Source organism: Pipistrellus hanaki, assembly GCF_964339955.1.
Source record: "Pipistrellus hanaki genome assembly, chromosome: 1".
NCBI classification, from domain to species: domain Eukaryota; kingdom Metazoa; phylum Chordata; class Mammalia; order Chiroptera; family Vespertilionidae; genus Pipistrellus; species Pipistrellus hanaki.
Genome location: NC_140503.1, coordinates 207040513 through 207184691, shown reverse-complemented (window position 1 = coordinate 207184691; position 144179 = coordinate 207040513). Strand labels below are relative to the sequence as shown.

General features: G+C 46.7%; 2 protein-coding genes across 3 annotated transcripts; both read right to left on the bottom strand.

Annotated features, from left to right (window-relative positions):
• Positions 1–5258: 5258 nt before the first annotated feature.
• On the bottom strand, positions 5259–22042 carry ZNF518B (zinc finger protein 518B). 2 transcript variants are annotated; one of them, XM_084905070.1, is made up of 3 exons: positions 21939–22042; positions 19506–19792; positions 5259–11865 (listed from the first exon to the last, which is right to left on the bottom strand). In XM_084905070.1, exon 3 carries the CDS (start codon positions 11653–11655, stop codon positions 8449–8451), a length of 3207 nt encoding a protein of 1068 aa, XP_084761196.1. In that variant the 5' UTR covers positions 11656–11865; positions 19506–19792; positions 21939–22042; the 3' UTR covers positions 5259–8448. The 2 variants fall into 2 exon arrangements, with proteins under 2 accessions (XP_084761196.1, XP_084761197.1); XM_084905071.1 differs by lacking the exon at positions 19506–19792 and having other exon boundaries at positions 21939–22014.
• Positions 22043–35382: 13340 nt separating this feature from the next.
• CLNK (cytokine dependent hematopoietic cell linker) lies at positions 35383–142364 on the bottom strand. Its single transcript, XM_084864389.1, has 19 exons — positions 142235–142364; positions 131360–131412; positions 95728–95799; positions 87746–87774; positions 80403–80440; positions 77963–78104; positions 75731–75828; positions 71615–71660; positions 63317–63342; positions 63083–63102; positions 61758–61868; positions 59837–59864; positions 56194–56212; positions 54047–54128; positions 50386–50426; positions 47197–47330; positions 45688–45765; positions 43196–43351; positions 35383–37451 (listed from the first exon to the last, which is right to left on the bottom strand). The coding sequence occupies exons 2-19, from the start codon at positions 131368–131370 to the stop codon at positions 37305–37307; spliced, it is 1278 nt and encodes a 425-aa protein (XP_084720515.1). The 5' UTR covers positions 131371–131412; positions 142235–142364; the 3' UTR covers positions 35383–37304.
• Positions 142365–144179: the final 1815 nt, after the last annotated feature.

The following is a 144179-nucleotide window of genomic DNA, read 5'->3' as shown; positions in this document are numbered from 1 at the left end:
CCTACAGCGCGGTCCTAGGCTCCTATTTCCTTGTCTGTGGTGACTGCCACGTCCCTGGCCCGTGAAGCTGCTCCTGTCCATATGGAATTCCAGCCAGGCTCTGTCAGCGCTGGTTTAACAGGTCTGGTAGCTGGACTACACTTTGCCAATGACTTCTGAGCAAGTGTTGGAGGTCTGAGCTTCCCGCTGAGTCCAGAAGTAGGATGGCTGGGTCTCAGGTAGAGGTGTTTTGTAAGGTAACGTTTGGGTTGTCTAATAGAGTGGCCTGATGTTTTCCCATGTGCCCTGCTGCCAGCCGATGCCCTCCTTTCTGTTCCGATAGGGTTGCGAATCAGAGTGGTACAAACACTGAAGCAGGTTGCCCCAGAGTGCATTTCTCTGCTTCCTGTAAGAAATCTCAGGCAGCTAGCTACTATTGCCCAGAAGCATGGAGCCATTCTTTGGTCCTATGATCTCGTTTCTTTGAGAGAGAGGCTATGGGTTACGGGGTATTTCCCAGGGTCTGGATTAGCATCCCAGGTCCAATTCCTTGCCTTTCATGAATGTATAATTTGAAAGATTTCTGTAAACTGGGCAATCCTAGTTGGGGAGCAAAAATGAGTTTTCCCCTCAAGGTGTCAAATGCTACCTTGCAGTCTCTTGTCCATTCAAGGATTCCCGATTTCAATTGAATATCCCTTAAATCTTCTGTTAATATTTCCCAAATATGGAGGGAAATCCCCCCCTCAATTTTTTTATTAAGGTATTACATGTGTACATATCTTCCCATTGCGCTACCCCCCGCTCTCATACATGCCCTCACCCCCCAGTGTCTTGCGTCCATTGGTTATGCTTAAATGCATGCATACAAGTCCTTCACTTGTGGTGGGGGAATCCTAAAGCCGTGGGCAACACCGTCCAACTGCATTGGAGCGTGGCTTTAGTTCTGGGTCCTGCCATTCAATGGCAAATAGTTGAGCCTATTCATCTATTGGGACTCAGAAAAAAGCATCCTTCATGTCTAGGACTGAAAAGTATTTGCCGTCCCCGGGCATCGTGGTCAACGAACTACGAGGGTTGGGCGCCGTAGGATGATGTCCTGGACAACGTCATTTATGGCCCTGAGAACCTGTTCACATTGGCATTAATCTGATGGGAGCTTCTTGACTGGCAAAATGGGAGTGTTAGAAGGAGACTGGCCTGAATGAATTAATCCTGATTTTAAGAATTTCTGCAATACTGGTTGAATTCCCTCTAAAGCTTCCTTTTTACTGGGGTACTGTTTCTTTTGAGGGATCGATGCCCCTTTAGGTTTCTATGGGTTGGATGCTAACTGCTGTGCCGGGGGTTCAGTCAGCCTAAATGGCCCAATCAGCTTGTTCGTAGGTCTCGGGTGGGAAGAGTTCACCTTCAGGTCCTTCCGGGCAGGAGCACTTGGAGCTGCAGAGCATGTTCTGGCAAGACTTCTAGACACAACTGCTGCTTCTCAGGGGAAAGGGATTTGTGCATGCAGCTTACAGAGCGAATCTCAGCCCAACCATGAACTGGGCAGTCTGGCATGTAGAGAAAACTATGGGTACGTTTTTGGTCTGACGCTGGCATTCTATAGGTTGAAGGAATGCCTGTTTTGTCATTGTCTGGTCACTCCAGGAGATACAAAGAACTCATACAACCCAATACCAGCATGATAATCCAATTTAAAAGTGGGCAAAAGACCTGAATAGACACTTCTCCAAAAGTGGACATTCAGATGGCCAGCAGACACATGAAAAAGTGCTCAATGTCGCTGATCACTAGAAAGATGCAAATTGAAACAATGAAGTACCAACTCACACCTGTCAGAATGGCTACCATCAGCAAATCAACAGACAGCAAGTGCTGGCAAGGATGCAGAGAAAAGGGAATCTGGGTACACTGCTGGTAGGAATGCAGATTGGTGCAGCCACTATGGAGAACAGTATGGAGTTTCCATAAATAAATAAATAAATAAATAAATAAATAAATAAAGAATGGAACTGCCTTTTGACCTTTTAGTAATCCCTCTTCTGGGAATATATCCTAAGAATCCCAAAACACCAATCAGAAAGAATTTATGCACCCTATGCTTATAGCAGCACAATTTACAGTAGCTAAGATCTGGAAACAGCTCAAGTGCCCATCGGTAGAGGAGTGGATAAAAAGCTGTGGTACATTTACACAATGTAATATTATGCAGCTGTAAAAAAGAAGGATCTCTTACCCTTTGTGACAGCATGGATGGACCTGGAGAGTATTATGCTAAGAGAAATAAACCAGACAGAGAAAGATAAGTACCACATGATCTCACTTATATGTGCAATCTAATGAACAAAATAGGTCCAGAGATTGACAGACTTCAGAGAAAGGGGGGGAGGGGGAGATAGGAAGAGATTATCCAAAGAACATATATGCATAAGAACATATATGCATGGACACAGACAACAGTGTGGTGAAGGCCTGGGTTGGGGCAGGGTACGGGGGGTGAAGAGGGGAAAGTGGGCGACGGGTGTAATACCATCAACAATTTAATAAATAATGAAGTTTGAAGAAGAATCATAATAAACAGCCTAGCTCAGCAGCACAGAGACTCAGCCATGGGTCTACTCACACATGGAAGCCGGAACCAGGGAGAAAAGCATGGACTCTCCACAAATGGGTGTTAGCACAACCGAGTGAACTCCTGGGCTGACTGTGAGGATATACATCTAATATGATTTAGGTGTTTTTCATATTAAACAACTTTGGGCCCAGAAATCCTTTTGAAACGCCTATAACTGACAGCTTGTGTTTTATGATGGTGCCCACTGTTCTATGCAAGTTCATTTTTAATACAAAATTTAACATAAAAGGATCTCTTTGTGACCTAAACGTAGGGAAGGATTTCTAAAATAAAGCAAAAAAAGCCCTAATACCTAAAGGGATTTTTTTTTTCTTATGGATTTAAAAAAAATATTTTCTTTTAAAAGATAAGTAGCTCAATAGTAAATGGACAAAACACCAGCAGCCATGCACAGAAAATGAAAATGTCCAACTTGCAAAAGTATCCTATCCCATCAGGAATGGGGAAGTGAAAACAAAAATAATAATAGTGCTTCATCCAGGTTCAATATATTTTTTAAAAATATATTTTATTGATTTTTCAGAGAGGAAGGGAGAGGGATAGAAAATTAGAAACATTGATGAGAGTGAGACATCGATCTGCTGCACACCCCCTATTGGGGATGTGCCCGCAACCAAGGTACATGCCCTTGACCAGAATCAAACCCGGAACCCTTCAGTCCACAGGCGGACGCTCTATCCACTGAGCCAAACCGGTTTCGGCAGGTTCAATATTTATTGCCAAATAGTATGTTGACGTTCCTGTTTCTCCGTGCCTTCACTGGCTCTAGGACGACGGTCTTATTGCCCAGCCACCAGGCTGGCGAGCTGCTTTCCACGCAGGTGACTACATTCACACTCCCAGCACCGCCGTGAACGCGGTCAGCGGTCATCAGTGGTCCATTTGCTGCCCTTTCCTCTGCACACGGACGGGCTGCAGAGCCCCTTGGACGGCTGTGGCCTCTTCAGACACTGGGTTGTTTCTCCACCTGTGCAGCGTCCCCTCCTCTTGCTCCTCTGCTGGGGTGATGAAGCCCAGGTGTTCAGATGGCTCAGCTATAAGACGCCCTTCCCCCCCTTCAGAGGCGACCCCTGCCAGACTGTGCACATGCCTTGTGAATGAGAAGTAAACATTTGTTTGGCTGACCAACTAAGATTGTTGCAAATAGTCTCAAAGTCACAGGTGTAACAGCTCTCTAGGGGACAGACCTAGAACTAGAACTGCTGGGAATGAGAGGACGAATGCAGAATTGGCATTCCCTAAACAAGAGTTAGCGAAACCTAGTCTGCCCCAGTTTTAGAGACACAGACATAAATGACACCATTTCACCCACAAAAACGTGTCAATAATACTGTAGATGTCTTGGGCCACATATATTTAATTTCATCTCTTTCTATGCTTTGGAATGTCGTTACTGAAAAAGTGAAGATGACAGACACGGCTCACACCTCTCTATTGGACTGCACTGCGCCAGACTGAGTCCAAAATCCTCACCAAGGCGTCTGGGCCCACCCAGCGTGCCTGATACCAGCTGCAGCCTTAAGGCAAGTCACGCTGAGAGCGTGAGGCCGCAGAAGGCTCTGTCTGTTGCAAAACAGCGTTACAGACCGAGGGGTTCCCGGTGCTTCCTGCTCCTCTGCCCCTCAGCCTGTGAATGGGCATCCGTAACCTTTCCGAGCAGCAGTTTTCTCAGCAATGAAATGTGGATGAATGACTGCCCCTTCCTAACTCTCTGGCCTTGAAGTCAGTTTCTGCCCAAGTCCCTGCTTCTGTTCCCCGGTAGCCGTCCTGGTGGCCCAGGCTTACACACCCCCTTCAGACCTTCACCGCCTGTGGATCTCTCCTGGCCCCTAAATAACCAGGGGCAACTTAGGAGCCTCCTTCTGGAGGGTTAGAGGACAAGCTCTGCAATTGGGATAACCATCTGCTGCCCTGAAGCAACTGCCATCTCCTCTTTGTCCTCCTCAGGGTCAAATCAAGTTCAAGTTTCTTTTCCCTTTTGACCTGCATGGGTGCTGGGAGTGAGAGGGAATGAAGCCCTCCCCAAAAACCTCACACCCCTTCTCCCCATGGAAGTGTGGTCCCGAGGCTTCTCAGTGGCGTGAGCACTCCCACCCAGGACCCCTCCCCGCGGAGAGCTGTGCAGGTTAAGTGGCTGTACATTCTCCCAGGAGGCCACTGACCATGGTGTGAAAATTAACACTGCTGCCCGCATCAGCACCTTGCCGATTTCAGCCAGAGCAAAACAAAAATGTACCCGGACTCCTAGCTGGCGTGGCTCAGTGGATAGAGCATCGGCCTGCCGACTGAAGGGTCCCGGGATTGATTCAGGTCAAGGGCACAAGCCTGGGTTGCAGGCTCAGTCCCCAGTAGGAGGTATGCAGAAGGCAGCCAATCAATGATTCTCTCTCACTGATGTTTCTCTCTCTCCCCCCCTTCTTCTCTGAAATCAACAAAAACATATTTAATAAAAACAAGTCACTTGGCCTCCTCTCAGGGTGCATAGCTAGCCAGCAGGACATGGAATGCAGAACAGACCCCGGGGGAAGCACGGCCCCTGCGCTGTGTACGGTGACGCTGCCTGGACTGTACGTGGGTCAGAAATGTACTGCGCGCAGGCAGGCTGTGCAAGGAAGAAACATTTGAAATGAAAGGGCCGAGAAATGTTGACAGTTGCTTTATTTAACAAAATTTACTCCAACTTCTAAATCTCTATATAAACGTTTCCGAAGCGCAGCAGCGCACACTGTGAACACAGAACCTCTAGGGGTGCTGGGAACGGGCTGGGCAAGGTTTTCTTTTTTCTCACGTTGATGCTCACAGGTTCACGCCGTCTCTGACAGGCGGGGCAGCGTCACCCCTTCACCTCCGGGGACGGCTTCTACAGGGGGTCCCCGAGCAGGAGGCAGGGGCTTTCGAGGGTTAATACACTGCGTTCCATTTAGTTCAACAGCACCTGGCCCAGAACAGGGGCTCACAACATTGTTTGGGGCTGGGGAGGGGGAATGTGAGTAAAATAGAATCTATGAAGTCATTAGAAAAAACAAACAACTTTCTCTCTGTCATATCATAAATATAATATCATCTCATTTCTGCTCCCCAAAAGAAAATGGGTTAACAAGAAGGGTAAAATGATGTCCTTGGTAAGTACTATGAGTCAAGTTTCGTGAAAGGAGGTCCTTCAAAATCATGGCAAGAAAGAGCACACAAATCCTCAACCCAGTTCTGCTCCAATCTCGTTAGAAAAGACAGGACAGTGCATTTCACGCTAACGAGCTACTTCCTCAGGCTCTTCCCACGGGGAGGACAGCCAGCCTTTCGGCCTCACTTTTTACGACTCCCAGGAGCCTTCCTGATTCCGGGACAAGCACTGTCATTCTGAACCCCCTCATGGAAGGGAGCTCCGTACAGGGGTGTAAGCTGCTTTAGGTAATACTTGCCAAAGGGCTGATGCTGCAAAGTGTGAATACTTCATGTTGACACTTAACACTGACCCAATTCATGGCTCTCTCCCCCGAAAGGCCAGTCTGCGCTTTCCAGAAAGACGCGACTGTGTAGTGAGGTATAGGAGGAGGAAGAGAATCGCAGCCTTCTCTTCTCCAAGTGCCTCGGGAGGCTCCTTTCATGTCGGAGGGGCTCGGACCCACGCACGGGCAAACCTGCGCCTGGTCTCTGCACGCAGCGAGGCAGGCGGCTCCGCTGCTCACAACGCCCCAACCGGAAATGCGCGGACCGAGGCCTGTGATGGAATGGTCGCCGGGGTGGCCGCTCCGTTTGTTCCCACGAATCCGACCCACTCTCCACCGTGCTTCCATTGCTCCGAGTGAGATCAGACCATTATAAAAAGGTACTTCCAAAATAAGTTATTTCTAGAATATAAAACATTTTATATTTCCCAAACCACCTAATTTCATTATAAAATAGGAAATCAGAAAATTAGGCATTAGTTTTCATATGGTAAAAAATACTGATATGTGTACATACACATATATATATACACATAAACAATCCAAATTTCAACAAAAATTAACCAATGAACCAACTCGGGGATCATGTCCCAAATTACATAGAAGACATGTTAACTACTGTCATGAGAAACAATGACACAGAAGAACTGCAATACCGACCTTCCCCTCCCCCCATCAGAGGTAATCTAAGACTTTCCCTGTGGGGAAAAAGAAATATTCATCTGACTACCCGGTCATCAGGAATCTCTCTCGCATCTTCCTCACCTGTGACAGCCCCAGTGGCATTCCCTGCCCCAGCACCGGCCCGAATGCCTGCAGCACCGGCCTGAAGGGCCGGGCTGCCGTGTGTCTGAGCCATTCGCCGTCTGCAGGACGGTTGGGGCCCAGCGGAGCGGGCAAGGAAGGGCTAAGATGCAGTCCAAGCTCCATCTGCCAACTGAGTATTGCCCAAGAAGCCCCAGCGGCAGAGGGCGGGCTGTTTCTGATGCCCACGAAGGTGCTGTCAGCTCAGCACCGGTCTTGACACCTGGAGATGGAGAGGGGGGCAGGAATGTTCCGAGTTGCCTCCTAGCAAAGCGAGCAACGGGGAAAGCATGACCGTGGCAAAGGTCAGTTAGAAGCACACTGTCCCCGTCAATGAAGACCCAGGAGAGCGTTCCTATAATCTTAATAAAGATGGTGGGACGTTTGCATTTTGTTGATTCATGCCCATTTGTAGTATTTTCACGAGGGTCAGCTTTTAAGGGGCCTCAAAGGCACAAAAGCAAAGGGATGGGCGGTGAGTGGGGAGTTGTCCGAACAGGCCCCTGTGGAGTAAGAGAAATGGCAAAGGAGAGAAGGCTGCAGCCTGGGGTGGAGGGCAGTGTCTGTCTGCCCTGCGTGATGGATGGAGAGTTAATTCCCAAGTGAAAGAGTTAGTTCTCAGTCATCTTAAAGTCACAGCTGCCTCCATAATCTGACCTTGCATTATCTTCCCAGGTGTAGTCTACGCTGTAAGAGGCCCGCCTAGCCACATTTTTAACTGGCTACTCTGCTTATGAGAGGGGTAAGGACAAACGAAAGACTTAATTTGAGATATTTCCCCTTTGTGACCATTTCTATTTTATTTTGCAAAAAGGCACATTCCCTCTCTAATTGTCCTAAGTTGAGATGTTCAAGAAAGAACGCAAAAGCTTGAAAATGTTTCCTTTCTCCTTTAACACACGCTGTGGAAGGAGCAAATTCAGGCAAAACTTGACAATCATTCTTTCAAACAGTCCCAAAAAGCACAGTTCTGTGCTGTAAAGAACCCTTATAAGGATGATGGAGGGGGTGAGGGATTTAAAAGAATGGCCACTTTTCTGTAACCAAATTTAAGATAACAGTAGAAAATATAATTTCCGTTATGTACCAAATATTCAGGAAACGAGTTAATGCAAAGATAAAGTGGATGAGCACACCACCATGGGTTTAACTGATCAGTAGCATTCTGGGATATGAGCATGTGTAACACACTCTAAACTCACCCTCTCACTGGATAACAAGAGGTTTGCATCCACTCAGAAACTGGGCTGCTAAACAGAAAGGTCTCAGATCCCACTGAAAATTTGGTGCAAGTTTCACTTCTCTCCAGAAAAAATGCATGTACATAAATTTGTGCGTACTCTTTCAGAGGCTTCAAATGCCTTCCGAGTTCCAGTCATACATCAGGAGAAACCAGTTACCTGGTTCTCAACATTCCTTCAAAGGATCTGAACAATGGATGGTCCTCCCGTTCCTATAATCTCTATTTCTCCTGAGTCAGGGATGGAAAAAGCAACAACAAATCCAACCCTAACCGGAATAAACTAAAAGTAAAAACAAAAACAAAAAAAAACCAATTTGCTTCAAACACCAATTTTTCACTTATTTGCCCTTGGAAGAAAGAACATCCCAATCCCTAGTTGCTTCTATCAAATGCCGTTGGCCGTGACTCATCCACTCTTCCTGGTCTTCGTACAGCCGTCCGCAAAACCAGCACTTAAATGTACACTGTGAGTCATCAGGCAAGGAATCCACCACCTGGTAGTTGTTTTTGTGGACTTTTTTAAGTTTCATTTTCAACATCATTTGCCTTTTGATTTGATTGGCTTCCTCCACGTTCTGGTAGGTCAGCCGAACGTGATGCCGTCTGATGCCTAACTGGCACCTGGTCCTCTCCGATAAGACGACCTTGAGGACATTGCCTTTGTACTTGTTTATTACCTTCATCACATTGGTCACTTCCGGTGAGTCAACGTCAGGATGGTTCAGCACAATGACGGGCTGGTTCCGACGGGGGCATTTAATCAGCTGGTCCGGTTTCACAGCTATCAGTCGAAGCTGTCTTGCAACCTGGAAAATTGAAGGATCCTTGAGACTGAGGCCAGGGTCGGCCTGCATTTTGCTTTTCTTCTTGGATGAATGTACTTGCTTGGTTTTATTTTTATTGACAGGAAGACTTCTTGAGGGCACTCTTCCTTGCTTACTCAACTCACTGCTTCCGTGTGGACCATGCATGGGGCCAGCTTTTTTCAGGATGGTGCTCCCGGCAGCACTCTCCTTCCTTGGTTTAGGCCGGAGAGATGTGTCAAGGTTATGGGACATTTCTATTGGTCCACTTTCTCTTGTTGAAGGCTGTAAGTCTGAATCTGTCTGCTTCACGGGGCAGAACGGAATGGGTTTTAACTGTGTCTCACTGTACGGGATGCTGACGGGGGCTTCGCATGTAGCCTCTATAATGTGGGCGTCCTCAGAGGAATTAAGAACCCTCAACACAGCTCCTTTGGGGATCAACACTGGAGTCGCAACATGAGCCTTCCTAGCAACTTGGCTTTCGGTTTTCCCATTGCTGCCTTCTACAAACTGTGGATATATGTGCTGACGGGTAAGCTGTCTACTAACACCAATATGGTCCTGAGGTTTGGAGAGAGTGTGTGTGGCATAGCCAGGGCCAGTAAATGCCAGGTTAATTTCTTGAATACCTTCAGGGCTAGCTTTGGGCGTTCCCTTTGATGCTTGCCCTACGGAACGACGGTGTGCATTACTGGCAGCCAGAGAGGGAGGCCTGCCACAGGATTCGATTAGCTGAGCGATCCTTCTGCGTAGGAGTTCCATTGACTTTATTTTGGATGTTGAGTGATTCCACTTAACGCCCTCAGGGACGTCTTCAGACCCGGAGCTCAGAGAAAATACTGATGAAATGACTGGGCCACTGAAAGAGTCATTAGTCCTTTCAGATTTCTTTATCTCCAAAAGCTTATCCCCAGGCTGCTGAGATCTAATCCTGTCTTCTCCTGTTATGTTTATGTGTAAATATTCACTTTTATGATGAGAAGAAATCTGGCCTGCATTTGAAACTGCCTTAGAGTCCTCTGTCTGGTTGTCTTTCAGCTTCCTAGAAGATGGAACCATTCTCACAGGAATACTGATCTCGCTTCTAGATTCCAAGTCGTTTTTACTGACGGGCAAAAATCCCCTTTCTCCAGAGAAGGAAATGGCTGCGGGTGATGCAGCCAGAGGAAGGAGCTTCTGGGGGTCCCTGTGCAAATGGCTCCCGTCTTCAGTAAAAGAAACAGCAGATTTATATGGGAAAGGATTAGGGGCAGCGCCAAGGCCACACAGAACACTGCTGTTCGCTATAGAGGATGGAGAGTGACCTTCTAAGGCAACGGGAGGAAGGGCAGTTGTGTGTGGATACATATGACTCTTTCTCTGCAAATCCTCAACTCTTGCAGGCTTGAGAAGGGGTTCTCCACAGGGGTACACACTAGGATCTGACATGAACACGTCGTAAGACCATTTCACATTCTTAACTTGTTTCTGAGCTGACTGAAGGCTGTCAAGGCCGCCCGGTTCTCCAGCAACCCCTTCCGTCATCGGTGCCTTGGTTGGTTCCGCAGGAAGCCTTTTCCCTCGTTCATCCGAACCCTTCTCTTTAGTCCTACGTTCAGCATGACCTCCGTCACCCCCGCCAGCTTCTAGGCCATTGCTTTCTTCCAAAGGGAACAGTTTCAGAACGAGCTGCTGGGTCCCGTTGACGACCTTCACGTCGATCAGCTGGGCCAAGCAGTTGGCGGGGACCACGAGTTCCGCTGGCGCCACCACGGTCAGCGGCATCCCGGGCTGCACGGGCTCCGAGGCCGGGGACAGCACCTCCACCTCCACGCTCTTGTTCTCCAACACGCTGACCTCGCTCGGCTCCGACAGGGTCCCTCCGTTCGGAATGCACACCACGTCTTTCTGGTGGTCCTTCGGCTCGGGCACGAGCGTGATGCTGCGCACCCGGTCTCTGCTCGTCTGGAGGGAGAACCTGGAGAGCTGGTCGGACAGCCTGCTGGGCAGGGCGGTGCCCGGCTCGGAGGCTTTGGAGAGCTCCGCGCTCTGTCTCGACGCGCCGGTCCTTTTCGGCTCCAGCTTGGCCCCGGCCTTGGGCTGCCGCTTCCCGCCGGCCCTCTCGTGGACCCGCCTCCTGTGCTTGACGATGTAGTCGTTCCGGATAGCGCCGTAGTCGCAGTACTCGCACCGGTAAGGGAAGATGCCCGTGTGCTTCACCAGGTGCCTCTGGAACTCCCCCTTCGTGTAGGAGATGTGGCTGCAGTGAGAACAGATGAACTTGATCTCTTCGTGCTGCAGCATGTGCTTCCTGTACTGCAGAGGGTCCTTCGTGGAGAAGCGACACTTGTCGCAATAGTACTTGCCCGGTTTAAAGTTCCTTACCTTGAATTTGTTATTGCCGGGACTGGCGGCGGAGTCTACGTGGGTCGCGCTGGGATCGCTGCTCCCGAAGGGAAAGTGGGGAGAGGCCACGCCAAAGCTGCACTGGAAGCACACGAAGCTGTCCTCCTGGTAGCTCTGCCCCGGCTCCTTTTTCAAATCCCGAAGAGGGACCTGGTGAATGGTCTTGCACTTCACACACATGGCCGAGGTCATCACGGCGGCCTCGGCCTCGGAGCCTTGATACAAAGCCGCCTGAGCTTCCTGTCTGTCCGGCCGAGTGGCTCTGTTAGCGTGAGGTTGTCGAGGCGACATGGTCAGAGAGTTATGTCCATCGAGTACCTGTGAACTGAATAACTGCTGTCCAATGTCCTTCATCTTCTCAGCTGCATTTCCAGGCACAGCCCACGGGGATCCAGGCGGACTTCACGTGACTGAATCCTTCCGGGGCAGCCTTCAACCAGCTCTGATGGGCAGGCGCGTGGTTCCTTCCTGGGGGCATCCTGAGTTATCTCTTTAAAATGCCACAACATAGATGCCCGGTCCTCAGATATGACTGCTTCCAATTCTCTGCTATTCCAGGCAACACTAAAGGGGAAAAGAGAAACCAGACCGTAATGAACACGTGAAATTAAGAGTTAGCTGAGCTATTTCCAAACTTACCCTACATCTCAATGACCTTGGGAATGCATGCTCAATCTCAGCATAGGATCTTAGACACATGGATGGTAACACATAATGCAACTGAGCTGGCAAATTAAGGAATGTAAACTTGCAAATATTTTCAAATCAGTCTCTAATGCTCATCACTTAGACCCGTGTGGCTTGCGAGCCACATGCGGCTCTTTAGCCCTTTGAATGTGGCTCTTCCACAAAATACCAAGGGCTGGGCGAGTCTATTTTGAAGAAGTGGCGTTAGAAGAAGTTTAAGAAATGTGGCTCTCAAAAGAAATTTCAATCGCTGGACTGTTGCTATTTGGCTCTGTTGACTAATGAGTTTGCCGACCACTGCCTTGGACCCACTGTGACCATAAACAAGGAGTAAGGAAAGCATGGAGGCCCCTCAGAGAACCTTTCCTCAGTGACAATCATTTCTCAGTGTCGTGGAGGGCATCCTGGCCATGTCCCAGGTACACTCTCACCGGCCTCACTGACAGCTGGGACAGTGCGCGCTGTCGCTCAGCTCTTAGACATGCGAGTCTTCAAGTGGTGCCTTGGGGCCTTGGATCGGGTACCCGTTCGTTTCTGCATTACAGCTTAACGATTCGCGTGGACCCAATCTCTCACGCACACTCCACTTGCTTCCACGAGTTCTAAGTCAATACTGACAGTATTGGGCAGACAGATATTCGTTCCTCCTGCATCTTCCTGAGCCTCTACGAGAACAGTGCCAGGCAGGGCAGTGAGCAAAAACAAACGAGTCCCTGCCTCCTGAGGGCAGGGGGTGGGGAGGCAGGTGGTGTACCTGTCAGACAGTAATTGGGAACAAAAGACCATAAAGGCGGGCAGAGGGAGAGGGAGTGACTCTGTGACGAAGTTCAGGGCTGGCGTGGAGGTGAAGAGAGCTGGCAAAGCCTCTCCCCACCCCCAAGAAGCTGGCTTCTGAGCAGAGACCCCAGCGCAGCCAGGCAGTGAGCACGGGGCTGTTGGGGAGAAGGCATCTCAAGCAGAGAAGCAGTGGTCAGTGGGAAGTGGGCCTGGGGCACGTGAGGGACAGGAAGGGGCTGAGCAGGGAGGGAAGGAGCGGGAGGGGAAGCGAAGGGAAACTAGAGGCAAGCAGGGGAGTGGGAGACTAGCCAAGGCAGGGTCTACAGCAGCCTCAGAGGATGTGGCCTCTCCCTCGCGTGGGAAAGAGCCAGAGAGAGCAGAGTGGGGATGGGACGTGGTCAATATGGCAACTTCAGCTCCGGCCTCTCCAGCTGCTGAGGGTGAAGGGATGGGGCAGAGGGCCCAGCTGGGACACGGAGGGGGATTTTCCACGGCAAGTGCCACAGTGCATGTAACACAGCGACCACTTTTATATAAAAAGTTGGTTATGTTTAAATACCACCCTCCTCCCCTGAATTCACAATTAGGACTGAGCAAAAACCAGTCTGTTTTTGGGGTCTGTTAAAAGCCTTTCTTTTATGACCTTAAAAAAAAACAAAAAAAAACAACACGCCACTTAAACCTTTGGGCTTCAATTTTTTCAGTGGCAACTGGAATTGAGGACAGGTCTCCGTGGGAGAACTGCTTACGTCTGGCTCCTCTCTCAGTGTGGGGGGCCTCTCAGTGTGGGGGGCCTCTCAGTGTGGGGGGGATCTCTTTGTGAGGGGCTCTCTCAGTGTGGGGGGCCTCTCTGTGTGTGGCGTCTCTCTCAGTGTGGGCGGCACTCAGGGCACGCAGTGTCCACTCTGTGACTGGCAGCCTCCTCCTGGGGCACTGACAGGCCAGAAGCCATACAAGGGCTGAGAGGCTCTGCAGGGTCGAGAGAAAACAAGTCCAGCATGCTCGGATCTGGCCTAGCACCTGCCCGCACAAGCAGGCTGGACAAGCGTAATAAGGACATCAGCACTGGACACCCAGCTTCACAACATCTCCACCAGCTGCCCATGCGCTTGATGCTCCGATGGTGCCACGAAACTCCTTTCCTGTCCAGGGGCTAATTTTATCATCGAGCAGTTCTCGTTGACTCTTAAATGAGACTGAATCCAGCCTCCTGGTAACTTTCCTCTATCCCGACGCTGCAACTGCCAATGACTTAGTCCCCTACCTAGCCTGGCTGTGACCCCGCACACCTCCTCTCACCCAGCCCTCAGTTCCCAGCCCTGCTCAAATATCTGCCCGCCTCAGGACCCTGCTCTTTCCAGAGAAGGGACGGGGAGAGAGACAAACAGCAGAGAGGAGAGGAAACGAACAGGCCCGCCTGGCACAGCTGGCTCCCCAACTCTTCCAGCCGAACCCCTGGCACGCTGACCCTAAGAACTTCCCAAAGAAATCGTGTAACGAGGTGCCTGAAGCATCATCCAAACTGGGATTGTTGGCACCTTTTCTGTTTCTCAGCCGCCAAGAGGCTTCAAAAGCCACGGAAGACAGTTTTGCCCTTTTCTCTCAAGTCCTTTTAAAATGTGGGGGTGTCATGCCTCCTAACGCTAAAGACAGACCACCCCAAGACACTGGACGGTGAGAGCATGCACATTAGCGAGGAGTGAGCAGGTGCTGACAGAGGAAGGACCCAGAGAATGAGCAGATCCACCGCAGAGCTGGGGGAACGCAGGGTCCCTTTGGAGGTGACTATGCAAAACCGTCCCAGCAGTGATTTTAAATAAAAACCCACAGGTGCTTAAATGAGTTTGTCCCCTACTGCAGAGAAGACACTTTAATCACAACCTGTACAGAAGTCAGTTCCTGACACTGGGGGCTGTAAAAACCAGGACAGCACTGTACATAACATTCCTTATTGAGAAGGAAGCATTTGGCTTCTCAATACTGCAAACCTCAAATATTCAGATTTAGAGGAATACTAGCGAGATGGCTCTTGAAGCTCATAGGAAGCTCAGGCTGTGACTGGCAAGCCCAGTTTATGAGAGAAGCTGTTGGCGTGGTGACGACAGCATTCTCCAAGCAACGCAATGTTTTCCCCGGCATTTCCCTGAGGCCCGGGAGGAAGAGTCAGGCTCTCTGACAGCAAGCAGACGTTCTCTGTGGCCTTCGCCACGTGTGTGGCCAGTCCAGCGGGGAGGCCCTCGGCTGTAACACCCTGGTCAGAGATGAAGGGACCGAGTGGGAGAACAGGACGGCTTTGACCAGGGTACTTCCTCGTGGACAGCGGCAGGCGCACCTGGGCAACGGGCTCCCCCCGCCCTCCCCTCCAGGAACCTGCTCTATTGGGTTCCCGGGCAAGCACTCTAGGCTGGTCCTCCTGGCAACTCACTGCCCAGCCGGCCGAGGACTGCACTGAACCTGGCAGCTAAAGGGCCGTGTGCCTGGTACTGAGAAGGCACCAATAAATGACGGTCGCCCTCGTTGTCCGTGTCCACCTGCCTTCCAGACTACCACAAACCTTCTTTTAGAGAATTTAGGGAGGCTCTCAAAACATGGACACTACTTAGCATTAACTTCTTTTGTTATTAATCCTCACCCGAGGGTGTTTTTCCATTGAATTTTAGAGAGAGTGGAAGGAAGAGACGGAGAGAAACATCGATGTGAGAGACACATTGACTGGTTGCCTCCTGCACGCACCCCGGGCCAGGGAACCTGCAACCGAGGTGCATGTCCTTGACCGGAATAGAACCTGGGGCCCTTCAGTCCAAGGGGCCGGTGCTCTAGCCACTGAGCCAAACCAGCTGGGCCAGTGTTAATTAGCTTTTGACACAGTAAGTAAGATGGTCTTTACATTACGAGTACGTTGCCTGTTTCTGAACAGCACAGAGCGAGCTTTTTAACGTGGCATCGCCTGTGCGTCAGCCAGGCCCTGCCACATGGTGCCACCCACGCACTGCCCCCCACGGTCCCGCCCTTCCTGAAGGCCCACGCACAGCACCTGCTGCTGGTGGGTCTTCCTTTTGACCGTGAGCTCCCTTGTCCTGGTTTCTCAGAAGTTTATTGAGGGGACACGTGAAAAACCGATACTGCCCTTAAGAACCGCTTCAGTGACACTGGGGGCTGTAAAAACCAGGACAGCACTGTACATAACATTCCTTATTGAGAAGGAAGCATTTGGCTTCTCAATACTGCAAACCTTAAATATTCAGAATTAGAAGAATACTAGCGAGACGGCTCTTGAAGCTACAGGTTCTGGAATGAGATTACAGGCTTTGATGCCCAGCCCGGCAGGTTCCTAGGTGGCCTGGGCGGACTGTCCATTCCTGGTCAGACAGTAATAGCACCTCCACCGCAGGGCCGCAGTGAGAAGGAACTGTGCTCATGTGACTACAAGGGCTTAGATAAGTTCCTCACACATCAGACACTGTTTAAAATATTTTCCAGCCCTAGCCAGTTTGGCTCAGTGGGTAGAGCGTTGGTGTGCGAATTGAAGGGTCCCAAGTTCGATTCTGGACAAGAGCACATGCCCAGGTTGCGGGCTCTGTCCCCAGTAGGGGGTGTGCAGGAGGCAGCCGATCAATGATTCTCTCATCCTTGATGTTTCTATCTCTCTCTCCCTCTCCCTTCCTCTCTGAAAGCAATAAATAAATACATTTAAACATATTATTTTCCACTTTTTATGAAATTATGCCTATCACCAAACCTGTCAAGGGGGCTAACAGGCTTCTTAGATGTCAGGCAATGGTTCTCTCCAGAATATACACTGAATCTCACTTTATAATGTTAATGACATTTGCTTGGTTGTACAGCCTAAGAGAGAATTTACCTCTGGGGCAAGACCACCCCTCCAGCCTGCCTGGCAGAGGCGGACAGGTGCTTAGATGCACTGCAGAGAAGACGCTCTAACCACAACTTGTACAGAAGTCAGTTCCTAAACTGCCTTGTCTTCTCCAAGCCCGTGAGCTGTGCCATGTCCCTGGAGCAACGACTGGGTTTCCATGCGGGATGGTCATGTGAACAGTAAGAAAAGCAGCTGGCCAATTGCGTCAATTGTATCATAGACATTTCTGCTGGTGAGAGATGCCCACCAGAATCCATATTAGTTGGCCAACTGCTTCCTTTTTGGACGGAGAAGCAAATTTAGGAAGCTCTTTCCAGAAAGCCTTCCACTGTGGCTCCTGCCGCCCTGTCCCGGGGGCGGGGCAGCAGCTGTGAGCCCATGGAGAGCAACTGGAATGGAGGTGCAGGTCTGCAGGCCCGCCCCGAATCTGTCCCTGTGCTGGGACCTCAGGCAGGTGACTTCTCTCTGCATCGCCAGGCAAGGAAACGGGCTTTGAGGGCACCAAACTTCAAGGGTAATTAAGAGAAACCAACTAGGTAACGTAGGCAAAGCACTCAGCCTGGTGGCAGAGGTGCTCACAAACTGCGCCTGCTGCTCTGAGGGCTGAGCCTTCGCAAAGGCTGCTCTGTCTGTACACCTCCCGACCCCAGCGGCTGCCAACCTCTCAGACCCCTGGACCACCCCTGGTTGGTGACAGCTGTCCTTCCCCAGTGTCCAGAGCATGTAGACAGCTAATCCCTGATTGGGGAGGAGAGTGGAGGGGACCCAAAGTTAGGGATCCAACGTTAAGTGTGTAAACGTAATATTGCGCTAGTAGGATGGCGTTCAAGAAGAAACTTGCCTCACTCAGCAAAATCTCCTTCAGACCATTAGAAAGAATCAGAATTGAACTGAATGGTAAATGGATCTACAGAAGGAAATACTTGCCAAACTTCTTTACACTTAGAAATGACTGAACTAGCCGAAACCGGTTTGGCTCAGTGGTAGAGCGTCGGTCTGTGGACTGAAAGGTCCCGGGTTCGATTCCGGTCAAGGGCATATACTGGTTGCGGGCACATCCCCAGTAGGGGGTGTGCAAGAGGCAACTGGTCGGTTTCTCTCTCATCGACATTTCTAGCTCTCTATCCCTCTCCCTTCCTCTCTGTAAAAAAATCAATAAAATATATTTAAAAAAAAAATGACTGAACTACAAATTGGTGGCCATTCTGATGACAAATTTTTTCTCAAATGCTGCTGACAAATATCACCCATGGAGACCCTAGCTTTCCTTCTAAAACCGTGCGGTTTGCTTGGGGCCCAGAACCGGGCGAGAGGCTGGAGGCCAGACAAGAGAGCCCGTTCAGATGCCTCCGCCATCCAGTGCGAGTGTCACTAACAGCAGGGACAGCAACGACCCTGGATGGCAGGAACAAGGGCCAAAACGTAGGCTCTGACTCCATAGCTGTGCGATGCCTGACTTGTTAGCCTCTCTGAGCCCGTTTTCTCGTGTGTAAGCTGAGGATAAAGATGCCTGATTTACATGGCTGGTGTGAGGGACAGGTGTCTATGCAAACAGAAAGTAACCTTGGCAGTCAGTACGTCTTGTCAAAGAAATCTACATTTTTGTAAGACTCCTTGGAACACAGAAGAGTCCAGTGCTCTGCAGGGAAGCAGAAACTCTGCTGAACAAAGGGGCTGAAGAGAGAGAGGTCTGGAGGCAGGTCCATAGCAGGGGGTGAGGATCTACACCAGCCCCACTGCCTATCAAGGAGTTACTTTGGGTTGGACCTGATGCCGTTGAGTACATCAGCTAAGACTACTTCCGACAACAGTTTTCATAGTTTAAAAAGAAAGTTTAACAGGAAACCTTTTGGAAAAAAAAAAAAAAGGCTATGAATAATGCTAGAGTTCAAGTCTACAACTTAGAATCCTATATGTGGAAACATCAACATTAAGCAAGTATGCTCTTGATGGAATTAAAAAATACAAGATATAAAACAAGGCAGTCTTTACAAGGAATAGTACAAAATTCTGTTATTAAATAGCTAGTGACTTCGGGTCTCTAAGGAAATAACATATTTGTATTTGTCATTTTTTTTTTTTGGGCCTTTAGGAAAAATTATTTCACGGAAGGAAATGAAGAGTTTAATAAAAAGTATAATCAAACACAGTTGAAATACCTCCCTGAAAATCAGTGATGCTTAAACCTTGCCGGCATCAGGGTGCCCACGTTTCAGAATAGGTGCAGGAGGTGAAACTCATTTTTTTAAAGAGGTCCCCGGGATGGTTGGTCACCCTATTGTGTGCCAAATTACCCGGGAGGCTCCAAATGAATGCTGCCTGGGCCCCCGGTGTGGTTCTGGGGGCAGCCGAGGCTGAGAACAAGCACCTGGCAAGACAGGTGCAGGGTACGTGCAGGAGCGGCAAGAACGCCAACATCCTGTGCAGCCTTTCAGACGCCGGACCCGCCTGCGGGTGCCCGGAGGCAGGACGAGGCCTCTGCCTCGGACTGCAAAGAGGTGATTAGGCAAGTGGACTCCGGGTCATACCTTGCTTAGCCACGTGACCTTGGAGATATCATCACTGTGGCTCTCTGTGAAGTACGGAATGACAGTCACCACTTAACAGACTCTCGGAAAGTTCAATGTTCCCGCCACAGTGAGCCCACCGAGCTTGCACCAGGACTGCCTGACCCCCACACCTGCCAGGGGCTGCTGCCTTTCACAGGAGGTGGAGAGGAGTAAAAGCTACCCCTGTGATCGGATCCGGACGCTCCGTGGCCGGCTGCATCGGTCAACCTCAGAGCGCCTTGGCCTATGCCAGGCAGAGGGTGCCTGCAGGAGCAGATTCATACATTCCCTCCTCCAAGCACACCTTCCGTTACCTGCTTCCGGGAAGAGAACGGGCCGGGAGAAGCTGTGTGGCCTTTGTAAGGCCAAGGAGCCGGCCAGCTGGTGACTAATGGGAATCCTTTGCTTCACGCTCCCCCTGGGTGAGCTGTGCGCCGAGGTCACAGCATCTGCTGTGCTGGCCACGGTTCCGACTTCTGGGCAGGTGGCAGCGGCTCTGGCTTGTCTTCTCGGGCACCCAGGCCCATCCGGTCTGTCCTCTGGGCCCTGGCACGGTGTCTACACTTAGACCCCGGGGGCAGCCAGCCCCGCACGAACAGCCCTGCAACAGAAGCCAGACACTTGGGTTGAAGTCCCAGGCCTGTGCAGCCTTGGTTTCTCCAGATCCTTTTCTTCCAGAAAAAGGGTGTTGGGCAAAGTCGCAGAGGGAGCTTAACGTGGACAATGAGGCCTCCCAGGGCTCCGATGACCCTTTGCTGGGGTGGGCTCACGCCTGTGATTTAAAATTCTTCCCAGGTGATGCTGCCGCCTCTCCACCCTCACCCCATGACGAGTGTCTGGTTTAAATGACCTCTAGCCACTTCCAGCTGGAGGGTGGACTCTGGAAACGGCAGTTGGCTGGGTCTGTGAACAAAGAAAATGCCTTCTAGGCCAGGCAGCTAGAGAACAACTGAGACCGGAAAACCTCCCTGGCAAGGACGGACCTTGTTCGGCATAGTCAACAGCAGAGGGCTTGGCCGTTACACCTAATTCATGCCTGATGAATGAATGAATGAATGAGTGAATGAAAGAAAGAAATGCCAGCCTTTATGGCGACCATAAAAATGTTCTTTTTTCTTCCTCTTGCACAAAACCTGACCCAGATCCCCTTACTTAAGAGCAAGCAGACATGTTTTTATTTTTTCGTGGCTACTGCTGGGTTTTTAAAATTGACATTCGTCCGGCATCACACATCAGGGAGGAGGCCTAACAGACAGAATCCTGCCTTCCTCCTCCTTCTCCTCCTCCTCCTCCGTCCGTTTTCAAAATGCCATCAGCAGAAGCCTGGACACACACACGTGTTCCTTCTCTTTAGAGCCCAAATAAAAAGTAAATTTAAAAAAATGTATCCCAGAAAACATTGATCTTGTGCGGTTTAAAAAGCCGAACATTTTACTCGCCTCCCAGCACTTACAGAGCCTCTAGGATGCTGGTTTCTACAGAGCGTGTTTCTAAAGAGCCCGTGGCGGGTGCTGTCTGCTGTGTGCGGGGCTGGGCTGGGCCTGTGACTCAGACAGACACACACTCCAGTGTCTGCTCCTCTGTAGGCAAGTCCTTCCCTTCCTGGAGAGCAAGCTCTGTCTGATTGTAGGTGACTCCTTCCATGTGGAAGGGTTCGAACCTATCACAGTTTAGCGGTTTAGACGTGTTTAAACAACGCTCAGCATTTCGCATTTCGTTTCATAAAGGTGGGCCGCTCCCCTGTTTTTGGAAGTCGGGGGTATGTTAAACGCCCGACATACGCGAGGAACTGAAGTGTTTTGCACTCTCTCCTTTGCTTTCCCCTTCCCGTGATGAAATGCTCGTTCTTTTGCATTCTGTGTCGTTTTTCCCTGGCCTGAAACTGCCCAGCAACCCCGAGATAAACAGGCAGGCCGGAGTGGGGTGGGGTAATCCTCTCTCCTCCTTCCCCAGCAAAAGATGCCCAGGTCCCCCCAAACAGAAGCCCGTCCAGCCCCTGGGCACACCCTAAAACACCCAAGAAAAGACAATGCCAGTCGGTTTTCGAGTTTATTGTTGGCACGCTCACGCCGATGGTACAGGGTTCGAGGCGAGTCCACAGCAAACAGGCACAAGGGGGCTGCCCCGGGGTCTCGGGGGCCAGAGGGCCGGGCCTCCTGGAGGAACGGAGGGGGCGCCCCGGACTGCTGGGAGCCAGCACACGTCAGCGCTCACCTCCAGGCCGAAGGAGGCTTTAAAAATGGCCTCCTGACGACACTTCCTGCTGCAGGACCGGTAGGCGCTCCGGGGAGATGCATCATTTAAAACGCAAGGGCGGCCTCGGAGGCCCCGGCGGCCGCGCAGCACCAGCGCCCGCAGCCCGGACCCAGGCCCGGGGCGCCCCTGGGTGACCCCGCGGCCCCGCGGGCACAAAGGCGGGCGGGCAGGCGGGCAGGGGGCGCCGCACGCACTCCACGCCACGGGGCCCTGGGGTCCCTGCACTCGCTCCCCGCACCCCGTCCCGCTCCCTACCCCCGCCCTCCGGCCCCGCTTTGCACCAGTTGCCCCTGGTACCCGCCCCGCCGCCCGCCCCGCACCAGCCTGCACCCGCCGTGCGGAGCCCGGAGCCGGGTGGGCGCGCAGGAGCCGGCCGCACGCCAGTCCCGCCCCGACTCGGCGGCCCCCGCCGCCGTCCCCCTCCTCGCCTGGACCCCGCCCGCCCCGCGCATTCGAACCCGGAGCCCCGGCCCTCCTGCCCGGCCACTCACCAGCCGGTCCGGTGCGAGGAGGGGTGCCCGGACCCCGCCAGGCCGAGCCGCCGCGCGGCGCCGCGCCCGGTCCCGTCCGGCCGTGTAGGTCCCTACCCGGGGGCGGAGCCGCGCCGCGCCTGCGCACTGCCGCCCGGCCCTACCTAACGGAGCGAGGCTGGTCCCCGCCATGCAGAGCCGGAGCAGAGCCCCAGCAAAGCCGAAGCCCCCACAGCTCGGGGAGGGCTGAGAGCTCAGCCAGGGGCGTGCACACGTGCAAGGTGAAGGGTGCAGGGTGCAGGCTCAGCCTGCATGCCCAGCAGCTCCAGGCGCCTCCGTGCCAACAAGGATGCCTGCTTCCAGTCTGGGCCCCGTGCCCACGCGTGGGCACCCTCTCTGGGCCCTGCTCGGGCCACCCCTGCCCCCGTGGAGCTTGAAGTCCAGCAGCCGACGAGCAACGTGAGAAAAGGAGTCGGGTCTTCATTCGTTTTCATTCTCCGAGTCCTCTCTTGAGAGCAGCAGTGCCCCAGACGGTCTAGAAGGCCGGGTTCGAATCCCAGCTCCGCCACGCCCTGGCTCTGGAGCCTTGGACAAGGAAGTCCCCTGGCTTCCCTGAGCCTCAGCTCCGAGGCCTCGTCGGTTATGTCGGTGGGTGTGAGGGTCAGACAAGACAAGGGTTGTGGGAGCGTCTGCAGATGGAGTGAGCTCATGCAATGCCAGTGGTTTTTCCTGCTTCTTCGACTCCACCATTTCTGGGACCCTCCCTGCACCCCCACCCCGCACCCGCTCACTTCTGTCCTTCCCAAGGAAGAAGTGTTTACAATAGACCCTCCCAGAGGAAAGAGTGGGGCCATGTCACTAGCGTCCCCACAATCAGGGACACAGATGCGTTTCCTTATCAAATAAAATTGCTCCCTCATCAGGGCATCTTGTGGAAGGGAAGCGGCCACAGGGGAGCACAGCTTCTCCAGGGATCACAGCTCCGGAAGTCTGTTTCAAAGCTCCAGAAGGAGCAAGGCTGGCTTCTGAAGCTTCCTGTGGAGGCCAGAGAGAGGTCAGGCCTGGGCATGAGGCAAAAGCAGGAGGAGAGGCCAGGCTGGGGCCATCTTCAACATGGAGTTCTGGACGCAATGCCAGCCCCAGGGTCAGCAGCAGCATCAAGCTGCCCAGACTCAACGAGCAAGAGCCGGACGGAGAGAAGACCAACCCGGAGCGCATCACCACCATCGGCTCCGTGCTGCCATCCTTGCCCACTACTGCGAAGGGCGCTCTGTCTCCGAGGGCTCTGGGCAGCTCGTGGATATCTTCTCAGAACACACATTTATGTACTGAGAGCTGACCACAGGGAGAGAGCACAGGAACATAGTCTCCCTTAAGGGTGAGGTGAGCTTGGGGAGGGTACTGAGAATCTAATCTGGCCACTGCCTGGCGATTTTTAGCAACGAAAGGAGCCAAATCAGGGAAAACTGTTTAAGTATTGGAGAATCCCAAATCTGAGTAGTAGAGATTTCTACTACTACTAAATTTTAGTCTAATTTGTTTCGTCTCCTAACTTGCACTCATGCATTGATGATAGCTGGGCCCTTTTGAGTCAGGTAGAGTGAATGGAAGCCCCCTGGGTTTCCTGGAAGTTTCCCTGCAGGCAGAACTGGCTATAAACCCCAACCGGCACGAAGCTGTGCGCCTGCTCCAGAGCCTGTCTGAACCTGGGCACTGACGTGAAGGTCAGTGACTAACAGGACCGATGGCACAGTGAGTCCTCAGCGTTACACAGGAGGGGACAGCTCACACAGTCCCCGGCGCATAACAAGTGCCCGGTAGCTGTTCTTTTTTAATATTCCTCAGGAGCCCAAATTCAGTCGCAAAAATACTTCGTGAAGGGTTGGGAAATGAGGAGTTTACAGCCTGCAAAAGAGCCAAGCAGGGATGGAAACCCCGAAAGGTGAAGGGTTGTTCCCTTAGAGTCCTGACGCAGGGCGAGTCCACCCAGAAATGTTATTTCTGGGCATTCACCCGGTGCGCCTATCCCACACGTAGACAGCCCTCAGTCATCTATCCCCATCTCCCAGCTTAGTTTGAACTCTTCCTAGAGTTCCATGGATCACTTCTGTCACAAGTTGAATTCTATCCCCTTCAAGAGATATAGAGCGTCGGCCTGCGGACTGAAGGGTCCCGGGTTCGATTCCAGTCAAGGGCATGTACCTTGGTTGCGGGCATATCCCCAGTGGGGGGTGTGCAGGAGGCAGCTGATCGATGACTCTCTCTCATCGATGTTTCTAGCTCTCTATCCCTTTCCCTTCCTCTCTGTAAAAAATCAATAAAATATATTTTTAAAAAAGATATGTGAGAGCCCCAAATTGCCAGTGAGTGCGGGTGCAAACTCACGCCTGTGAATGTGCGTGTATTTGGAACGGAGGGTCTTTGCAGACATAGTGTAGACGAGGTCATCAGGTGAGCCCTCATCCCATGACTGGCATCCTAAAAGAAGAAACAGGAGACTGCTGTGTGAAGACGCAGAGACCCAGGGAGAAAAGGGCCACATGAAGACCAAGGTCAACATTGGAGTGAAGCCAGGAATACCGGGGGCCGGGGAAGCAGGGAAAGGCAAGAAAGGCTACTCCCCTTTAGGTTTTGGAGGGAGCAAGGATCTGCTGCACCTCGATCTCAGACTCCTAGCCTCTAGAACTGTAAGACAATAAGTGTGTTTGTTACAGCAACCCTAAGAAGCTCCCAGAGATGATTGCCTCACATACAGGAAAGAAGAGGAAAGGCATACGGACAAAACCAGCCCCTGAGTGTAATGGCTGGGAGCTGATGTTTGCTCACTTATTCATTCAACAAACATCTGAATGCCTGTTCCTTGCAGGCACAGGTCAGATGCTGAGGATAGGATGAAGAGCAAGATAAGGCTCTGCTCATTGGGAGCATTCCTTTAGCAGGGGGTTTTAGAGCTCGACAATGAACGGGATAAATAAGTGGGGAGTGCTAGAGGCCGGCTGGGGAGGAAATAAAACCAGGGGGTGTGATGAGAAAGGGGGTACAAAGCAAGAGGAAGGATCTGCATGGTTCCTTGAAGTGAGGGTTAGAGGATGAGCTCTAAGTCAGGAGAAGGAGCCAGTGCAGGAAGGCAGAGGAGCTTACATAATGGGGAGAGCATGTGCTAAGGCCCTGAGGTGGGCACACACGGGGCATGTTTGAGGAAGAGCAGGAAGAGCAGGGCAGATTTGGATCATCCCAGCCACTTACAAACTGCGACCTTCAGGAGTCCTTTCCTCCGTTCTGCCAGTGAGGAGGGTGGCTCAGAGGGAGGCACTGACCCCACTGTGCCTGGGGAAAGGGCCAGGTCTCTAACAGTGGGATTGGGAACTTTGGGCTACAGTGGGGGAGGGGAGGCAAGGACAGGCAAATCTCAGGCGCTTCAAAGACAATGCATAAACAGGACACCCACGCAGCTGGCTTTTTTGTTATTGTTTAAGACATTTCACAAATGTCTAGTAACTTCTTTGACCTTGGTTTGCTCCTCTGTGAAAGAGGGATAAATGCCTCTTTGCCCAGGTCCCCGAGCTCAGTTCAGTTCTTCCCCCAGTCCTCGGGCGCAGGGAGTGGAGGCTGCAGGGTCCAATTCTCCTCCCATTACTCATCTGCGCCAGCTGTGTGACCTCGGGCAAGTTACTGCCAGTCTCTGAGACGCTTTTCTCAACAGTAAAAACGTAAGTGGAGCAACCTTCCATGCGGGCTGTGCGGGCAGAGGACAGACAGCGCCTGCGGCTAGGCTCAGGTCCCACCCGCCCTGCCTCCTTCCCAGGAGCTCCGGGTTGCTCACGCCCTGCTTCACCACCCACCGGCCTGCAGGACGGGAGCTTTGAGAGAAGCGCACTGGGCATGCGTAGCCAGTAGAACCCGGGAGGCCTCCAGGACGTTGGCCCCGCCCGGCAGCGGAGTGCGCTGCAGTACCATCCGCCGCCGGGGGCGTCGCTGTGCAGCGGCCCTGCTGGCTCCGTAGAATTCTACCAGGCGTCCGCCTGAACTGCCTGCTGCAGGCTTTGCTCGCTAGCAGTCGGGCTGCATCCTGGGCTCCCGCAGCCCTTGGCCGCCGCCCTGCCCCTGTGAGACTCTCGATGCGCTTCTTCGCTTTTGTTCTGCTCATTTTGCGGACTGGAGCTGGAGCAGGAGGGCTGGCGGGATAGTCAAGGACGCCACGCTGTGCTGTGCACCGCCCCCTAGCCTCCCCTTGCGCAATCCTGACCTCCATCTGCAACGCTTGCATTCAATCAAGTGCAATTATCCTCTCGGAGGATCGCACAATGCCAGGCGCAGAATAGGTCAGCTTCCAAGTCCAAGCTTGTCAGAGCCATCCGCGTCCCATGCCCAGACCCTGCAGGGCTAGGCAAAGCATGGTGGGGCAGGGGCCGGTCCCCACTGCGGTTCCCCAGGGAGGAGTTGGGTGCAGGAAGGGAGGTGGGCGTTTAGAAACATTCATAGCAACTGGACTCGGCTGTGGGGCTAGCAGAACGAGTAGAGGAATACTGGTGGGGTGTACTTACCGGGGTGGTCACTCCTGGCTCAGGCAGCGACCTCGCCGCCAGCAATAGACGCCAGAAGGTTCAAACCGGATAGGAATGAGGGAAGAGCCCTGACCAGTTTGGAGGATAGAGCGTGGCCTGTGGACTGAAGGGTCCCAGGTTTGATTCCAGTCAAGGGCATGTACCTTGGTTGTGGGCACATCCCCAGGTGGGGGTGTGCAGGAGGCAGCTAACTGATTGATATTTCTCCCTCATCGATGTTTCTAACTCTATCCCTCTCTCTTCTCTCAGTAATATTTTTTTTTTTTTTAAATGAGGGAAGACCTGGTCCTTCAATATAGAGTTTGTCCTGCCCTACACTGCTTCCCACAGCATCGCCTATGGCTGCTCCTCAGCCTGTGCCCCCTGCTGCACGGGGCCCCTCTCTGCCCAGCTGACCACTAGGCTTCTCCTTCACCAAGACCCCCGATAGGTGACCGGCCCACCAGCACTTACCCTCAGTTCATGATTACGGTTTCTCCCTTTGTCCTCAGTAATAACCCTCCTCCAATTTCCTGCTGCTCAGGAAAAGAGGCTGAACGTAGTGTTTCTTGCGTGTAGCTACGTGTGTGGTCATCAATGGGAAGTGGAACAGAGTGTCCATAACACCCAGAAGTGTCCCTGAAGGGCCATGCGTCTCTTTGCCACTTCCCTCATTCTGCCGGCTTGAAGACGGGGATGAAGAGGCAATGGCCGGCGCTGGAGCAGCCACAGGGACCAGGAAGTGAACAGAGCTGGCTGAGGATGGGGAGCAATAAGGTAGGACCTGAGTCCCTGATAATCACGGACCCACCATAACCGACACCCATTGCTTACCCCGGACTTAATTTACTTAAGAGGTAGATGGGCTTCTATATTTTGGATTTCCTGTCACTCACTGCAAAACCCCGTGTGAACTGATTCTGTGTCAGTAGGGAAGGTAAAGGGTAGGAATGGGCGAAGCATGGGCCAACATGATATGAAGAATGGACGGTTGTTGAATGACTTAAAAACCCCACAGGTCAGCAGAAGCAGCCTCTGAGAAGGCTGCAGGAGAAATAGAGGCGCTCTTTCTCTTCCTACCCACCCCCTGCAAAGGTCTCCAGATGTGAAGCCAGCGCCACTGCATCTCCTAGGGTGCACATGGGAGGCTCTCACCGCTTTTATTAGAATCTCTGCGTAAAGGGCCATGCGCCTTCCTGCTCCGTGTAAGCACGTGGACCTCTATGTGCATAGCATGTCCCGGATGCTCAGCTGAGCACATCCGGGACCAGGCACTCCCTCGGCACGCCGTACCCTCAGCGGAGAACAGCCCCCAGCAGGGTGCTCAGGGAGAGGTTCTGAGCCACATCTTCATAATTGTTCATTACTTAATGAGTATCCACCATGAGTAAAGAGAAGGCAAAAAAGAAAGCTAATGTTGAAATGCTGGGAAATGGGAGCTAAAATGAATAATTTTTCAGCATTTTCAAGCCTCATGATGAGCTTCCCTAGTGACCTGAGTTGCAGATTTATCAATATTACACCAAACTTTAAAAAAAACTTTATTGATTTTTTTTATTTATTTATTTTTTTTTTTACAGAGGGGAAGGGAGAGGGATAGAGAGTTAGAAACATCGATGAGAGAGAAACATCCATCAGCTGCCTCCTGAACACCCCTGAGGATGTGCCTACAACCAACGTACATGCCCTTGACTGGAATCAAACCTAGGACCCTAGAGCGTCACAGCTGACGCTCTGTCCGCTGAGCCAAACCAGTTAGGGCTACACCAAACTTTTTATTGTTATTCCCTAAACAACATAGTACAACAGCTATAACACAGCACACACACTGTATCAGGTAGCATAAGTAATGTAGAGAGGATTTAAAGTGTGAGGCGGATGTGCAGAGGTTATACACATGTAAACATTACACCCTTGTATGTAGGGACTTGAGCACACACGGATTTTGGTGTCTGAGTGGGTCCTAGGAACAATCCCCCAACAGATCCCCAGCGATGGCTGTAGCTTTAAACTCTTCCAACCTCTGTTCAATGGGATCTCTAAAAAGGTCTCTTCCTCCTTTCCAAGATCTCCTCCCTGACAGGCTTGGACCTCCAGTCCTCCTTTGTGCTGGTGTCTCTCTGTTCCCACTGGACTTTCTGCACTTCCTCCGTCTGGTCTGTTAAAGCCCCGGATATGGGAATCCCTTAGGTTTCCGTTGGTTGCTTGCTTGTTATTTGCCAGAGACTATCTCAAATAACTTACTGAGAAAGAGAGTTAGAGGTAAGTTGTCGGAAGCCTTGAATCTCTAAAAGTACCTTTTTCAACCCTTACATGGATGAAAGCACCATTTCCTCAAACCTTTGGATGCAGAGCTCTGCTGTCTTCCTGATTTCAGCTGGGTGAGACGCTGGTGTGATGCCCGCTTCTCTTCTTAGTCAAGTGTCCCCCTCTGCCTGGGGCCTTCAGGTTTCCTCTGTATCATTTGTGATGACGTATTTATCTGCTATCTATCTATCATCTATCTATCATCTATCTACTGTATTTCCCTGAAAATAAGACATCCTCCGAAAATAAGACCTAGCGCATGGAAAGATAAGACATACTCTGAAAATAAGACCTAGCGCAACTTTGGGAGAAAAAATTAATATAAGACACTGTCTTATTTTTGGGGAAACAGGGTATCTGTTATCACCTGTCATTCTGGTCAGTTAATGTAGCTTTAAATATATAAAATATTGTCCTTCAATTTTGGATTTAAAAACACTTTTTTCTCTCTCTATAGTATCTGTTTCTATCATCATCATCATCATCATCTTATTATTATTATTATTATTATTATTCAGATAATGAAATTCTTGGTTGATCTTCTTTGCCTCTCAACATCTTCTCTGATATTTTCTACTTTTTTTTTTTTGTTGTTCTATTTACTTCCTGGAAGATTTTCTTGATCTTTATCTTCCAAGATAATGTATAATTTTTTCCCTATGAAATTTTATGAATACAGGGTATTTTCTAATCTCTCTGGGGATTATACTACTTAGAATTTTAAAATAATTTTTTTATTCTTTTGTTGGGGACAATTTTATTATTTTTTCCCCCTTTATTATTTCCCCCCATCACCACTTATCCCCCCTTATACCTGCTCCTACCTCCTCCCACATTCCCCCTTCTCCCCCTGCCCATTCTCTTGCTTCCAGGGAGAAGTTTTCCTCAAATGTCTGGGGATCCCTGTTTGTCCCCCATTTATTATATTGAAGCAGTGGAATCCAGTGTGAAGATTTGTGTCCATGGCAGGGCCTGATGACTGGGTTGATTGGGTAGGAGCTGTCATTCATGCTAGAGACTCCTCAAGCCAGAAAGTGGATTTCTTTTCCCTTGGGGCATCCTGCCCCTTTTAGATGATGGGGTATTTAAAGCATTGCCAGAGGATTTAGCAAACACCTCCATACTCTCCACCCAGCCTTAGAGCATCCTGATGTCGGAGTCTATTTACGTACTTTGGGTTTCCCTGCTCGAAACAAAACATCAAAATGGCCCCTCTCCAGGTCCCTCTGCCCTTCTCCCATGTACATGGTCTCCTTTCCCTAGAGAAAAAGACCAGCTTTTAAAGAGAAGTTAAAATGGGGGACTTGAGTTGTGTATGTATTTGGAGAGGGACTCAAGATGTGAAGAGTGCTGATTGCTTGCAAATACAATGAGAAAAAGCCCAGAGCTGTTGACTTAGAAAATTGTGTTTTATAGGTAACACTAGCGGCCCAGTGCACAAATTTGTACACCTTGAAAGGAACTCTGGGCTGTGAGGCTGTGGTAGGCACAGGGATGAGTCTCAGTCCATCCTCTGTGCCCTTACCCGGCCCCTCTTGCCTCAGTCCCCAGTCCCCTGTCTGCTGGCAGCCTTGCTCCTGCTGCCACAGCTCCCATGCTCTGTTGCTGCTCCCCAGCACTGATGGCGAAGCAATTGGGGCTTGTGCCGTCAGTGGGTGTGAGCAGTGGCCCAGACAACTCCTCAGGAGCAGGGGGAGGTTGAGAAGCCCTCAGGGATGATCAGGGCGGGCAGACGCTGCTTACACCCACTGATGGTGCCGAGTGATCTGGATGGGTGCTGGGCACCAGCAGCGGGTGTGAGTGGTGGCTCCGGTGCTGACTGTGGGTATGAGCACTGGGCAGGACCATGGCACTCAGGAACCATGAATTTTCAGTAACCACCAGAGGCTTGCCCCAATGACAGCTACAGGCACCCAGCCTTGGTCTGGCACCCCCACTCACCTGCTCCACCATCCTGCCTTTGCCAATGTCTGCCATGTTCCGCACAAGCTCCTTGGTGGTCAGTGCACATCGTAGCGACTGGTTGCTTGGTTGTTCTGGTTGTTCCACTGTTAGATCTATTTGCATATTAGCCTTTTATTATATGGGATCATTTTAGAGGGATGCATTATGAGGGTTGGTACCAAAGAATGATGTATATATATATTTGCAGCCAATTAAAAAGTTTTCATTTTCCCATGCTGCCCTCTAATCATGCCCACATACATGTTTGGTTTCACACATTTGCTGGTGTGTTAACATTGTTCTGGTTTACTCTTGCTCTGACACGATGCTGGAGTGTTTTTCATGTTGCACAGTCATCTCTTCCCTCATCTGTCTCCAAACCAGCACTCCTTTCTCAAACAGGTCCCTACCCATCATAACAAATTTTAATACCCTAGTATGTTCTTATGTAATGATAATATAAAAAAATAGCCGGCTCTGTGTGATGGGGAGTGGTTGTTTTTATAAACATAGACCAATTTTATATACATTTTTAAGCAAGGTGCTTTTATCACTTACAACCCATCATGACTATTTCAACAGGAAAATCCATGCAATGCCAAAGCACTCTTTTAAATAGTTGCACACTATTCCACAGTGAGAGTACACTTAATTTAAGACCTTTTTATTACTGAACTTACATTTTTTTTTTCTTTGTTACTGGGCAGACAATGCTTCATTAAACACCCTTCCTCCTTTCTACTTCCTACTTCAGGAAGTATACTTTTAATTCTTCTAGAAGTAGAAGTGGTGGGAAGGATACATATATTTTTCATTTTCACAGAGTTTGCTAGATTAATTTCCAAAGAATTGTGGGATTCCAGTGGCCACTGTTGCTAATAATTTATAGAAACATGGCCTGCCACCACTACCCACCCAACTAGCGCTGGAGGTAACGTCCTTCTGAACGTTTTGCCTCCAAGTCAGATGTTTCTTCATTTCCCTGCCTCTCGTTGTTTCCTGTGTTGCTTACGAAGTAACTCCAGCCCTGGCCAGTTGGTTGGGCTTTATCCTGTACAACGGGAGGCTGCTGATTCTGATTCCTGGTCAAGGGCACCTGCCTGGGTTGGGAGGCAGCCAATGGATGTTGTGTTCTCACACTGATGTTTCTCACTCCTCCTTCCCTTTCTCTCTAAAGATCAATAGACTATTCTTTAAAAAAAAAAAAAAAAGTACCCCAAATACATTCAATATGACCACAAATGGCAAGGGCATGCAAGATTTTCTTCTAAGTAGTTATTGTTATATATTTTTATCATTAAATAATTAATAGCCATGAAATTTTTTTATGTAGGTATATATTTTTTCTTACAAATATATTTTTTCCTTCATTTGACAGACAATTGTGTTTCCAGCAAAACTTACTTAAATAAACCAATCTTTGCCCACCTTTATCACATCTTCACTTTCCTATTTGTGAATTTCCAGTATGTTTCATTTAGAATAGCTTTATATTTTTAAAAAAATCTAGTAGGGCAAACTTGCCTGCCTCCTCACTTCCTCCCACTATTTTTTTTTCTACCAGTGTCATTGCTGCTTAGCCCCCTAAGTGCACAGAGCTTGGAACTGGATGTGTGTATACTAACATGTGTAATGATCTCCATATTTATTCCTGTATATCTATATTAAGCAAAACATGAATTCATACTGATGTCTCCAAATCTCATGCAGAGTTATGGCTCATTCTGACCTGATCTTTGCTTTTCTTTCATTCTAGTTGTGAGAAGCCTGACTTCTCCACCCACCATCTATTTAGTTATTTGCATTTTGTAAAGGAGTTTTGTTTGTATGCATAGGGCACATAATCTGAACTTCCTTTCTTTGTATTGTCTGTGTCAGGTTTATGTGCTTATTTGTGTATTTGTTTATGATTGGGTTTTTGTGAACCTTATAAAGTGTTCAGAAATGTTCTTTCTCGATCTTCTTAAAAAGTTTGTGAATTTTGTGTTATAACTTTAATATTTTTTATAGGATCCTTCATGATGTAGAGCAAGCATGTTAAACTCAAAGGCTAACATGGGCCAAATAAACGAGGCATGTGGCCCATGGGCTGTGAGGTTGACATGCTTGATACAGAGCTTTCTTTGTGTGGAAAAGTTGCTAATTTCTCTTAAAAAATGGAGTGCTGGCCCTAGCTGGTTTGGCTCAGTGGATAGAGTGTCATCCTGGGTTGCAGGCTCAATCCCCAGTAGGGGGTATGCAGGATTCAATTCACTCAGTGATTCTCATCATTGATGTTTCTGTCTCTCTCTCCCTCTCTCTCTGAAATCAGTAAAAATATATTAAAAAAAAAATAAAGTGCTGTTGAGATTTCCTGTTTCTTCTTGTATTAGTATTTTCTCGATGGAATTATATTTTTCAAGCTCACTGAAAGGTGCTTATGATATGTCTTTAATAGCTTATCAATGTATATAAGATCTGTTGTTTTCCCTTTTATTCTTTAGTAATTTGTTTTCTTTTGCTTATGTTTTTTATTACTGTTGCTAGCTGTTTATTAATTTTAATTGTTCGAAGAACCAACTTTTGGCTTTGTTGGTTTTCTTTTATTTCTTTTTGCTTGTATCATTGCTTTCTGCTCTTATCCTTAATATTTTCTTCTTTCTACTTACTTTGGGTTTAATTTATGTTTTCCTTATGCTTTAAACTGGAAACATAGGTACTTCATTATGGAACTATCTTTAATATGAGCAGTTAAGAATTTTTAAGCTATCGATGCTTATATTAAATCATAGTTAAATGGCAGCTATATCCCTTAAATTTTGCTGTTATGCTTCATTATTATTCATTTTTAAATAGTTTTAAACCTTTGTGTTTTTTCTTTGACCTTGAATAATTTAGAAATGTGTTGCTTAATTTCCAAATATTTGGAGATTTTTCTAGACATTATCTTAATATCTTGCCTCGTGGTTCCTAAATAGCTCTCCCAACCCCCCACACAAGTACACCCAAGAGCAGAAGTTTTCCAGTAAGTTTGAAAATTTTAACATTTTTCTGGTTGAAAACAATTTAAAGCCATCATAAATGGCTCCAGCAAAATATTTATTATTGTCCTCACTAAAAGCACTCGGTGATAAAGTGTTAAAATAAAAAGTCATGGGAAATCAACTTAGTTGATCTTATTTATTGTATACTCATTTGCTGCTATTTCTCCCACTTAATTCACTGCTGTAATCCAACGTCTACAAGATTGCCTAACAATATATACATACACAAACTGGTGCTTGTAACAAGGTATTATTAAAGATGAGGAAGATATAAATGGATCCAAATGGGGATGGTTTTGTCAAAAAGGAATATTCATGAATGCTATAATCAGATAAAGCTAAAATCCCACTGCTCTACTGAGGAGAGGTATAAAGTGACACTTTTCAACTGAAAATGAAATCATAGTTGAAGAGGGACCAAATACCTTTGGAATTTGGGCATGACAAGCCCAAATCATTGAGCTTTTTTAAAATTTTATTTATTCTATATTTTATTGATTTTTTACAGAGAGGAAGGGAGAGAGATAGAGAGCTAGAAACGTCGATGAGAGAGAAACATTGACCAGCTGCCTCTTGCACACCCCCACTGGGGATGTGCCCACAATCAATGTACATGCCCTTGACCAGAATCGAACCCAGGACCCTTCAGTCCGCAGACCGACGCTCCACCACTGAGCCAAATCGGTTTTGGCACCAAATCATTGAGCTTTTAATTACAGATCAATGAGACGCTAGACACCGAATGGGGTGTTGTGTATGAAAAACTTGGTTCCAGCCATGAGTTGGCCAAAATCACCAAAGATTTTGGCCAAGAATGCACAGCTTCCTCAGTTATAACACAGGTTCAGAATCCTGGCCCTGCCCTCTTTACAGAACTGTTGTAATAATCAAATACAGTTAAAGTTTATAAATCTTTATCCTGTAGTGATTGACTTATAAGCAACATGTCATTACAATCAACACTGAGAACCAGATTGTCCTTTTGGCAGACACGGGGATGGGCCACCTGGCTCTTCCTTGCAAGAAGAACCTGCTGATTGCCAAGTTCTCTGACAGTCTCCAGCTGCAGTGCCTCAGGATGTGTCCTATGGCATTTGAAGGTCATGTTTTTTCTGGACAGCCCTGGGCAATGAGTCAACATGGGTGGTGTACGAACACCTGGCCACTTCTGCCCAGTGTGGGACTCTCTCCTCTGTGGGCAATCTTTGCTCTGGAACTTACCGATGGGCTGGCCAAGGCTCTCCCAATGCTATGTCTCAGTCTGATGCTCTTCCTACTCATCTTCCCCCCTCCCCTCTTTCCTCCCTAAGTGTCAGACCTAAGTCACAGCCTGTAGGCTCTCCCTGCCCACTCCTGTCCCTTCTCCCCGGCATTACTTCCACTAAATGTTTGCACTTCTAACTCCTGCCTTGGCATCTGAGTTCCAGAAAGACCCAGCTAACATGCCTCAGATCCCAGTCATCTAAGCCAGCCCTGCCAATGTTTTGAGTTTTCTATTTTTTTTTCAGAGATTTTTCACATGTTAAGTATCATGAGCATTTTATTTTAAGATGGTCGATTTCTACTGCCTTTTCCTCGTAGCAACATATCATGCATTTATGAATAAGAGGTGATAAAGTATTAAAAAAACCATAAGCCTCATAAACATGCTAGCCACCACCCGATGTTCATTTATTTTAACAGGAGCATTGCTTGAGGAGGTTCAGAAACATTTCTTGAGAACACAGCACAGAATGGCATGGCCTCATGATAAGTGAATCAGAGGTCTCAGTAAAATCTGCCAATAGCTTTTTAGAGTGAGGCATGGGTTCTTCCCACACATGAGGCTGTGGACTCTCTGCAGAGCCCACTTACACACTGGCCTGGGTTTGCTGAAGCCCAGGTGAGCATGACCAGCCCCCATACTGCCCTCAGCTCTCACCAGTCTGCTCCTTAGTAGCCAGGCTCCAATGTATACACGCTTATCTCTTGGTTTCCATGTTACCCTGTGCAGGCACATCTAAGACAGGCTCAGGCGGGCATCAGGAGTTCTAACTTGCCCGACTGGTGAGGCTCAGTGATTGAGCATTGACCTATGAACCAGGAGGTTACGGTTCCATTCCCAGTCAGGGCACATGCCCCGGTTGCCAGCTTGATCCCTAGTATGGGTGTGCAGGAGGCAGCCAATTAATGATGCTCTCTTCTCATTGACGTTTTTATCTCTCTTCCCTCTCCCTTCCTCTCTGAAATAAAAAAAAATATATATAAAAGAAGTTCCAACTTTACAAGGAGCTCCTGAATCAAATGCTCCTGGTCTGTCCTAGAGGTGTTACCTCACATTGACCTTGTGAAAGGTCAGAGCCAGGCACCTGGTTGGTAAATTCTCCCAGTGCTCATTGTCTGCTATTTTGGACAAGAGATAATCCTGGGCATTGTGTGTAGTATTTTCCTTGGTATCCCTTTTAATTCTATTTTGGTTTTACTTCTACATGGAAGCTACAATGACATAACTTTCACATGGAAGCTTTGGTAACGTTTGAAGTCACTGTGTACTATTCATTTCAACCAGGCCTCTTTTTAAAATTTTTTAAACTTCACTACAAGAATTTATTTAGTGATATATTTTGAGGTAGGTAACCCTGAATTTTTAAATCATTTTTCTCTCTCTCTCTGTAAAATTTCACAGGGCAGCAAATGTACGTGGGAAGATGTGCTTGGAGGGAGGCAGGCAAGAATATGTAAAAATCTGGGTTCTCTTCCTCTGTTGAATAAAAGTACATCCTCCTGGCCTTGAGCAGCCATAGTGCAATGTTCCCACAATGTAACGCTAACGTGAAGCCTGCTCTTCTTTTGAATGGAAGTCCACAATTGGACTTTTAAGAATAACTATACCTTCCCTCAGGCTTAAGCTTACTCCCTTACTAGGAATTTGCTAATTCCATTTGTCCTAAAGCTAAGGCTGGGGTGGGGGACCTGAGGCTGTGTCCTAAAGTAGAGTATACTGGAGCTGGCCATTCCACACCATAGGGAATGCATTTCTGATTTCTGTCTCCCAAGCGATGTTCACAAGTGCTCTTGTTTTCCTACCGTATTTTTCCTCTGTAATTGAGTTGCCAGGATGACAAATAAAATAGAGCTGACATTCACTAACACCTTCAGCATAAGGGATCCCCCAAACATTGTAAATTCACAAGTCCAAACATTTCTGAAATAAACAAGGTCGTACGAGGTCCTGGGAAGAGCATAGACTTGGGGGTCTCCCCCAGACTCGCCATGTGCCAGCTGCAAACATCCCAGCGATAGTTTCCTGTAACCTCTGTTGCTTATCTGTAACGTGAGATATTTTTAAAAGATATTTCTAAAAGATATTTTTAAAAAGCTAAGTTTGATTTAGGCAGCTTATACATATTTGTTTTGTGGTTTGAGATTTCAAAAACCATGGTTGAGTTTCCAATTCCCATCATAGAACGATTTTCTTTTCTACGAAATCTAAGATGTGATCCCTTAAAACCCCAGATGAAGAGTCTTTGGAAATAGGTGAAAAGTGACAGAGGCCCGGGATCCAGTGGACTGAAGATAAGCAGATCGGGCTACGGAGGCGAGGAGAGTCTGCTGAGAGGGAGGGGCAGCGTCAGGTAGCACTGCTTCTTGTGGGCCCGGGTCTTGTCTTTCCCGTCGATCAGCACAATAGGAAAATACTTGAAGTGCTCAATGATGTCTTCCACCGAGTCAAACTTCTGAAACACAGACAAGAAAGTTAATGAAATTCACATCCCTTTGGAGCTTGTAGGTTAAAGTACAAATGTTCAGTTTTACTTGGAAAAGGGAATTTATTAACATTTGGGGAGGGAAGTTTGTAAAGGTGTGTCAGAAAGCCATTTTAAAAAGGGGTGTGGCAATCTCTTAAAGGATGAGTGACAAGAATCATAATAAAAGGCTAATATTCAGATGGTCACCATGCCATGATGCTGTAATGCAGTGATACCATAACGACCCATCAGCAGGGACCTGAGGCTGTGTGGTGCCAGGCTGGGGTGGGGGACCTGAGGCTGTGTCCCCCTCCTGGTGGGGCTTACTGGGGGTGGGGCCAGCTGGGTCTGGGTCTCCCACAATAGGGGTGGGACCGGGAGCTATTTTGAGGTGCATGCGGGTGGGTGAGGATTTGACTCTGGGTCCTCGGCAGGCCCCAGTTTCTGACAGGAGGGAGAGTTTCATACACATTTTACTAATTTTCTTTAATCTATGACACTTTTATTATAAAGGGAAAATAGCAATATTAAAATATTTCCTCTAATTAACTCCCTTTTAATGTGCATGAATTTCATGCACTGGGTCACTAGTAAGATGATAAGGAAGAAAAGGCACTTGGGGAGACCAAAGATGAGCTAAGGCAGCTGAGCTTCCCACATCCAGTAGTCAGATCACCGGGCCAAGCTTCACCTTTATCACAGGTCCCTATTGTGAGCAGGTAAGATAAGTTAGATGAGTGAGTTTCACAGCAGTCAGCCCAGGGGAAGGCCTGGTGTCTCCCTTACCGTCCCCCTACCCGAGACAAACCCAAATGCAGACAATCAAGACTTGGCCTTCGCTTAATAAATTGGTGGGAAAGGTCTGCAGAGAACTCCCTCTCCTGTAACCCCTCCTGTTCTAAGTTAGTGTGATCAGAATGTCTGTGATGACCATGGACTGCTGTTGGTTCTTCATCAATTTAGCTTCCTTCCCTGGGCTTCTTGTGACATAAACAGATCATTTCACTTCTATGTTTCTAGAGATGTGCAGATAAAGTCCTGAGCAGGTTTGAGAGAAAGTAAGATTATGTCAAGTTTAGGGGCATCAGAAAGTGCTTTGTTGAAGATACTGACCTGAAGTGGGTTATTCATTGTGAGTGATTCCAGATACACCGACAGGGCGGGTTAAAGATAGTAAAAGCAGAGGAAGAAGCAAGACAGGGGTTCAGAGAATGTGGGCATCAGGTCTGATTGGCTGAGTTTGGAGGAGTCCTTGGAAGGGAATTCTGGGAGGTAATGAGGAATAACTCACACCACCTGCCTTCTAAACTCTTGAACACAACATTGAGCCTCCTGGGCTATTTTATGAGGTTGAGCAATGTCCTTGAAGAGCTAAAGACACTCCAGCTCAGAGGTCACATAGCTGCAAGGCCAGGACCAGGAATGGAATCTGGTTTTGCTGGACACCTGTCAGTGCTTTCCTGATGCAATGTTGCCTGTGGCTGTGACCCTGATGTCCCAACAGACCAGGGCAGAGATGATACGGCCTGAAGGAAGGGTGTCATGGAGGGGACGACCTGATTCTGCTTCGGTTCTGTCTACTCCTCCCTCTGCGCCCCCATCCTGGCACAGAAATGTCCGCAGGCCTTAGGGATAGCCAGCAGGGAGTGAGATGGTCAAGGTCCCTGTCTTCACGGAGGTGACATCCTGATGGGGGCAAAATAAATTCCCCCACACACGTAGATCATTTCAGGTAATGTGCTGTGGGAACCATCAACTTTGGGCTGGAATCTCACCAGGCCACCCAGGGGCCTTCCTTTGGGGGATGCATTTGGCTGTGGTGAGATTGGGGGGGGGGTACCAGGTTGGAATGCAAGGTACCCAAAACTGCCATGGCTTCTCCTCTTCCTGCCCCTTGCCAAGGCATGGGGGAGGGGAGTGGGTAGGAGGGACTTGAGGAAAGACATGTGTGATGAGTCTCCTGACAGTGGCCAGTTCCCAGAGCCATGCCATTCTGGTTCTTCCTGGCGACTGAGTCCACATACCTACCCCCTTGCCCCTAAGCTCCTCTAAGTGGGTTCTGTCTTTCTAGAGTTCTGATTAAAACTATACACGACTTGCATGTCTGGGCCTGTCACTGGGTCTGTTAGCAGAGTTTTCAATGAGCTAAGCTGTCTGTCTATCATAGGCAGGCACTGGATAAATACTACTTAGTTCCTTCCTGGGGCCAAGGTAAGGCAGCTCCCTGGCTGTCCAATGGGGTAATACTCGGTCTGCAGAAGCTGTCCTAAGCGAAGGGCCAGTGGTGCCCGGATGCCTGGTTCCACGCAGGGCTCTCCCACCCACCAGCTGTGTGTCCCTGGGCAAGTTCCTTACAGGCTCTGCCTCAGTTTCTCTGTGCACAGCGATGGTGATGTTAGGACCTGCCTGTGAGGGCCGTGGTGAGGATTAGCTGACTGTACAGCCTCTAGAAGAGACCTCGGGGTACAATGAGGGCTCAACACACATCAGCCATCGCTGTGAGCTCCTGCCTCCACGGTTGTGAAGAACACGAGGAAGGACCAATGAAATCCCCCAAGACGTGCAGACTATCCCTGTGAGCCTTAAGGAAGAATAGAAGTTTTCCTGTTTCATTTCCAGTTTCCTCTCTCTCTCGTCATGCTTGACAAAACAAAAAGTGATTCAGGAGAACAACGTTCCACATAGAACTCTTGCACAACACTGGTTCATGCACACGGCGTGACGGAAATGCTCTTTCCTGGTGGGCATCTTCAGAGGGAAGACGCTTGCTTCACATTCTCACTCCTGCTTGCTTAGGAGGGTCCCGGAATAATGGATTCCACATTAGTTGTTTTAATAATCCTCTCGGGTGACATTTTATATGAAACACGTAGTAGGAAGCGGGCAAGGCAGGGGCCATAAATCAGACTGTCGATTCTCCTTATTGGCATCTAGTGATAAGCCTGCAACTGATATAGTGCCCTGAAGAGACTTTTTAAAAATTACAATTAAGCTCTTGTTTAGATATGAAAATATGTTTGTTTTTTTTTTTGGAGGACAGCAAATGCCATCCTAATATTGGATCTTAACTTTGGTTTAGGCCTTTTGTGTTTGCCCTGTGTGTTCACTGTAGGCTACAGTTCACTGCTGGAGGGTATGCCGGTCTGTTTGGGTACACACATGGGAGTGAAAGCAGGAAAAGAGAGGGAAGGAGAAAGAGAAGGAGAGAGAGGAAGAGAGAGAGGGAGAGGGAGAGGGAGGGAGAAAGGCAAGAAGCAGACAGGGGAAGTAAGAAATAAACTCATGGGTTGTTTTCTAGTCTTCAATGTTGAATTTATTCAGTGAACATCAATCATAATGTTCAGCCATGGATCATACATCTTTGCAGGACAAGGTAAGGCCTGAGGACTGGACTGGCTCAGTAACTAGCAAATGGATATAGTGGGCTGACTGGTGGTCCCCAAATGTGCCATGTCCTAACCCCTCAAATCTTATGTATCAAAGAGTGACTGTCTCTTCACATGGCAAAAGTCAGGATCACGTTGAGGATCTCGGGGAAAGGAGCGTATCTCTCCTAGGTCCCCCTAAAAATAATCACAGAGGGGAGGGAGAGCCTTCCGAGGAGGAGGAGGCATTGTGACCACAAGGCGGGGGTTAGAGTGAGGGGCCGCAGCTCAGGAAGGCTGGCAGCCAGAGGAGGCCGGGGGATCCTCCCGAGCCTCCAGAGGGGCGGGCCTTGCCCACACGGGGACCTCTGTTTATAGCCTCCAGGACCGTGAGAGAACACGCCTCTCTGTTGTTTTAAGCCTCCGAGTTTGTGATCCTTTGTAGGAGCAGCCACAGAAAGGAAGGCACTGGACATTACCTGAATCTGAAGCCAGTTGCTGGCCACATGGCTAGCAGAATGACTCAAATGCCTTCTGCGGGCAAAATGGACCTTCCCAGCTTGCAGGCACCTCTGAGCTGCTCATCTTCTGCGCCTTTGTGAGGTGTCACTGTGCTGTCCCTTCCCCGGGGGCTGCATCCGGGTGGTGACAACTCTCAGGGCCCCCGGTCCTCGCCTGTGCCCGGTGCACAGAACTAACGAAAGGGCCCCCAGGGCTCAAGTACGATGGAATCTGATACTCCTTTTGTACCTGCCTCTGTGTCCGGCACGCTATTACATCATCTCATCTTTCACTCACAGCCACCCCTGGAGACAGGTGCTGCCGCCTTGTGTGTGTGGTGACATCTGCAGTGCGCAAGACAGCCACAAAGCCACACAAAATCAGAGCGGTCTCTGAAACCCGGTCTCACTCCAGTTTCCATCTGACTGCCATCAGACGAAGATGCTGTCTTTTCACTGAGCTGGCTCCTATTCAGCAGAGCCATCCCCTGTCCCATCAGATTCTTTCATCTCTTTTTAGGAATGAGTGATTCACCCGGCTGGCCTGGCTTAGTGGTTGAGCATCAACCTATGAACCAGAAGGTCATGGTTTGAGTCCCGGTCAAGGCTCGATCCCCAGTGTGGGGCGTGCAGGAGGCAGCCAATCAATGATTCTCTCATCATTGATGTTACTATCTCTCCCTCTTCCCTCCTCTCTGACATCAATAAAAATATATTTTAAAAAATGGGCGATTCTGCAGGGACCGGTTTGGCTCAATGGATAGAGCATCGGCTTGGGGACTGAAGGGCCCCAGGTTCAATTCCGGTCAAGGGCATGTACCTTGGTTGCGGGCATATCCCCAGTAGGGGGTGTGCAAGAGGCAGCTGATCGATGACTCTCTCTCTCATTGATGTTTCTAACTACCTCTCTCCCTTCCTTTCTGTACAAAAATCAATAAAATATATTTTTAAAAAAAGTAAAAAAAAAATGGGCGATTCTTCCTCAGCCAGGGAAGGGCCCCCACTGTGACAGGTGACAGGTGACAGGTGCAAGCTGGGCCTGTCTGGCTTGTAGCCCCGGGCCTGGCTCACAGGAGAGGCAGGAAGGGGCACCTGGGAAGTACTTTCTCACCAGCACGGTGACACCTTTACATCCCTGTGACCTGTTCTCCCACCCGTGTTCTGGGCTGTCTCCCAGCGCCGGGGTTTGTGTGGCTTGCCATGATGTGGTCTGAGACAGCGTGAGGAAGCCGGCATTTGAATTCCAGCTTTGCCGTGACTAGCTGTGACAGAGTTTTTGAAAACTAAAATGAGATCATGTAGACAGACCAATTCCATGACCATATGCAGTGACAATCCATCTCCTTTTCCCCTTCCCTGTGGTTCATGGACACAGTTAGGCATGGGTGCTGTCACCGATTCATCTCTCACCCGGCCACCTGCCAGCCCCTCTGCCCTGACCCCAGGCACTGGGCGCTGTGAGGAAGCCCACCTTCAGTTTGGGGACCAAACCTCCCCATTCCTCTTGCAAGCAGACCTTGTCTGAAACGCTGGCAGCGGGAGCTCAGTGCCGGGGCAGGAAGGCCCCTGGCATGGAGGGGGCATTAACAGCCTCAGGGGAGGGCTCTGGGCGGCAGAATGGAGACGCCTGGCAGAATGAGTTTCCTTTAGTGGGCAAAGCAGGGCAGAGGGGGGAATGTGAGCCATGTGCAAGGATGCTGGCCTGAGAGGCTGGAAGGGTTAATTACACTCTCCACCTCCAGGGCGGCGCTCTTTCCTCCCATCCTGCAGGCAGGGGACATGGTGGGGCCGTGGCCAGCACCCTGCACCCTGTTCTCCCTTCATTTTTCTTTAGTGCAGAAAAGGGGAGCCGTCAAGTTATACCCACCTCGTCTCCTCGGAGTCCTGTCCCCAGGGCAAACTGCCGAGTCCTCTCCAGGAAGCGGATTTTCACATTGTAGACTCTGTTCCCGTGAAACACCACCAGCACGTAGGGCTCTGTGCGGGACTTGGCCGAGCTGTCTCGGACCAGGAACGTGCCGTCCTGAAGGAGAGGAGGCGTGATTACCCCTCAGGCTGCCCGCGTCCCACCCTCACCACATGCAAACGGCGATGCCGGGGCTCCCGGTTCCTGACGGCTTTAGTTTTGGGTGAACTAGCTCTTGACTCAGTTGGACTCGGTGTTTATGGGGTGACAGTATGTATTATGGGATGACAGTATGCATTATGGGATGATGATATGTATTAGGATTCTTGTTATTTTTTGAGAAGTCAACCAGATGACACCCCTTCTTCCAGATCTTCCAGCACCCACATCTCCAGGCTCCAGGAAGCCACCAGCTCCCAAAGGCCCTGCCTGGCTCTTGGGAGATGTCAATGGAGGGCTAGGGTCCCCAAAAGAGATGTGGAGCTTCAAGGTCACTGAGGTCAGAGTGAGTGTAGAGGCTGTAGGAGGGGGGAGAAAACATAGCCTGGCCTGAGGGGAAAGCAAGAGCAGGGCAGGCAGGAGGGGGCAGGAAAGGGCTCTAAGACAATGACCCAGAGGGGAAGGAAGCCCGGAAGCTTGCTGCAGAAGCCAGGGCTGTAGACAGCGAGGGCCACAGTGTGGGGTGGTCTGAGGGCTGAGAAGGGCACTGATGTGGGCCAGCAGTCGCCAGGCTCTCCCTGGGAAAGGCTCAGGCGGAAGGGCCAGGGGGAAAGGCTAAGGAATGGTGTGGACCTCTGGAGGTGACCACACCTGCCTACACAGCTCAGTCCTGTGGTCACGGGACGTCACTTACCTGATAAGAAATCTGACTGTAATTCTATAGGTTATTACAAATGACCTATACAATGAGGTTTTATGTATAATTTATAATAGTTGTTATATGTATTTATCTCTCTCATGAGTAATTTCTGTATACTTATATGTGATTATAGCATGTTACATTTAATTAATATTTATAATATATAGATTTATATAATGCTTATGACATGACAGCGATTTTCATCTCATAGCACACATAAACTAATTGCTACAATTCTGAGGCACACCAAAAATATATATTTTTGGCTGATCTGACAAGGTGTTCATTCACACCAGACAGCTGTTGTTCTGCTGACTGTTGTCATTGTTTAAATTTGTTTAAGGGAAAAGAGGTCAGGGCCCCTGACTAAATAGTCAGGTATTGCATGTTTTAAAAATATTTGTGGCATACCGGTTAAAAATTGTTGCCCTAGAATGATACTTAAAAATGTTAAATTTTATAAATAAAACTATGGTGACATTCTAATGATGCTGACAGCTGAGGTTTATTTGGAATTTCTCTCAAGATATCAAGCACTCTACATACATTATTTTATTTGATCTTTACTTAAAATTTGAGGAGGTGTTTTATCCCCATTTTGCAGGTGAGGAAATTAGGATCCAGTAGCTTAAGTGAATCTCTCAATTCATCATAACTCATCAATGGAAAACTTGCTCTTTAAATATTCCAGCCTCCGAGAACATCGAGTGGCATTGAGACATTTTCTGGAACTTCTTTTGCCTAAAATATTTGGCTGTAATTGCAGCCTTAAGACTCAAGCACAGAACATGGCCAAAGATCAGTCAGGAAGAGGGGGCCAAGATGTGTGACCAATTTCTGGGTTTATTATCTTAAACTGTACAATGAGTTTATCATAATGAATCCTTCTTCTCTCTCTCTCCAATCAATCAATCAATCAATCAATCAATAATATTAAAAAAATGAATGTGTTCATTAGCCGGTGAGTTCATTAATGACAGGACCCCAATGAATTTTAACAAAACCTGCTCTCTCGGTATTGATATTATAAAATTAAATAAGATAAACTTACATTAAGTTGCTATGGAAAACAGAATAATGCCCCTACACACAAGATGTCCATGTCCTAACTTCCAGGACCTGTGAATATGTCACCTTTACATGGAAAAAGGGATTTACAGATGTGATTAAGGGTCTTAGGATGGGAAATTATCCTGGATTATCTGGGGGGTGGAGGGAAGGGTTCAATGTAATTGGGAGAATCCTTGTAGGAGGGAGGCAGGGAGGTAAGAGTCAGACATGGGGTGGAGGGCACAAGTCAAGGCTGGCTGGCAGCCCCTGAAATCTGGAAAAGGCAAGGAAATGGACTCCAGAAGGAACCTCCAGAGGGAACACAGCCCTACACCTTAATTTTAGTCCAGGAAGACCCATGTATTAATTCGACCTCCAAAACTGTGAGAGAATCCATTTGTCTTAGTTTACTGAGTTTGTGGTAACTGCCAGCACTGAGAAATGCAAGGTGAGGCAAGAACCACTCCGTCGCAGTCCACTGCCTGCTATGTCCCCTGGCCTGTGGGTGGGAAACCCTAAGCTGATGGGCCTGTCGAGGCCTTACCTTGTTCTCCTTCATCAAGGCCTCTTCCACCTCCTGGCGACTGTACTCTCCGACATACCATTCGCTGGGCTGGTCCTCCTGCAGGACAGGTGACATGATGACTATCTCAGGGTCAAGGGGAAGCCCTAATCGTTAATTAATGAAAATGTTCTTTTGTTCCCCCAGTGCCAAATCACAGTTTGATTGACAGTAGAGATGTGGCACAAAAGTTCTATCCCCGAGTCTGGACGCAGAAGCAGTAACTGCAGCTTAGGAATTGAGAAATTGGCGTGACAGAGTGACCTGAAATTCCACTCCGTCTACATAAAAGACCCTGTGCACCATACTCAGAATGGGTACTAAACCCTCATGCTCTCTACCTGCTGGAGCTTACTGAGATGGGATGGTTAATGTGTGTGGAGTCTAAGCTGCCCTTGTCATGGGAGGGGAGGGCAGGATAGGTGTAGAAGGGAGCATCTTTAGGCCACTTGTCTATATCCCATTGCATTAGATCTGCAATTTGAACCTTTTTCTGCCTGCTTTTACCCCAAGCCATGTTCCCTTATTTATACCAACTGATTTCTTTGGATTATAAAATCCATCATGACAAAGAGAAGACAGGGCAGTCAGAGAGATGCTCCATGGACCTGCAGTTCTCAAGGATCTAATATTAAACAAGTCCCTATTTGAATCCAGCACATCGAAGACCCCTCCTCATCCATTATCCCAATCCATCCCTGCAGCAACCCTGACAGGTGGGCATGCCAGGCGAGGAAGGGGCTCAGGAAGTCAATGCCTGTCAGCTGGTTGGCAAGTACTTGGTCGCTCAGTCTGAGTCTGAGTCGTGGGTTCTCCCACAGATGGATCTTCCCAATGATGAGCATGTGTGTGAGCCAGCTCCCCCCCTAACTCCATGTCCTTGCTTCCTGCCATCCCAGGCCTGGCACAGGGGTTTGGCCAGCCCGATGTGCTTGCCATTCTGTGGACACATGGCTTCAGGACGTGGCATGAGTTGGTCCTCCTGCCTGGTATCCCTCCTACTTCTCACCTCTCCTCCTACTTGGTTTGTCATTCTCTTCCATCAAACTCATCTCTTATTGCAAGTGTCCTTTGGAATAAAGTCCTTTGCTTTTTATTTCAGTATATTGTTATAATTGTTCTATTTTACTGTTAGTTGTTGTTAATCCTTGACTACCTAACTTATAGTGAAGCTTCACCATAAGTATGTCCATATGTATGTGTGGGAAACAACATAGTAAGTACAGGGTTCAGTATTGTCTGTGGTTTCAGGCATCCACCAGGGGGCTTGAAACCCATCCCCTGGGAACAGAGAGCAAGACTGTATAGAAATGAAAGAATCTGGTGGAAGAGCAATATAAAATGTTATACAGCAAAACTCTTTAAAATGTTAGAGCCCAATAATATCGGAAAAAAGTTAAAGTCCACCGTGATATCCCTCTGAGGCAACGTTCAGTAGAGCTCTATCAGACGTCGAGTTTATCTAGAGAGACAGTGCAGTGAGGCGTCTACCTCTTCATCAGACCTTGTGGAGAAAGGCTTCCTCCAGAAGATGTTTTTATAATGAAGAGCATATTCCCGAGGGCCCCAGATGACTGGAGACTGACATCTCTGAGGAGGATGGGACTGCAGGCTTTCTTTACGATCTGGGAAAAGTAAATGTACATTTAAGTGCGATTTTGTTGGTGTCATATTGCTTCCCTCCAACAAGGAGCTGGATGGAGCCTGCCAGTCCTCCCTATGTCTTGGGCAACCTTGGTCTATACCACCATCATCTCACTCTGGGGCAGTCTTAGTCTACACCACCATGGCCTCACTCTAGATGGGACTCTTCCCTGGATTCTTAGCCTTAGAGAAGAAGGGGAAAAAGCTGAAGCCAGTCAGAGTAATCTGTAAAAAATGTGATTCTGACTTTGCTACTCCCTCTGGTAAAAATCCTTTCATGGTTTCCATTACACATGGAAGAACACCCAAATGTTTGACACCTGTCAGTGAGACACTCAATAATCTTTTTCTTCTGATTTCTCCATCCCCCATCCCTTCCTCCACCTCCCCATACATTGTTCCTTCCTTCCTTCCATCCACCAGTATACACCATCCATCCATCCATCCATCCATCCACCCACCCACCCATTTCCCCATCTATTGTTCCATCCATCCATCCATCTATCCACCCACCCACTCAACCCCCATCATCTGTTCTTTTCTGGCCATAATGAACTTTGGTCAATTTCTTAAACAAGCCAAGCTTATTCTCAACTCAGGCAACACTATTTTTTTTTTTTTAACGTGAAGAATGATATTTTGTCTTAATGGAATCTTATTTTTATTTAGTTTTTTAACCTGAAAGAAAAAATAACAAACTGTGGTTATTCAGACTTGGACATTTGGCAGATATTTTATTAGACATGAACAAGGTGAGCCAGATAATTCATGGAAAACAATGGCAGTATTTGCTGCTAACTATAAAGTTAGAGTTTTGAAATGCAGATTGGAATTTGGAAAAACTTGCAGCTGCTATCTTGACATAACAGCATTTGAAAAAACTTTTCTCTTGAGATTGGTGGTAGTAGGTAGTGATTTTAAACTATTTCATAATGAAGTATGTTAACATTGAAAAGATATGCTTAGGTCTATGAATCATTATTTTCTAAGTGACTAATGTATAAAGCTATAAAATCATGTCAGGGTAATTTTTTTTTTTTTAAAGAAGACAGAACAATCAATTTTAAAGTATTAAAAAAATTCCTTGAAAGGGTTTTGCTTTCAACTGGTACCTTAGCTTTAAGATAATACCACTTTTCAAGTTTTCTTTTTAATTTGATTGCTTTTTAGAGGGAGAGAGAAACATCAATTGGTTGCTACCCATACTCACCCTGACCAGGGGATTGAACCCACAACCTGGGTATGTGCCCTGATTGAGAGTTGAATCCACCACCTTTTAGTGTGTGGGACAATGCTCCAACCAACTGAGCCACCCAGGCAGGGCACTTGTCAAGTTTTGATGTGATATCTTCTCTATATTCTTGGATGAAACAGCTGAGGTTTCATATTTTCACAGCTTATTTCATTTCAGTAAATAATAATAAAAATATGTATTTGAGGAAATTAAGGCTAAAAGGAAGGAGTGAGGTGTTATGAGGAATAGTAAATACAAGATTTGTAAATAATTTAGTAATTTCAAGCAAGAAAGAACTGTAAAAAATTCACAAAGCCTTGAGAGCAGAAAAATAATATGGAAATAAATACTGGACAACAATCTCTCTCTCTATATAAAAGCCTAAGCAACTGAACCACTGGTCAACTTGTCACTATGATGTGCTCTGACCACCAGGGGACAGACGCTTAACCCATAGGATCAAGCTCCCTCCTGTCTGAATTGGGTCTTGGGTCTGCGGGGATAAAGCCAAAACTGGCTATTCAAGATTCCTGGAGGGGTCCTGGATTGTGAGAAGGTGCCGACCAGGCCAAGGGACCCCACCAGTGCACGAATCTGTTCACTGGGCCTCTAATAGCAAATAAAATGGAAGAGCAGTAATTAGTGCAATGGCAGAGTTATAAGCTAATATAGTCTTAATCCAGTCTAGAAAGTATAACCAAAGTTATAGTCTTGGTTAGTAGCTTGACAAGAACTTTGAAAGAATAGAAGACTTTTTTAAATTAAAATTTTAATTGCATTTATTGGGATGACTGGCTAATAAAATTATATAGGTTTCAGGTGTACAGTTCATAATACATTATCTGTATATTGAATTGTGTGTTCACCAACCCAAGTTAAGTCTTCCATCACCATTTAAGAATAGGATACTTTTGACACAGCAAAATTTGAGGTAAAATATCAAATATTAGGGAACATTTATATGCCAGATACCAAAAGTTAGGTTTCATGTGCATTTAGTCTGCTTCTCATCAAAGAGCTGAATTCTCTCTGGGATTATTAAGAACCAAGAGTATGCCTGAGACATTAGGTGTTCTATTTTATGGTTGCAAGGATTGTGGCTTTTTACATTGAGCCTAAGAATGTTTGTTATGGGGAATTGTGTGCACTAAACTGTTTGTTGTAAGGGACTGTTTGACCACTTAAAGTTTAAATTATATTTATCACAGTACGTTAATTTTACCAACACTTTAAAGCACATGTGTCAAACACAAGGCCCGCGGGCCAAATCCAGCCCGCCAGGCCTTGCAATGTGGCCCGCACCGCGCTGTCATCACTGCACTCCGCTGTCAGTTTATGACATTGTCAGTTTATGACTGTTCAGTAAACCATTCGGCCCGCGATTTAGGCTGGATTTTAGATTTTGGCCCCTTCTCTGATTGAATTCGACACCCCTACTTTAAAGCCTTGAAAATAGGAATAATGCTAAAGATAGTTCCCCTTTTAACATTTTATTTAAAAAGTTTTCTGTATTATTTGGGAAGAGGATGTAAACTTTAGAGTTTTAAAATCCAGTCATGCTTTTATTTAAAACATCATAATGCTCATAAGAGAGGAAAATGGAAACCACTTAAGTGATCTTATTTAATTATAGAGGAAAATTGTTATATTCACTCAATGAAATGTCAATGAAAACAACCTAATGCCCTTTATCTACATCCACTCAGCAAGTCTGGGGGTCACAGAGCCAAGTCACGGAGCAGGAATATTGTCGTGAGAGGACTTACCCGTCTGTTTATGATTCCTAGGTCAAGTGCTCTTACCTCTGCTTTGCATACTGTGGTTGCTCATCACGAACGAAGAGCTGAAGAAAATGTTAGAAACATTAGATATGGAACAAATAGACCCATAGGAGTTCTTTTCATGTCATTTCAATGAGCACAATTATGATTCTTCGTGAAGACATGAACTTAGACTTGCCTTCTGACCACAGCCACTGTAGAGAATGGCATGTGGCTGGCTGGGCTCCTATTCCACAGTAATTATATCCCAATGGAGGGAGAGCACAGAAAGCATTTGAGTCTTCCTTGAAATGTGAGCTAGCTGAGAAAACTGTGTGGATTATTGTAAGAAAGTCCATAAAGAAAAAGGGGTTTTAAAAATATCTAATAAAAGACAACGGAGAAACCAATGGAGAAACCAATAAACACAATAATAATGATGTTACCAAGACTGTTTACCAATGGCTCTCATTAGCACTTTACTTAATGTTTAGCTTTCCTTAACACTTAGCTTAATTTTCTGGTTCACTTTGTATTGTGGCCAGCGCCATCATTATAAGCGCGAGGTGCTACCACAGTTACATCTAATTACATGGGGCATGCTCCATTCCAAAAGAGCGCTATTTATAAAGCCCCCAGGCCAATTAAATGAAATCTAGCCCTTTCCTAGCACCCTGAAATCAACGAGGGCACACCTGGTTTTTGTTATCCTAGGGGAGCCTTGCTTTGTGGGTAAAAATGCTCGCAGGTTATTTAACCACCACGCTGTGTTGCAGTCCCCGGTCAGACTTCTGCTGACATCCAAGACTTGGACTCTGTTAACACCAGATTCCTTTACCAGGAGCCAGTGTACGACCTTAATAAATGTCTGGGGAAAGTCTCTGTAGCAAAATGTCTGCCCGAACTGCATAGGATTTTTAAAAAGAAAATGTTGAAGGACGAGGGACATCCTCTGAGGATATTTTAGGTCTCAAGTACTGAGTTTGTAAAAAATGAAGCAAAAATAAACAAACATACCAAAACAAGCAAACAAAAATAAAATAAAACGAGTGATTCTTTAACTTTTTAACTTTTACAGTGAATAGAGCATCAGCCTGTGGACTGAAGGGTTCCGGGTTCGATTCTGGTCAAGGGCAGGTATCTCAGTTGCAGGCTCTTCCCTGGCCTGGGCCCTGGTCAGGGCTCGTGCACGAGGCAAACAATTGATGTACTGGTCTCACATTGATGTTTCTGTCTTTCCCACTCTCTTCCACTCTCTCTAACAATCAATGGAAAAACATCCTCTGGTGAGGATTAAAAAAAAAAAAAATTAAAAAAGTGAAAGAAAAAAAAAAAAAGATGTGTTGAGTACCTACTGGGCACATGGCATGTTTCGAGGAATGTAACATGAGTAGGACGTGGCCTCTGCCCTAAAGCCCCTAACGCTGCTCCATTTTTGCAGGGAAGACACTGTATCACAGTCACAAGTGGGCTAAGTGCTGGGACAGGTGTGTGCACAGCAGGAGTCCCTGCGGTAGCTTTAACCCAGACAAAGTCACTTTGGGTCTCAGGAAAGCCTTCCTGGGAGACGTGCTAACCAAGCTGACTTCTAAAAGATGAATAGGAGATGGTGACGAGGGAGGGTGTTGTTCCAGGCAGAGGGAACAGCAGGTGCGAAGGCTCAGAGGCAAGGAAGCATGGCTTATTCTGCAACGGACCGGAAAGCAGCTCCTTCTGGACAGAAGGTGAGGCATGGGGGTGTAAATATCAGTAAGTGGCTACTTTACGAGTTCAGGTGAGATGGAAGGTGGCTGGCCTATGTTGGGAGCTGGGGAAATGAGGAGACATGGATAGATTTCAGACTTGCTTTGGAGATAGAAATTGGGGAGGTGGAAATGGGAGAATGAAGATGGGGAAGAGGATGCATCGTTGGCTGGGGAGAGAACGTTTGTGGAGAGATAGTTGGTTTGGGAATAAAAGTAGAAACAAAGAGATCATTTCAACATTATGAGTTTGAGATGCCTGTCACTTTTTAAGGAAAACTGCCTGTTGGGTCTGGAACTAAGAAGGGTGATTGTGACTGAAGATCAAGATTTAGGAATTACCAGCATAGGGTTGACAGCAACATGGGTGGCTGACACTGCTTAGGCTCTTTGTGAGAAAAGCCAGGCCCTCAGATGGACCCTGAGGGGTCCCGGCACTTGGAGGTCAGCTTGGGAAACATCTGAGAAGGGGGCTCAGAAGAAGCCAGTTAACAGAGGAAGAAAAATCAGGAGACTTAGTTCAACTAATTGAACAAAGAAACAAAAGAAGCCAGGCCACACCACCCAGCTGCTACAGATTCGGGGTCCAATGAGAGCTCATTGTCTTTTCACGACAATATGAGGGTTTTATTTTCCTTTTAGAAAATGACATTAAGTGAGGGCATTTCTACTGAGCTCTGGGCAGACTTTTGTGCCAGGTTGGGCCTTGAACAGAAAGCAGCCTGACAAGAATTAGTGAGCCAGAGTTCTAACACCCACAGGCCAGAGATCAGGAACAAAGCTACTGCAGGTGTGAGATAGGACAAGGCAGGAAAGTGAGGGAGGGGAGGGTGTGGGGGTGGCGGTCACCCTGATGGACAGGGCCTGGCCATGGCAATGAGAGGACACACCTACCAGGCATTTGCAACAGGCCTGGCTTTGCCCTCAGCTTCTCCTGCCAGGGGAATGATGCTGCCCAGCTGGTGGTTTGCTGGTGGTGGAGCTAGGCCAATCCCAGTGGATTCCTCCTCCTAACCACTGCTCTACCCCACCACAAACAGGGGGACTCCCTGTAAATATCTACTAGTTACAATGACAGCATCTTCCCTCTGGACAGGCCCCCAGGGAAGTCAGGATGCAGGGGCTGCAGTTTTAGGATGGTCAGTATAGACATCACGGTCTGCTGAATGCGAAGCTGTACTTGACTTCAATGGGAAAGGGCCTTGGATCCTCTGGGCCTCATTTATTCCCTCTGGGAAATGGGTCAGAACTGTCTCCTGGATTCAGTGGCTTTAAGCTGGGGCCTGATGAGTAGAGAGAAGTTTTCCAAGTCTGGAGAGAGTGGAGGGGGGGTGGGCACTATGGAGGGAAGGGGTACAGGCAGAGAAACAGTGTGTGCTGATGTCCTGCGGTAGGTGACCGTGGAAAATGGGAAAGTGGGGGAGGGGCATGAACAGAGGCTGAAGGCACTGGTGAAACCAGGGTGGCAGGGCTTTCTGGCACTCATTTTGGAGGCCTGGGATTTGTTTTAAGGAAGCCACCACCAATTTACAGTGTCTTCCAGCCTGAGCTCTTGCTTCCTCGACTGTTTAGGTGGGATGACAGTTGTTATAATAACCTGATCAGGAAAGTATTTAATCAGAAAATGGTATTTTTTAAGTCTTGGACATCGGTAAAGTGAAATTCAGAAGTTACTGAGTCTAGTTAGAAAAGTCCACTTTTCTCCCCGGAGGAGTTAGCATCAGTCCCAGTTGATCTGATCTAGTCAATACTCAGGTCCCTGAGCCTCTAGCCTCACCCGGAGAAGTACAAAGCACGGGAAGGATGTCGCTGTTAGCTTCAATAACAGCTGTGGCTCCGGGCTTCCTTATCAAAGGCCCAGGCCTTCCCGTTTCTCAGGAAGCCTTGGAGGGTCATTATCCTACGCAACACATGGCCTGACCCCCATGCCGGGACCCAACCCAGTATTCCCGGCTCCTTACCTGGCGACAGCAAGAGGGACTTCTGGAGCACTTTGGTTTTGGGTCCCGTGAGAGGATTCCGGCTTCCTCGGGGGATGAGGAGCTGTGGACAGGAGTCATATAATTTCAGAATGCAAAAGGAAAATGACTCGAGACATTCAGAGGCCCATTGGAACAGCTACAATGTCACCCAGTAATCTTGGGTGATCTAATTTCTAACCTCTAATTTGCAGCCCACGTATTCCACACTGACCCTGGCTCCTGGGAGTGGCTGCTCCTTGAGGATATGACATGGCAATACTGAGTCTTTGATACTGTTATGGAGAACACTGAATCTGAAACTCATCATTGAACTTCCCCAAACATAGAACATTCCACTGGGAGGTGTTTGGTGTGGAAGAGAACCGAAGTGGGATTCTGATTCAAATGAAGGCTTACATAGAAACATAAATGAAAAGGTGAAATCCAAGAGCCTGGCTGGTGTGGCTCAGTGGTTGAGTGTTGACTCATGTACCAAGAGGGCACCAGTTTGATTCCTGATAAGGGCTCATGCCTGGGTTGTGGGCCTAATACTAGGTGGGTTGTGTGCAAGAGGCAGCCAATTGATGAAGTTTTTCTCTCATTAGTATTTCTATCCCTTTCTCCTTCTCTCTCTCCCTTCACCTCTTTTGAAAATCAACAAAAACATATTTTTTTTAAAAAAAGATCAAATTGAAGAACTATTTTTGAGCAACAGAGGGCACAGGGATGCTCAGTGCTGGCCCACACCCCCAAATTCTCATGCCCCTGTGCCAGGGCAGGTGAGCCCCAGGAAACTGATATAGACAACCAGTTCCTAGCCTGCTGGGTAGGCATGCCTTTTCTCAGAATGTCCTCTTTTGTCAAGTTTTGGACAGTTCTGCCAAACAGATGAACTGGAGTTATTTAGTAATCACATAAGCCATTGCTGTATCGCTTTTTATTTCCTTCTCATCGAGAGTAGGTTTTAATCAGCTACCAGAAGCACCAAGGGCACACGATACCGCCCTGGTATGAAACCCCATAAAACACTCTCCATTTCGGCTGTAGTCATAAAGTTAAGAAAGCGTACAGACACCTCTGGGTCCTCACTGGGGTGTGACTCTGTGCTCTGTCCAAGGTTGATCACTGAATGGACACTTTTGATTGAGGGACTGTGATTACTTGGAATGAGACTGGAGTCAGTGACTGCACCTCCTATAAAAGTGCTTTGTGTCATCAGCAGCTACCCAGAGCACCTGCCCCTGTGAGCTGTGCAAGGTCGTTGCATTGACCATCAATGGAACCCATGACAACCCCTGAGGATGCTGAGCTTCAGCGTGGAAAAGGGCTCAGTTTTCTTTCAGGTTTGAATTTTTTTTTTAGATTGCCCACAGACGTGCCCTCCCCCCACTCCTCCATCAGAGGCCTTGGGAATCTGCAAGCCCAGATGTGGCCTTGCTCAAGCCTAACGTCTTCAGTATAAGGAACAGCACACTGGAGAGCCACGGAGGCCTGTGGCCCAGCCAGAGCCACAGCGGGTCCGTGGAGGCCCCTGTTGCTTTGTGACGGCGCTTCCAGTGTGAACTCTTTGGGCAAGGCTCAGCCCTTGGCTGTGGACATGATTCTTCATTCTGAGTGAATGGTGGACAGCACTTCACAGGTGGACATGAGGTTACTGCCTACTTTGCAACCTGCCAGCTGGAGAGCGAGTGTTGGATTGCCTGCTTCCACAGCAGTGACCCCGATGGTGTGTGAGTGTGTGTGTGTGTGTGTGTTTGTGTGTGTGCAGGTGCTCAAATGAGGGTTTAGGTGTGTGTGCACGGGTAACATCAAAGAGGGAGAGACCAAGAGCAGGGGGCCGGCAATGTCTCCCCAAACTGCCTGGGGGTGACCTGTGCCTCCTTATCAGCAGCCTGCGGCTGAAGAAAGACCATGAGCCCAGCCCCAATTTAAGTCACCCCATTAGACCAGAGCATTCTTGGACAGATAGGAAGTCCTGGGTCCATTGGGGTCACGTTTCCTGCTCTCTGCCCCACCCCCCTCGACGTGCTCGTCCTTCCCAGGCTCTGAAGCAATTGGTTCTTTCAGCAAATGACTAACACTGTAAACAGGGAAACAGCACTGAGCCTAACAGGATGAGGCAATGAAAACAAACATAAACAGTTTACCTTTCTCTGCTCCCAGGACCTGTGTTAAATGGAAAAAAAAAAAAAAAAGAAGTTGAATGATTCTTGGTGCTAGAAAACGTCATAGTATGTATTTTTAGAGCAATTGGTTAGTAAGATTGGGCAACATTTTTGTTGGTATTGAGATTTTAAAAATCTACAAATCTACACCCCGAAAGACTGAGCACAAATTAAGTGTACCTTCTTCGCGGGATGTAACAGGCAGATATCCAGGCTAAAGATCACGTTGGCTCTTTGGAAAGCAATGTAACCATAGCTCTCAAGGGCCTTAGAGGGACTGTTATTCTCACCCCAGCATTCCACGGATGAGGCTCTTTTTCTAAGAAAAAGACCTGGAATGTGTACCGAGTTCCGTGTACGAAGCTGGTCACCATGTCCTCAGTTACACCGCCAAAACCCTGGGGACAGTCTGTTCCAGCTTCTATGTCTCTGGATCTAGTGTTGTTCCTTAGCTTATTTTGTTTATTAGATTTCGCATGTGAGTGAGATGATGTGAAGGGGTGGGCAAGAAGAGGTCAATGGGGGGAGAGGGGAATCATATGTAATACTTTCAACAATGGAGGATAAAAAAAAACCATGGAAGCAATCTGCATGCCCATCTAAGTGGCCCCGTTAAGCACGTTTTGGTCTTATTCACTTACTGGACTATTATCCATGTATCACAAATATTGACATAAAATGTGGAATAAGATTATACTCTAAGTATGCCTCAACATTACATAAAAAGTCCAGAATAAAAACTGGACTCATGACATGTTTCCATGTAGGGGTGTGTATGTGCATGTAAAGAGGGATTTGAAGAGATATGACAAAATCTTAACAGAGGTTGTGTTTTAAGAGATGAGGTGATCGTTAATTTTCTTCATATTTGAAAAAAGGAGTATGAAAATAATCTCATTTTCTTTTTCAAGGTAGCCATTCCCAAACAGTTCATTTTTCTTTCCCTAATAATAATGGTAGAATTCCTGACCATCTTTCATTATAAAAATCTATGTTATTGGACTTGCATTCTTGGGCCCTGTTCTACTCTGAAAGAAGCAAAAAAGCCTTTCAAGAGGTCCAGTATTTGCTGAAGTGTCTCCTTCATTGTGAACAATTTTCTTTTTTAAATTAAAAAAAGTATATTTTTATTGATTTCAGAGAGGATGGGAGAGGAAGAGAGAGACAGAAACATCGATGATGAGAGAAAATCATGAATTGGCTGCCTCCTGCACACCCTCCCCCTTATTTGGGATCAAGCCTACACTGGGGCATGAGCCCTGACCAGGAATTGAACCATGACCTTCTGGTTCATAGGCCAATGCTCAACCACTGAGCAACACTGGCTGGGCAGTTGAGAATACTTTTCTAAAGTGCACTTCATGCAGCTGGTGAGCAGCTCAGGCATCATTTAGACAACAGCCTCTTAATCTGAGGCACCGAAGAGGTCCTTGATGGCATGAACTTCTGAAATGAGATGCTACATTTTCCCCCATCAGACACCTGTGCATTTTTTAAAGGAAGGTTGATTATATTATTATATATATACCTTTCATGAAATTTTCAAGAGGGTCTGGGGTCCATGAAAAGTTTAAGCCAGCAGCATACAGATACGGAACAAAGATAGGGTGCCACCTGACTGGCATTGCTCAGCGGTTGAGCGTCACAGTTTGATTCCCAGGGCAAGTGTCCGGGTTGTGGGCCCACTTCCCAGTAGGGGGCGTGCAGGAGGCAGCTGATTAAGGATTCTCTCTCATCATTGATGTTTCTCTCTCTCCCTCTCTCTCTGAAATCAAGGAAAATATATTAAAACATAAATAAACAAAAACAAAGAGGGGGAGCCATTCACCCAGATTGCCAGTTACCTTGTGGCTGAGCTGACCAGGGAGGCCAGGTCTCCGACTCACATTTGCTTCAGCGACAAGAAACCATTAGCAACAAAGAGCTTAGAGAGGCTCGGAAGTCTTGTCTGAAGCTGGTCTACAGACAAGCTCTTTTGTCTCAAAGACCATGGTGGCCCTGGGAAGGGGGTCTGGGAAGGGGACATACACTTCATCATGGACAGCAATGCAGGCAAGCCCTCAGGCGGAGAGAAGAGGGTGATGAAGTCGTCCTAATGAGTGGTTTGGCGTCTCCCCACCGAGTCTTCCCCAGGACTTTGAACCTGGCAGTTCAAAGCCTCAATCGGATGCAGCTGAGGTTCTCAGGCTGGCCAAAGGGGAGGTGCCTGAGCTGTCAGTGCAGCAGAGAAGCCGACCAGCTGGGGGGACAGATGTTTTATCTAATTGAGACACAGTCCACTTCTCACTTGAGGACACGGCATTTACATTTAATGATATCAGGCGAGTGGAGTGAAACATCTCTAGTTTCTCTACTTTAACTTTTGGGATTGTTTTTTGAACATAAATATATGCAAGCTAAATAATGTTTTCCATAAGTCCCTTCCTCCCTCTTTCCTCCTTCCTTTTTTCTTCTCCCCCCCAACCCCTTTCCAATTGAGCTCAGAGGTGTCTGTATTTCTTAACTCAGAGAGTCCTAGGTCGGGGCACACTGGACTTGGGGCTCTCAGGGGCTCTGCCAGCTGTGGGGGACTCTGGCCTCTCTAAGGCTTCCTTCTCTTAGGGTTTTGTGAGAATTAAATGAGACCACGAGTCTCTACTGTGTTTGAGAATTATCAAGTGCTACGTGAACTTGAGTTGGGGCATGTAGTTCGTCATTTCTGGTCTCCAAGACTCTGGCGACACACAAGTGTGACATTTGTCTTATAAGATAAGCTTTTGTGACCAAGAAAATGGCCTTGGTGCTGGCTCCAGACAAACAATGGGGAAATATCTTGGCAAAAGATAAGAAGGAAGAACACATTTTCCCACTAGCTGCATGATTCCTTAGATGATATCAACTTCTAGCAAAATGCCAACCAAAGCTGCAAGGAGAATGAACTGGCCTGCCTGGTCCCTGCCCTCCAGGCCTGACCTTCTCTTGTCCTTGTTTATTTGCCTCTTGTCCTTTCACACTGACCACTGAGTTGTGGACTGTAAATCACTGTGAGTGGCAGCCACCTGCTACTTGGGACCCATGAATCTCACTCACAGGAAGAAAGGGGTGGATCCCTTTGAGTGTGTGGGTACCACCCAAACTTTCTAAGTTAACTCCCAGGAGTGGGTAAGCTGGTGAAGTACTGAATGAGCCAGGGCTGGCCTCTGCTTCTTCAGTTCTATGCTTTCTCTTGGACATGATGGCCTTTTGGATTAGATGGTAATGTGATTTAAAATAATTTTTAAAATTGATTTCAGAGAGGAAGGGCGAGGGAGAGAGAGATAGAAACATCAATGATGAGAGAGAATCATTGATTGTCTATCTCCTGCATGCCCCTACTGGGGATCAAGCCCACAACCTGGGCATGTGCCCTTGACCGGAATCAAACCTGGGACCCTTCAGCCCACAGGCTGATGCTCTATCCACTGAGTCAAAGCAGCTAGCGTAGCTTTTCCACCTTTAAGGTAGGGCTGCGAACACACCCTGAGCCTGGCTGCTATGATAATGAAGTGTAACTGAGTATTTAAGGCAAATAGTATCTTGCCCATCGCAGACCCTTCACGCACAAAAATTCCCCTTCCCTGTTACCTGGGACGAAGTCGCCACTCACCTCATTTAACTTCTTTAAGGTTATCTGTCTGCAGGGAAAAGAAATACAGTGTCATATAAAATACAGTTCATAATGGTCAACATAAAACCATCCTGAGCCCTTAAAACCATTGATTTCCTTTTTATTGCCAAATCAACAACCCATCGTCCAGTGTGATATTTATCACCGTCCTATAAAACTAAAGCCAGGTTATTTTTCTCATAATTTCCTGACCACAAGAAGAAGTGATGAGGCCATGTGAAAAGTGGTGGCAGAAAGGGCATGAATAAACTTGCTTCTCGCTTTAGGAGAATTTAAATAACATCATCATTCCTCCTGACATTTGGTTTTCCTTGTCAAGTTTCATTGCCTCAGCCAGACCTGCTATCATTCCCTTGATTTGAAAGCTCTTGGTTTTCTTGCTCCGAGGCAGTGCAAAGGGCTCTAATTAGGAGAGTGTCTGGCACAGAGGGATCCCGGGCAGGCGTGTCGGGGAGGAAGGGTGCTGATAATGATGGAGTCCTGCGGCAGAAACCCCCGGGAGCTGAGTGAGAGGGGAGGAATGCACACTGTGATTTGCTATGTGGACACTAGACAAGTCTTGGGAGAAACTCCAAGCCTTTCATTGATATGACAGGCAAGCCAATGAGCGTCTCTAACCCTCATTCTGTCTACATGGGCCTGCTGGTGAGAGATCGGGGTAAAGAAATGCCAGGAGTTTGAGGTTGCAACCCAATCTCAGGCGAAGGCTGTTGACCTGGAGTTACAACGCTTGCCTGTATTCGGTTAGATATACATAATAATAGATAATAATTCCGGAAGCATCTGGTGCTCAGGTGCTACGCCCTGGCCTCAGATCTCAAACAACAGGCACCGGTACTGAGGTCCCACGTTCTTTTTAATTTTATTATTTTTTAAAAAAATTTCTACTAGAGGCCCAATGCACAAAATTCGTGCAAGGGGCTCAGCCCTGCCCACTCTGCCTTAGCCCCTGCCACCGCAGCTTCATCTGGAAGGTCAGATGGAAGGACGTCTGGTCTAATTAGCATATTACACTTTTATTATTATAGATGGATTTCAGAGAGAGGAGAGGGAGAGATGATGGAGAATCATTGATTGGCTGCCTCCTGCATGCTCCACACTAGAGATCGAGCCCACATCTTGGGTATGTGCCCTGACCAGGAATCGAACCCTGACTTCTTGGTTCATAGGTCAACGCTCAACCACTGAGCTACACCTTTGGGGCAAGTCCCACGGTCTTTAACCTGGTGCAAAGCTCCTCTGAGATGGGACATTTACACCCTGCCTCTCCCTTTTAATGGGCCAGGTGAGACGATAGATAGGATTCGAAGTAACAAAGAACGAACAACCATAGTATTAATTAATTTTGGGTTAAATTGAGGCTCATCTCAGGGCTTTCACGTTTAAGCGACCATGGCGTATTTGGAACACTACCGATTGGCCCTGTGGCTTTGGAGCACAGTAACCTCTGTTTTGTAAAAAAACTGTTGTTTGAAATTTCCGCTAGACATACAGGTTCTTTGTTCTATTAATTAATTCTGCTGTTATTGGCTTCTATAAAAGATGTTTGCTCTAATGATAGGGAAAATAAGCTTAACCGTCTGATCTTGCAAGCCACTCCGCTGCCATCCCTAGCTACCCCCATGCCAGGTGTCTTTTAGTTATCTGTGCTCAAGGCTATTGGACTGTGTTGTACTCAAGGCTGCAAGCTTCCTGCGAGACATCTGCTAAGCATGCAAAGGGCTCTTTTGAAAACTTGCAAAAGGGACAGGAAGCCCCAACTTTAGGAGACAAAGACATTTGAAATGAATAAAGGGAGAACGTCCCCCATGATTGCTCTGCTCAGACTCTGGAAGCATTATTCCTCTGAGCACACCCCTCCCCCCCGCCATGTCACCAGCAGCCATGGCCAGGCTCTCACCTGGGCGCCCTCTGGGCTTCGGGGAAGGGGTGCCTCTGCAGGGAGGGGGACACATTGCCCTCTGGCTCGGGGGGCAGGGGCTGGTACTTCTTCGGAAGAGTGACAGGCAGCCTGCGGGAAGAGTCACAGGGGAAAGTGAGAAGCCCGTGCGCAGGGGGCTCCCCACACGCCTGCCCGCAGCGCGCCCGCCTTGGTGGTGCGCGTCAGTGTCTGGGGCAGAGGCTTACAGCCCCGCCCGCTCCATGTCAGGTCTGCGATAGCCCCAGCAGCATGTAGGCACCTAAGGAGCCCACGTCCGTCTTCCTGCCCCGTGCTCTGTGGTTTGTTCTGCTTTCTGATGGGGCTTGCTTTTTTTAAAAAATATTTTTTATTGATTTCATAGAGGAAGGGAGAGGGAAGGAGAGATAACTGATCAGCTGCCTTCTGCACACCCTACACTGGGGATTGAGCCTGCAGCCCAGGCATTTGCCCTGATGGGGAATTGAACCGTGACCTCCTGGGTCATAGGTCAATGCTCAACCACTGAGCCATGCTGGCCAGGCTCTGATGTGACTCGCTACAGGGTGTCTTTGGTTCTTCCATATGCCACCTGTTTGCATTTTAGGAGGCCCGGGGACAAAATATCACAGTAGCCTTCCATTTACCCCAGACTGGGATATCCGAGCTGTGTAAATTCCCAGAGAAATGGGGGAAATGCTTGAACGTCAGGGACTGCCTCACTCACCCACGTATTCACCATCCACTCGCTCACTGAGAGGGGCATGGGGCGCTATTGACAGATGCTGGGAACACAGAGAAGAAGCGACTCAGCCACTGGCTCAGGTACTTCCCTCCGGGAGGGCAGAGAGCAGTGGTGAGAAGGTTCCTGGGAGGGAATGACTGAAGTACTCCCAGGAGAACAGGAGTGGCTGCCTCAGCAAAGCCCAAGAAATCAAGTCTGTTTCTCTCACCTCCGTGTCTATGTCCTCGCACATGTAATACTCTTTGTACTTATGTATGTACTTATGTAAATGTAAACTTCTACAAGTCCATTGATGCCGTTTCTGAGGGCCAGTTCTATCTGGCAGATTTCTGGACTAGAAGGGAGGGAGACAGGAAGGGCTAGGGGAAGCAATGATGAGGGAGGGCATATTGAGTGGACAATTGTGAATGAATGGATGATTGAGTGGATGAATGAAGGCTTATTTAATCTAGTTTGTTGGCTAACTCATTAACACTTATGTCAACTTTTTGTGTTTTCCTTTTTTAAATTTTGGAACTTTTCAAATTCTGGAACTTATTATCTAAGCATATAGCAGAGCAAAGCACCCATCTAATTGTCTTACCGAGGAGGTGGTAAGGGAGTCTGCAAAAGGAAAGAGAATCAGAAGTTACATTTATTGTTGTATGAGCCAAGCTAATGGGTAAGAATTTTTTGATTTTACAAACAGAAACTACAAATCCCAACCACACTTCTAGAATATAGTTTTCAAGAGACATCTCAGCCTTCACAGCGCCCACCTTCCTATGCTGCTAAAGTAAGGAGTGGGGAATGCATGCATTTTCATGATTCTTCTTACCTTGTTTCTCATGGAGGGCTTGTCTCCTAAAACATGAGAGGGAACAGCAGTGAGTTTACAGAAAATGTCATCACGCCCTTTTTTTAATGCATAGCTAAGTGGAAATCATCCCTGTTTGAATAATCTAGATATAATGTCAATTAACCTTAAAAAAATTAATCCTCACCCCAGGATATGTTTATTGAATTTAGAGAGGGGGAGGGAGGAAGATAGAAATAGAGATAAAGAGAGAGAGAAACATTGATGTGAGAGAAACTTCAGTTGGTTGCCTCCTATATCTCCTGTATGTGTCCGGACTGGGAATTGAACCCACAACCTTTCAATGTATGGACAACATTCCAACCAACTGAGCCACGCCAGCCGGGGCAACATTTATTGATACCAAATTAGGTACGGAGCACCAAGGTAAATGCTTTAGCTATGTAATTTCATATAATCCTCTCCTTTGTGCTGAAAATAAAGAAACTGAGGCATGGGGAAGTTAAGTATCTTGCTTCCGGCCACCCTGAAGTTAGCAAATGCTAGAATAAGATTTTAGGTCCCCTCTTAACCAGTAATTCTTGATTCGAATGAACATTCTTTTACCTATAGCAATCTCACTAATCCAAGTTCCTTATTTGTGAGACAAGGTTGGACTACATGCTCTGAAGGTTTAAACATGCTCTGAAGAACTCCCTGGGCTCTCTTCTGGGATTCCTAAGAAGCCTGAGGGTTGGGAGCTGGTTCTGGCTCACACTCATGTCATTGGGGGCGTGTGGGAGGGGGAAGTCTCCACTTTATCTACTTCCCACGGGATCTCCTTTTAAGATTTCTTTTTTTTTTTTTTTAATATTGATTTTTTACAGAGAGGAAGAGAGAGGGATAGAGAGTTAGAAACATCAACAAGAGAGAATCATTGATCAGCTGCCTCTTGCACACCCCCTACTGGGGATACGCCCACAACCAAGGTATATGCCCTTGACTGGAATTGAACCTGGGACCTTTCAGTCTGCAGGCCAATGCTCTATCCACTGAGCCAAACCGGTTTCGGCTAAGATTTCTTTTGGGTAAAGATGTACTACACTACAACACAACACCACAATACCACAACACCACACATACTTGTCTAGATGATTTCAGGGCTCTCCCAGATCTACAGTAACTAACTCATTGAATAGAATTACCATTCTTCCTATTTTGTTTCTGTTTTGGAAAATACTCATTAAATAGCAAGGGTAGGCCTCCCGGCATGAATTCAAGCACTGGTGGCGAACAGGAATCATGGGTGTCATTGGAAAAACACAAAATATGAACCAGGGCGCATCTCACCACCAGCAGCAATATAGTTCATGTTGTATCTCTGGCTATTGTGACGATATGACGGAAAAGTTTAGATCCTCTGTTGCTTTCTTAAAGCACAGAGTTAGAAACACAGAAAACGAACCTGCCCTCATTTTATTGAGTATTGGCTTCACCTCCCAAGCTGCCCGGGGAGCCATCCGGCTGCTGGTACTGATGACCACCCCGGGAAGCTAGATGCTGGCCTTCCTAGCAGTCTTCTTTCATAGCCACCACTCACCTATGGGGGATCAATTCAATTCACTGGAAACACAATTCAATAAAGTGACCGAGCGTCCGAATTCAATAGGACCATTCCATTTATTGTTCCAGAGACATCTATCTCATCTGCTTCAGTGACCGGGAGTTCAGAAGAGGACATCCATCTTTCTTTTATTCACCGACATTATTGCGCACATAGCACGGGTCAGGCATGGATTCCTTTTCAATATGTGTATTGATGTAGTTGTCGGGGAATGTATTATCAAAAAAAACAAACAAACCAAAAAACAAAGCCACCAGAACGCTGATATTCCCACATATCTTATGTTTCAGCGGCAAGAGATAGAAAACGAAGTTCATGATGACAGGTGGTGACAGGTGCCCCAATAAAAATGAAGCAGGGTGAGGGACAGCCGGGCAGGGAGAGGGAGAGATGGGGGATGGGGCTGCTGTGTTTTTGGCAGACTCCTGAAGGCCTCCTGGATAGCTGATGGGAATGAAGCTAGAGGAAGGTGAGGGAGCATGGCATGTGAATATTGGGGAGAGGGAACAGCAAGTGCAAAGGCCCTGGGGTGAGATAGGGGAGAGTTGGTTGTGGAGGTGGGGGTGCCCAGGTCACAGGGGTCTGGTGGGCTGTGGTAAGAATTCTGCCTCAGTCATGGCGCATCTTTTTGATACAGAGCCCAAGGGTTTTGTGCCTTCAATGGAATGTTGTGTTTTCTCTGGCATCATTTAGTAGTTCCCTCACTTGAATAATCTGGATATGCTATTATCAGCAGCAATGACAAAAATCTCCAAGGGTTTCAGCAACATCAAACATGCCTACTTGTGGTAATTTATGCCATCATGCTTCTCCCATTCATCACATAGATAAGTGACTTTCAACCTTTTTCTTTTAAAAAAAATTGATTTCAGAGAGAAAGTGAGAGGGAGAGAGAGATAGAAACATCAGTGATGGGAGAGAATCATGATCAGCTGCCTCCTGTATGCCCCACATTGGGAATCAAGTCCATAACTTGGGCATGTGTCCTGACTGGAACTCGAACCATGACCTGCTGGTTCATAGGTCGAGGCTCAACCACTGAGCCATGCTAGGAGTGCCAACCTTTTTTTTTTTTTAATATTTATTTTTAGAGGGAGAGAGGAAGGGAGAGAGAAGAAGGGAGAGTGAGTGAAAGAGAGAAACATCAATTTGTTTTTACACCTATCTATTCCACCTATCTATGCATTCATTGGTTGATTCTTGTATGTACCCTGACCATGCATTAAATTCAAAACCTTGGTGTATTGGGATGATGCTCTAACCAACTGAGGTACTTGGCTAGGGCTCAACCATTTTTATCTCATGACACACATAAACTAATTACTATAATTCTCGGTATACCAAAATATATATGTTTTGCTGATCTGTCCAAGAAAGTACACTTTTGAGTCATTCACACTGGTTGGCAATTGTTGTGTTGGCTGTTATCATTTTTTAATTTGACAATCTAAGGGAAAAGAAGTCAGATACAGCACGTTTTAAAAATCTTTGTGGCATACAGGTTGAAAATTGCTGGCTTGGAGAATTGAAATCCAACAAACTAAGAGTTAGAGATGAACGTCAGGGAATGCATGAATAAGAAAACTGGATCACATAGGAAGCAACGTGTCATGATGTCATATAGCTTGAAGATAACCCAGATGAAATCCAACCAGTTTTTTTTTTTGGGGGGTGGGGTGGGGTGGGGGAGTCTTGTTTCATAAAGTGATAATGCCTCAGGTGTTTGGGCTAATGGAAGAGGATATGATTGGAGTTGAATTTTTTGAATTTGAATCTTAATTCTGCTACTTACTATGGGCAGAATCATAGCAGGTGCTCAATAAATACGCATGAAGTCAACAAATGGATTGAGGAAAGGCTGAATTTTCACATGGGGAAAAGTGAGGAATGTTACACTTCATGGGAATTCGTGGGGGAATAAATGATTTCAGAACTTCCAATCCACGGCTTTTCTTGGATACCCACTGTTACTAGGATTATTGTGTAATGGAAAAATTATGTGCTTCCCGGTGAAGTACATATTCTCAAGCTCTAAAAAGTTTTATGTCTATCACACAGGAAGACCCAAATATTTCTTCTTCTAGGTCTTTCCCATCGTGAAATGGAATAAAGCAGTTTCACAGGAACACGGCTGCATGATCGCCATCTGGCGGCCACAAGTGCAACTAGCACCCTCCGACCTGGGTCTCCAGTCTGAGATAAGACAGATCTCTTTTCAGCTGCAGAGTTGACAGCTTCTTGGCGGTAATGTAGTGAGGTGAGCACTGCATGGCTATGCGATTCGTTGGTCCCTGTCTGACCTCTATAACTTTTTGGGGTGAAACCATGAAGAATGTTTCAGCTTCACAGAGGTCTGTGAAGTTAAAGCAAAACCTCCTGGAGAAGAAGAAAGTATCACCAGACGTTTTTGTGGTGTGTCCCAGTAGCTTGTAACAATTTATAAGAGTTGGTTTTTCCATTTTCAGGAGTTTTGCAATGCAGTAATTAAACACAGCCATACTTTAAAAATCCTATATAATAAAAGCCTAATATGCTAAGTGTCCGGTCATTCGGTGACTGGTCGACTGTTCAACCAATCAAAGTGTAATATGCTAATGATATGCTAAGGCCACTCAACCATTTGCTATGACACACACTGACCACCAGGGGGCAGACGCTCCGACTGGTAGGTTAGCTTATCACCTTTAAAACACACAAATATCTTATGATGTAGTGCTATTTTTTTCATTTTATAGACACCTGACCTTGGAGATGGAAGATACTTGTAGATTCCATGTTTGGAAAGCATTATCACTGGGGTTTGAACCCAAGGCGCCTTGTCCCCAATTCCAACATTCACATAACCACATCTTAGCTGCTCCTGAGCATCAGAAATAGTACTTGATGCCTCCTGAAGTTACCGTCTCACACTTCATTCCAATGTCCCTTGTTCTGTGAAGCCTTCCTGAGTTCCCACAATACTTAACAGAGAACTTGCCATACTTGGGCTCCTTGTGGCCCTGGCACGAAGCAATTTTAAACAAAGTGACCTTCTCCCCTGGTCATTATCACAGAGGACTGCAGCTGCCTGTTTTTTAAAGTCTCCCACTTGTGGCTACTTTATATGTCTCTGTCGGACAAAACACATTTGCTCTGTCAAGCAGTTATCAGACGTCTTTCCTTTTCTCTGAGCCTTACTTTCTTTAAAAAAAATATTTTATTGACGATCCACAGAGAAGAAGGGAGAGGGATAGAGAGTTAGAAATATTGATGAAAGAGAAACATTGATCAGCTGCCTCCTGTACACCCCCTACTGCGGATATTCCTGTAACCAAGGTACATGCCGTTGACCGGAATCAAACCTGGGACCCTTCAGTCCACAGGCCAACGCTCTATCCACTGAGCCAAACCGGTTAGGGCTGAGCCTTACTTTCAGTGGTGATGAAAGAAAGGCTCATCCCTAACTGCCCTGTTGTCTCAATGATTTTTTTTTTAATTTTTAAAAATTTGTAACGTTCACTTTGAACTGAATATTGTATTAATGCCTCTGTTGCTTTTGAGCCAGGGGTTGTGTCTGAAATAAATTTAAATCTGTTAAGGATATAATATATAGGATGTTAACGTGCATCATTTTTATGATATTTTGTGTTGCAGTGTTCCGCCACTAGGCGGCAGCACCATCTATCAATTCTTCACAAGGTGGATGAGTAGGCTATTGGTTAGGAAATAGAGGAGAGGGGCTTTGCAGAATAAATTTTAGATACTAGCATCAACAGTGGAACTCTGGGGTCATTGCCATCGTTGTCAAAACACTGGGTTCTGGTCTGGGTTGTGAAACTTGCTTGGTGACCTTGAACAAGCCACTTTTCCCCGCCAGACCCCTTTGTATAACACGAGGGAGTTGAACCCGATTAAAATCAACGTCGTCATCTCTGATTCTGATTCCTTTGGCATCTCAATCTGTTTGAAAGCCAACCAGTAGACAGGTCTTCCGATGGCATCATGTAGAATTCTATTTTGTTTCTTTTCAAACAAGTTCATGTTTCCTTATTTGCATGTCCAGTCGGCTCTGTGTAATTCTCTTTCTTTTCTTGTGTAGTTTATTGTAGTTTGTTATAAATTATTTCTTGTGTAGGGTATGCTTGTCACTTCAAAGGAAATTGGTTTAGAGTTTGTGTTTCGTTTACTAGTGCACCCAAGGCAAAGAGAGAGTCATTTTCGCCTCCTTTATTCTCAGCGTTAGGAAGCTCAGCCACACCACATTAAAATATTACAGCCATCCCCATTTGAAAAGATGATTTCCTCTGAATCTGTGGTTAATGCTAATGGTTCATCACAGGCAACTTAGACTATATAGATGTACTTTGCCTTCAAGTAAAACTTTTATCCATTTTCAGGAATGAAAATAAAGTCAAGCTTCAGGGAAGATAAGTTCTTAAAATCTGACGGCTTCCAGATAATGTCAGAAGATGATTGTAAGAAAAATGACACAAAATGTACATTAACATAAATCTATAACTGCTCAACTTGATGAAAAATATCACCATAAAATCCTGCCATTACTGAACCACCCGGTATGTTTTTTTTTGAGAGAAAGAATAAATTATCTGAGAATGTGTTTGCATCAGAAACACAGAAGTTTGTAATAAACACATAAATCATTGAAGCATTTTCTAGCAAAATGCCTAATCTTAAAAACAGGGGCATTCATATCAATTCTCCTTCTTCTAGCTTCCTCCTCTGTGTAGTACCTTCAAGCTCTGGGCAGTAATGGAGAACCATCAATTATGGGCGTGTGGGAGGATGTAAAGAAAATAATTCCTACTGAAGTTTTCCACACCACCTCCTCCACTCCCTACAAGCCCAAACTTCTGTATGCCTGGCTTTCACTGAGGTCCTCTCTGTAGTTTTGGCCTCCGTTGACACTGGCATCTGTTTTAAAAAAAACAGTCCTATTTTTGTAGCCCTGGTACCCATATTCCAGCCAACATCCCCTGTAAAATTGACAGCACTAACTTATCTCTGAAAGGTATGTCCTTATTGCTCTCCCTGAAGACTTGGCTTGCTTTCTGTGTTATGGACAATTAATATCCATAAAGCAACATGATCCCCTTTTTTGCTTAGACTACCAGGAAGCTCAGAGGCCAATTAATATCTTCATCTTAATACAGCGTAGTGATGTGTGCCTGTGGATCCCGAATTTTATCTTTGTCATACGGGTCACCAAGACTTTTTCTACGATTTTTATTTTCATTTTCTTCTATTTTATTAAGCACATTTTTGTTAATGACTCCAATGTCTTTGTGTGAAGAGGCAAAGTATAGATAAAGAAATGAAAGGATAATTGTGATACTCTGATTTATAATAAGAAATATATATTTGGTCTTGGTCCCTGTGTTTGGCACAGAGCTCCCAAATACTTTAGAATTTCCTAAGTGGTGAGAACTGTATAGGCGTCTTTTTTTATGTTAATGAGGCAAGTTTTAGGCCACACCTAAAGGTGGGAGCTGTTGCCTGTGGAGCCATTCATGGAATCGAGGGGCTGGAACTTTCAGTCTAACTGGAAGCTGGGAAGGGGAGGGGGCTGGAGATGGGGTTCGGTCACCAATGGCCACTAAGCTAATTACTCTTATCCGTGTAATGAAGCTTCCGGGTTGGTGGACACCTGGAGATTCAGGAAGCATGGAATCTCCTCTCCCTCCCCTCATGCCTTGCCCTGCACATCTTTTCCATCTGGCGTTTCCTTTGGGAAGCCCCAGGACATAAGAGGGAGGCCAGGCATATGTTTCCTTGGCTTCCACCTTGTGCACTTGGGCTGGTGGTGTCCCTTAACCAGTGGTCACTGCTCCTCTGAAGGCATGTGCCCCTTCTGGTCTTCAGCCACTGTCCCCTCATTGTTCTGGGCCTGGGGAGTGGTGCCAGTGGCCACTGCTTTAGCCCTAGTTCTGGCACCATCTCTGGTTCTTCCCCTATACCCACACCCCTCAGCAAACTGCTCCTAGCAAATAAACTACCTGACATTATCCTAATTTGGGCATGCCATTTCTGTTAGGACCCTAACTTTCCCATTAGAGAAAGTGTGGGATTAGTAATATGTTCTAAAACAAAGCAATAGACACATAAAAGGTGACCTTTATATGTTTCAGTTATTGGGAAATATAAATCATGGGACTGTCATATTTTCCACTTGGGCACTGTGAGAGAGGATGGGGACATAGGGGAAAATAATGAGAGAAATTATGGTGGATACAATCCTATTACGTTACTTTGTCCTCTATTTGTGCTTTGAGCACCACTGACATTGATTAGTTCCCCTCTGCCTCCTACCTGTATCTTCATCTCCAAATTGAGCTGTTTTGCCTAAAGCTTTAATATCTGTTTTTATATCAATTAATCAACATTTTAAAATTAAGTTTCTATCTTATGATTTTATTGGGGGTATGCTTAGAAAAACAACTTAGAAGTTAAATGAAATCCATACGTTTTAAAATGATTTCTTTCTGAAATTGCACAACCCAGATTATGAGTTTTCACAATCGATTACTTCATCAATAAAATAAGGTGATAAAAAGGCACAAGATGTATGAGAATCTTTGAAAAAGTAGATATTTCATGAAGGATGAAAGTTCAATAGAGCTCCCTGATTTAAAAAAATCTGTGGCCACAAACAAAAATACAAAAAGATTTTGGAAGCAAAGAAATCTACTTCCCTGTCAAACGTTGTGACTTGACTTTACCTTTAGCATGTTGGCTCCTGATGTCCTTGGTAGTAGGTTTGTCCACCTGTAGAAGACAATAGGGCACCATTATCTCTTACATTGTGACTATGATATCTTATAATGTCCTACTAATTGTGACTATACCATATAATGTCACTACACTTTCTGGTTAGAGTCCCAAGGATAAAGGCATAGGTCTCTGGACTCACTGTTCTTGGAGATCACCATGTGTGTATGGTTGGCAGGCAGTCAATACATGTCAGTAGTTGTCCCCCTGTGCCAGTGAAGAGTGTAGTGGCCTTGAATGGTATCTACACTAGTAAAAGAGAAAGATGCAAATTGACCATACCTTCATGACACCCACCAGCCAACCAGGAGTGAGCATGCAAATTAACCCAACAAAGATGACAGGTTAATTTGCATATGCAGGCTCTGAGAGAGGCCGGGGGCAGGATGCTTGCATCATCACCATGGTGATGATTCAGGTGTTCCACACTGTCCCAGTAGCTCTGGGCTGCTGGGCAGCATGGGAAGGCAGAAAGGTGGCTCTGCCCAGAGTGAAGGCGATGCTAGCAGCCAGGAGAAGGAAGGCCCATTCTTGCACAAATCTTCATGCATTGGGCCTCTAGTTTGTCATAAAAATACTTGAATTTGAGATCCAAGTCTGTCTCTAATTGCTGTGAACCTTTGGAAAGGTATTCAGCATGTTATGAGCCTTAGATTTTTCAATTTTATAATAGTGACAATACTTAGTCAATTCATATCATTGAGCTATTATGAAGACCAACCTACAGGATCAAGGACACTGAAAGTAATTGAGCAGGCAGATCAGCATGTGGCCTCTTTTGACTGCGTGAGTTGGGATTTCACCTCCATCACTATGTGCTAGCTATAAAATGTAACAACTCACTGAACCTTCTGTGCCTCAGTTTCCTTATCTGTGAAATGGAGGCAACAAAAGTACTGATACCTCTGAAGAGAGGGAGGATTACATGTGACACATCACACAAAGTGCCTCGAGAAGGGAGTGGGTTGGCACCATGTAAGTGTAATAATTGTTAGTTGTCATTATTAATATCATGAAAGACATTAATGAACTACTAAGAGCTGTACAATTGCTAGACCTGAGGGTGAAGAAGATGACAAATACATCATAATAGGGCCCAGTGCCTTTGAAAGCCTTTAAGCCTGTCAATATTGGGGTCTCTGATGATTACTTTTGTGTTAACTTGACAGGGCCTCAGTTATTTGGTTAGCTGTTACTTCTGGGTGTGTCTGTGAGGCTGTTGGCAGAGGAGATGAGCATTTGAATCAAATCAGTAGACTGAATAAAGCAGAGGGCACTTCCAGTGCAGGTGGGCCTCCGCCAGTTTAGGGGCTGGATAGAATGAAGAGCCAGAGGAAAGGATAATTTGATCTTGGCTTGGCTGGGACACTGGTTTCCTCCTGCCCTCAGCTGGGATTGACACCATTAACTCTCTCGGTTCTCAGACCTTTAGACTCAGATGGCAACTTCCACCACTGGCTGTCCTGGGTCTCTCTCCAGTGTGCAGATGGCAGAGCTTGGAGTTAGCCTCCATAGTCGCTATTTTATTTAGATGTGTATGTGTATGTGTATGTGTATGTCTCTCTCTCTCTCTCTCTCTCTCTCTCTCTCTCTCTATCTGCCCTATGTTTCTAGACAACCCTGATTAACACAGGGTCTTAGTGTTCCTCTTTATTGGCATCAAGTTGAGGTGGCCAAGGTAGATGGGAAGGAGGGGTCATTGGTTCCCTGTGACCTCTTATCTTGGATGTTCAATGCCCACCTCTGCCCTCTGTGGAACATTGAACTGCCATATTTATGCTTGAAAAGGGCATGGCTCTTCAGGTGGCCAGCCTATTTGGGAGTTGAGCATGGTTTGAGTTTTGTTGTTGCTATGGCTTCTTTCATTGCACCATCAGCTTCTAATTCCTCCAAGGTTACCCTGTGGAGACTGGGGTGCTGGAGGCTTATTTCAGTGTTCTTCTTGCACCCTTAGCTTGCTGCCTTCCCTGTGTTCTGTATGTACTAGCCTAATAGTCATGAGATCTTGAGCTGAGCTATAAAGGCTCAGAGAGGGTAACTGGCCCAAACCGATAGAGCTCAAAAAGTCGGAGCTGTTAACAGGGATTATAATGCTCACCTTGCAAAGTTATTTTGAAGATTAAATGTCACTATTCATTCCAACCTCTACTCAGAAAGACCTTCCATAACTCTCCATACTTGTCTTTAATTATATTTATTTTTTTAAAATACATTTTCATTGCTTTCAGAGAGCAATGGAAAGGGAGAGAAAGATAGAAATATTAATGATGAAAGAGTCATTGATCAGCTGCCTCCTGCACACCCCACACTGGGGACTGAGCCCACAAGCCGGGCATGTGCCCTGATGGGGCATCAAATCCTGACCTCCTGGTTCATAGGTCAATGCTCAACCACTGAGCCACACTGGCTGGGTTTTAATTATTTTTTTAAAGCACTTACCACTTGACGTATTGTTTGACGGTCTAGTGCTTATTCATTTATGAATGAACTCCTCCACTAGCATGTAAATTTCATGAGCACAGCGACTCACACACCAGAGCCTATAATTGTGTCTGGTACATGGCAGGCACTGAACACATATTTCTTGAGTGAATTTGTGGAGCGAATGATTACAGTGTTGAGCATGGTGCCTGTGTGAAGAGGAAGTGTTCAGTATTTTACCCCTCATCTTGCTCTCCCAGTCTCTCCCGGATGTGTTCTGTGTAAATGACATGGTAAAGTTTATGATTTCCTTTTCTTGTCAATATTAACAGAAGCCCTCAAGTGAAATAGATGAAGAATGTGAAAAAAATAATGCACAAGGAAGAATGTGCTATATTCAAAAGCATGTTCACACTCACCAATAAATGTGACACAATAATAATAAAAAAAAATCAGTGAAATCACTTGAAGATAATTACAAAGTAATAGCCAATCTTGGTTCTATGAGGTGGCCGTTCCCATATAGAGCTGCTGGGTAGGTAAATTAAATACATTTTGAAATAAGAAATTTTACAATAGGTACCAAAAGCTTTTAAAATGTTTCCCCTCCATGGAAAAGAAAATAATTAAAAATTCTATAATTGGGTATATCTATAAAGATTATGCTTATTAATGTTCATCACATGGGCAGTCTTATATAATAAAAGCCTAACATGCTAAGTGTCCCATTGTTTGTTTGACTGTTCGACCTGTAGTTAGCTTGCTGCTGGGGTCTGGCCGATCGGGACCAAGCTAGATGGGCCCAGTACATTTGAAGCCCTCCCTCAGTTCCTCCCTGGCTGGCCAGCCCCGATTGGCCCTGATCAAGACTGGTTAAAACAAGATGGGCTGGACACACCCTGGAGCCCTCCTGCAGTCCCTCCCAAACCCTGATTGTGCACCAGTGGGGTCCCTCAGCCTGGCCTGCAACCCTCTTTGCAATCCAGGACCCCTCTGGGGATGTTGGAAAGCCTGTTTCAGCTTGATCCCTGCAGGCCAGAATATAAGGTAAAAATAAGGAAATCATGTGTATATTATACAATAAGAACTCCCTTGCATAAAATGTCTGCATAGAAAATACTGATAGGAAATCACACATTAGTACTGAGAGCCCCTGCCACCCCAGGGGTGATTAATTTGTATTTTATGCATTAAGAAAATGAAACATTAGCAAAAGTGTTATTAAAAACAATGCTCTATATATGTGCTTAGAACATTTGCATTTACAAAATATTTTCACCAGATTTTCTTTGTAGTTTCTAAACAGCCTTTGAAGTAAGCATGGCAGGGATTTTTATTTCTGTGTTTGGCCAAGAATCTGGGCAAAATGGTATATTATTACCTAAACGATCCCAGTTCAAATTCTGCTTCTGGGAATGGGGTGAACTTTGGAGAATGCATGTGGAAGCCTGCTGCCTGGCTCACAGAATATCCTCAGCAAGTGTCGTCTCTCCTCCCTCCCACGGGACCACGGTCCCACCAGTCACAGGAGCCTGACCAGCTCATTCCTCACAAGATGCCTCGGGAATGAGAGATGAGCTCCTGGCTGCTAGGAGGTGCCCCACACGTGTTTGGTTCACGTGGTCACACAGTTGACCTTTACTCACTTCTTCCTGTGTGGTCCAGGTTTGCCCCTCGTCAGGGATAGAAACCTTGTCACCTAAGGAAAGGGGAGTGTCCACCACACCCCTGAAATAGCGTGTATCTGTGAAAAGAGTAAAAATTAGTCATCCGTTCAGCACAATTTATAAAACTTTTGTGGGTCTGTGAACTCATTGAGTCACCAGAACAAAAGCGTGAGGCAAACAATTGCACTCCCACTTCACAGACGAAGGAGACGGAGGCAGGGAGAGGAGAAATTCCTCTGCTTGGTCCGTACATGTAAACACCAAAGTCTGGACTAGAACACCCTCATTCTTACCTCCTGGGAATTCTTCTTATCCTTTCAGGCTTGGGCTGTATCACACCCTTTGAAGATCTTTCTAGACCCCATGCTTTCCTTCTAATTTATACACTTAACATATTCTATCGGATTTATCTGTTGATCTCTTTCTGCCACTAGATTGTGACCTCCCTGAGTACATGGATTATGCTTTATCTTTGTACCCTTTCGTCAGTCCCAACATGGTAACTGTCATGCAATAGGTACTCAGTAAAATGCTTGTTGAGAGAGTGAACCAAGGAATAGCATCCTTATTTACAAGGTGATTCTCTTCAAAAGAACTTCCTGTAGAATCCTTTCAGTAGGTCTGGCCCTCAGACATCCCAACTCATCCTCGTTCTCTCCCAAAAGTGTGCCACACCGAAGGTTCAGAGAACTCTCTGGAGCTGTCCAGTGTGCCCCAGTTAGAGAGAGGCAACTTGGGTGTGAAGTTAGGCCTTCCCCACTCTGAGGAAGTTGGGCTTTACTGCCATGCTCTGGTGCTGCTCCTAGGCAGGCTACCTGCCAAATGGATCTGCCCAGTGAAAATTCTTCCTGTCATTCTCTGCCCACCCCTCCATGCAGGCATCTCTGGCTGCCCACCCCCTGCCATGCTCCCCAGTGGCTCCAGGGCTCAGGAAGAGTGCTATCCTATATAATAAAAGAGAAATATGTAAATTGACCATACCTCGACTATACTCACCAGCCAATCAGGAGTGAGTATGCAAATTTACCCAACAGAAATATCAGGTTAATTTGCATACATATGCACCAGGCAAAGAGCAGAATGGGAGAGCCAATGAAGCGTGGAGCAGCTTGAGGAAGAGCTGGTGAGCAGAGAGGACTTGGCAGAGCAGGAGGCCGTGAGGAAAAGCTGGTGGCTTGGAGGACTTGGCAGAGTGGGAGGCCAAGGGACAGAGACAGAGCAGGAAGGGAGCTTGGGTAGCACCAGGAATTCTGGGAATAGTAGTTCTGGTGGCAGGCCCAGGACCAGAAGCAGAAGCCCAGAGTTAGAGGAGCACCAGGAATGCTGGGAATTGTAGTTCTGGTGGGAGACAGATCACATAGACACTAGAGCAAAGTGAGACTGGAGCAAGTTACTGTTGCGGTGGGGGATGGAGGAAAAGCAAAGGTGAGAGACACAAGTAAAATCAGAGTGTCTAGGAAAAATTAAAGGGAAGATATCCTAAAACTTCCAGAAAATCTCCACCAATGAAGCAAAGGAAAAAAAGAAAAAGCCTTTATTATTGGGTTGGGTTCTCAGACAATTCGCTCATATTATTGCAAAGACAGACAGAAACTCCCGGAGTGGAGAGGGCTCCCCTGAGGGCTCCCAGATTGGAGAGGGTGCAGGTCGGGCTGAGGAACCCACCCCGTGCACAAATCTTCGTGCACTGGGCCCCTAGTGATGATAAAATCCAGTAGTTACAGCCCCGCCAGCTTGGCTCAGGGGTGAGCATTGACCTATGAACCCGGAGGTCACTGGTTTGATTCCCAGTCAGGAAACATGCCTGGGTTGCAGGCTTGATCCTCAGTTGGGAGTGTGCAGGAGGCTGCCCATTGGTGATTCTCTCTTATCATAGATGTTTCTATTTCTCTCTCCCTCTCTGAAATCAATAAAAATATATTATACTAAACCAACAACAACAAACAGAGCTCTGCTTCTGCCAAGTCCTCTCAGGGGAACTCCACATACATCCTACATGGCATCCTCCTCAGAACTCTCTGGAAGAAGTTCTATGATGATGACCCCCATTCAAACAGAGAAGAAGAGTCTGAGAGACTTGCTCAAGGTCCCACCTCTAGAAGGCCACGGAGGCAGGATTTGAACCCGCAATTACTCAATGCAGAGCCCACAGCTTTAACCTCTGTGTGACATCGTAGCGTGTGCATTTTCAGGTTTCAGACCGACCGTTACCTGCATATTCAGACTCCTTGATGGGCCGGGCGGGCAGGATTTTCATCCACTGCCAACCCTCTGCCACATGAACATTGGGGTCTTCATAGTCGTCATCCCCCTGGCCCTCTGCTTCATCCGGGTCTGCGGGGAAGCTCCTTTTCTGAGCAGGAGGGGACATTCGGATGAGTCGGGGAAGGTGCAGTGGTGATAAAGGTGTCAGGCTGCAGGGCTGGCGAGGGGAGCGGGATAGGTTCTCTGAGGTGGAAGCTAAGTGTCTGGGCTCTGGGGCAGGGACATTCCAGATTGGCAGCATTCTGGTGATGTCCCCCCAGTATTCCTATCCCTGTTATTCAGTCAAACAAACATCCGGGTGCTGCCGTGAGTCGGCCCTGCAGGTGTGATTAAGATGACACATGGGCTCTAGCAGGCTTGGCTCAGTGGCCAGAGTGTCAGGCTGTGGAGCGAAGGGTCCCAGGTTCCATTCTGGTCAGGGGCACATACCTCGGTTGGGTTGCAGGCTTCTCTCCAGGCTGGGCCCTGATCAGAGTGCATGCAGGAGGCAACCAATCGATGTGTTTCTCTCACATCGATGTTTCTCTCTGTCTACTCCTCTCTCTCTCCTACTCTCCCTAAATAAATCAATGGGAAAATATCCTCAAGTGATGATCCGCCCCCCCCCCCTCCAAAAAAAAAAAAAAGACTAATGGGCTGCCTTTGAAATAGAGAGGTCATCTTGGGTTCCTAAGCCCTTAAACACAGAAAGGGGATCTATTTGCAGGGGCCTTGATCTTATATTGAGGAACCAGGAGGTCAGGTTCCTCCCTGGCTCAGACACTCCATCTATAGATCAGAGCAGGCGAAGCTGCCCTATTTGGTTGTATCCAGCTGAGCCCAGTGCATGTAAAGGTTCTACTTTGCACCTGCCCACGACACGCTAGGTCCCTCCCCTCCCGTGGATGTGCTGAGTGTAGGCACAGCAGAGCGCCAGGGGGAAGCAGGCTTGCCGAGGTTTCCCAGGTGACGCGGGGAAGGGGAAAGCTGAGTGGGCTGTTCTCAGGAACCTCATGTAGAAGTGAGGTCTGGGCTGGAGCACAGGCATGCGGTTCCTTTGGGGGCTTGACAGTGAGCATTTGTGCAAGGGCGCCATTTATCCTCCACACTGTGTGGCCAGCACCTAGACAGCCACTGAGAGCAGCCGCTTTGGGGGAGTCCTGGACCTGCTGGGTGAACTGGGGAGGTGAGAGCAGAGTCCATCTCTGACCAGTTGCCTTCCTGGATTCATGGGGGCAGGGCATGTGGGGACATGGGGGGAGGGCTGGGGAGGAGTAGCCACCACCCCCTCCCCTGTTTGGGGAGAACCTGCCCTAGACCCCGAGAGTCTTGCCCACAGAACTGGATAGAAGTAGTCTAGTTTATATCTTTCTGGGAAGGGAGACAGAGTTTTGTTTTAATTATAAGAAGTTACATCTATTTTACCTATTAACCTATTATTATCTACTGTCCCATCACAGAGGTAAATTGTTTTTGACTGATTGACTGATTGTGTCTGTGTTCTGGAGTGAAGTTCCATAACTTTAAGTAGATTAAAAAAGTTTTTTTTTTTTAAACAAGAAAGAATCAATGATTTTATAGGCATATTCTATCTATCTATCTATCTATCTATCTATCTATCTATCTACCTACCTACCTTTGTATCCATTCATCCATCCATACATCCATACATCCATACATCCATCCATCTATCCGATATATTCCATCTATCATATACAGATATGGTGGATAGAACTATTTAAATAATACTGGTACACATATACAATTTAACAACAAAATTACTTATATTAACTATCTGAGTTATGTTATAAATTTCTCTAGTCATTAGAATTCTTTGCAAATGTTATTAATGGCTTCATATTGGGAATATAATATATTTAGCTATGCTTATATTACTGAATACTTAGCATGATTCCAATGTGCTGCCATTTAAGATATATCATTATAAAATATAAATGTGTTTAACTATTAATCCAAATTTTGGCTTAGTTTCTCAGTTTACATTCCCAACCATAGAATTATTGGGCCAAAGGAAATGGACACTTTTCTGTTGCCTGGTTAATATTATGAAATTGCTTTCCAGAATGTTCGTTCCACTTGAACATTTTGCCTCGAGTGGGAGGAAGTGCCTCCCGCATCACACACTTGCCAGCACTGTGCGTGTTGGTATTTTCAACTCAACCAGTCTTCGCAGTGGCCGTGAAAATTCATTTTCCTCTCCCTTTTATAGCTGAGAAACTGGCATACAGTTTTCTACCCAACAATGGAAATACAATTTTCCCTGCAAATAAATTATACATTTAACATTCTTTTCTCTTTGTTCTTAATCCACCGCGTGCCTTGGAAAAAGACAGTTATTTGGTAAATAGCAAAGACGGAGGAGGAGGAGAGGGAGGGGCTGACTTACGCAGTCCAGTGGAGTCTCGGGGATGGGCTGGCGCTGGCCTGCCAATGAAAACAGACCCAAGGTTAACGCGCCTGGGTTTTCCAGAAATCCCGTGCTTATTCCAATTAAGTTTTCTGGATGGTAATTGCTCCCAATGAAGTGCGTATTTCTGTCCTTCTCACTCTTTCTGCTGCTCTTGCAAAATGGGGGCGATGGGAAGGAAGAGAAGGAATCAAATCCAAACCAAGAGACATCCTCAGGGAAAGAGGCAGACACCCCGCCCCCATCGAGTGCCCCCAAACCGTGACTCAGCTCCCGGAGAGGCTGGTTTCCTCTCCCCTCTCCCCCGCCCCGAGGGCACACGGTACCTTTGCACTTCTCTGTCCACACCTCTGTCTCCTTAAACAGACTGTACCCCAGTATTTTGAGAGCGGGTCATATCTATTCATTCACCTATCTCAGTTCCAGGCAGAAGGCTCAATATGACCAGGTGACTTTTTTTTAAAAATTGATTTCGGAGAGAGGAAGAGAGAGGGAGAGAGGGATAGAAACATTAATGATGAGAGAGAATCCTTGATCGGCTGCCTCCTGCATACCTCCTACTGAGGACTAAGCCTGCAACCTGAGCATGTGCCTTGACCGGGAATTGAACCGTGACCTCCTGATTCTTGGGTCACTGCTCAACCACTGAGCCACACTGGCCAGGCGATCAGGTAAATTCTTGATAGGCGTTTGTTGAATGAATATTGTTCAGTGGAAGCTTGTCAGCACTCCACTCTCCCACCTGGGTTTGTGTTGTGAAGGTTGCCTGAAGGTCATGCAGGGCGCTCAGTGTTCTATGGCTGACATTTTACCAAAACCACCAAGGAAGGATGGTCACGTGGCCTACAGGTTTTTCTTCTTTTTCTTTTTCTTCCTTCCTCCTAGACTTAATTTCCCTAAATTGCACCCCAGTGTCATGCTGTCAGTCTGCATGAGGAACATTATAGGCAGGAAATGTTCTTATCACATCCCTTATATTAGCACATATGTGAGAAGTTCCCAGCATGTTTCTGCACCAGAAGCTGTGTGCTTCTTAGCAATTGGTTTGCTTTGATTTAATGGAAAACACCAATCCCAGGAGAGATTATATTTCCCCTCCTCCCTGGCTGCTAAGAACCTCAGGGCACATGTCTGGCTGTGTCCAGAGAGTGTGGTCTGGCATGTATTTCTACATCTGGGTCTGGCTTCATCGTTTTTTAAAATGTTCTTTTACCCTGAATTCTCTTGCCAAGCCAAAATTCAAAATTCAGAGCTGTGCATGTGTCCCCAGTCCCGTCTTCTGTGGGTGGGATGGGTAAATGAAGAAAAGTTTGGCTGGGTGGAAACAAAGCTTTCTGGAAGTTGCCTAGAACCTGTGTGTGTGTGTGTGTGTGTGTGTGTGTGTGGTGTTAGTCTAAAATAATCTCCAGGAGATCTGAGATAGGAGGGGCCGAATCCTGCCTGCTACCAGTGCCAGCGCCCCCTGGTGGTGGGACTAGCAGCTGTCACCACCCCGAGGCACTAATAATACCTTCTGTCCCTGCAGGATTACACCCCCTGTAGGTCCCTGGAAGAGAAACCCACAGGTTGCTCAGGCCCTTCCAGTTGCAATTTGTAGGGTCTCCTGAGTGGAGACCCATTGGCCACTCCACACTCTGGTTCCTGTCTTGGGGCTGGCCGGAGGCAGAGGGCCCTGAAGCCCTGAGGAACAATAGATGGACAGTGTTTGGAAAAAGACCTCCTTTGACCCGCATCGGATTGTGATGCGGACGAGCAGAAGCCTCTATTTTATTCAGACGACTAACATTTGCAGTTCATGCATGATGGATGGTAGCCTGCCCTGGTTAATCTGGTCTTTTCAGTTTCTCCGAAGGAACAAAGCAAGCCAATAAATATGTCATCACCGAGGGGTGCCTCCTCCCGCAGGCAGCGGTGAGATTCCAGGCTCCGAATTGCTCCCATGCATCGTTAAGCGCACGATAAAGGGACAGTCGGATGTGAGGGGTCGTGAGGGGTGCAGTGGATACACCCAGAACTGGGAAGCAGAGGGGACACTTCAGCTACCACCTGACATCCTCCCTCGCCGAGTGAGCTGGAGATTGAGCCTTCCTCTTGCCGGGCCCCAGTTCCCCATCGAACGGACACCCCCAAAGGCTCCCCAGCCTCTGAGCCTTCCCGGAGCTGAAGGACAGGTCGGCTCCTCAGAGAGCAGCGTTTTCTAACAAGATGAATGGAACTGCTTCTCACGCCGCTATCCGGGAAGAGTTATGCTCAGGTTCTGTCTGCGGAGGCCTATTCATCACCGGCGGACACCGGATGGCTCTCCTGTGAGGCCCCCGGGGAAGCGTCTACGCAGAAGGCAGCCCCGCGTGGACATGATTGTTAAGAGGGTCACGAAGATAAATGTATGTCCGGTAGAAGCACAGGGCTTTCCTGACTGACGGGCAGAGAGCAATTAGCCCTGGACGTGGACACCTCTTCTCACGCCCACGGAGGGATGACACAGGCGTCTGGCCAAAGCCCATCCAATTAGGAGGTCCCCTGACCTGACCATTTTCATCCCGGGGGCTTAAAAAAAAGGAAATAAGAAAAAGCGGGGCCCCAGCATGAACCGAGTGCATGCACCCACGCTCCCACGCTGACACGCACACTGCGGTGGGAGAACTCCCGACTTGGAAGCTCCAGCTCCCTCCCGTGGAAGATGGCTGTGAAGATGGATCCTCTCAGACGGTTTGCCCTTGTAAACGCCCCCGTGAACTTGAGCACCTGGAAGCGCGAGACTGGCACCTGTCTACGTCCCATTCACTACTCTTATAGGGACAGGGTAGCTGGCCGGGCCCCAAGTGCTATTGCCATGGTTATACTTGGGAAAAGTTCCCCAAGCAGAACCAACTTTCATTTTTATTTCTTCACAAGATTTCAGAGGGAGGGGATGGGGAGAGGAGAGGAGGGAGGGTCCAGGTTGCTTCCAACTCCAGACACTGCCAGCAGGACCTACTCAAATCGGTGGTGGGAAGCAAGAGGCCAGGGATCCAATCCATCACTGAGGACTCCATCCCAGAGAGCCTCTGCCACCCCCTCTTCCCCTTTCTTCTCGGCACTAGAACCCCCGAGGTCAGCTGGGCACGTGGCCACCTAGAGTAAGTACTTAGGACACATCCAAACTGTTCCGGTCCCAAACCCGGCCATGGATCCAGGTTTTGGTTGATGGAAGAGGTGGAAAGTCAACTCGAAACTTTCAGGAAAGGGAACGTGTTGCTTGCTGTTTATTCCCTCTTTTCCTCCGCTCTGTCGCTCCTGCTGTCCGGGTCACACTTTAGATGGTGGGACAAAATCCCATTTGAGGACACTTCAAGGGAGGAGGGAGGGGGACAGGAGGAGCGGGAGGTCTGAGGACCTGGAGGAGCGGGACTTCCCAAGAGCCTGGGACTGCTTACTACCTAGTCACGTCTCACATAAGAAACAACAAACATCATCATGGTGAAGCCTCATGGTTTCCTTTTAAAAGCATCGTGCAGCATTTCACGTTGTACCAGCTTTGCCCTTCACCAATAATGTAGCAGGGCCTCTGCTCCCAGGCACGAGCAGGGAAACTGAGTGAGGAACTCTGGGTTCCCATCCTGGCCGTGGCCCTTTGTGGCCATGGGAAACTGGGAAAGTGCATGAGCCTTGGCCAACTAGTACTGATTTGTAGATTGGGAATCAGATTCCACGGAGTGTATGAGGCATCTCAGGGTCGCGGACATGGCCCTGATGGCAGGTTAGGCCTAGGGGACCCTACAAGTGCATGATTTAATTGTGCACTGGGCCTCTAGTATATGTATAATATGACTGTTCTATATATCTAGTATAATATACATGCATGTACTGTATATATTTATATCTTTCATTTATCATTTATCTCTATCCATCTATTATCTATCTATTTATCTACCTATCTTTCCATCTACCAGATCCATCATTTAGCTCTTTTGGGCATTTCCGTTTTATTTACTGAAACACAGTCTCCTTATCTGGAGATTATGAATGTAAATGTTAAGCACAAACAGTCTAAACTCGCAGAAACAGCTACCTTTGTTGGTGAGTTGGGAGAACAGTATTAATGTTCTCACTGGGTGGCCCTTGGAAATCCAGTTCCCTTCTCTAGTTCTTAACCTCCTCACCTGTAAAGCATGGCCTTCGACTCTCCAACTTGCTGAGTCCTTGGGACATTTCACCTTTATTTTTTTAAAGAGCGCTTGTCCCCCAAACTGGTTCTCATATCAGTTAGATGCAGAACCACCGATTGCTTAAATGAGCAGGTAGATGAATGCAGGAGTGGTGAGAGGCCAGGCAGCTGCTTGTCATTCTCTGTCTTGGGAGACCCCCTGAAATTCAAATGAGATTTTCCAAGACAGTTGCTGTCCAGAGAATTAATGGCACTTCTTGGTGGGGACAATCTTGATTCTTTTTGCTTCTCACTGTGATTCTTAAAAAACCGCCCTAGATCTACCTGCATTGGAATTATCTTGTTAAAATGAAAGATTCCTGGTTTCAGTATAAACCCGCCAAAGCATAAACCATGGGGAGGGCTTGAGAACATGCACTTCTCAGTGTTGTGATTCTGATACACAAGGAATTTGGAAGAAGATCCTTAATCCTGGGGTTTAGCAATCTTGGGTGATGTGAAATCTTTGCCTGGGCTTACCAGAAATCTGTAAACACCTTTTTCCAGTAATTAAACTGTCAACTTTTGAATTTCTTCTTGTCCACCAGGCCTCTGCTAAATGGATGCAAGTGTTGCAAGATCCAGAAAGGGCCAGCAGGCGGCACCAGCTGCTCACATATCCCACACCTGCCTTCCCTTCCTCTAGTTCTAAAATCATTCAATGTTTTTTTTTTTAAAAGTGGAGAAACAACAACAACCAAAACAACCTTCCAGACTGCTTTCGTTAGGAAACTAAAAGCACAACAAAGCAAGTGTTTCTGGACAAAAGGAAATTTCTCCTCTCATTAATGGACTCAGCACGATCAGGGTGTTTACAGTGGATGGTGACTGAAGACAGAATGACCCACTTTCTAAGTAGGGCTATCTTCTCCCATTTCATTCTCCATTCAGGGACAGGAGAAAAGCTCAGTTTATTTTATGGAAACACATGGCACCGCTCTCTGTATATCAGCCTCACAGAGGTATTGGTATTGACAGAGTGTCATGTTTGAATACATGCCTGTCTTCTCCAGACCTGGAATCCTCTTCAATTTTGGGTAGTTTTTAGTACATAAAAATATATACTACTGTCCAGCCAGCCTGGCCGAGTGGTTGAACATTGACCTATGAACTAGGAGGTCAGGGTTCCATTCCCAGTCAGGGTACATGCCTGGGTTGTGGGCTCAGTCCCCAGTGTGTGTGTGTGTGTGTGTGTGTGTGTGTGTGTGTGTGTGTGAGGGGTTGGGGGAATGGGGATTGTGGGGGGTGGGTAGGAGGTAGCTGATCAATGATTCTCTCTCATCATTGATGTTTCTATCTCTCCTCCCTTCCTCTCTGAAGTCAATAAAATATATATTAAAATATATACTACTATAAAAAAATTAAGATACAAATAAGTAAAAAAAGAATGAAAATCACCATAATTCCTCATGCCAAGGCAATCATCCTAAACAATCATCCTAAAAATCCTAAACATTATAGTCTATGCATATATGGTCATGCTGCGTGCACACTCTTTTCCTGCCTGCTCTCTCATAGAACAGACATGTCAGGGAACCCCCTTCAGCAGCATCATTTTTAATGGCCACACAGCATTTTCTCATATGGATGCCCCACCATTATTTTTAACAAATTCCCCGGCAAAGAAAATCACAGACAATGTAAAAGCACCTGGGAATGTAATACGTGACCCTGTGACAAGTCATCTCTCACGTCCATCGCCAAGTGCATCCCAGTTGTACGGGTTCTGTTAGAGTAGAACAGACACCTGCAGTGGTTTGCCAGCGTGCGGAGGCGGGGTGCTTTGCCGCTGAGAATTGTGGGCAGGGCATGCACTCTGGTGCGTGTGGGTGGGCCTGTGCCGCTGTATCTCCCTGGTCATTCTGGGGGCTTTAGATTTGTTTTCTTCTCCCTGCTCAAGTCTCTAGATTAGAACATTGTGGATGGACTGGGATACCTACCTGCCTGTCTCTGTCTCCCTTACTGCAGGTGGACAGCAAGTAGAAGGGAAGGATTCAGGTCCTGGGGTTTATAAATCACCGGCCACGGCATCAAATGAGCAACTTCATGCCCAGGCTCCGCCCCCTTTAACACTCTCTACAGTCTCCCCAGGACGCTGAGTGGATGGTGGGGTGGGGTACATTTGAGACCAAAACTCTGGTATAATTTGGAAGCATTGACCTTGAGAGAACACAAGGTCCTCTGTTAGGACCTGCCTGGGAAACTTGATCATGTGTTCTCTGGGAGGGCTTGGAGCTGGGTGCTTGTTTTTTTTTTTTTTTTTTTTTTAAATATATTTTATTGATTTTTCACAGAGAGGAAAGGAAAGGGATAGATAGCTAGAAACATCGATGAGAGAGAATCATCGATCAGCTGCCTCCTGCACATCCCCCACTGGGGATGTGCCCACAACCAATGTACATGCCCTTGACCAGAATCGAACCCGGGACCTTTCAGTCCGCAGACCAACGCTCTACCACTGAGCCAAATCGGTTTCAGCTTTTTTTTTTTTTTTTTTTTTTAATGTACATTTATACTTGTGATTTTTAGTTTACTGCTTCCCGTTCTCCTTACTGCTACCCAGGTGTGTGCCCTGACTGGGAACTGAACCGGAAATCTTTTGGTGCACAGGATGGTGCTCAACCAACTGAGCCACTTGGGCCGGGCTCCTTGAAATTAGGGTGCTCCAACAGGAACAGTCCATCCTCTCAGTCACACTGGAAGGGGGTCCTATAAGCACCGAGTACCAAGGGCTGGGCTCCGAGAAGACACGCAGAGAAGCTGGGTATGGTTTCTGACCCATTCGCCTGGTGCGTATTTTGGGGAGAACCCATCACAGCAAGCCCAGTTGAGGGAACACTCATGAGTAGCCACAAGACCATCTTAGGCAGACTCCTACCCACGCAACAGACGAAGGAGCTCAGGCCAGAGCGATCTGTGCCCCACCCCAGGCCACACAGCGGCCAGGTGGAGAGACAGTTCCCCACCTGCTCAGCCTGCTCCCAACATCGTGGACACCACAGGCCAGGCTGGCCCCTGGGAGCAAGAACAGGGAAAAGCCATAAATGCTCCTGCTGTTTGAACAGGCCAGCAGTGTTACTGAAGAACAGAAAGACCAGGAGGAGAGGAAGAATCTGACAGGCCTGGGCTGACTCACCTGCGGCTCTGCTGACTCGAGGCCATGACCTAGGGCAGAACAGAGAAGCCAGGTCAGTGTCAGTCAGCGGCATTCCTAAAGTGGGGGGAGGGCAGTCACCCAGGGCCATTTCACAGGCCAACCTACAGAACCATTTCTTGACATTTGTATTGTCCTAGACCAGTGGTCGGCAAACCGCGGCTCGCGAGCCACATGCGGCTCTTTGGCCCCTTGAGTGTGGCTCTTCCATAAAATACCATGGCCTGGTATTTTGAAGTCTATTTTGAAGAAGTGGCGCTAGAAGAAGTTTAAGTTTAAAAAAATTGGCTCTCAAAAGAAATTTTAAATGTTGTGCTGTTGATATTTGGCTCTGTTGAATGAGTTTGCTGACCGCTGGCCTAGACCCAAAGACACAGCTCAGGTCACATGCCTGGGTTGCCGACATGATCCCCAGTAGGGAGCATGCAGGAGGCAGCCGATCAATGATTCTCTCTCATCATTGATGTTTCTATCTCTCTCTACATCTCCCTTCCTCTCTGAAATCAATAAAGAAATATATTTAAAAAAATAGAATAAGACAGCGTTGCCTACTGGCACGTTGGTCCTGTCTGGTTTCCTCGATGAATTGTTACTGTTATTATAAGAAGTTTTAAATCAGGGGTCTTCAAACTACGGCCCGCGGGCCACATGCAGCCCGCAGAGGAGTCTGATCCGGCCCGCCAGGTTTTTTGGGCAGTGAGCGCAGCCGAGGTGTTACAGTAGGAATTAGTAGTTCATATAGTCCGGCCCTCCAGCTCTCTGAGGGACCGTGATCTGGCCCCCACTTTAAAAAGTTTGAGGACCCCTGTAAATGGTCCTGGGCCATTCACCTTTCCTCTGTGGGGAGTTATATGCACAGGTCTTTGCTGTTTTCCAAGGGGCCCTTTGCCTGGTGGTCACACGGGCCCGGCCCTTGACCGTGAGCTATGGAGGCACCTTTCCCTGACGTCAGCGAGGATCTGAACCGCCCTGGGGCAGGTGCAGCTCGGAGGACCTGGCCTCTGTGAGCGCCTCGTTTGTGCCTCTAACGACCCGGCCCTGGCATCGGCCCTGGCATCGCGCCTTTCCTCCGAGGCTCCCCGAGTGCGTCACTGGAGCAATTAGCTGAGCATCGCAACACACGCGGGTGTAAATATTTATGAGGCCTGGCTGGCGGCAGGCACCCTGGGCACAGAGCAGCGAGGCTGGAGATGCTGGTAACCAGGAGACCTCAGTCTGAGCCCTACTTTCAGCTCTCACTGTTGCCTCTGATCACCATGTGAAACTCAAAATGGCCCTGCGGGGTAGCTGCCGCTGTTCCAAGTTCCCAGACAAGGAAAGAGGAGGCTCAGAGGGCCCCCTGGCCTGCCCCGGTCCACCAGAGAGTGGGGGATTGGACACCAGCCCTAGAATCCTGGCCCTGCCCCTCTCCGGGCTCCGGCCTGCAGGCAGGGGCCAGTCAGGCTTCGCAGGAACCCTGCAGCTGCGGGCTCTGAACCCTTGTGGTTATTAGCTCTTGGCACCCTGCCAAGTTGCCTGATTCTGCAGAAATTAACAGTAAACCAGCCAGCCAGGCGCCGGCCATTCACCGGGGGCCCGGGAGCTCTCTGACACTTCCCGCACACGGCCCGTTAGTGACATCGGGCCTTTGATGGAGGCCCCAGAGCAGGGGTCTTCAAACTACGGCCCGCGGGCCACATGCGGCCCGTAGAGGAGTCTGATCCGGCCCGCCAGGTTTTTTGGGCAGTGAGCGCAGCCAAGGTGTTACAGTAGGAATTCGTAGTTCATATAGTCCGGCCCTCCAGCTCTCTGAGGGACCTTGATCTGGCCCCCACTTTAAAAAGTTTGAGGACCCCTGCCCCAGAGGCTCCCCGGACTACAGCTCACTCAGGGAAACGGGAGGCTGTGTTTCCTCCCCGCTGTGCAGTGAGCCTCATGTGCCCTGGCCGAGGCCTGCGAACCTGCACCGGGTCCGGGACACCATGCCGGTCTCCCCAGGCTCCGAGGGACCTCGGGCTTTAAATCCGGATCCCGTTTTGTTTCTTATCTCATCTCCCCTGGTGTTTGGAATCAAAGACCGTTATGTTCCAAAGCACCTTGCAGGTAATGCGGCCCCATTCACTGTTCTCAGTTTTAGGCTCTTGGAGGCAGAAGTGAAGTAGGTCTTTTGCCCCCTAAACGGAGTGGCTCTGAGGGTCCCGGGCCCACAGAAGGCTGGGCTGGGCTCCCCCCAATGCAGAGGCAGCTGAGGTGCAGAGAACGAAGCACCTTCCGCAGAGCGGGCAGTGAGCGCCAGGCAGAATGGGATTTGTTGACAAGCCTCGAGCAAGCAGCAACTGCCACCACAGGCTCCGCGTCTGGGAGATTCCGATTGTCAGGGCGCCTAAGCGGCTTCTCTGACCCACTCTGCCCCCCGCCCCCGCCCCCAGGGTCCCACAGCCACAGCGCTCACACACAGGGGAGTCCTCTGGGACCCGCACCCCAGGGCTCTCCGTGCGTCATGAATTAGCAAGCTCAGTGAATTAGCAGAGGCAGCGAAGGCAGGGAAGGCGCTGTGATTCCGCTGAGCCCACAAAGGGGAGGGAGGAGGGGCTGAAGTGCCGCCCTGGGCCAGGGGAGGACGGCCAGGGGAGGACACTCTGAGCAGGACAGCTTGGGGAGGATGGTCTGGGGAGGACAGCCTGGGCAGGCCTCCTGGACACCAGTCCTGTCTGGCTGGAGGGCACCGACAAGCTCTCTGAAAAGACTCCTGTGTCCACACACTTCGCAGCCTGGAGGGCCGGGTGATGAGTGAAAGACGCTGCTAGCAAACCTCCTGAAGATGGGATGTGCTTTCTCTGGGCTCAAGCGGGGCCCACGTGTTAGGAGCTGCCCAAGCCCGGGAATGGCAGGGACGCCCCTGGCTTCTGTCCTCAGCAGCATCCCTAAGGAGCCATGTGCCAGGCCTCGCTGGACCGAGTTAAAGCTCTCCCCCCACTGGCTGCCCCCCTTCCCTCCTCTCCCCCCAGGGGCCTGAGGGAGGCAGGTCTTCCTTTGTGTCCCGGGTGGGAGGTCATGGGATGTAAGGTAACAAAGCAGACCTCAGAGGTTGATGGCTTTCAATAGTCAGGGCTCCTTACAAATACAGATTTTTAATTTCTGAATTATTTTAAATTTTTACTATTTCTTAGGAATTTAATATGCTTAATCACTTCCTGTTTTTGAAGGGCACTAAATGGGTCCCTCTGCCCCCCTCTCTCGCTGCCCAGGGGAACTGGCCCTGAGGATAAACGGGCACAGGGTTTTGCTGATCCAGGAGCGGAATCTGGAAGGTGTGTTGTCCCGGCTCCATAGAGGTGGGATTGTCCTGTCTCCAGGGCTGTGCTCCCGGCGCCGGGACTAGTTCCTCCTCACCACCTGACTGTGCTGCACGTGGCCCTCTGGGTCTTCCCAGGCCCACGTCCTGGCATTGCCCCCAGGAAACGGTCAGGGTGACTTCACCCGCCGCTCCCTCCCTCTCCCCTCTCAGGCCTCCCAGGTGAAGGGGGGCGGGGAGGGTGTTTTGGGCCCACTGCTCACTGAGAGAATATTTATCCATCCTGCCCTGAGTGAGACCACTTTAGAATAAAAGTCTCGATTGTGTGGAAGACAGCTGGCATTTTGAGAGTTGCTAACCTCAGTTTTAATCTAAGTCCATTCCCTTCTTCTCTGTTGTTGAATGTGTGCCCTGAGTCACTTCACCCAACCCTCCTGGCAATTCCGGTGGGCAGTATCGGCATATGGATCTTAGGGCATCATGGGATGCTGGCACCCAATGCGACCAGGAATTAAACCTTTTGCTTTGCCCTAGCTGTGTTGGCTCAGTGGGTAGAGCATTGGCCTGTGGAGTGAAGGGTCTCGGGTTCAATTCTGGTTGAGGGCACGTGCCTGGGTTGCGGGTTCGATCCCCAGTAGGGGGCGGGCAGGAGGCAGCCGATCACTGATTCTCTCTCATCATGGATGTTTCTATCTCTCCCTCTTCCTTCCTCTCTGAAACCAATAAGAAATATAAGATGTCCTTTATATACAGACCCCTTTCTCTTTGCAGGGTAGGTGGAGGCCCAGGTGCGCCCCTGAGGAGTTCTCCATGGCGTCCCTTCACATCCCGTCTGTCTGAGTGCAGGGTCTACCCCCTTCCTCTCCACCACCCCCCAGGAGGGAGTGGGGTTTGCAGCGGGAGCTGTGGGAGCTCAGGCTGGGAAAGGGTGGTGCCGGGGAGGAGAGAGGAAGGGGTAATCTTGGAGGGCTGTGCCGGCTGCGGGCAGTGAGCACATCACCAGGTGGTGCATGGGGACGCTCAGAGCTGCGGCTCAGAAAGGTGCGAGGGAGCCACTGCGATGCCCCGAAGAGGCAGGCTGGGGTAGAACAGACTCAGCAAGAAGCCGCCTCCACAGGGACAGGGAGTGAGACCACCAAAGCCCTCCCTGACCATCTGGCATTTGGGCAATGGGACCCACGCTCACATAACCAGAACAGAGTAGGGCATAATATCTCAAACTTCCTGCCCAGGACCCCTGCTCCTAAAAGGGAAACCAAATGCCTAATACAGTGCCTTGAACATGAAAACATGGTGGATGAGAGTGAATGAGTGAGTGAATGAAGGCACACATGTCTAGGGAAGCGTAGGTAAGAGGGGCATCTCAAGAGAATGCCTAGGTCAATTGCAGGCTCATACTATCCCAACACAGCCTGCCGTCTACACACAGCCAGAACCCACTCCCCATCCCATGTAGACACCCCTGAAATAGGTTCTCTTGTTTTTTTTTTTTTTTTTTTTTTTTTTTTTTTTTTTTTTTGTGACAGATGCAAGATTGGAGAGTGTCTCCCAAGCCTGTCCTCCAAGCATGTCAAACTCAAAGGCTAACATGGGCCAAATAAACAAGGCATGCAGCCATGAGTTTGACATGCTTGCTGTACTCCTTTGAGGCAGAAGAAATTCACATGATGGGAGAGTTGGGTTAAGTCTCCTTTTTCTAAGTGAATACTCGGTTCATGCTTTGTAAGAAGAAGCCTTCCTCGTTTCAACAATCTCCTTTTTAAAATTCTATTTAATTCCATAAATATTTGGCCCTGGTCGAGTGGCTCACTTGGTTGGAGTGTTGTCCCATTCACCAAAAGGTTGAAGGTTCAATTCCTAGTCAGGACACATACCTAGGTTGGGGGTTTTATCCCGGGTCAGGAGGCATACAGGAGGCAACTGGATAGATGTTTCTCACCTTGATGTCTCTCTCTCTCTCTCTCTCTCTCTCTCTCTCTCTCTCTCTCTCTCACCAATAAAACCACATCTTCCTATGATTATTAAAAACAATTCAGTGTATACAATCCTCTGAAGGGGTCCTGGGAAAAATGCTGAAAGTGTCTGGTAGCATCCAGAACTATAAAAAGCTCATACCGCCCAGGTCCCCTTGGCTGGGGGAGGCCCCTCTCATGTCCTCAGGATTCTGCTCTACTGGGCCCTGGACTGTCCCTCCCTGGAGCCCCTACAGCACTTCTTGCTCTGAGGACATACTCAGTTTAGTTAGGAGTGTATACTGATCTGTTTCTTATTTAAATCTCATCGTTTTAAACCTACTCCATGGCACCGTCATGAGGATTAAAGGTCAACAGTCCTTTCATGGTGACTGGTACTGTTGTGGGGTCGAACCCTGGGTTCAAAATAAGATCACCGGAGGCTGATGATTTATTAAAAAAAGCAGGCAAAGATTTATTGAAATATCTGGCCAGGACAGCCGCAAGAGTACCACACGCAGGCAGACTCCACATGACTGCTTCAGGGGCAGGTAGTTCTTTTTAAAGGTTCTGAGAAGGAAAACCCTTATTTTGTAACAAACTGTTTTTTGGAATTTTCTGCTGTTCTTCCTAGACAAAATGTTGCTGTCTGACCTTGTAGGCCAGAGACCAGATATGCCCACAATCTCAATATCATGCCAGGTGTCAAGGCCAGCATCGAGACAACCACCAAGTGCACATAGGGCTGGCTCTTTAATAAAAAAAAAGGAAGCTCTGCTTGTAACCTTGCTTAGAATTTGAATTCAGAATAGTAGGGTTAAAATTCAAACAGCAGTTTTTACCCAAGTATGATTGCTACCATATTTCAGTACACATTAGGCCTTCATTCAACTGTTTTTAAAATTCTTTTATTGATCTCAGAGAGGAATGGAGAGGGAGTGAGAGAGAAACATCAACAATGGGAGAGAATTATTGATCTGCCTCCCACACTGGGGATCCAGCCCACAACCTGGGCACTTATCTTGACCAGGAATCAGACTGTGACCTCCTAGTTCATAAGTTGAAGCTCAACCACTGCGCCACACTGGCTGGGCCTGCTTATTATTTTTCAAATATCTTCTCTAAAATACACGCGCAGCTGTGATGGGAACGGGCTTGTGTGGGGGAGGTTGCCCAGCCAGGATGTGGGTCGGCAGGCATGGACTCACAGCTCTGCCTACCGGCAGCATCCCTGCCTGACCTTCACCACCATCACACGCTGATAACTATCATTTGTATGGAGAAGAAGAACATCGGCTCCACAGTTATTCAAGTAAGACCATAGACCCAAATATATAGTTTTCAGACATTTTTGATTTGATTTATCTACCTGAAAACTAATTTATATTCATACGATACTTTCATTATAAAATATGCCGCGGTAGAGAGATTTGTATGGATGTGGGGGATTTTTTTCTAGCTTGAGTTTATAAATGGTTTGGAACAGGTTGCAGAAACATCGTCTGCTGCTCTTTTTAATATATCTTGAGTGTGCTGTGACACATCCCGAAATAATTTCCTTCAGGGGGAAAAAAAAAAGTACCGCTCTCTCTTTTCCTCCCAAATGTGAGTGTAAATATTACTTTGATGTCTGTAATTGCCACAACCATCTCCATCTGAAGGAAGGCTTCTAGCCCTTCTATCTCCCATCGCTCACTATTGTCAAGAAATAAGAAAAATGGACGTAAAATGCATTATTTAAATGGATTTAATGTAAACATTGAAGAAGTCTGAGAACAGCCACAAAATTTCCATGGCTTAATGTGGTCTGAAAATATTTCATGCATTCCGTCTTGCAGACATTCACTCCCTCTGCCTAGGAGAACGACTTCACGTAAATCCTAGGGTCCTGGGAAGGCTCCCTGTGCCCGGCACATAGTAGGAACTGATTGCGTGTCTGGCGATTGATCTGAGTTGAAGTAGATTAGGAGTCAAGGACTGGCCTAACACATGGAGATCCCAGGCACAGAGACTGCTCCTGCAGGCTGTGGTGAGGGAGTTCTGTCCAGTCCAGGAAGACCTACACTCCCTCTGAGCAGTGGGTATTGCCCAGACACTGGTCTACAGCAAAGCTGGACTTGACTTCAGGGTCTGTCTCCTGTCATTGGTTTTATCACGTTTGTCCCCATCCTGAGCTGGAACTTGGCTGTGAACCCCCTGAAGCCAGGACTTTCTTTCGTCTCTGTCTTCTCAGTAGCCTGTGCAAGACTTGATGTCAGAATTGTTCGGTAACAGAAACCATAGAGGCGGTGGCTCTCTCTAGTCTCCTTGCTCATGAGACCTGGCAGTGGACTTGGGCCTGACCCACTCACGAGCCATCATGTAAATCACTCATCAGCCGGGGAATGGAAGGCTCCCTCTCAGTGGCATTTCTTGGGCTGTTTGGAACCCTGGGTGGGTGACGGAAATAGCCCTGGGGGTCTTCTCAGCCTACTCCTGGATCACACACACCACCTACACTTGCATCACACATGTGCCGACAGGCCAGCCACATCAAGTTCCTTTCCCTTCATGTCACCTCGAAGGTCACTGCCAGCAATGCTGTCCTATCACATTGACTGTGTATGCGTGTGTGTGTGTGTGTGTGTGTGTGTGTGTGTGTGTAAAAGAGAGAGAGAGAAATTGAGCTAGAGATGGTCAGCTTCATTGCCACAGAATCAAATTCTTCACTTTTCTATTAATCAAGAAAATATTCTCACCTATTTTTCAGCAGAGCCAAGTTCTGGAATTTCAGATCACTGGATCCTTCTATCATTGCCCTTCTATTGCTCCTGGGATGAAAGAAAATAGGTCATAGTCAGGAAATAGTAAGAAGCTGGAATAAACAAATTAAGTGCTTTCATTCACAGAGATAACCACCCAGTCAGATTTCAGTATTTAACATCTCACACATATTTCCAAATTTGTCTTTGCATTTTCATTAGGGTTAAAAAAAAAATCCATGTTTTAAGGAATTGAATTACTTTGAATTACTATATATATATATATATATATATATATATATATATATATATATATTTTTTTAATGTATGAGCTTTATTTTTCAAGGGGCAGAAGCATGATATAGAAGAGGTGCTCCAGTCAAGATGAGGACATGGCCTGCTCCTCACATCAGCAGGGTCACTGTGGGACCCCCCTCCCCCCCTCTATGAGTCTCCGTGATGTTGCTCTGTAAAATGAAGAGCATCTTACCTTCACCAAATGGTCAAACAAGGACAGTGCCTGTGGCTAAGGAATGTTCTAGATGCTTTCCTATGTTAGCTGAATTTGACCCCAGGCTAGCAAACATCATCGGTGTAGGAAGGCAGACTATTTAACAATAGCAACTTGGATTCAAACAATATTTATTGAACTCCTATATAATGTAGATACTTTGCTGTGGCATTTTCTATGAAGAGATTAAATTATTTTAAGTCCAATTGATTTGCTGAAATTAATTAGGGCATGCATTATCACAGACCATCACTATTATACACCTTGTTTAATGAGCCAAGCAGAATGTATTTCCTGTTCTTTTACAGGTGTTTCATGAGCTTTTTACTGATGATACTCTCCTCCTCAGGGCCTCTTGACCTGGTCAGTGCCTCTGACAATTGTCCTACCGACTTTCTCCACTTGGGTCACACTTGCTTCCTTTTGGACCTTGGACTATCTCTACTTCCTCCCCCAGGCTCCTTCAGGCACTGTTTTCTCTTTCTCAAATACCCATTGTCCTCTTTTCCTTCCCCTGACTCATGCTCTGAGCTCAGCCAACTGTCACATCCTCAGAGAAACCTTCCCCAAGTGGGAGACCAGGTTCACCCAGCACTCCTTTGAATTGAAATTTCACTTTTGTTCAACTTGTAGCTATAATCATGTCTGAGAAGCCTTCTGGCCTATCGTCTCATTGAGGGCAGAGATTTGCAGGGCATGGCCTTCCCAGGGCCCATAGTGGGCCCTCAGTGGATGTCCCTGGCTATTCATCTGAATAAAGGGCCCCAGGAACTGCCTAGTGATAGCCTAAGACTCTCCATCCAGGATTTGTGTGTAGACTGTGGACTGCAATGGGATGAAGAGAAAATTGAGTGAGTTGTTGTGATACATTTTGTCATTGTAAACTGACCATCTAGAAAGATGATGGTGTCATTTCATTATTTCTCATTTCCCTTTTTAATTATTTCATGATTTCAAAATTATTTAATCACTGTATCATTTCATTTTTAAAAATCCAGATAGAATTTGATTCATAAATCTATAGCTACACTCTGATTTCTCCTCTAAGTTCTAGACATGAGCATCCAACTATCTTCTGGGCCTTTCTAATTGGTTACCCTCCAGTGGAACCAGGCCCTTTCACCAGTGAGTGGCTCCATTGCCCACTTAGTTTCCAAACCAGCAACCTGGGCATCTTGCCCCCACATCACTGCCAGACCCTAGCAATAGATCCCCGTATGCCTCTCATTCTGTCCCTCCCTCTTTGCTCCTGTGAGCATTGCTCACTGTGAGTTCTGTCCTCATTTTTTCCAGCCTGGCTCTGGGCCCTCTATTGTAGGGTTTCTGTTGAGGCTGTAATCAAGGTGTCCGTCAAGGTTGGGTCTCATCTTAAAGCTCACCAGGGGAAGGACTGATTCTAAGGATGCTTGTTGATAGGATTCATATTCTTGGGGCTTGTTGAACTGAGAGCTTCAGTTCTTTGCTGTCTGTTGGCTGGAGGCTGCCCAGTGTTCCTTGTCACATGGGCCTCCCTAACCTGGTCACTTGCTTCATCAAAATGTGCACACCAAGAAGACAAGGGGAAAGTTACAATCTTATGGAATGTAATAATGGAAGTGGCATCCCATAGCTTGTTGTTTAGAAGCAGTCTCAGGCTAGTTTACAACCAGGCGAGGCGATTACACAGGGAGGCACATGAGCACCAGGAGACGAGATAATTGGGGGCCATACATATTGTCACACACTCACTGTGGAAATATGAGTAGATATGACTCTTTTGTAACATCCAGAAGGTGTATATATACATATTTTTTGCAAATTTACAAACCAAATCAGCTAGAATCTTTCTGCAGCCTACTTTTTAAACTTCTGTGACTCCTGGAAATGTCAGGCCAATTTTCGAAAGTTTTCCAGCTAATTCGGGAAGACTCCAGCAAATACCAGAATAAACTGGTTCTCCAACTCTTGCCCGGGAGAGGCCATTATAATCATTTCTGCAGCTGAAGGCTGCACCTCTAACTCCCTTAAAATAGTCACCACATCAGTTGTCACAAACAACTTCTCCAAGTGATTGACACCTATTTTGTTCATTTCATTTGGTCCCTAAGCGGTAAGGGTGGTTATATTCCTGTACACAGCTTTTTTTTTTTTTTTTTTTTTTAAACGCAGGAAATGCTTAGCACTCTCCTTGCACACTGAGCAAAGCTCAATTTCTTGGGGATTTGATGTGTAATGGCCTGGACACCGGACACCTTTTATGTGTTTGCCCTGCGGAACCCAGAAAAATGGAAGGACATACACATCCTTCTTGCCTCATAGATTTTTTAAAAAAAGGTTTAAATTTGAATATATTCACATATGGTTTTTTTTTCCTCTTGAACTCCTAAAGCCCAACCATTCACTCCCTACTGTCTTAGCTAACCAGCCCCTGAAGGTTTGAGCTGGTGACTTTTTTCCGAGGAACTCAGTACTGAGTGAACCACAATGAGATTTTTTTCATTACCACCCCTCACCCATTCACACCTCTGTGATGGTTGACTCTATGTGTCACCTTGGCAAGGATGTGGTGTCCAGGAGCACAGGTGACAGCCTGTTTCCTAAGCCCCCAGCCCCATCCTGGACCCCTTCCCTTCTGTATCCTCTCCAAAGCCCCTGAAAGGCTGTCTCTGGTCATGGGAACAAAGCCCTTCGACTGGAGTCCCTTACTGACCTGAGTTGAAATTGGGAGTCAGACCCTGGTGCCAGCCTCAAATCAAACAGCTAGTGAGTAGCTGCCATGTGCTGGATACTGTATTAGGTCTAGAGACACAGGAGGAAAAGACAGAGAAGGTGGCATCCATATGAGAGGGAACCAAGCCACTAAGCAAGGAGTGGATCCCCTCTGTAACAGCTCCTTTAAAAAAATATATATATTTGTATTGATTTCAGAGATGAAGGGAGAGGGAGACAGAAACATCAATGGTGAGAGAGAATCATTGACCAGCTGCCTCCTTCATGCTCCCGACTGGGGATCGAGCCTGCAAACCTGGGCATGTGAATGGAACCGTGACCTCCTGGTTCATAGGTTAACACTCAACCAGGCTGGGCGGGCACCTTGTCACATCTTCTTTCCTCAGTGTCTACCTTTGTTTACTCCTGATTGGAATGGCTGCCCAGATTCAGGCCTGTCTACCTGGCCCGAACCTGATGTTCCTGTGGGCATAGCTCTGATGGCTTCCTGTTGGATCTATACTTGGTCGGGAAGTAGCCCCTCACTGACCCCCTCTTCCCAGGCTCCCTCAGGTCCCTCCTCCAGCTTTTCCAGACTCAGAGAGAGGCCCAGCTTCTCTCTAGAGATAGATCCAGGGCTGCCACCTGTACAGTCACCCATGGTGCACATATGTCCCACCAACTCTGGGTTCCCGTCTCTCCCCTCAATAGAAGGGCAGCCGAGGAAAGGTTTATGCAGGAGAAGGCAGAGTCAGGAACCTCCGGGGGGATGCTCATTCTGGTTTATGAAGGCAGAAAATGGATGCAGAACATGCCAGAATAGACAGGCTCTGCCCACAGGTTGCAGATGCAGAGTGGAAGGTGGAGTCTGAATTTAGCTTCTTCCTTTGCCAGAGTTGGCGCTTTAAGGATCCTCAGAGCTCGGAGCTCAGTGGAAAAACGTCACCTGCCAGAACCCGTTCATTTTATAGATGAGAAAACCATGGCCCAGGGGAGTGGGAGGACTGAGGGGCCACACTGAGCTCTGGCTCCACACGGGGCTCGAGGTCCTGCCACTCAGCCTTGGCTACCCAGAGCCTTTTTATGCACCTTCTATCAGGGGTCCTCAAACTTTTTAAAGTGGGGGCCAGATCACGGTCCCTCAGAGAGCTGGAGGGCTGGACTATATGAACTACTAATTCCTACTGTAACACCTCGGCTGCGCTCACTGCCCAAAAAACCTGGCGGGCCGGATCAGACTCCTCTGCGGGCCGCATGTGGCCCTCGGGCCGTAGTTTGAAGACCCCTGTAAAATGCTCCTGGTTCTTTTTAATCTTCTTGAGGAGAGAAAGAAAAAAGATAATCTAAGAAGCAAGAGTAATTCTGAGTCCTTTAAGTTTCAAGAAACCCCATAAAGCTTCTTTCCTCTTTTTATAGTCCCTCTTTATTACATGTTTCAGGTAGACCACATTCTAATTTGATGTCTATATACAATATACACTACAAAGTGATCGCTCCCAGAAGTCCAGTTACTCTCCAACACCATGCTTTCCTCTTTGTCTTTTTGTTTAAAATTTCATTCAGCAAAAGAAAACAAATGAAATCCTCCTTCCTTCACCCTCCCTACCCCCCCCCGGAAAAAAAAAAATAGAAGCCTCATATTTGATCTTTTCAAATGCTTTCTGCTTTCTTTTCTGTCTTGGCTCTCAGGGGAATGCGGCTTCTAAGAGACCATCAATGCACATAATGAGCAAACACAATAGCCACAGTGAATCACCCAGTTAATGGGCCCATTGATGGGCTCGTAGTGGAATTTAATTTATAGATGGTCACGCCTGAAAGATTCTGGAAGCCTGATAGAAAATGACACAGAACAAAAGCAATATATGTATTTTTAAGACCACTCTCAAAACAAAAGCATGGTTTGTGCTTGGTTGGTGCACACCCAGGGAAATCCCAGGAGAGAAGGGACAGTGGGTCTTCTCTGTGGTCTGCAGGAGTCAGGGAGGGCCTCATGCCTATATGGAGGGGGGCTTCCAGAGCATGAGCCCCAAGACAATATCCTTTTCTCCACCTCCAGGTCCCACACTTTCTGCCTCCAGAAGGTCCAAGGAAAGGAAGGGAATCGAGGCAGGGCAGGGAGATGAGAGGAGAGATGGCCTGCAATGGGCCAGCCACTGGGGTCAGCTGCACCATCTCTCCCCTGGGAATGTCTAGCACCGTCAGCAGGAATCTGTTCACTTCCATTCACTTCCTCCCTCCTGTTTGCCATATTGCACCCACCAACCTCATTCTATTATTTAATTTTTAAAATTATGTTTCTTACTGATTTCAGAGAGAGAAAGGGAGAGGGAGAGAGAGAGATAGAAACATCAATGAGAGAGAATCATTAATTGGCTGCCTTCCGCACATCCCCTACAGGGGATGGAGCCCACAACCCCGGGCATGTGCCCTGACTGGGAATCAAACTGTGACCTCCTTGTTCATGCATCAGTGCTCAACCACTGAGCTATACCGACTGGTCCCAGTACTCATTCTAAAATCCGGTGTTTCTACAGCTTGCAGCTACAGTCCATGTCCTGCACACGACCCACAGGCTGTCCATGGTCTGGTCCCTCTCCTCCCAGCCTCCCTGGCCCCCTCTTTATGGCCCCCACTTTGCACTTCAATGGTAGCCATCGGGAGCAAATGGCCTGGTCTGGGAAGGACCTGGTCCCTCAGATCAGTGTCTGTAAGTAGAGAAGGCAGCATAGTATTAGCCCCCACGCCCCAGAATTTCCATGATGAAGAGGTCCACAGATTAGCACCTACATAAGCCTTTTCATTCCAGATCACCTTGTTTTTGCCTCTCAGCAATGGAGTATTGAGAGGGCCCAAGGATCCTGCCTATCTGACTCATTGAAAAAAAGACACTAGTATTTTTCTGTATTCCCAGCCTGGGACTTTAACAACTGGCTTTCAAAATGAACCATCAGCTCTACTGCGGAGCCTGGTGCCCACTCTGCTCACCAGAGGCCATCGGTCACTGTTGGCTCTGGGTGAGGCAATGGCAGAAAGAGTGAATAGGGGCCGGATCTGTTCTCAGTGCACCTGCCTCAGGTGTGGAACCCTAGACAGTATGACGGGGAGGACCAGGGTGTGAGGTTACAGTTTCCAAGCAGGTATACTCTCTAGTCAGAGCGCTTGTCACTCTGCCAGTCCTCTCAGCAACACTATGATGAAGGTAGGACCATCTCGGCTTTACAAAGAAGGAAATGCATCTTGGGGTCAAATACCTTTTCCAAGGTCAACTGGTACTAGTACAGTGTTCAGAAGAGCTTGGGGGTTTTTAACAGAGAGTGGGTAATGACGGGGGTCTTCAGTATCACACCTGGGAGGAGAAGGGGAAGGTCGACCCCAGGGTCACTGGTAAGCTGGAGTGGCTCAGGCTGTGCAGTAGAGCTGATGGTTCATTTTGAAAGCCAGTTGTTAATTAAACACAGCTGTTGTTAAAAATTAAATTATATAAAATTATAATTGAATAAATTATATTACAAACAAAGGCAATAAACTCTCAAACTGCATTGCCTCCTAATTATTTTATTGCACTTTGCTATTTCATCTGCAGTCTGGGTGTTGTTTATGTTTATTGTATCTGTATGACAGAAATATGTGAGTGACTGTATTCTTCCCAATTCCACACCCAGTGACTTCTTACTGGTGTTGAGCGTGGCCATCGTGGGAACATTTACACCACAGGAATTGGCATATGCTGTGAATCAAGGTGTGATTTTTTTGCTTTGTTGATAGACTAACTTAAGAAAATGATGGAGGGAATGTTAATAAAGAAGATTTAATTTAAAATTGTGTTGTCTGTAGCTGTAACGTTGTGCATAGCACAAACACGGGAAAATTTTTTTTCCAGTATTCAAAGTATTTTCTGATTCAGCAAAGAAGTTGCTCACATCCTGATACACCAGTGAGGTTCTGGAACACCTCTTTGTTGTTTTACTCATGAATGTACAGGAAAATATCAATCACTATTGATGTCAGAACTGTATTCATTTGTCAATTGCAACCATAGGTTGGCTAGAGATGTAAGAGTTCAGCAAAAATCAATGAAATCATTTTGCTAGGATCAACAAGCTATATGGAAATTTATAAACCAAAATGTGGTATATTGCATTATTTATAAATTATATATGATATGTCCTTTATTTTTTATTTATTTATTTATTTTTAAATATATTTTTATTGATTTTTTACAGAGAGGAAGGGAGAGAGATAGAGAGCTAGAAATGTCGATGAGAGAGAAACATCGACCAGCTGCCTCTTGCACACCCCCTACCAGGGATGTGCCCGCAACCAAGGCACATGCCCTTGACCGGAATCGAACCTGGGACCCTTCAGTCCGCAGGCCGACGCTCTACCACTGAGCCAAACCGGTTTCGGCTGATATGTCCTTTATAGCTATAAAATTTATAACCAACTTGAGTACAGATATATAAAAGTATATCTATCTATCTATCTATATCTATATCTATATCTATATCTATATCTATATCTGTATCTGTATCCGTATCCGTATCCGTATCCGTATCCGTATCTATATCTATATCTATATCTATATCTATATCTATATCTATATCTATATCTCTATATCTATATCTATATCTATATCTATAATATATCTATATCTATATCTATATCCATATCCATATCTATATCTATATTCATATCTATATCCATATCTATATCCATATCTATATCTATATCTATATCTATATCTATATCTATATCTATATCTATATCTATATCTATTTTTCCCCCAGAGAACTGTTTGCCCAACTTTTATAAAATTAGCCAAAACACCTCTGGCTAACCCACGCTGAACTTTGCCATTCATGGTGTCCTGTGGCAGAATGAGCTCAGCTTAGGTGCCAGAAAGAGCTGGCATATGACATGTCTACGTTCACTTTCTTCCTTGTGTTCAGACCCTGGGTTTCAGGCCCAGGACAATGACTTTACTGCTTGAGTCGCCTGGTGCTCATCTCTAAATGGGAGCAATTATAATGTCTTATAGATATGAGGCCAGGTGCCCAGTAAAAGCTAATTCTATTCACCTTCACATATGGGAATGCAAAGCGAAGAAACCCTCTGAGCTGCCTCCCATGCTTCCTGACCCTCCCCCAATATCCTAATGACTTCCACGTGCTTCTTGTTTGCTGTTCTCCAAGACCAACTCCCAGCTCCTATTGCTTATCACTGGAGGCAGATACACATTCAAATACCCTCTTCTTTTGTCCCCCGAAAAAATGTTTGGCAGTAGGATTAACATGAGCAAGAGGAAAAGACCCACCATCTCCTCTGGACTGAAAGGTGATGTAAGATCTGGGCTTTTCATCCCAGGGACCGTCAGCTGCTCATTCAAAATGACCTTTCTATGTTTGTTTTCTTCAGTGTGAGATGCTTAGTGGGAACCCAGAACTCTCCTGCAATTTAAATTATAATTGGACTAGAGGCCCGGTGTATGGATTTGTACACCGGTGGGGTCCGGCCAGCCTGCCCCGATTGTGGTGATCAGGCCAGGCTGGCTGGGAGGAGGGGCCACAGATGGTTGGCCAGCCCAGTCACTGGTTGGGGTGGGGGGGCAGCAATAGGGGGCAGGGCTGACTGGGGAAAGGGATCACAGGAGGTTGGCTGGTTGGCCCCGCCCCTTGGTCAAACTCCGGTTAAACTCCTGGTGGAGGGGACAATTTGCATATTAGCCTTTTATTGCTCAGAGCAGTGAAAATAAAAATAAAGACTTGAACTAATGATTCATGAGTTAAGACAACAGTCTGAGGCTAATGGTTTGATTCCCAGGAACTCCTCCTCTGTGATTTTTGTTTACCCGGAACCATACAGCCAGAAAGGAGAAAAAGAGAGGGAGAAAGACTTGGCTTCTTCTCCACAGGCTTGCTTTATGGTTTGAATCTTGTGTGTCTCTTCCATATGTGGGCAACTGGAGAGAAAGAACAGCTGCATGGAGAGGTGGACAGGACAGGGTTAGCAGGTGTGTTTCTTGTGTTGGATCACATGTCAGAAGTGAGCCACACCCAACGAATACCATGAACATTGACCACTGGAGTTGCTGGCCCTTGAAATCATTCTATTCTCAAATTCTCTACAGTGAGAATATGAGTCTACACCAATGTCAGCTGAGCTGTCATTATTCGGTCCTTTCCAGGGACATGTGAAGAAGGAAATGTCAAGAGAAAGATGCTGTATGTCCTGAAAAGTCAAGGAAAAGTCGCTCTCCCCCGGGGACCGGGCCCCGTGGCTTCTTGGTGAGCTTTCTTTGTGTGCAGCAAAACTTCCCCCATCAGCCTATTGTCCCAGGGTTAGAAGCTGAGGCTCCACTGGTGAGAGGGGAACAATGCTAAAGATAATTGAACGCCATACATTTTCACAGTGGTCAGCACCGAGCCATTTATCCCAGGTATTTCTGTGATTGTGATGCTGAGAAAATCTACATCCTCAAACAGTTCTCAAATCTCTCTTTCATGGGGCAAAAGGGAACTTGGACTTTGGAGTCTAGGTAAAAAAGCAAGTGGTTTTGGGACAATAGCTTCTTAGAGACTAAGAAAAAGAAAGTTTTTGTTTGGAAATTGAAGTCCGTACATTCTAGGCATTAAAAGATTCCAAGGAGTAGAACGTGGTGGGTAAATTCATTAGTCAACAGAGTCAAATATCAACAGTACGACTAAAATTTCTTTTGAGAGCCAAAAACCGACTTCTGAGTATGGGCCACGAACTTTCAATCGCACTGTACATGCGTGCCTGCACGTGGTATTTTGTGGAAGAGCCACACTCATGGGGCCAAAGAGCTGCATGTGGCTCGAGAGCCACAGTTTTCTGACTACTGGAGTAGAAAATACTAAGTGTCTTTGAGCTCCACTCCCACCCCCTTTATTTAATGCCATATAGCTCATTAGGGGCAGAGCCAGTCTGGAACCCAGGCTTGTAATAGATATTCCCATTTCACAGTTGGGGAAACTAAGGCTTGGGATTACCTAGCTTGAAAGAGGTGATGCTGGAAACTCAATATGGGACACCTGATGTGATGGACGGGCTGCAAAGGCTCATGACTAACTGTGACACCAGCATAAGGGCCCTGACCCAACGGAAGAGACTCAGGTACGATCCTTGCTCAAAATAATATGGGGAGGAAGAGGCCTTCACACTATGGACAAGACATCTCCCTGCTGGGCTGGAGGTTTTCACCAGCTCTTTATTGAGAAACAGCATGGCGTTGTATAAAAGCCCTTGTCACAGTTTGGTAGAGGAAACTGTAGTACAAATGCATCAAAAAATCGATGCTGTGAAGTTGACCTATGTTCAGTGTACAATTCAATGATTTTTATTATATATTATACCTCAATAAAGCTGTTAAAATATTACTTAAAACATCTCCATACATAGGGCTCTCATTCCAGAGATCACTTATGAACCTTGGAAATGAAGAGTGCAAATAGGGATTGTACTAAGGGTGCGTGTGTGCCTGTGTTTTATGAGAGGCTCTAAAACCAAGCCATCTCATTTTGTTTGTTTTTTGTTAATCCTTACCTGAGGATATATTTATCATTGATTTTTAGAAAGAGTTTAAGGGAGGTGACCCTCATCTTTTAATTGGGAGTGGGGAGGGGAGGAGGCATCATTGACCTTTTACGCAATCGGCTGGTAGGTGCGGGCGCCACCTTTAAACCCAGGCTTTTCTTCCTGAAGCCCAAGCTCCCCTGTGCAGCCTCAGGCCCCAGGGCCAGCTCAGCTGGTCTCAGGGAAGTAGCCTCAGAGCCCCAGGCTCAGACCTCATATAAAGAGGACCTCTCAGAGAGCAAGGCCCTTTGCCCTTCAAATTCGAGGTCTTTCTCCCTGTGGTTCTCTCAGAAGTTTTGTATTTTTCTTTCTCTGCTTAGTTTTGCAATTGCTCTTCAGATTTCAACTCAAGTTTACATTCTACCTACCACAACATCAACATAGATATTCGGGATTTATCACAGTTGGCAAATACATATTTGGGAGATTATTTATTTACATTTTTTTCCTCTCTGAATTAATGTTAAGTTCCTAAAAGACAGAATCTGTTTCTCAGTGGCTCACCAGGATAGGACAGGCCTAGAGCTGCAGAGTCAGCGGTGACGGAACCCTGAGGCGTGGGGAGGCTTTGGAGGCAGCGGGGAGGACCCAATCCCTTGCTCCCAGGACAAACGGCATGGTCTTGGTCTCTGTCTCATCCTCATCAAAGCAGCAGTGCCTGCTGCCCTCACAGGCTTGGGCGGAGGTCCTTGCCCCATAGCCAGTGGTTATCGCTAGTGCTAGCCTGGCCTAGGATTTAAGGAAGATGGGGAAGGTGGGCTCATCTTACCATGACAGCAATCCTGGCTCCGAGGCAACAGTGTCCACCAGGAAGCCCCTGATGGTTACATGCTCCAGGTACAGAAGTGAACACAGAACAGCAGGGGTGTGGTGCCCTAACACCCAGCCCTGGAAAACCTCAGTGTTTCAGCCAACCTCAGGGGTTTTCCCCTTTCTCCTTTACTGTGCAAGAGATACTTTCCATGCTACCCGGCCAGGCCAGTGTTTCCCAAGCCCAAGTATGTTTTGGGGCAACATCTCCCAAAGCACAGAGCTTATGGGGGGATAGGGCAGCATGCAGTGAGGGGGACAGTGTTCCCACCCTGATTGCTCACTGGGAGAGATTTTTATTAATTGTCCCCAGCTCTCTGGAGACTTCAGGACTAGAGCCCCCATGAGGGAGGCCCCAAACCCATTTCCTCCCAAAGCTTCAGCAATATTCCACTAGGACTTTGTAAATAACAGTAACCCCGCCTGGTGCTTCTGGGCCTCCAGGAGAGAAGGGGAACTGGAAGAGTGAAAGGGGAATAGTTGAAGGCTCAGGTCTAGCAATTAGAAAGTTTTCTGTCTCTTTCATTCTCCTCAAAGCCACTTGGTGACAGAAATTATTTCTACTTTTTAACAAAGCTCAAACCACAAAAGGGGTTTTCCAGCTGTCCTTCAGATGTCACACGGCCAGTGGACACTAGAGCCAGGAATCAACTGGGTCTGTGTCCTAGGTCTTTTTATTTGAACGCTTGCTTTCTTTTTATGAACAGAGGGCTAAGGATGCATGCCACCCATTCACAGGTTGAGTTGTGATAGTAAGGGTGGTTGAAGGCATGGGCAGTCCTTGTATAGCCTGGCCACCTGACATTGCCTCATGAATGCCTGAGCAGCATCTAAATATTAAAATATTCAAATCTCCATCTCCCCAGTTGTCCTTGGTTGGTTGTATACATGGCACCTTCTTTCACCCAGTTGTGCAATAGAGGAGTCCAGGAGCCATCCTTCCCCACCCATTACCCCCAGACAAAGCCATCACCAATCTTGGGGATTTTCCCTCCAGACCACCTCTTGAATCTGTCTACTTCTCTCCATCTGATCCCTGCCGCACCCTCCATCACCTGTGCCCGGTCCATGAAGGGTGCAGGTGATATCCTAAAGCTTACCAGGCTCCCTGTGAAGGCACATAGAGGAAGATCAGGCCTTTTGATTATGCCCTGGCAATCTACATAGCATTGCATGCATATCAAAACATGCAGCTTTAATTTAGCACAGTTGACCTTTGTAGGACTACTGTGGAACACTTGTTGGCTTTCTGAATGTCCTGTCCCCCTGGGTCCAGCCTGGAGTTTGACAATCACTTTCTTCTCCTGCTGATAAAGGCTATTGATTCACGTTGGCCACAGTTTCCAAACACAACAGATCCTCTGTTTGTCTGCTGGAACACCAGTACAATTGAAAAAGTCATGGCACAGAAGCCATGTGACATTTATCATTTTTATTCCCTTTTCACATAAAACAACTATCCATTTTTATTTCTACCACTTTCAGCGCTCTCACTATTTTTGCATTCATCACACATCATGAACTAAATCATATTTAAAAATACCTCTAACTTAGATCCAGATAAGCAAGTACAGCAAGGCCACTCACAGCAGAAGCACCTGCAATCTGGGAAGTCTTTTCATTTACACAATTAAACGCTAAATTAACAGTTCTTAAGCTGAGGCATGGGCATTTTCTTAGGTTGAGAGCATCATTGTTTGTGCTATTTTGGTTAGCACATCTTTGTTAGCAGGTTGTGGTCTCCTTAGAGAATCTGATGAAAACTGGCATTTCCTGAGAACTTGCGTGCAGAGAGGCATGTTAACACATCATCCTTTAATTCTCCTTCCCTAAATGAGAAATTTGACTGTCATCACAGGGAAATGAGATCAGCAATTTGATGGAGATGGCGTCACTAATCCAGGAATACCTGACTCTACAACTAATTCTCTTTCCTCTGGACCACAATGCCCTCTGGGATGTCTGCAAGGCCTTGAGGACCAAGATTCTGTCATCTTCCTACTCTGATTTTACAACTGCTTCACACCACACTGAGCAGTGGGAATGTGATTGGGCAGAAGATGCATCAACAAGAAGCAGAGAGAATCCACCCCACACAATGGTAATGGGAGCAGCAGTGTCACCATAAGAAGTGCTAGACAGTGTCATGTTTCATATGTACAATAGTATTGGCCCTGTGTCAACCCTCTGCTATTGGAAGCAATGGGACAGGTTAAGCACTGTTGGGTGCTCTTTCCCATACGGGTGATGGCTATGGGCAGTGTTTACATATTCCCATTAACACCTCAGACAATGGGTGAGATCAGAATCAGAATTCCCGTTCTACAGACAAGGAAAATAAGACCCAGAGCAGTGCAATCCCCTTTCCAGATCACATGGGTAGAGCTGAGTCCAGACTGGTGCTCTCATCCTGAGCCCTGCCTTTATTGTTGGGTGGTGCTCCCTCTCCTTGACCACGCTTGTTTCTTCAAGGCACTAGCTTTCATAGAAACCACTAGAACCTCCAGGGAAGGCCTCTAAGAAAAGAGGGGACACCGAGAAGAGACCAAAGGAGGAAGACTGTATATTTTCCCTGAAAGAGTGGCCCACAGGAGGCTTCGGATATAGAAAGAAACGCCGGGGAAGTCATGTGGGGAGGTGTCTTACACATTGTCCCCGGGTCAGTGGACAGATCTAGAGACCCCAGGGTTTTCCCACCAGCTCCCTATGCACACCAGGCTCTTTGTAACCTGGGGAATGAAGCTGAAGTTAATTAGTTCTATTTACTGCATTTGCCTGTCATTTCGCTGGCAAGTCAAGCTTGACGCTTCCTACCTGTCCACATTTGATCTCACGGAAGAGAAAACAGTGCCTGGCCCGGATTCTGCCTACTGGGCTCTGCCGCTCTGCAAATCACTGTGCATTTTTTAGAGTTAATTACTTTAAGTACTTTCAGTTGCCTCACTGCTTCTGAGAGGCACTTCTGCATTTCCAGCTTTCCAATCAAACCTGGGTTTTGTGAAATACCTGTCACTGCTCAGCCTTCTGAAGCATTTTGTGCTCCCATCCAGAGCTCCAGGGAACAATGTGATGTTTCCCTTCAGGTTCATTCGGATTAGTGGAGGTCATTAGAGTTAATGAAAGCTCTGAGAACACACTCGCTGGGAGGGACTGTGCTAAAAGGCGCAGTTAGACCGGGCATTCTTTGGGAGAGAACACATTTCTTTTGTGGCTTGCAGATGCTTTGGTTGGGTTATTATAACCATCTTAAAGATGAAGAAACTGGAAATCTTAGAGGTTAAATATCTTGCCCAAAGGCACATGGCTAGGAGGTGGCAGGATTGTAGTTCAAAGGAAGATCTGTTTCTGAAGCTCAAGTTCTTTTTTTTCAGACTAGCCTGCTCTGAGGAGCATCAGGAATCATGAGATGCTGCTGGGGCAGGGAAGGAGGTTACAAAGGGGACATTTGACATTGTACCTGCTCACAAGGTGGAAAAAGATATGTGCAAACCACTAGCACCCACAGTTCTGTGAAGACCATACCCATGGCACATGGCATGTGGCCCAGGGGAACACAGAGGACACCTGGGGAGACTTCTCAAGCAGGAATTTGGGTTTAAGTATCCTCCAAGATCTGTTGAGTCTTTGCAGATGTAATGAAGGTATAAGTTGAGTAGATACTGAAGGAGGATTGGTCCTTGATCCAGTAGGAAGAGTGATCTTACAAGAAGAGGAGAAGCACAGGGACAGGCCCACAGAGAGCACATTGAGGTGATGTAGCCACAAGTCAAGGATTGCCAAGAATTGCCAACAACCTTGATTTCAGACTTCCAGCCTCCAGAACTGTGAGAGAATAAATTTCTGTGTGGTAAGCTTCCCAAACTTGTGATAATTCATCACAGCAGCCCTAGGAAGCTGTATAAGCAGATACCACCTTGGGGTAAGAGGTGTGGCAGGAGAGACTAGGACACCCATAGGCATGAAGACAGCTTTCCTATCCTGCATTGAGTGTGTAGGCAGGAGACTGTAGACCATGAGGTCAATGTGCTAGCTTGGGACTGAATTTTGAAGGGTGTGGTTTGTCAGGTAAGCTTGCAGCCAGATGGGGCTGTGCAGTTGTTCTGGACAATGGGATGTGAGCAGAAGGGAGGAGTGTCCTCATTCCCTAGCTCTCTCTCCCTGTCTCAGACACCTGCTCCAGGTGTGAGGTTGGGTCCCTGGACCATGGGGTGAAAGGGTTCTGCCCTGGAGAAGGGCTCACTTACAACACACTTGGTGCGAACAAGATAATGAACCTGTAGGTGGTAGCAACTGACCTTCCTGTTGCTGTAACAGAATAGCAAATACATAGTCCAGATGTTTAGGGGCACAGCATCAGAATTCAACGTAGGTCCCATCTCTCTGAAAGACCCTGGAACACCTCGGTCATTCCTCCTATACTACCCCTGAGACCTCTGATTACACAAAGACGTTTCCTTACCACATCCACAGCTGCTGTGCTCTCTCAGGGATGTGAACCCACTGGGCAAGCTTTCACTATCTACTGCGGCTTAGATGTAGGTGACCATGTAATAGGTAGTACATTTTAGAGTGACAGGGGGCACTACTCATCATTGCTCTGGGACAGTGGTCGGCAAACTCATTAGTCAACAGAGCCAAACATCAACAGCACAATGATTGAAATTTCTTTTGAGAGCCAAATTTTTTCAACAAACTTCTTCTAACGCCACTTCTTCAACATAGACTCGCCCAGGCCGTAGTATTTTGTGGAAGAGCCACACTCAAGGGGCCAAAGAGCCGCATGTGGTTCGCGAGCTGTGGTTTCCCGATCACTGCTCTGGGAAAACAATGCAGACTTGGATTTTTTTTTAGTCAAACTGAGACACGTGGTGACCCAGCTCACAGATGGTTTTGGTGCACAATGGGTGAACGATGGGATGAAGTAGGGGGTTGAGGAGTCCAGGAGCCAGTGTCTGTGGTCTGGCTCTATTCACTATCGACTCTGTGAACGTGAACAAACCCCTTCACTTCCTGAGGTTCCTGCTGCTCATCTGTGAATTGGGAAGCATGATGACTCCTCACATGACTTTGTGAAAATGTACAAAGTGGCATATGGACTGTAGGAAACTATCATGCTTACTTCATTGTTACCATCCTTGCTGTTGACATTGGTGTTGGTATTGATGGGCATTCCTGGTGTGTTACAGCTGGGGTTCTCTATCTGTCTGCTTGCTAAAATCAGCTGGGAAGATTTAATAAATAAATACTGGATTAGTTTATGGGAACTGCTATAATAGAGAACCACAAATTGAGTGGCCAAAACAACAGAAATTTATCTTTTCAGAGTTTTGGATGCTTGAGATCAAGGTGTTGGCAAGGTCTTTCTTCTAAGACCCCATTCCTTGGCTGATAGATGGCCATCTTCCTCTCCGTCTCCATACGGTCTCCCCTCTGTCCATCCGTGGCCACGTTACCCTTTATATGAGGACACCAGTCACGTTGGAGGAGGGCCCACTCTCATGAGCTCATCTTACCTTATCTCTTTAGAGACCTTCTCCCTAAACACAAAGACATTTTGAGGTCTTGGGGGTTAGCACTCCAACGTGTGAATTTTGGGGTGGTGGTGACACAGTTCAGACCACAATAGATGCTTTCTCCACCCACAGGAATGCTGGTATAACACAAGGTCAAACCCTGTTGCACTGAATAAACGTATAGAACGCTCTTGCTTTGGTGAGTGACACTCAGTTCTGGCCAATGCAGAACAGTCCAGCAGCAGGTTCCCACACCAGTCATGCAGCTGTATGTCTGAAGCGGACATCACACTGTATGTCAACTGTACTTGGGAAGTAAACAATTTTTTGAGAAGAGGCATTTCCTGAGCACCAGTGAGCCACGCCTACACACAGAACCCAGGCTTGTTTTTTGTGCTGCTGAGTGAGGCTGGTCAAAACGGACTGGATGGCTCGGAGCCTCATGGCCAGCCCTCCCCTGCCGGTGACAGGAAGTGGCTTGGACAGGTGCTCCAGCGCTGACACAATGAATCACACTTTGTTGGTGGCTTTGGCGCATTGTGCAGAGCACTCCCCCTGCTCAGCCCATGCCCGCCTCACCTTCATATGTGCAGGGCACTGCTGGCCGGGTGGGTGGGGCTGCTTCTCACTCCCTGCATGCAGCTCCCTGGCTCGGGAGCCAGCTGACCCTGTATGTGCCTCTGAGGGATGTAGCAAGATCCCCTCCAAGACTCAGTGTACTCATCAATGAAACAAAAAAAGACAATTTGCATCATGTACCTCAACGTTGTCATGGAGATCACATGACACCATGAATGTCCAGGTTCTGGAGCCTCTCTGTCCAACACAGCGGCCGCAGACTCCTGGGGCAGCTTACATGGAAATGAATTAAAAACAGGAGATTCGGTTTCTCAGTGGCCCTGGTCACATGTGAAGGTTTCAGTATCTGCACGGGGCGGAGGGCTGCCATCCTGGATGGTCCAGGTGGAGAGCACTTCCTCCATCACAGAGGTCCTCCTGGATGGGCCCCAGGACTCCCCTGTCTCCTCTCAGGAAGGACACTGTTATCGCTTCCCAGGTGCAGCACGTGGGGTGCAGAGATGACAAGCTACTTCTCCCACACCCCATATAAAGTGGGCTGAGACCCAACTCCAGAACCATCCAATATCTGAAATCCAGATTCTGTTTCCCTACACATAAGCCCTCCCTTTCACAGCTTAATGGGTTATTTTCTTCAGTTGTCAGAGTCCACTGGCATCTACAAGGTGATGAGAAAACTCTTGGCTTCTGGAAGCTCTGCTACATGGTTGTCCAGGGCCTGGGCATGGGCAGAGGCAGGACTAGAACTCTTAGAGGAGGTCTGCAAGGTCTCTCAGTCTCCATCTTTCTGCTACACACACACTCACCTCTCATGCATCACAATTCCTCCCCTACTGCTAGCTGCTGTGCACCCTTAAACAAGCAGCATAAACATCCCCAGCTTCCACTCCATCATCCAATAGGAACCCTATTGCTCAGCGGTCAGTTCATGTCAGGAGACTCCACAGCGGTCCCAGCAGGAGCTGTTACTATTGTTCCTGTTCTCCCTCCTCAGGCGCTGCCCCTCCCCAGCACAGCGGCGGGCTCCTGCTTTCCCAAAACTGTCCTTGTAGCAAGAACTAGAAACAGCAACACAAAACCCACTTACAGGCAGATGAAAGGCAGATGCATGAAGCCAGCAGGAGCCTGTGATTCCAGCTTCAGAGGCAGACCTTTGCTACAGGAGGAGTGGGATGGGGTGGGGGGCACGACAGCTGCCCCTGGAAGCATGCCCACCCCACTCCCCCAACTCTGAGCATGTTGGGGCCACTTTTCACGTGGAAAATAAAATCAAGTAGTAGATCAAAATGCATGTTTTTGCCTTGGGTGTCTTAAGCTCCAGGGGAGTAAGATTGCGCGTTCAAACCTGCTTTAGACTCCTAAGTAGAGAGGAATTGGCCTCCCGGGTGGGAAGCTGGCAGCTTTGCTGGGGGCTTGTGGGGGTTCACAGGTCTGTGGGGGTTCACAGGCCCCCAGAGGTGGTGGTCAGGCATGGGGACATGAACAGCTGCAGTGACATTACTGACATCATGCTAATTGGAGCGGGAGACTGGGGGGAGGCACAGAAGACTCAATGGGTCCTGAAGTTGAGATCACTGGCTCAATTTGCATCTGCACTGAGGGCTCAGCATGACATCAGCAGAAACAAGAGTCCCGTGGATGGAAGGTGAACTTCCTGCAGATATCATCCTGACTCCAGTGGATCCCCAGGGCCCTCGGGACAGTATTCAAACCCTGACACGGTTATGAGGTGTGTGGTGAATAATATTCTCTTGTATGTGAATAATATTTTGTTACCACATTTCCTTTATACATTCATCCATCAATGGGCATTGAGGTGGTTTCCACATCTTCACTATTGTGACTAGTGCTGCAAGCCCTGGGTCATGAGGGGAGTGGGTGAAAGGTGAAACAAAACTCTCCAAACATAACCCCTGCTCCCCTCCTCTCCTCTGCTACAGCCCCAGGGAGGTGTCTCTTCCCTCATCCAGGCACCCTGTGCTGTCTCCGGTCATGGCTCCTAACAGCTAAGGATGGGCATGAAGACACCTGGGAGGGATGAGGGACAGTGTGTTCATGTCACCGACTCCAGTGTGTAGCTGGGGCTGGCCTGGAATAGAGCTCACCAGATGAATTATGCAGATGAATAATGTGCCAGCAGGGACTTTAACTCCATTGTTCTCACTCTGCATGCCTCTTTAAATGCCAATTCCTCTCCTTTCTGAGGATGGAACCTCATAAATCAGCAAGGTTAAGTGCAAGCGACACAAGTGTGGAAGTCAGATGTAATTGAGTTTACATACTTAACAGTCTAAGTTTGGAGACAACACTATATTTAAGCCTCATTTAATCCTTAGGATGATCTTATCACAGAATGGTGGTCGCAGGACATATTGGGCACTTTAAAAATGGCATACAGGTGGACACTCATAGATGCCCATGCATAGCCACCCACATATTATGGTTCTATGTATAGATGTCCGTTTTGAAAATTTTACATCCTCATTGCATTTCTGTTAACTTGAATGCTTTTTTTTTCCTGATAGAAATTAAATTTTATTTAATGGTTAATTCTTTTTAAAAATTTTAAATTTTATCTTTATTTTTGAAAGTATTACAGATGTGAATGCTTTCTTTCTCTTTTTAAAAATAGATTTTTACTGATTTCAGAAAGAGAGAGAGAGAGAGAGAGAGCGAAAGAGAGAGAGAGAAACATCAATTATGAGAAAGAATCACTGATCAGTCATCTTCTGCACATCCACATCCCACAGTGGGTATCAAGCCTGCAACCAGGGCACGTGCCCCAACAGGGAATCAAACCGTGACCTCCTAGTTGATAGGTCGATGCTCAACCACTGAGCCATACCTCATACCTGCTGGGAAAATACTTTTTTTTTTTTTTTAATATATTTTATTGATTTTATACAGAGAGGAAGGGAGAGAGATAGAGAGCTAGAAACATCGATGAGAGTCATCGATCAGCTGCCTCTTGCACACCCCCCACTGGGGATATGCCCACAACCAAGGTACATGCCCTTGACCGGAATCGAACCCGGGACCCTTCAGTCCCCAAGCCGACGCCCTATCCATTGAGCCAGACCAGTCCCGGCGAAAATACTTTCTTAAAGCAGAACACTACTCAAAGCAAATTTGAGGTTGAACTCTGCAAGGTTAAGGTTTACTTTTAAAACCAGAGAGCTTTAGAAGAAGAGATAGTCTGTGTACTTAAATGTCAACTTGGCAAATAGACCCAAGACTTGAGGTGCAAAGTGCAATGGATTCCCATGCACATGTGATAATCAAGACAGAGAGGGCCTGTCTCCTCCAAGCCATGCTAGTGCTGGAGAAAGGCTGCCTCCTGCTTCTTCCTATTTCCTGTGCATAAAACGTTGATTATTTTCATGGGCAAATGAAACTCTCTATGACTCACAGGAGCCCAAGCAGCCAATGTTCAAACCACAATTTTTATTTATTGCCCACTAGGATCAACTTTATGCAGATGTTTCTAGTGGGACTGGGTCAATCCCAGCATTATTTTCAAGACCATGGGTATGGTTACATGGGTGGTGGCCATGTAAGAATCTTGTTGTCAAGACTACACTGAAGAAAAATGTTCCCAAGGTAACTTTCCTGGACCTTTCTCCCTATCCTCAGGCAGATTTTTCTACAATAATTTTGTTATCATCACTGAACACTGTATACCTGTCAATTCCAGCATTTCTCATGTGGAATTGTCATTTGTGCACCTCACAGGTTTGCCATACAGCATCGGCACTTTGGAGAGGGGCAGACCGAGTTTTGCTTTATGGGCACCTCCTGGTTGGGTCCAGGTTATGTGTGATGCACAGGAAGCATGGCTTATCCTAGGCTGGCCTTGAATTTACCACCAAACATTTTCTGTCCATCAAGAGATCATTTATTTTCTCAACCACTTTTCTCTATGACTCTTTGGTAAAACGTGGAAACTTAGCATAAATTACACTTATATTCTCAGGCTGGTGGAAGAATCTTAAAAGTCTTCCATTCCTTTCTCCTATCTGACTATTTTATATATGGCACCTGAGCTGGTAGATTATGAATTTGAAGTTATTTTAGGGCTGGGAAGTCATTAGACACCTGTCCCTTTTATAACTTGAGTATTATTAGTGGAAACTGTTTTATCTTTTGTTTGTTATTAATTCAAATGAGGAAAAAGGGGAGGTGGAGGAGGAGGGAGAGGTAGAGAAGGAGGAGGAGAAGGAGGAAGAGAGGAAAGTGAAGGTGGAGGAGGAGAAAGACAAAGAGGAGAATGAGGAGGGGAAAGAGGGGAAGTTGAGACAAAAGAGGAGGAGGAGGAAGAGGAGAAGGAGGAAGACGAGAGGGCAATTTAAGTTAGAGCCTTTTGGAAGTTGGAAGGCCACTTAGTTTATGGTGGGACTCCTAGGAAAGGCCATGTTAAATTCACCTACAATACAGAGGTGAGGCTCTCATCAGCAGTGCAGGGAGAGAAATACTCTATATCAAGAAATTACAATGTCCTAGGGCAGTGGTCGGCAAACTCATTAGTCAACAGAGCCAAATATCAACAGTACGATGATTGAAATTTCATTTGAGAGTCACATTTTTTAAAATTTAAACTTCTTCTAATGCCACTTCTTCAAAATAGACTCACCCAGGCTGTGGTATTTTGTGGAAGAGCCACACTCAAGGGGCCAAAGAGCCGCATGTGGCTTGCGAGCCGCAGTTTGCTGACCACGGTCGTAGGAGATGTCTTTCCAATAATTCTGAATGATAATTATAATCACCATGCCACAGAGCAGGTGGTTAGCTGTAAAAAAGTACTTCATATATGCATTCAGCTGATTCACACGAAACACATTCTAGGTGGCAATATAACACAGTTACATTATGAACACAGACACGCTAACTGCCCAGAAGCCCACAGGCGCTCCTGCTGTGATCCTCAGAAGGCAAGCATGGTCAGATTCCAAATGCAAACCCGGGGTTCCAGATCCTAAGGCAGCACTCAATTCGCTGCATCCAGTAGGGCCGAGTCCACTTGTTCTGCTGTGATCCCTCTCTGATGCTGTCATGTTCTGTATCTCACTTGCTCCTCACCTTGTCACTGATCTTCTTAGCAATACATCTCATTGTACAAATTACTGTATAATGAGATGCCACATCTTTTTGGTCTCATGCTGATGAAAACTTCTCCTACATATTACTTCCAGGGACATCATGGGACCACAATCTTGTGAGACATCTCTGCTTTACAGATGAGGACATTGAGCCATTTATCTGAGTCTCAAATGTCACTAAATGCTAAAGCTCTGACTGTTTTATGTCTCCAAGTTCAAAGAACTAACACTGAAGGCGCACTTGACACCAGGCATTTCCCACCTATTTTGCACACATTATATCATGGAACCCTTATCTAGCAAGTTGAATGACTAAGAGGGATAAGAGGTCTACATGGATGATTTTTACATACAATTTTTCACCTAATGCCTTATTCCATGAGGTGGAGTTTTATTTTCTCCTGTTCTGAGAAACAGTGGCACAGAGAGATGACCTTCTTATAATCTCATTTTGGAGCCCCAACTCCATATCATCCTATAGCAGCACATGAAGCTCTTCATGTATTTTAGATTTATTCATTGACGGGTTTATTTATGCTACTGCTCATTAATGCATATAAAGATTAATTGGCAGTACATGCATGGATCTATTAATATTGCTGGGCACATGACGAGCAGTAATAGCTCTTCACAGACTGCTGAATGATACTTTTTTCATTTTAATGTATAGATTGGCCCTTGAATCCTTTATCTCTGAAGATTAAATCTAATAAAGTGATGTATATAAATATGAATAGTACAAAGTCTGGTGTATAGTAAGAGCTTAATGCATGTTCATTGAATGAGCTTTTGCAAAATTTTGATGAGTCACATTTAGTAAAGAACACAACAACCATAGGGATGCATTAATTTTCTTTATGAAAAAATAAGAACATCACTCATGAAACTGACAACCTGGAAAATATTTTATCCTATTTCTCATTTAAATTTTCTTCAAAGTACAATTTAAAAAATTATTTCCATAGGGAGAATGTCTTTTATTTCTTGCGGCTGATGAACTAGGTATCCTGGCTGAAACTTTCATAGGAGCCAGTTTTAAGATTTTGCCATAATTGCTGAGAGTAAGGACTGCTCAGAGAGCCCCAAATGTAAATAAAGGTGAGGACCCATGGACAAAAGTCAATCCCTGAAGTTTGCTTTCCTTAGGTGGCACTGGTCACACAGGGAAAAGCGGTCTTTGCTTTTCCTGGCTTTAGAGGACACAGTGGACTTGAAAAAGAGCTCAAATATTCTCAAGTCCAGAGTCTAGTGGGAGACCCTGCCCCAGGGCTCTAAGTGCTATAGTATACGAGTGAACTGGAGCTCTGCCTGCCTTCCCCACTCAAGCGCTGGCCCAGAAAAGGGGATAATTTTTTATTTTTTAAATTTCTTTATTGATTAAGGTATTACATATGTGTCCTCATCCCTCCTTTAACCTCCCAACATCCCAATCCCTACTCATGCCCTCACCAGGGGACAGTTTTTTCTCTGATAATTTATAAATACACGTGTGTTCTCAGTCTAGGTTGTCTAAAAGCCTTTAACTTGAGAATTTAGAGTAAATGAATCCTATTTTTCTCTTTCCAAAAGATTTTTTTTTAAAAAATTAAGTTTTAGGAAGGGAGGAAGTGAGAGGGAGAGAGAGAGAAACATCTATATGAGAGCGAATCATAATCAACCAGCTTCCTCCTACACACCCCATACTGGTGATGGAACCACAACTTCTGCATGTGCCCTGACAGAGAATTGAATCAACAACCTTTTGGCGCACAGGGCGACGTCCAACCAACTGAGCCACACCAGCTCAGTAGGAGGACAGTGAGTCCTCTTTTCCATTCAAGTTCCTGAGAGAAGCAAACACGATCCTGTCTGGAGGGGCTCACCTTCAACCCAGGCCTCAAGGTTAATTTCTATGAAAAATGAACATACCCATAAAATCAGAAAATCATTAAAATAGCAAAGCAACAAATGAAGAGATGAAAAAAACAGTAGACAACAGAATCAGCTATTCAGTAGTTAGATGATAAATTTATCAGGTACAATATATAAACTAAGTGTTTATATATTTATCTTTAAATCTATCTATCTATCTATCTATCTATCTATCTATCTATCTATCTATCTATCTCTTTAAATTTAAAAAAGGAGGCTTCCCACCAGAAGATGAGTGGATTAGAAAACTGTGGTATATCTACACAATGGAATACTACGCTGCTATAAAAAAGAAAGAAGTCTTACCATTTGCAACAGCATAGATGCACCTGGAGAGCATTATGCTAAGCAAAATAAGCCAGTTAGAGAAAGGTAAGTATCGCATGATCTCACTCATTTGTAGAATATAATGAACAACATAAACTAATGAACACAAATAGATCCAGAGACAGAAAAGCATTGAACAGACCAGACTGTCAAACCTCAGAGGGAAGGTATGGGGAGAGGGGTAAGAAATCAATGAAAGAACTGGTATGTATATAAACATAACCAATGAACACAGACAATAGTGGAGTGAGGACCTGGGTTGGGGGGTAGGGGTAGGCTGGGAGAGGTCAATGGGGGGAAAAGGGACATATGTAATACTTTCAACAATAAAGACTTAACAAAAAAGGAGGCTTAAAGATAAAAATTTTTCAGAAAGTTAAAACATCAAAACAGAGAATGAGGATATCTGATGCAGGATAAATAAAAAGAAATCTACATCTTGGCACATCATAGTGAAACTGCAGATACCAGAGACAAAGAGAAAATGCTTTAAACATGCAAAAGGAAAAGGACTATGATTTTCAAAAGAATGTCAATCAGATTGATCATTGATTTTTCAATGGCATGGGTTGGCAAAAGAGTGTAGAAAGATAATTTTATGGCTCAGAGAGAAAGTAATGCTCAACCTAGAAGTATATATCACAAGAGAGGTTAAAATAATAAGAAAATATTAGTAAGTAAAAAAATACTTAGAAAAAAATATACAACAACATGAAATACTCATGTAGGAATAGTAAAAACAAGTATCTTTCTATAACCAACAATGATACTGAATCAATAATTGCAAACATTCCTCTAAGGAAATACCAGTACAAGACAGTATTATTGGTAAAGGAACAGATTATTCCCCAATTACACAATCTTTTATTGAGAATATAAAATTGGGAAATACTCCCTAACTCATTTGATGAGGCTAATGCATTCCTGATGGCAATATCCCACAAGGAGAACAGGAGAAAAAAATTATAGAGCCTTCTCACTAATATTACTTCATGACTCATTGTATCAATATACTAAATATTAATATGTCATGACCAAGTAGTATTTATCCCAGAAATTCAATTTTTGCTTACTGTTAGAAAATCCATTGATATGTTATTTCATTAGAAGGGGAAGGAAAACATATATAATATATAGTCATCTCAATACAGAAAAAATATTGATTACATTTAATGCATGCTTTTAAAAATTAAAAAAAGACTCTTGATAGCCTAGGGTCTCAGCCTACCAAAATCAGAAAATAAGACTCAAGTTCCCTGCTGTCACTCCGAAAGATGAGGAGCAAGGCTGCTTGCTATCACCACTCCAATTCATCACTATTTTCAGGGTCCTAACTAGTGGCATCAAGCAAGAAAAAAAAATATACAAAATGGAAAGTAAGAAATAAAATTCAGTTATTTACAGATGGCATTATTATCTTCAGAGTACACCCAAAAGAATAAACTGACAACTCATGAGAACTGGTAAAGCATTTAACAGGTTTGCTGTTACATCATGCTTAAAAACATCTACACCAACAGCAAACATGAAAAAATAAAACTTTGATATTTTAACACTGACAATGTCCTTAAAATATGTAAAGTGCTTAGAAACAAATCTCTCAAAGTATGTTCAAGTCCAGTCCTTTGGGGAGAAAAATGACAAAACCTTATGGGATTATGTTGAAGTTTTATTTTTTCCTCTCTTTCTCTCTCTCGATACAGAATATTTTTAGGAACTGGAAAATTCAATATAAAGATGCAATTTCTCTACAAAGTTATCTATAGATTTAAAGTAATTTCAATAAAATCCCAAAAGGTGGTGTGTGTGTGTGTGATCCTAATATTTACATTAGAGATTAAATATTTAAGAGCCAATTCATTGATGAAGTATAAGCTGAGGAGTGTAACTTTTTGAATTGATGAAGTATAAGCTGAGGAGTGTATATCATGAATTACTGTGAAGTTATACTAATTAGGGCTTGTGTAATTAACTTGGGGTAGATACTGTAATCATGGCACAGAAGAGAAAGCCCAGAGCATGGTCCTCCTGGGTAGGAAAACTCAGTTTGTGACTGAACTGACCCTGCTGATCAGTGAAGAAGGGATAGACTTTTTGATTTATGGCACCGAGTAAATTGTTTATCTGTATAAAATAATTGATCCTCCCTACTTCATATCATACACAAATTAATCAACAGCAGACTGATTAAAGGCTTAATAGTCAAAGGCAAATTTTATGCTGTCTGGAATTTAATAGAGGAAGCTATCTTAACGATCTCAGGCTTCGAAGGGAAGGCTTCTTTCAACGATACACAAAATCAACAAATCATAAAGGAAAGTTGGATATGCCCAACTGCCTCAAAAATTGTCATCACCCAAGAAAACATCAAAAGAGAATGAAAACTCAATTCACAAACTGAGAAAAGTGTCCAGGATAAATAAATAATTCACGCACATTAATGTGAAACACACACACACACACACACACACACACACACACACACAAAAACTCACAGAAAAGTGGGCAAAAGATTTAAACAAGCGCTGTGTGCAGATGAAAAAAAAAGTAATGTCTGATAAATATCTGCAAAGATGCTTATGCACATCCAGAGTCAACAAAAAGTAAATTAAAACTGCCCATCAGTTTGGTAAAGATTAAAGCTGCCAGCACCGAGGGTTGACGAGGTCATGAAGCTACTGGGTCACTTACACACACATGTGGAAGCGTGAAAGGACCTGGTGGCTCTGGAAACAGTGACATTGCCTAGTCCAGTGGGAGGTGTACACACTCTATGCCCCAGAAAGATCAATACAGAGAATATACCTGTCTATACGGATGCTCGTGAATATATGCTCCAAGACACAAACTAGAATTCTCCCACAGGCACTGGGCTAAACACAACCTGAAAAACAACGCAAATGTCTGTTGGCTGACAGTGGAGAAATAAATCGTATATTATATGTACCTATGGCTGGCTATATTACTTAGCTATGAAATGGAATGAATGATCACAATCCACAATATAATGGGTTATCTTTGGGAGGTACATTAGTGCGGTCATTAAACAGATAGTAGAATGTTAATGGCTAATACTCAGAGCCCATATTATGTTTGAGGAACTGTTCTAAATGTCTTATGAGCTCACTGAGTCTTCACAAGAACACCATAAAGTAGGCATTGCTATGATTTCTGCTCTGCAGTTAAGAAGACAGGCACAGTGGCACTAACTAACTTGTGAAGATCTCTCAGCTCAGACCTGGTGGAACCAGTTGTCAAAACACATGTTTTCTGGGCACAAACTATACCTTTCAGGATGATTTTTTTGGCCTAAAGTTCAGAAACAAGGAAGACCAAACATATAATTTTAAATGATACCAACATATGTGGTAAAATAAAAAATAAAAGTGGGCGAATGATTAACAGGATTCAGGACAGTTGCTCCCCATGGGGGTGAGAAGCTTTGAGCATAGAAGGATGGATCAGAACTTCAAAAGTAATGGTCATTCTGAAAACCCAACAATGAACCCACATATCCAAATGGTTTTGTTGTTCTTTATACCTTTGAATATTTTATGATGATTCTTTTATTTCGAATCAATATTTAAAGCAATTGAAGAAAATAAAGGGAAAATAAAACATTGCCAGAAATGGCAGAGAGAGACTTCATCTGTTTTTCTTACCCCCTCATAACACTTCTTGAATCTTTGCTGATAGAACCTTTAGAAAACTCCACAGAAGCCGACCTAGGTGTACACTTCAGGGAACTTTTGTTCAAACAACAGTGACAACAAATGCCTCTGATTGCCACCTATCCAAAAGGCAGTGTTGCAGGGCAGCCAAAGCCATCCTGTCAACACTAGTTTTGAAACATCGCAGCCCAAATTCAGGCCTCATACTCTTTCTGGTTATGAATTGCAGCTCCTTCTCTTCCCTATCCATGAAGAGATACGGGCAATAAACCCCCCCACTCATAGTAAGTTGTCAAGAAGTGATGTCTTCAATAGCTTATCATCAGTTTTTAAGCAACAAAATCTAAGTTATCAGTCAATTTGATGTTACCTTTTATATACTGTAAGTCCTGATCTGGAGTCTTTCCAGCTGCAGTAATTATGTAAGAAAGTCTATCCCTGCTCTCTCTTGCGTTTGTTGCTTGGTATCATCTCATTGGTAATATCTACAGCAGGCTCAGCTCAGCTGTCACCTCCTCTGTGACGCTGTCTCTTCTAAGACCATCACGCCATTTCCCAAGATTTGTCCCCAAAGAGACTAACCACTCACTCTTCTGTGTCCCCTTAGTACTCTGCACACACTTGGAACACAGACACCTTTATCAGCACCCTACTTGACCACTATTACTTCTTTATTTATTCATTGCCATTCTCATCTAAAATGAATGTTCCTCAAGGTGGAATATCAAGTTGTATGAATCTCTAACATGCATCCTGACAATTTAGCAGCAAAGCTCCTGCAGGAAGCAATAACTGAGATGATGATGAAAACAGCGGACAGTGTCTGTCCCCGTTATGTCTTGCTGAAACACACACCCCAATCCAAAGCAGTGGCTTAGGAACACCATTTATGTTGATCTCTCCTGGTTCTCAGCTGGACGAGTCCCTCTCTGGTTCTCTCCTGCTATTGTGTTCAGGTGGTTATCTCCAAGTTGGACCAGGCTGAAGGCCCAGCTGGCTCTCAATTCTCACATCTGGTTCCCAGTGCCCCTCAGCTTCCCTGTCTCTCCACTGGGAGATGGTCTCCTGGGCTTCTGAACATGACCTAGGCCTCTGCACATGGCTTGGGCTTCTCACAGCATGGCAGTCACAGCCTAATAGGGGGAAACTGGCTTCCAAGAGTACAGGGAGCAGAGCAGCCTGGGTGCTGAAGCCTCCACAGTGTCCCTTCTGTCCTGTTTCATCGCTCAGTACCGTCACAGGCCCATGCAAGGTAAAAGAGGTGGAGACATAGATCCACTTCCAAATGGAGCATCCAGGGCCCATGGCCCTGAGCATGTGGGGTGGGATATTGTACCATCTTTATAGAGTGCGCTCTGTGGCAACATATGTGAAGAGCTACCTCTATGTCAGACACGGAGCCAAAGACGCTGCTGTCACTGTCCCTGATCTTCTCATCGAGTCTTTGCAACAATTGCTATTATTATTCCCATTTTGTAGTTAGAGGGAGTGAAGCCGGAGAGGCTAAATAAGTGCCTAAAACATCACAGCTGGTGAGTGGCAGAGCTGGGATTCTTACTAGATCACCCCAGAGCTCACACTCTTCATCACCAAACATTTGGCCTCCTCACCAAGGGAGCTAAACAGCATTCGACTGAAATACCCCCTTTCTTGGGTCAACTCAACACAATCCTTTATAAGCTTTTAAAATATGTGTCTTCAAAAATACCTGCTCCTCCCAAATAATGGAGAAGGTGGAAGGCAAGATCGGAGAACCAGCCAGGAGACACTCTTCAGTTTGCTGCTTAATATTTAGCCTGTGGACACATCTCCTAGGCTCTCATTGTGCCTATGTCTCCCTTCACCAGAAATTCTGAAATTCCAGGCAATTAGGTCTCCAGAAAATTCTCTTTTCTCTTTCTGATGAATACATTTTTCCAGGACTGCCTGATTTTAGCTCCAAATCACGTCCATCCCAAAAGTTTTGGAAACCTTTTCACCTGCTGGTATCAGGTGCATTTGGACATGACCAAAGGTTTTCATGACACCAACTTTGCACTTTTCCTTCTCTTAACTGTGGGGGAGACTGGGGTGCATGGAAGGTAGAACGGCCTCCGTGGAGTCCCCAACCATACATGCAGGACCTCCTTTGCAATTTCTCTGCACATGTACATCTTCAAATACTACATGATCCTTATAAACTGTCATTGTGGGTTGGGTTCTCCAAACGCTGGCCTGGCTTATAAGAAAGAGTCCCTGGGGTGGTTGGTTTTGCTTCTTAGCAGGTAATAAAACAGCCTCCTAACATTTAGACATGATTATATTAATAGAACTTGTCAAATTATTCCATGAGTTGTGTTGTATCCTAGCAGAGGAAGAACATAAAACATGAGACGCCTAAATGATGGGAGATTGCATGGCTATAAAAATGACTTGAGTAACACTGGAAGGTAGTGATGATATATGAAAGGTCTGAGACCAAATAGGATGCATAGTTGTAGGAGAAAGTCTCAGAGGAACCATCCCATGATGCTGACGGCTTTCAGCACGTTGAGTAGTGGCAGCATTTATTTGTATATATATATATGTTTTAAATTTCCAGTGAATTGCGTTACTTATATGATAACAAACTCAAATATGGAAGTAAGTCACAGACTTCTTTAATCTTTGTGACATTCTGAAAGGCCACGATTAGCAGAAGGCCAACGTTGTGGACAGTGGGCAGGAGACACGTGCTTTCAGTGGAAAGTTTTCCAAGTAGAGGGGAGAGTGAAGCCAGTTCGTTCCCTCCCCAGTGGGCAGTTTTGCTGTTGAGAGAGGAGGGTATCTTCCAATCCTCCACCCCCTCATCACTGCCCCTCTTCCTGAGGTCCAGGGCTGAACACACCTGCTGCTCCTGCAAAGGTCCCCCCGGCCCTGTCTGCAGCGCCTGGCAGACTCTCACTTGTGTCTCGGCTCTGCTCTCTCTCAGCTTGGTGCTTTTTAATTGCCAGCCAACCACAGAGCTGAATCCTCGGAATGTGCTTTGATAGCAGCAGAGCACGGGCCTGGTTGGACTGAGAGATGGTTCATAACGACCTCTGGGTAACGAGCAAGGTGGCCACCCTGACTACTCGGCCAGGGGCCAGCCTCTGATCTCAGGATGCCGAAATCGGGGCGCCTCCTTCCCCCAAGATTCTGTGGGATTTACACTTATTAATTGCTGTAAATCAAAACGCATTCCCTCCCTGAGGTCAAAGGCAGGGGTTGTTCACATTCATCATGAAGGGAAATAATGACCTGAGTTTAGGAGTCTTGCCCTGCAGATATAGGGAGGGGAGTGTTTGTTTATTGGGCACTGAGTTGGATATTGAGCTGGGCCCTTTAAAAAATTATCTTTATTGTTGAAGAGCTGGACATTTTTGAGAAGAACTGACTGAGTGATTTTGGTTGTGCAAGGTTTCCAAGAAGAAATAGGCCTTTCAAAGCAAAGCAGCCATTCAGTTGGGGATGCTTCACTGATGAGAGGTAGACCAGGGTGAGGTTCCCAATCACCGCGAAGCAATTCCACGGGCACAAGACCATGGCTTTGGGAGTCAGAGAGAAGTGGCTCTGAGTCGGGGACAGTGTTATCCCGAGGCGGGGGTCTGATGTGGTGACTTGGGAGGGGTGTGGGCGCTGAGTGGTGAGAAGGCAAATCGTCCTGCAGCATGCCTGGCCTGGGGGATACTGTGTCCTCTCCCCGCTTTCATCCTCACAACTAGACGCAGCAGTCACGTGGGGTAGCATTGCTGGGAACTGTTGTTCTTGTTTGCTGAGCAAACTGCATGGGGTCAATGTTAACACTGCCTCAAGGCTGGCTTTCCGATGTCAATCCAGAGAGGAATTTTCTGATGTCAATACACTCTCCTAACTCACGGTCTCAGAAGGTCGCCAGCCCTTTGTCAGGTTTCAAGAAGGGCCTCCGTTCTGTCTCATAAAGCTGTTAGAACCACGTGCGGGTCGTGAACTCCACACCTCCGAGGCTTTCCCGGCGCTCACACTCTATTATGTTTTCTTTACCATCAAAACGCTTTCCAAAATAAACAGAGGAGATCAGCTCCCCGGTGCAAGAAAAGAAATACCAGGTTCCTGTCATTTGACTGAACCTGAGTTCCCAGATAAGAACAGACTCTCACAGGATAATTGTGTCACACGTGACGGGACACACGGCATGGCCACCGCGAGCACGGGGACCGTAGTGCCATAGTTTTAGGTTTAATGTTGGCAGTAAAACCGCCTCATGAAACTTTATAGGTCACAAACGGAAACGTCCAACGCCAAGGTCAAGCAAGATAAAAAGAACCACCGGATAGAAGGCAGGTCCACTCTTCTTCTTCTTCTTCTTCTTTTTTTTTTTTTTAAATATATTTTATTGATTTTTTACAGAGAGGAAGGGAGAGGGATAGAGAGCTAGAAATGTCGATGAGAGAGAAACATCGACCAGCTGCCTCTTGCACACCCCCTACCGGGGATGTGCCCGCAACCAATATACATGCTCTTGACCGGAATCGAACCTGGGACCTTTCAGTCGTCAGACCGACGCTCTACCACTGAGCCAAACTGGTTTTGGCAGGTCCACCCTTCTTATTCCAATTCAAATTCCACAGGCCCCAGGATTCAGATGTTTTGGGTTTTGCAAAAGCAATACTGTGCATGTACTGAATATTCTGGATTATCCCCGAGACGGTCTGAGCAACACCCGGTCAAAATGTATGCATATTTCCACAGTGAAACTTGTGGACATTCCCGCAAAGAGGGAGAAATAGAGAATGCATGTAACGTCTCCTCATTGCAGGCCCAGTTTTGCTGTCAAATGAGTTACAAAAATCTCCCAGCACTTTGAAGCCTTTTGACTTTCAGAACTGTGGATACGGGATCATGAACTGTATATAAGTCCAGCCTTTAAACACCGGGATTTTGAAGAAGATTTAATAATATATAACTCATAATATAAGATACCCTGTTTCCCCGAAAATAAGACAGTGTCTTATGTTAATTTTTTCTTCCAAAGTTGCGCTAGGTCTTATTTTCAGAGGATGTCTTATTTTCGGGGAAACACGGTAGTATCATTGAATGAGTGACTGGAAATGACATGAGTTTCAAAAGTAGGTTTCATGGAATTTTAACACGTGACACAAAGATATAGAAAGATGACAAGCAATCTGCACGGTTTACTCTTGGGCCCTTCTGGGGTGCTTGCTCTGCCATCTGTCCCCAATTGGGGTGTGAGGGAGCCTCTTCCTGAGTCCGCAAAGCAGCACCCGCCAGGCCCAGGGCCATCACTCTCATGGCCTCCATCTTTGCCAGAGCGCTCAGGGCTGAGCACTGAGCTACTTATCAGCACTGCCCCTAGTGGTGAAGAGGCCCCGGATGCTGGACAGCACTCCCTTCCCCAGCCCTGTGGTCAATGGGGCCTGCTGCCTATCTGCTCTGCTCCAGCACCCCTCCCCACCACCTCCCCTGCTGCTAGGAGGAGCTGGGAGGAATGCAGCATCATCATTGAGGCCGGTGCATCTTTAGGGAAGCAGTGGGCCTTGCTGCAGGGAGAGTTCAGCGAGACGGCCTACCAACTTCAGGAGCAATTTAGAATCCATGACATTGGATTCCTGAGCATATGGGGAGCTTCCCGGTCACTTTTTACGTAATGCTAAAATGACTCACTTAATGCAAGTGAGGGGAGACTAGATCTCATTCCCCTTTATTTTTCATTTAAAAAAACATATTTTTATTGATTTCAGAGAAGAAGGGAGAGGGAGAGAGAGATAGAAACATCAATGATGAGAATCATTGATTGGCTGTCTCCTGCACTGCCTCTCCCACCCTCCACAATGGGGATCAAGCCCGAAATCTGGGCATGTGCCCTGAGCTCCTGGTTCATAGGTCGAAGCTTAACCACTGAGCCACACCCGCCAGCTCTCATTCCTCTTTAAAGCAGAGGCATGGAGCTCAGTCCTTAGTGTGCTGGGTGTGCTGCCTCCCTGTAACCCTGGACACCAACCCTGTGCCCAATGCCCACCCGGGAGCATTGGCTAGTTACCCTGTAACCAGGGTTCTGCTGGGCCTGGGAATCCACCCAGAAACCTGGCAGCCTTCCTCCCCAGGCCAGACCTTGCTTCCCAGAGGGAGGGTAAAGCAGCTCTCCCATACCCAGAGCGGTAGCTGCCTCCCCAGCACCATCCGCTCTAAGACGAGGCGTGGAGCTTAGACATTCCCCTGCACCCTCTGCTTCTCCTTCCCCACAGAGAGTGACAGCACTGCCCTTCCATTGGCAAGCCAAAGCAAACGCACAGACCACAGATGGGGTTTAAAATCAGGACACCAGGTTTTCTCCACTTTTCTTACAATGTGGAGGCCTACATTTTTGTTTGTTTGTTTTAACATATGGTATTTACACACAACAGAAGCTGATGGAGTTTGGCCAGGTCAGGCACACACTGGAAATCCTATACCAAGCGCACACCCACTCTGAGAGTTTCCTGTAAGGATACCCCTGCCCCCCTCCCCACTCAGGTGGCCACCCGAGTGGGGAGCGGGGAGGGGGACCCTCAGAGGGGATCCAGGTTCTCTGCTGTGGAAACATGCGTGCTGACCTCTGGTCCTTTAGTTCTACCCTCACACTGGTGGGAAGTGATGGGTGATATTTCTGGTATCCTTGGAGCATGCTGGCACTGGGAACCTCGTCCCTGCCCCCACTACACACCTGTTTTGGGGACAAGTGGCCTGCTGGCATAAAGCACGCTGGGACCGGGCAAGGTATCACTGACTCCCACATGCGCATCCTTGACCCTGGCCTCTCAGGCTCCGCTTTGACCTTGGAAATGCCCTTCCCACGGGTGGGGGGTGCATTAGCATTCTTCCTTAGTTTGAGTCCAGGATCTGAGTCCTGCCCCCACTTGGAGGTTGGGGTGCACACACAGAGGTACTTACTGCCTGTTCATAGCTCGCGGCACCGGGCGAAGGAGAGGGACCCTCAGCTCAGCCTGTGGAGAGAAGGGCACACCGTTAGCGGGCCTCACACGTCATGTTCTAATTCTGGCGAACATGCGCCTGTCACTTCTTGTTAAAATGGGATGCAGGTGCCTGCTCCGAGGAGACAGAGAGCGGATCCCTCCAGGTTGAAAATTGGTTTATTTCTGGAGCGGGTGGGGGCGGGGCTCCCTCCCTGACAGGCTGTCCTCTTTCTGTCAGCCAGCATGGCTTCTGCCTGCATCTGCCCCGGGGAGGGAGCGGGGGCTGCGAGCGAGACCCATCCCAGCCGGGTGTCCCTGGCGGGCAATGTGCGCCTCCCCGGGGTATGCAGGTCCAGCAGCCCTGCCTCGCTGGCTCCGCTCTGGGGCGCCTGTGCGTGTAGGGAAGGCATGCGTTTGCTCTGACGGTAACTTGGCCATGAAATGTTTGCCAGAGTTGCATTCACGCTGTTTCTCACGGGACACTGAATTTTATTGGGGGCTGGTGTCCGCCCACAAGGAGGGATCCTGAGCCATTCACCCTGCAAATCGCAGCAGCAGGGACCCTCTCTGGGAGGAGCCAATAGAGCTTTATGTCACTTACACAAAGACCCGCTGTCACCACCCCTGCCTGCGCCTGGCGGGGGGAGGGGGGCCAGTGGAACCCAGAGACAGGCCTGATGGAAGGAGAAGGGGGTGGGTTCAGCCCAAGGACCCGCAGGGAAGGAGCTGTAGCGGGCAGAACAAGAATCCCCATCTCATCCCCCCTGCCCTGCCCCCACTCTGCCCCTCTCCCTCTGAATTCCCAGCTACTGCCTCCCCTGGGCCAAACTCAGCAGGAGCTGGTGTTGAGGCGGCACCAGAACGGGTGATGTATGTCTGGGCTCACGGACCGCTCCCACGCGAGTGGCTCAGAGTGAAGGGTCCACAAGGGGTGGACTGTCCCCTTCGATGCTTACCGCCTTGGACCAGGGACCTGGGCAGATGGTCAGGGGAGCTGTTCTCTGCCTGCCTGCTATCCATCCTGCACCCTTGAATGAGGCATTGGGACACTTGGGGTCTTTTTTTTTTTTCTCACCTGGAAAATGAGCCAAGTGGTCCCACTAGGTCTCTTCCAGCTCAAAGTTCCCATAAAAAACGTCATTTAAGAAACTGCAGTCCTTTCATACTTGGCGACAAAAAAAATGGCTTTAAAAATTTGAAAATATGCTATTCCGTTCCTTACATGTTCCCGTCTTCTCTCATTTCCTTACAGAGCACAACTGCGGAGAGGCTGCCCAAGGCGGGCACACAGGACGGGGGTGGGGGTGCAGGTGGGGGGGGGGCAGGGGGCAGCAGGCATCCTGAATGGAAGCCTTTGTGAACCGTTTGACCTGGAACCCCAGTGCTTATGAAGCTTGTGTTTTGAAATTTTAATACAAGCTCAAAACTGATATCTTACCATATGAAAATAATTTCAAAATCTCACAGAGAGAGCCAAGAGCTTGGAGTTTCCAGAGCTTGGAGTCTTAGTGAGCGGCATGGAGTGTGAGCAGCCGGGGGATGTCCCCAGCCGGACAGAATGAGTGGCACTGTCCGAGGAAGCTGCTATGCTCGGCACAGACCAAGGCCCATCTGAGAGCCCCCAGCCCCTCTCACCCGATCTGAGCCCCTTAGTAAAGGAGGCGGTGAGACTGAGATGTGCGCGGTCAGGCAGGGTCAGGTTCATGGGTTTCATGGAGGTAACAGACCACTGAAAGGCAAGGCCCTTCTCCTCCTGACGTGTGTTATTAACCCAGAAAATGGAGTGAGCCTGAATGCCTGTCATGCCTCCCCCACCCCTGCCACAGGCACCCAATAGGATCTGTCATTCTTACTTCATACAAACCCAGAGTGACCTTAAGGAACCTGCTCTGCACCTCGTGTGGAATAAGCTGGTGCTGCAAACCACTGGCCCGGACATGATTTTGTGATGTGTTTTGACAACTCTACGCACTCTGAGCCTCAGTTTGCTTATCTGTAAAATGGGCACAACACAACAGCTAACCTGAGGAGAACTTGAGGACATAAGATATCTGAGATGCGGAGCAGTCGTTATTAACATTCACTTGAACTTTAAGATGAGCAAAGTGCCCTATATTCAGCTTCAGGTTTCAGTCTCAGGAAATGATAAGCCCTGACCTGCTGTTCAGAACCACCGGCGGGGTAAGCACTGGCTCTCACATCTGCCTGCACAGGAGTGACCTGCGGAGCCTTACAAAGTCCTGGCGTCCCAGGAAGTTTGACTCTTGTTCTGGGGAGAAGCCCAGGTTTGATACTTTTCTGATGTCCCAGGTATTCTAACGGGCAGTGGGGCAGACGCAATCGGACATGAGAGCGTCAGTCCTGTCCATCCGTCTGTCCAGATCCACTCGCTGACATCTTCTCATTCTTGGGGAAGGTACCAAATAACCACACTTTCCTTTGCCTTTGGGTTCCAAGCTCACCCTAAGAAACCCAGGAACTGCCATTGCTCATAAAGAATCCTCCGCACATTTAGAGTTATTTCTGAGCAAATTTTCAAAGAAATGTTTCAAGAAAATGTACCTCGCCCAAACATTTATGACCAAGACAATGCTGGGAACATCTAATCTCACCAAACAGCCAATTCTGTCCATTTCGTCTACAGGCCACGAGTGAGGAAGACCCAGGCTCCTGTGCCTGTCCTCAAGGTGGAATTTGTCCGTGTATTCTGCAAACATTTATTGAGGATCTACTATGTGCCAGGCATTGCCCAGATATCAGGATGCAGCGACCACTGAGCAATGCTCTGCCCTCAGGGGCCTTGAGTGTTTTCCCCATAGCGATGGAAATGACTGTGATAAGTTAGATCAGTGGTTGGCAAACTCCTTAGTCAACAGAGTCAAATATCAACAGTACAATGATTGAAATTTCTTTTGAGAGCCAAAAATTGACCTCTGCACATGGGCCATGAAGTTTTAATCGTACTGTATGTGCATACCTGCACGTGGTATTTTGTGGAAGAGCCACACTCAAGGGGCCAAAAAGCCGCATGTGGCTCTCGAACTGCAGTTTGCTGACCACTGAGTTAGACTAACCACGTAACTGCAAATAATAGTGGAACTAAAGGTGTTACAGGCAGGCAGTCTTATAGGGAGGTTCCTGCCCCAACCACCCCCAGAGGAGACCCAGGCATCTTCTTGTGGGATCAGCAGAGGAGGTTCTTCCCAGCTCCTTTACCAAGTGCATTAGAAGTAACCCTGACTGCTAGCTGGGCTCTGATCATGGAAGGGGGTGGGACTCCAAGCTGAGGAGCCCCCCAGGCCTGTAGGTCTTTCTCCAAGGGTTTTGGGATCTGGAGACTGCCTGAGGTCAAAGGGCACTGTCAGGGCTTCCTGTGGTTGCTTTGACTCAGGGACCCAGTGAGGCTGCAGAGCCCCAGCTACAGGGGAATCTCATCGTGTTTTCACATTCACTTTCTAGAGGAACCAAGGCATTGTCCCAGCTTCCCTTCCTGATTACCCGCAGCCCTGAAGCCTAAGCTTGGCTTTTGCTGTGGATGTGACACTCAGGTGCCATCTGTCAGTCACAGCAGGGCACTTGGTACAAATGGGACTGATCTGTCCAGCATGGCTCTGTGTGGGGACACTGGTACAGCCCTCAGGGCCTCATGAAGAGTCAAAGCCTGCCTGTAGGGGCCAATGGTCAGGGAGAGGCTGGGCCAGAGGAGCCCCTGGGAATCACAGGGTGAGGCCACCCCTTGTCATGATGCCTGTTTATTTCTCCAGCAAGGGACAATGCCAACTGTACTGCAACTTAGACACCAAATGCACGTTGAATCATAAATGCCAACCTGGGGAGAAAACTTGCTGAACAGTATACCAGGTTCTATGGTATGGGCAGAGGAGGCAGGATATGTTCATAATTCATTTTGTTTGACTTAGAAATCCATGCTTTCATTTTAATAATAGAGTTCCCATGAGACTTATAGTCTCCAAAGAAGTTGTGGGTCTTTGGGTTTCCAAAATGAACCCCAGTTTGAGAAACACTGCTTTGTCTTCTGTTGCCTCCCTATAAGGCTCAGGCACTACCCTCCAGGTAGAAAGGGATCCCTGTGAAAGAGGTACACAGCACCAGTTGGGGCCTGGCAGTAAAGGGGTTCCTGCTCCAGTCATCTATGCCGGATAACTGATTATGTTTGATTAGCTCACAAATTTCTTTGGGATTGAAAGGCATTTTGGAAAGACAATGGATTTGATGGTTAAAACATAAATATTTCAGAAAAGTAAACTAAACTAAAAAACAAACAGGTGCTACAGATGAGGAACATCCTTATGATTTTGAGCCTGGGGACTCAGTGCCTGTGTCAGGAGAAAAAGACATGCTTTATCAATAGGTTGGATTTGGGCATAGGTTTTAATCCAGGACTAATTACACCCTTATCTACCAAATAAAAGAGTAACATGATAATTGACCATACCTTCTTGACATCCACCAGCCAATCAGGAGTGAGTATGCAAATTAACTCAACAAAGATGGCAGGTCAATTTGCATATGGAGGCACCGAGCGGCTGGGGGTGGGGCCTCTGGGCAGCATGGGAAGGCAGGAAGGCAGGAAGGCAGAAAGGCAGCTCCAGCCAGAGTGAAGGTGGAGCCAGAAGCCAGGGGAAGGAAGGCCCATTCTTGCACAAATCTTCGTGCATTGGGCCTCTAGTAGTATCATAAGCTCACTAAACAGGTGGGACTACGTAAAGCAATGGATCATGTAGTTTCCTCCTTGTCCTGGGGAAGTCCTGTTCTCCCCTGGGAAATCCCTGGTGCTCTAAGTGAGCGTGCAGAGACATTTGCTCATAGACATTTCTCCTGCATTCCACCTGATCCAAAATTAATATTTCATGAAAGAAAAACAATGCTTTTACAATAAAGAAATGTTTTGGCTCTCAAACATTCCTCATGTATTCCTTGAAGATAAAGCTTATAAAAACACTAGCCTCTGTCTATGTCAGAGTTTAGGCACCATCCTTCCAATTAACAACGAAGCAGAATAGAGATCGGGAATGACTGGGAGCGAACTATTGGTTGCTGGAGAGAGTATGAAAGTCAGCCCGGAAGGTCAGGGGCAGCTGTGCTGTTTAAACTGGGTCAAGGCTGGAGGAAAAGGCCTGAATGAGGGCAGTGCTTCTCATTAAAACAGGAAAACAAGGAAAAAGCTGAATCTAAAATACACCCAGCGTGCATCTGATTATCTCTGCTCAATCACATCCAGTATTCTGAAAGTGATGGGTGTCATTTGGAATTGAGGGAGTATATGTGCATATTTGGGGATGAGGGATGGGGAAGGGTGTGTTGAGGGTGGGTTGGTGGGGGGAGAGAGAGAGAGAGAGAGAGAGAGAGAGAGAGAGACCACCCATGCATGAATTTTGACTAAACCAAGATTTCTCAGATGCAACTGTTTATTAATTGGCTCACAATCTTAGAAAAATTTTCTTCCATTTTCATATTAAAAATGAGAAAGTTGCATTTTAGAGATGCCCCTACTTAGAAAAAGATATATGCTGATTGGATTCCTAATTCTATAGCATGGTCAGGGCAATCAGCTAAATTGAATTAAATGTAACATTTAATTTTATTGGATTTCCAATGAATGGAGGCATTTAAAGTCAAATGGATTGCTATAGATTTTTTTTTTTTTTTTGGAAGACTGCTCCACTCATTTTCCTGCTCTTATGTATGGGCATTTTTTTTTTCTTTTTAAATAAAAAAAGATCTTGAAACTGTCTTGGTAACAAGTTCCCTTAAGTATCTCAGGGCAAAACACATTCACTTTTTATTTTGAAGAACCCTCATGAACCAATGAATCTAGTTTTAAAGTTGATTTCTTCTGGGCTCTTTGTTTCCAAAAGCCTCTTGGTTTCTCTTTCACAGACAGGGTTCCCTTCCTTCTGTGGTAAGATTTTTTTTCTCTCCCCTCTAATTCCATTTTGTAGTAAATAGTCTCTTTATCCTATTTTTCTCATTCTTTGTTTTCTCATCTTCCTTCCTCCATTCTGCCCTCCCTCCTTTTCTTCCTTAATTTTCCTCTTCCTCTTTCCTTTCTCCCTTCTTTATGTCCTCTAATCATTAAAGTTGCTTTAATGTTCAGATAAAATGAGACCTTAACAAAAAAAGAGTGATTATCAAGCGCCTCATTAGACATTTCCTTGTTTTTAGCTCTTTACCTTGACCCTCCTTTCATTTGGGGGCTGGCACTGACAGGCCTGGGGGCATAGCATCCCCAACTGTGATGGCCTCAGTCTCCATTGGAAATACTAAGGCACAATTTGGGAAAAGATCCTATATAATAAAAGCCCAGTGAATGAATGGCAAAATGACCAGATGACCAGTCGATGCTCAACTCAGGAGCTGCCCCCTGGTGGTCAGTGTGCTCGCACACGGGGAGTGCTGCTCAGCCAGAAGCTGGGCTCACAGCTCATGGCTGGCAAATGCAGAGGCAGTGACAGTAGCCTCTCCTGCCTTTGCGGCAGCCTAAGCCATCAGTTGGTCATCTCCAAGGGCTCCCAGATTGCGAGAGTGCACAGGCTGGGCTGAGAGACCATGAATCTCATGCACTGGGCCTCTAATATAAAGATATAAGCAAACAGACTGAGATTCAGGGATATATGCCACAACTTAGAGGTCAGCTCTACCTCTCAAACACCACAGGTCCAATTATAGATGCACTATCAATTCTTCAAACATCTATTAAGCACCTGCTGTATTGCAGTCATTTCCTAAGGAGCTATTTCATGATAAGAAAGGTCTCAAAGAAGTTTGAGAGACACTTAAAATCCAAAGACAGGGGATGAGAAGTCAGGTAATCTAACCAAGAATAGACTAAGACTGGGCTAAGAGCAATACTTAATAATGATGATAATGATGATGATGATGATAATAATAATAATAATAATAATAACAATGCCATTTACTGAATGCCAAAAGCTATGTAGGACATCCTGTTTAATTTTATTTCACTGTAAGGCAACAATCCAAGTGACTCAGGTTTTTCAGTATTAAACAATTTCCTCATTTTGTTCTGTGAGAGTCCCTTGAGCCAAATCTGTCTGGTGAACAAACGCACAGTATGGATTCAGATGAGATCATCACCTAGTTTGTAGCTTCAAGTGCATTTAGAATTTAATTTCTGAATTTAAATTCCACCGAATAATTAACTCTTTCTTTGCCCTTTCTATTATTCTTTTAACACTCCCCTAGACGTGTGGGAGACAGAGCTTCAGGCCCAGGAAGGCTGCTGCATGGCACAACTCGAGTATCTCTCATCAGAGAATGGGGACACAGGCATCTTCCCTTGAAGACCAAACTGTTATGCTGTATAGTTTGATAGGTAGTTATTGAACAATTTCTAGTGTCAGTAACACGAAGGACTGAGGATATAAAATTGGTGAGGAAAGCATTATAAAACTTTTTTAAAAAAATAATTTTTCATTAAAGTTGAATATTTTCAGAAATTGGTACAACAGGGGAGTTGTGAGATACTACTAAGGCTTTGATGGATAAACAGTTAAAATAAATACAAAAACGACAAAATTCGATTTCTGTAGAATCGCCTCAAAATAGGAATACTTGAGGTCAACATTCTTAGAAAGGGACAAAAGGCCAAAGAAACTAATGATGGGTTGTCTGACGGTAAAATAAACTCATGATGATTGAGCTAAAAATGATAAGATAGACACTATTGTTTACATTGCACTTAACAATTGCCAGACACTAGACTATGCCGTATAATAGGCATCTGATTTCTCACCACAAATCCAGAAATTAAGTATTGCAAGTCCATTTTATAGAGGATAGCTTGAGGTTCTGAAAAGTTAAACAGCTTTCCTAAAATTTTCCAACAGTCTGAATTCCAACCCAGGTATCTGTTTTTCAGGCCGGTGTAAAGGTGTAGGAGAAAGAGCTTGGAAAGGAAGCAGAGTTTGGGGTAAGGAGAGTGTGTAGGGGCTCTCTGGGAATGCCCAGGGAGCTGGTCAGCCAACACACCCCTAGACTTGCCCGGAGGTCCGGGGCACATGATGTAGGGATGTCCATCCATAAGTAGTCATGGGGCAGACTGGTTCCTAGGTGCTTATCAAGACATCAGACCATGGACAGCTTGGCAAATTCAGCTATTGTAACCACACAGCTCTGATAGTGCTCACTACACTATAATTGTTTTCCTGCATTGATTTGCCCCCCTGGGAAGGAACTTGCAACTTGAGTATATGCATTTAATACTTAAGCAGAGCCACAGAGCATGGGTATATGGGTCAGAATGCCAGAGTGAGACAGCACCCCAGGGTCACATCTACGCTGAGTGCCTGGTTGAAATCAGCCTTCCGAATCTGCAAAGCTGATGACTGAACGTGGGTCCTTGAGGACTCCACAAAGGCAGGAGCCTCTCAGAGGTTGAGGTTGAGCCAGCCTGTTTGCTACTTTTCATCTTTATCTGACACCAAATTTAACTGAGACCTACCACAAGGAGGGCTGTGCCCTCAAACACATGGATATTCAATTTCCATATTGTTTCCAGACCTTTTGGGTCATCTTAGTTTTTATGGCAGATGCTTATATAGAGTGCCCCTTAAGGATGGATCATTTCTCACGCGTAGGTGCTTGGGAAACTGTGTTTTAATTCACGTCACCAATGAACCACAAAATCCAAACTCACAGACATATTGCTTATGGTGTATCTGGGAGTCCTAGAATGCTGGTTAGTTTCAGAGAAAGTGCAATGAGCAGAAACTTGGGATTTTGTAGACGTGGCTCTCCTTTCTGGCTTTCCCTCTCATTCACTGTGTGAAATGGACAATGCACGGAGTCTCTCTGACCCTCAGTATCCTCTTCTATAGAGTGAGAATAACCATGCCTACTTAAAAAATGAGAGGCAATGAGTATTCATTGTCCAGCACATATCAGGCACTCAAATGACAACCTACTCGTCATTGCTATTTGGAGGACTTGATTAAAATTAAGCCGAGTTGTCATAACTGGTTTGGGTCAGTGGGTAGAGTGTCGGCCTGTGGACTGAAAGGTCCCAGGTTCGATTCCGGGCAAGGGCATGTACCTTGGTTGTTGGCACATCCCCAGTAAGGGATGTGCAGGAGACAGCTGATCAATGTTTCTCTTTTATCAATGTTCCTAACTCTCTATTCCTCTCCCTTCCTCTCTGTAAAAATCAATAAAATATATTTAAAAAATTATCATGGTGATAATACTCAATGTATTCTGTCCACAGAACTATAAACAAATAAACAAACAAAAAACTCAAACCCATAAAAATATTTCCATGATGGTGGCTCTCCAAAATGTTTTTTTAAATTATTATTGAATACTTATATTTGACCAATATAACCTGATGTGTCTCAGTCCTATCGATAACTTATTTTGCAAGATAACTAAATTTTGGCTCAGTCTGTTAAAAAATCTTAAGTATAATTTAGATTCAAATACTTACCTCTGCTTAATAACTTAACCCCTCTGACCATTCTGTCTCTTCGATGCCAGAAGGGGTAGGCCTAGCCTGGAGCAGTTCTCCAGAACTCAGGTTGTGGTAGACCTTGGCAAGTGCCGGTGCTGGTGGGTATGACTGCTTTATGTGGCAATGTTCCCAAAGAGATCCTTCTAGATCCAGCTTAGCTGCTCACTGTGTGACCTTGGCAACAACATGGCATAGCTACCATTGATCCACTTCCTCAGGGTCCCCTCCTCGTCAGACTCTCCCTGTGCATACAGACACTGTACTCACTCTGAACCCACCAAATGGGTCATTCTACCCAGTTCCAAGTTTCAGCACCTGCCCGCCCCTCTCCCCGCTTCCCCAATACCAGCCAAAGCTCAGAGAGGTTTCAGCCACTTCACCAGACACACAGTTAAGTCACACACTACATCCGTACTCAGTTTTGACTGGTCTCAAAGCCTTCTCTCTCTCCATTTCTCCATGCTGTCTTTCTATCCTCAACTGGTCTGAGCCTCACTTTCAACATCTTCCAAATGACCTGATAGTGCCCTGCTAACTTCATTTAAGTTGTTAAGATCATCACATGAGAAACTGTGTCCAAAGGCTCTGTAGACTCTACAAGGCTGCATAGCTGTGGTATATCGATATGACTACTCTCTAATGAGATCATGAAAAAAACAAATACTCATACACTTGCCTGTATTAACAAATTCCATGCAGAGGATGGGCATATAAAGTATAGATACTCTGATGACACGCCTTCTCTTTTCTATCTCATTGTAGTTTACCATCTCTAAGAAACACCTGGTGGAGATGCCTCCTGGCACCCTTGGAGGTGGGCATGTTACCCCAACTTCACTCACACTTGGGCTCTCATCCCTGTGGGTGGAAGCATGCTCTGCCCCATTCTAAAGTCACACCGAGGCAGAAAGAAAGTCTTTTCAATTTAGACAAGTTAAAAAAAAAAATCCCCATATAGCCACAGGAGCTCCTTGAGCCAACATCTACTTTCAATGACCTACTTTGAGTCAAGGCTGCCTTTCTAGGGGGCTGTCCTAATAGAGGTCAGCTGAGAAAGTCAGCCACCAGCCTGGCCTTCAGGCTTTTGTAGCAAACAGTCAGGGGTCCCAGCTCCAGAAGGAGAAGGTTGAAAACAGTTAGTCTTTTAATGTTTTATGGGGAGATATCTTGAGTCTTCCAACAGAATGAAGGCATTTCTAAAAACTGAGTAAAGAGAGCTGGTCTTTTTAACGCTGTTCGATGCTTTATGGAAGGCACAGCGTTCCCCGCTAGCAAAACCCCTTTGCTTGGTGTCAGCTCTTGCCTAATGATCGCATATGACAGGAGGTGACCACTCGGATAAAGCTGGCCTACTTAGTTTACCTGAGCAGCGCGGGGAGTGCAAAAGGCCCCAGGCTGAGATGTCGGTCTCCTGCGCGGGAGTCTGAGGGGACATCTCGGAGGCTGCAGGAGCTGGTGATCCGTGAGGCCGTGGGTAGAATTATTCTCAATGCTAAGCCGTGTCCTTCGGCAGGAGGCTCCTCCCTGGCCTGTTTTAGGCTTGGTTTCCTGTGAAATTCAGCCACAGACCTTCAGCGGTGTGACCTATGCTTGGTGGGACTTCCTCTTCTCGAGTTGAAAGGTAGTAAATGAAGCCCTAGGAGGCCGAGAGCTCCCTGTTCAAGGGGTGTCCTTAAAGACACACAGCATCCTTATGGGGCACTTCACAATTTCTAGAACACTCTAAAATAGATTGCTGAGTAACATTCACGCAGAAAAGGTGGGTTTCGCTAGACCCAGTTCTCATGCACACATAATGCTAATATCTTTGGGACTTGATGTTGCCAATGGTTTCCTGGGTCTCCCCACCCCCCAAGACACATGCACCAGATCCATCAGGTGTTATGAGGAGAACCTGGGGTTCCTGTTGTATTAATTCTTAGTTATGTGATCTTGGGCAAGTTTTGATTTATTTTTCAACTAGTTTCCATTCCATGATCAAGGGGAAGTCATATTTATATTTTAGACACGTTCCAAGAAATGAACAACATACTGTAAATAAAGACATGCTGCAATGTTTGGAGTGTGTATTAGGTGCTCAGTGCTTTTTAATTTCTTTACGCCTTCACCCTGGTTCATTTAAGGTGGCACAAGTTCCTGCAGGTGCTTGCTGTCCTCTCTGGTCCTCACCACTCGCCACTCTAGTTTTACATAAACTGATTTTGAATTCCGTAATGCACCCCAACTTAACCGATTCATTTATCACCTTCACAAAAGAGGGTGATGCCGCTAACCTCATAGCATTTTTCAGTGCATGAAAATGCTAAAATGGTCTTGCAAACACAGATAGGTGAGAAGATATGGGTGTAACCACAGGTTAACTACCTGGAACCCACTCAAACAGATCTTCAAATATTTTTTTTCAACTTTTATGAATTTAATGCACCGAAGGAGAAACTGAAGTTTTTATCTGTTCTTCAAAAATTATCTTCTTATTTTTAAATGTTTGATTTTGAAATAATTATAGACTCACAAGAAATGGCCAAAAACAGTCTAGAGAGATCCCCCAGAGAATCTGTTGTCTCATGAATAAACTTTCTAGCAGAAACAGATATATTTTTTTTAATTCATTCCTCTCTCTAAAACGGAGACAATGTATTGGAGAAGAGAGAGAGAGAGAGAGAGAGAGAGGTCTAAAACTGAGACAATGTGTTGGAGGAGAGAAAAGAGAGATGGCAAAGCTTGACCCAACTTCACCACTTTCCTGCTCTTCTTGCTCTTTCTTCAGTTTTCTTTTGAAATTTTTAAAACAAAACTAATGCAGGTAATAAAATTGCTGCTCTTAGGAAGCATTGTGATGAGGTGTGGTGTTAGGATTCTCTCTTCAGTGGTGGTGATGGTCAAGTTCAGGCTCACATTGCACACCTGGTCTTGGGACGGTATCAAGACCTGGAGTTGCACTGGTCAACGTACACATGTTCACACCCCCAAACACAAGCAATATTGTCCACCATCCCAGTAGTTGCGCTGTCTGTTTTAGCACCAGCATTTCTGATTGATTATAGGTTAGCACCTGTTCCTATTGGTGCCCAAGGCAGAGTGATTCCAGCCCCCTGAGAGGGGCTCACCTTACACTAATTGCCTTTTCCTTCTCCTTTGTCTCACACCTCCTTCAGGAAACACATCTGAGCCTCCCCAGTCAGCTGTGGTCTCCTGCCTCAGACCAGCACTTTTCCTTCAGAAAAGGGAATCTTGGCATGAGTTGAAGTTGTATCCTCTGCTGGATTTCAGATGTGCTCAATTTCAGCTGAGTGCCTGCTGAGCCTCG

Excerpts from the sequence above, each read along its gene's own strand:
- ZNF518B (XM_084905070.1), bottom strand. The coding sequence starts at position 11,655 with ATGAAGGACATTGGACAGCAGTTATTCAGTTCACAGGTACTCGATGGA.
- CLNK (XM_084864389.1), bottom strand. Across the intron at positions 75,829-77,962 it reads CAAGGAGTCTGAATATGCAG|ATACACGCTATTTCAGGGGT; the intron begins GTAACGGTCGGT and ends CTCTTTTCACAG. Across the intron at positions 37,452-43,195 it reads CAGGACTCCGAGGAGACGAG|AAGTTTGACTCGGTGGAAGA; the intron begins GTGGGTATAACT and ends TCTGTGTTTCAG.